This window comes from Apostichopus japonicus, chromosome 17 (genome assembly GCF_037975245.1).
Source record: "Apostichopus japonicus isolate 1M-3 chromosome 17, ASM3797524v1, whole genome shotgun sequence".
NCBI classification, from domain to species: Eukaryota; Metazoa; Echinodermata; class Holothuroidea; order Aspidochirotida; family Stichopodidae; genus Apostichopus; species Apostichopus japonicus.
The window spans coordinates 15,367,891-15,512,069 of NC_092577.1; the positions used below are offsets into that span (position 1 = coordinate 15,367,891).

The following is a 144,179-nucleotide window of genomic DNA, read 5'->3' on the forward strand; positions in this document are numbered from 1 at the left end:
GGGACATTCAGAGATTCTGAAGAGCTGTAATAAATAGGGTTATTCACAAATTTAAATGTTTATTTGCTGAGCACTGTCATGAATATATATTTTGAGGAATTTCAGCTTCATCGATCATTAGGCCTATTTTAAAGATTTTGGACTAGCCTAGGCGAATTAATATGGCCTACTGCGTTATACATGGGACCAGAGAAAATGTCAATTATTGTATGTTTTCAATCCATTTATGATAGGTTTCTCTGAAAGTACAGGTCTATTCAAATCACCTGTTCACAATTCCAGTGATAGTATGTGGTATGTGTGGCTCGGTAGAGATGGTATTATCGCTGCCTGCGGAAAAATTATTATAATGCTCCAATAAGTCCCACTCAACACAATGATCAAAGAGTTCAATTGATATCACAATTTATTTTCTCCGTAATAGTATTCCAAAACTTGCTTTGCAAAATACTGATTACAAAGATTATACGCCATAACTATGATTGGTACAATATCACTTCATGACATCCCTCTTGCCTGATTTTTTTTTAATTTGAACAACATGTATAACTTTTGAAGTAGTGAAATTGGTAAACTTCAAAGAAACGTCCAGAAAAAAATTTCATGATATTAAAATCTGACATCATTAATATAAAAAGCATACCAAGTAACAATATAGCGGTGCTGTGGCCGAGTGGATAAAGGCTGTGGCATTTGAAGCAATGAGGCTTAGCAATCTGGAGGTTCCGGTTCGATACCCGGCCGGGTCATAGTAAGGTGGGTTTTCATTTAAGAGCAATCTACGGTTTCCCCTTTTGAAATGACTTTCTAGATTGAAAAGATTCCAAATTTGAGTTAAAATGTTGAAATGGAAGCCACCATTTGTGTAAGTTGTAATCCATAAGCCCTTGCTGGTTTCTCCCACATTTTGTGGTCGCTTAAGCATTGTAAAAATAACTGCTGATTATTATTATTATTATTACCAGTGAAACTCATATTCATGCTTTTCAAAAAGACTCTGGGTTTGAGATCACTGAAAGGAAAGGACTGTGCCAAGCCTTAAAAAATACCCTTTACACTGAAACAATAGGATATATACATGCATTGTAAAGAAATTTTCAAGACTCAGATTATATGAAAAACACTTTAAGACACCAAAAATTTTCACCATATTTCATACATATTGCTACACATGAGTACCAATGATGCTCTGAGAATATAAATATAAGAATACAGTATCTGCAAAACTAGATGCACTGTATTCTATAAAAGCAGACATGAACACCATTACCTTGACATTGATGATTACTTTGTTAAAAAGAAGACATGATAACAGTTTATATTCATTTGCTGTCTCTGTGAGCACTACTGAACTTGATTGACGTATCAAGTGTTTGTTCATAATCGACTTCGTATACTGTATCGTATCACTTCAATTCAAGTCTCATGGAGCGCAAAACAAAGGTTAAAATAAAGAAAAGCATATATGTATATAGATATTAACCTGAAGAAACCCATCTTGCTGATGTCATAGAGTGAATATTGTATAGTTTAAGCTTCACCCTTCCCTCCACCCACCTTGTACAATAAATGGCACACATTTTTTTTTTTTATCTACAGTATTTCCAGTTCCTGTTACGCTGTGCTATGCTATACTGTACCATACATGCTGTATACAGCATACAGACTTATACAGTGCCATTCTAACACAGGTTGACTTTTATCTAGTTCAGGATAGTTTATTTTTCCTGTGTGTTATCAATTGAGAAAAAAAATAACTTGTGTTTCCAATGTTTAGTTCTGGTTTTCTTTGTCTGAACGTATGGGGGCGCCTAAAGGAAATGTCTCAAATGGACTGAACAATTTCTAATGTATTTCTTTATTCGGGGACCTTGGGAATTAACAATGGGAAACAAAGGTCAAAAGTGTAAAGGGTTAAATACCTTTGCAGGCTTTGATAGAAACTTAGAGGTGGTATTATATCACTTCATGACATTAGCCATATTACTTCTGGCCATACATTTATATTTTCAGGGGGAAAAAAATCATGCAATAAGCATGGTGGAGTAACATGGTACAAAAAAGTGCTTTTGCATGGGACATTTCCCACACTATATAACTATCGAAATTAATTTCCTTAACTGCACGTATGTTCCTGTATGGTAATTACACATTAATTAATAAGAAAACGTGAAATCATAATAATGAACACTTTCTTCATAACTTCATAATTACTTAATTGGCTAATTACTGTACTTAAATTAAGCTAACTGTACACACACTTACAGTATAGTTTTTCAGAATGTGAAGTAACTGGTGAATAGTTTATGGCAAATGTCCACATCACAATACCTAAAAATAGACAAATTAGAATACATTAATTACCACATAACGCACTGTGAGCTATCAGTGTAGCCTTAGAAGTCCTTGTAATATGTGCTGAACTGTACATGTATACAAGACACTGTATATTGTAAGCTATAAATTAAATAAATCAGTACAATGTGGTATGGGAAATTAGTTACTGGTTCATTCCATGTCTAATCAGCAGATTTTAGAGTAAGTTGTACATCTGCCTCTTCTAAAAATTAACGTTTATTTTATGCTTGAAACCTAAAAATGTCAGTTGCATTGCTTCCCAATTGTTTTTTTTTTTTAATCACACTGTGAAATTCTGCAATTTGTCGCCACCATGGATTTTATTTTTTTTTTATTTTTTTTTTTTTGGAGGCCTGCTTTCTCAGCAATTAAACATCCAACTACTTTCTTATTACAGCCCATCTAGATCGTATCCCATAGAAATTGAAAATGAAAAAAATAGGCTACAACACATTGTCTTTTGGAGTCTTGTGAACTTAAAAAGGGCCAAAATATTGAATTTTGGTATTTTTCTCAAAAGATTGTGCTATTGGTAGTGGTTAATTGCTCCTAAACTATTGCTTCAGGAAGCTCGATTCTTTCAGAGGTTATGATGTCCAGTCCCAAAAATACAAAATACTCATTACAATGCTTTTCTGTGATATATTTGTAAGTGTCATAAATCAATGCATATGCAAATGTATAGTGCTGTAATTATGCAAGAAGGGTGGTAATTTTGCAAGAGGGTCCAGCAACTGCTATCTGTGATTTTTACACAGAATGCCTTGGCAACATAAAGTAGGTCCAACACTGTGTGCACAGCATTTTTGTGGACCAATCATCTAGGTTTGGTTAGCTCAGTGCCAGTGGTTAGTTCTTCCACATTCTAGTCACGTACAGTACTTAACAAGTACTAACTAACGACAACTCTCATGGGTTAAGGCCAAGTGTTCTGTGTCAAAGTATATCTCAGTAGCGTAAACTTGAAAGTTGAGAGCTGGTTACGATATTGTGCAGTATTTGCTAGCTAAACTTAGATACGAATGACGTCTTAAATATCACTTAAACCTGTACCAATTAAGTACGGTTAGAGCATGGATGTTTACCATGATAGTGAGAGCAATGAAATATTATCCTGACATGGTCTGAACCTTAATTACTAATTTGGTTCTTCAAAGACAGTCAGTTAATAATCAATAGTCATAAGCCAAATTGGCCCGTTGACCTCCCCGAAGATTATAAACAATCTTATCAATAGTTGTCATAGTCATCGATGATTTTCGGCTGAAAAAACACTGAAGTGGCGCCATTGCGCCAAACATCATCAGTTTACGCAATTTCTCGCTAACTGAGAAAGAGATCCTGGCCGAGTACATGGAAATCCATGAACGCCCAGCATCAGTAGTACAAGACCATTGGAAACTAAAAAAGAGCCAAGCCGTTGTACCACAGCCACCAGCCTGCAGTCAACTGGTTTTACCATAACCCTGGCACGGGACCCAACCAGGTGCTACCAGCCGGGTCAGCTGGACCTGGGGCTCACAATTGGGCAGGGACGACCACTCCCTGAGGGTCACACGTCAACTCGGTTAACACGCAACCCCTGCTACCCCCAAAGACAAATCATTCTCAATGACACAAGAAGATCAACTAAGGTCTGACTAATAATGTGCTTCCCTAGCTATCTAAGAAGAGAGGTTTTAGGGGATGGAATTCTGCTATCCTTAAACAACCATTGACTTTAAGCAAATTAGAGGTCTCTCTTGAAAACAAAATTAATACAGCTACAGTACTTTCAAGTGTTTCACACTTTCCCCCTTGCTAACCACAAATGACCTTTGACCTTCACAAAGAATTACTGGGTTCTTGTATTCATCAAGGGCGGCGGAACCGGGGGGGCACAGGGGGCACGTGCCCCCCCCACTTTTCCTCAGGTTAAAAATGTGGCCTTTTTCTACATGAAAATTTCTAAATAAAAAAAGAGTTTACAAAGCGAAACCCACGTCGAATGAAATATTTCGGGAAGTTTTAAATGTTTACTACCACAGGCATAGGAGCCAAATTTGATTTGGGGGGGGGGGTGGGGGGGCTGTAACGCGTTCAACATGTTAATGTGCATATCATATAGGCATGCATCAGTTATTACATCGCATGCCAATAACATACATCATTTGCCGTGTTATAACCCTTCCAAATTGGTTATAATTATTCGGAAAGTCGTTACAATAATAATGATCATAATAATATCAGTTTAACCATTGAAAAACACATAGAAAATTATTTTTCTTTCAGTATTTTGACAAATTTCATTTGCTTTCATGCATGTATCGATTGCGTGTGCAGGGACTTCGACTTTATAATGATTTCACCTCATTTTGTCTTTTTCCTTGTTTCCCAATTTGCACATTAGATATTGCAGTGCTAGTATGCACTGTTTCCTTGCGGAGGAGGGGGGGGGGTGGCGTTGATGGAGTGATGTGTATACGCAAATAAGATAATACAATAAGAGTTATAAAGGGTACTAAATGTCAGGCTGCATCAGTCCAATCGAATTTCTGCAAAGTGCCCTTCGACGTTGGTGCCCCCCCAGATTAAGTGCTTCCGCCGCCCTTGGTATTCATGATAGGAAAGTCATGTGCCAATATGACATCTAATGAAACCTATCTTATGATGTCATCTTTAATATTTCCAGAGTGTAAACTCCACCACAAACAACAGTGTTCTTGTACTCAGTATTGAGAAGCCATAGCCATATATAATATCAGCTACTGCAGTTTTCTATCTGGATATATCATATTTACTCCATTCAAGGATTGATACCTGGTTACCTTATATGAACTCTGACCTACATCAAATTGTGTATAAACTATACAATACACAAGGCTATCTCATTATGCATATGAGATCCTTTCATGTTCTGGTTCTGGAGATATAGCACTTTCGATATATTCACATTTTGTCCTCTGCTGACCCCAAATGACCTTTGACCTCCACCAAAAACGATAGGGTTCGCTTAACTAATTACTTATCTACATGTCAACTGCACAGACGACCTTCATTGAGATATCGTGTTTACAAGATATTCACACTTTCTCCCCTCTGTTGACCTCAAATGACCTTTGGCTTTAATGAAAAACACTACAGATTGTCTATTTATCAACGGGAGTTATACACCAAATTTGAACTTCCTGCAACTTCCACTTCTTGATATATTGTGTGAATAAAGTTTTCAGACCCCTGCTGACCTCAATGACCTTTGATCAATACCAACAACATTCCAAAACCGGTTGTACCTTAGTGGACCAACATACCAAATTTGAAATGTACCCCAGTTATCCATCTGAAGTTAGAGCATTTACCAGCAAGTGTCACATACACACACAGGTGTGTTTTACATTCAGACCGAGGACCCCATTGTTTTTTCCATTGTTCAAATCCACGTACCCTAACATTAACGATACCCCATAACAATAGAATTCTTCCGAGAACCTGGAATTCTTTTGTTCAAGACCTCGGTCAGAATACAAAACAAGTGCACACATACACACCCAATCACCATGCATTAATTCCCTCCTGTCTTCAGAAAGGAATGAAACATGGGACCTGCTACCTCTCAGTTCTTAATCAGCATTAGAGAGAGTGAGAGACATGGAGTAGGCAACATGATGAAACTTGGCTTTCGTGGAGTGCAGACGTGTTTCGCTCTCGCTCTCCATCTGATACAGCTACTTTCTTACCTTACTGTATTGTACTGTGCTATACTTCCCGCCAGGCGGGTGTGTGCGTTTGTCGTATATAGTTATCGTATATCGTTTTAAGTTTATACCTGTCTTTAGTTTGTTTTTGTTACTCCTCTGTGGCCTAGCCACCTTCGGTATCATGGCATCGCGCCGTGATTCGAAAATTGTTAAGTTGACCTTCACCGGTGAACAAGCGGTTCCACCGGTGCAAGTTTTTAGTATTTTAAAGAGTAAGGGTGTTGTTGTTCCTGGAGAGGTTGATGCTTTACAAGCTCTCCAGGGTCGTAATACGTATGATCTACGTTTTACCAGTGACGTGACCCGGCAGAAGGGTGTCACGTTGCTGAGTGGGGTTGAAGGTTTGACAGTTACTCCATACGAACGTTCCGTATGGGTAACTGTCATCCACGTAGGATTAGAGGTGCGTCAAGAACTTGTCGCAACTGTTTTAGGTCGGTTCGGGGCTGTCAAGGCTATTAAAATGTGCTCCTACGCACAGGCCCCTGGGGTGTTGAACGGGCACCGACAGGTTCGGATCGACCTCAAGCAGGACATTCCCTCCTTCCTTTTTATTGCCGGGCATAAAGCTCACGTGCGTTACCCCGGTCAGCCCCGTACCTGCTTCAGGTGTGGGGAGACCGGGCACGAAGCCAAGGGCTGCCCAAATAAAAAGTGTGGGCGCTGCCTTCGTCTTGGGCATGATACCTCTGCTTGCCCAAGCGAAGTTGTGTGCTCACTCTGTGGGAAGGAGGGACATGTCTTTCGCGCTTGTCCCTCTTATGTCTTTATGACAAAGAGTGGGGGTCAAGCAAAGGCGCCAAGTTCTGGCGCACACCTACTGCCCCGGAGGAAGCTCCACGCAAGGAGGGGGAAACGGGTGAGGATTCACTCTCCGCACCTCCTTCACCCTCCCCCGTAGTTGCAGACCCCAACCCCGTGCCCGCACCGAGAAAGTCTCCACCAGCTCGCACCGTCTCCACCACACAGCGAAGCGGACACGGGGTCTCCACCAGCTTCCCCCATCAACCCGTCCAGTTCCGTCCCCAGTCCGCCGCCGGTATCGCCAGATCCGGAGACTGTCTGACGACGACTCGGTCGTCGGGTCTCCGGAGGCTATGTCTGACAGCGACTCCGGAGGCTCGGTGATCGTCGAGCCGAAACGTGCCACTGGGACGAGCTGGTACGAGATGGGGGAACCCTCACTGAAAAGGTCGGCCTCAAGTGACGACTCTGACGACGATATGTCGTCTAGAGCGCGCTTGAAGCTTACAGAATCGACGTCGGCGTAGTTTTGCCCCATTGCCCTCTCATGGCCCATACATTTTCAGTTGCCACCTTGAACGTCAATGGCATGAGGGATCATCGCAAGCGCAGTCGCATTTTCCAATATTGTATTTCAATGGAAGTCGACTGCGTTTGCCTACAAGAAACACATATTTTGGAAGAAGATGTCCCTCTATGGGCTTATGAGTGGGGTGGTGGGCTGCATGCTTCGTTTGGTTCGTCTTCATCCTGTGGCACTGTCATCCTCCTGTCACCTCGTCAGGCGGGTTGTGCCACTAGGGTGGAGACGGATCACGAGGGCCGATTGGTTTGCATTCTTTTCAAGTATCCACAGGGTAACATCTCCCTTTGCAATGTGTATGCTCCCAATCGGCCTTCTGCTAGACGAGATTTTTTTAACACACTGCCTTCCTTTGTTCCTGGTAGTGCTCCATGTGTCCCAGACTCGGGTCTTGACAGACTCGGGGCTTCTGTGTCTGCTAGTCCCGACGCTGGGATCACAGAATTGGACAGATTCACTTCCGCACACCTTTTAGCCGATGTCTGGAGGCGTATACACCCGTGTAGTACGGTGTATACGTGGGTGAGGCCTAACGGAGAAGATGCCTCCAGGATAGATCGAGTGTATGCGCCCGTAAGTTTTCAATTTTCGGGTTGCGAGACGCTCAGCTGTCCGCTCTCTGACCATGACACTGTGGTTTTGTTTTGCCTTCCATTTTCCCGATCGGGCGGGGCCTATGGAAGCTTAACTGTCGGATTCTTGGCGAGGCAGAATTCCGCCAGGGTTTCGAGACCAGGTACAAAGGATGGCAAACATTGAAGCCGGCCTTTGCTTGTACATCCCAGTGGTGGGATAATATCAAGTTGCGCATCAAACGCTACGCAATTCAGTATTGCGTGACCCGCACACGGCGTCGAAGAGAAAAATTCTCGAAGCTGTGCGCGGAGGTGAAGTCTGGCGACCCTTCGGCAGTCATCGCTTTGCAGACGTATCTCGATGAAAAGTACCACGGTGCCCGCGTCAGGGCCCGTGTCGAAGCGGTGGAAGCCGAGGAGCGCCCTTCACTGAGGTTTTAGCAGTCCGTTAGCTCATCGGCGGGTGACAGACGCGTCCCGTCTGTGCGCGCTACCGATGGGACCGTGGTCAGTGACCCTCACGGCATTGTCCGCGTATATAAAGAGTATTATTCGAGTTTGTTTACGCGTGGCAATGTCGACTTGTCGGCACAGTCTGATTTATTGAGGGGAATCTCAAAAACCGTTCCCCACGATGTCAATGATATTTTGGGGGGCGGAATAACCACTGTTGAGCTTTGGAAGGCGCTTTCGAAGATGAAGAATGGCAGGTCCCCGGGTTCGGACGGGCTTCCGAGGGAGTTCTACCGAACCTTCTGGGCAATAATAGGACCCGACATCAGAGCCGTCTTCGAGGACGCCTTCCAAAACGGACTGTTAAACGAAAGTCAACGTCTGGGCATGATTACTTTGCTGCCAAAGTCTGGGGACCCCTTGGATCCCCATAACAAGCGTCCGATCACCTTGTTAAATGTGGACTACAAGTTGCTGGCTAAGGCTTTGTGCAACCGCCTTGCACTGGCTATGCCGCATCTTGTTGGTGATCTCCAGACTTGTGCAGTGAAGGGTCATTGCATCCAGCAGAACTTGTGGTTGATGCGCGACTTGACCGACTTTGTTATTGAGCGTGATCTGCCATGTGCATTGGTGTCTCTGGACCAGCAGAAGGCCTTTGACATGGTGGATCGCGGTTTTTTAATGAATGTATTGGAGACGTTTCAGTTGCACCCAAATTTTCGTAAATGGATTTCTGTTTTGTATGAACAAAGTTTCAGTTCTGTTATCGTAAATGGGTTTTGTTCGGAGGTTTTTAACGTAGAGAGGGGGTGCGCCAGGGGTGCCCTCTGTCTCCATTACTTTATGTTTTGTTTAGCGAGTCCCTCTCTCGTCTTTTGGAAAGGGACTCCAAACTTGTTCCATTCGTTGTGCCAGGGGGTGCCAAAGTGAAATGCGCTCAATATGCAGATCACGTGACATGTATTGTTTCGAGTCTCTGCTCCTTTCTCGCACTCTCGCAGGATCTATCTATTTTTGAGAGAGCTACCGGGGCGAAGTTGAATCCAGAAAAGACAAAGGGCCTTCGTCTTGGTAGCTGCAGATACAGAGACTTACCATTCGGTGCGTCGTGGTCGGATCAGAATATCAAAATTAATGGTATATGGTTCGGCTACGATGCACCTTGTGATGTCACCTGGAACGAGAGGGCTGAGGTATTTCAGAGCAGACTCGAAACCTTTGGCACCCGCTGGCTTTCGATCTTGGGGAAAGTCACTGTTATTAATCGTTTCGTTTCGCCCATCTTGTGGTACCCGGGCGCGGTGTACCCTATTCCGCGTCGCGTCCTGGTACGGTTGGAGGGGGCGATGTTTTCATTCATATGGTCTGGTGGTACAGAGCTTGTCAAGAGGGCGGTATTGTACCAAAAACTGGAGAAGGGGGGACTAGGGGTGGTTCATCTGGGAAGTAAATTGACCTTTTTGTTATTTAAGCAGTTGTTTGTAGCGGTAACTGACCCAGGGTTGCCTTCTTCATATTTTGTACGTTTTTGGGGCGGTTTGAACCTGCGTCGATGGGTCCCGGTGTAGCAGTACAAACTGTCGCAAATATTCCATATTCAGTATAAACTGTCCCGGTCCCACAGGACAGTTTATACTGGATTTACCAGTACGTTTGGTCTCCCGGACCTATTGTACAAGGCCAGTTGGTACAGACTGTCTCCCCAGACAGAATATGCTATGGTTACACGGAGGGGGACATTATTTGACGGTCATATATTTTGTTGTAAATTGTGTCCCCCTGAACACAATGTCCGCCGTAGCATGTACGTTCGAGTAGCAAAGATTTAATTAGTAATGGACTCTGGCAGTATCCGTATTATTAGCAAATTGTCGCATTTCGGCTTCCGTATATTTAGCAGTAAAGTCGTGCGACAACTAAAAACGGAAAAGCTAGCAGAAAAAGTGAGACAAATTGCGGATATTCTAAGAGATGAGAGCTATCCAAGTGGGTTTACAAGAATAAAACAGAGAAGAATCTTACGGAGACAAAGTCAGTCTTTCAGACTGGCTGAAAATGCAACTCTTGCGTACCGAAATTGAAGGAAAGTGTTGCTATCTAGGGCTACTCAACTCGCCCAAATCGAAGCAGCTCACACTGACTAGTGACATCTATAAGGTAATGTCTGTAACTTACAGTATAGGATACACAATATGCCTTTGGTTGTTAAATGGCGAACGGCCATTCCACAGTTAAACTATAACCAGGCCTCTAGGAATGATTGGTGAACAAATCATGATATTCTTTTACCACGTTTGGTTAGTTGTAAAAACTCATTCGCAAAAGTCAAGCAATTGCTTGTGCAACATTATAATCAGTTGTATGCTTGAGCAAAGTTATTAGGGCCCATTTCTTTTCGTTTTGTTTACCCAATTGTTTACCCAAACAAATTTACCCAAACAAATTTTTGTGACAATTATTATAAATTTCCACCTTTAATCGCCCTCCCGATCATAAAAGATAACAACAGATTACTAAAGCTTAGAGAGTTAGTCTGGTTTGCATGCATGGGACACTATAAAATGCAATTATTGGACTATAGCATATAGCCGAGCCTACTTCTAGAGGAAAGTGGCACTAATACTGTACATAATAAATTCACGTTCATTAATTTTGGTTGGTAAGAACAGATATTGAAGGCCTGATAGTACTTTTTTAGGTGTGGCATATTCTCTACATGCCAAACCTCACTGCAGAAGAAAACTTCTTAAATATCTATAGACCCCAATTGTGGCCAAGCAATATGTACAATAATGGGAATATTCCATTTCAAACACTGATATAGAGTTGTAATTCAATTTTAAGGCACTTCAGCTAGAACTACCAGTTCTGCAGCCCATATATTTGTGTGTGTTTGTTTGTTTGTGTTTTTTTTTTTGGGGGGGCAAAAAAACATGATATCTTCTTTGATCATGAATTTTCTTATCTCTTTGAAGGTGTTCATCTTTGCATAGATAAACCAGACAACAGACTATGTCTATTGTCTAGATTCTATTGGAAAACTATCAACGTTGATGTAACAAGTTATGTTCAACAGGATGTCAAAGCGTCATTGTCATGTAGACCTACGAACAAGTCTCCATAGCATTCCTGTAACTGGATTATGGAAACAGGTAAATATTCAATCTGTTTTAATTGCACACGATGTCCGCAGTGAAGGTTTAGTTTAGTTAATGTCACTCTTTCTGGACAAATTAAACATTTACAAGTTTAACGGTAGTCTGTATTGGCCCTAAATTTTGGCCACTTTAGTTGCTAGAAGTTTTCAAAAAGTACTTTTCTGGGGGTAATAACCCTTTAAATTGTGCTCATTCTAAATGATGACACGAGATGGTTGAATGTCCCAGTGAGGTAAATTTCGTTCAGGGATATAAACATACTTACAGAATTTTGTCCATAGTGAAAATTTGGCATATTTAGGGCCTATACAGCAAACCTTTAAGCCACACTCTGGCCTAACTGCAGAGCAACCATCAATATAGGCATGTAATTGTAAGTTGCAAAAAGTGGCGTATCATTTTACTGGTTTAGTGGTTGAAACGATTGTAAATATATGGTACAGTATGGTGTAAGTTACATTTTCATATTTGCAAGGTAAAAATAATTGGCCTAAATCCACCAACACCCTGTTTCGATCATATATCCCACTGTTTTTATCTAGATCTGTGTACAGCATGAAGCAATGGAATAGAACAACAGTCAAGGCAAAGCCTGCAACTTGTAAAAAAAATTAAATTAGCACCTAAATGCTGTCTTCTTTCTTAACAGGTTGGTGTTGATCTTATTGGTCCTCTACCAGTGACAGCTGCCAATCGACTGTACATGATAACACTGTCTGACTTGTATTCAAAGTGGCCTGAGACTAAGGCAGTGCCTGACAAGACTGCAGCATCAACTTCTTATTTCATTACTGATGTGATGAGGTAAGCATGTCTTAAAAAGTGAACAATTTTCTGTAGTTAGTAACTAGTTCCAATATGAATGGCATCATATCTGTTATTTGTACCATGCAAATAACTTGTAGTGCATGGCAGAATGCTGTGTTTGAGTATAACTCATTTCCAAATAGGTATTAAGCATACAGAAAGGTCACGAAGGTAGGTGAGAACCGAGAAAGTGTACTGTAAATCTTTGCAGGTTAAGTTCCCATTAACAAGTTTATATGTAAGTAGTTTTTGTTCCTATATTTACTTGCAAAGGTTCCACCTCTGGTTTTTAAGTAGCATATAGCCTGACAATTGTCGTCATTTAATTTACATCCCCAAAAAGTGATTTTGGCTGGACATGTTTCACTGCAGCAGACACAGTTTACTTGTTCAAACAAATGATGAGTAAATAATTAAGACCACATTCCACAGCTAGACACCACTTATTGTGTGTTGTTTTTCAAAAAGGTGTTGGACAGTTTGATATTGTAACCACAGGGAACTTTTCTGTTTAGAAAGTGTGAACTTATTACTACTTGGCTGTTTTGACAGGAACTTCGACAAGATAAGAGAGATAATGTATCAACTGAGTTTTGGTACCATTTCTCTGTTAGGTCCGTTGTGGAAAATTGCTAAATGTGTTTGTGTGTGTGGTGGGGGGATATTTCCTGAAACCTGGGAGAGGGACCCTCTTTTTTGGCAAAATAGGGCAATGTTTAGGTCTCTTGACGCAAAATGATGTATAATAGTACATTTTACCATAAAAATGGTTAGCTAGCATTATTTGGTTTTGCATTTGGGTCATAGAGAGGGTGTTTTGAACCCCCATGGATCCTGATTCAGGACAATTAATGTTTGATCGGCATTAAACAGTCATACCATGCACACATATAATCAATAGAGCACCAAAAGCCATCAAACTTCTGTTGTATCCTAGCTTAAGCTAATTTGATAAATTTCTGATATTAAATTTCATTAATATGTCACAAATGTTGTATTGGCTCATGTGGTTAAAACTTTTCAGGTTTGGTAGTGAACTGTACAATATAGCGCCAAAATTATGACATGCAATCTCCAATTAAAAAAATGGACCCAGTATTCCCATAAACATGTAGGTGTCACAATAAAAGATCATCCAATTAACTCAATGCCTAAGCATAGTTCAGTTGTACACTATACAGTCTACACTTAACCAATATGGTGAATGTTAATTATCTTTACCTATCAAGATGATAATTTATTTTATATATGACTTACAGTGTGGCATTCACTACTCATAATATTGCTTTCAACTATTATTTTGCACAGATTTGGTTGTACTGATATCTCATCCATGACCACCAATGGAGGGAGTATGTATGAAGTTAACAGAAGACATGTCTAGACGATTTTCTTAGCAGTTAACTTGTTACCGACAATAATCTTGTCTTTCACTCTAACATATCATGAGAGAAAACTTCGTCGGCTGCTATTTGTTTAAGCAAAGACAGGCCATTGACTTTTCACTGCCAGTCGTTCGGTGGAAATCCATATATTTGCAGTTCAAGTTGAAGGGTTGTGACGCTCGAAATTCTTTATCACCTCATTACTTCATTAAATAACAAATACGAAGGCGTGTTTCCTGGTTCTGGAAATTGTGTTCAAGATAAGTTCTCATAGTAAAACATATAACCGACCATATTCTGCTTCCTGTTGTAACTTTTGCTGTTATGGATTTCTGTGTAAGTCTTAGCGAAAAACCCGTTGGATACATGAGAATCAGCTATTTTATTTTGTAATTTACAATCAAGATTTAACTTTTGACGGTATCAAGTTGCACATTAAAGCATTTTATAGGTAATCCTACTGTTTGTGGAAAGCAGTTCAAGGGGGGGATTCTAATAGGGAAACTTCTGCATGGTTTTATTGAGGTCTTTACCAAACTCTAAAGAGGATGTTCTTCATGTGGATTATGAGAGTTTCAAGTACATATTGTTTGAAGAAGAGTGACAGTAGTATATCATTCTAATCAAGCAATACCTCACTGCTTGAAGGATGCTCTAGAAAGCATGGATTATCTTTAGTTGCATCAGAGCTACAAAGGGAGAGTCATCATTCCAGTTAAATTTCCCCATGCAGGGGGTAGGAAGTGGGGGGGGGGGTGGGCACACAACATCAGAGGGACATTTTCTCATTCCACAACCACCACTCGTTATGCTATAAACCGATACACACCGGCCATATCACTTAAATATATATGATGTGTTAGTATGTTATCAATACTATTTATTGAGATTGTTTATTGTTAACCTTGCTATAAAAAGATATGGGATGCCATTTTAAAAATAGTATGTACAGACAGTGCCCCCCCCCGGCTCCTGGCTCCCTGATCCCATGTATAATCGTTTTTTCACTCTTTGCCCAGTCTGATATAGATTCAGAATATTGTGTTTGTGCATGACTATCATCCAATTTCATGTTTTGATTTTTACTATATTAACTTTCTTTAAACAAACTTTTCTCTACAAGAATGACATATTTAAAGTGTGAGAAACATGATGAGACAACAAATCTAGCATATTGCATCCTGCGCTGTCCTATTTGCTTTATTCTTTCCCTTGTTTGGCTTTGTTTTGTTTCCTGTATGTTTTGCAGCTCTTTTGAAGAGAATATTGTCTAATACATCTTTTCTAATTTGAACCACTTTTGTCCAATAAGAAACCTTCATAATAAGAAACAACGAACCTTTATCACTGGAATTGCCTGGAATGCCATTTGTCTATACAAATGAAGATTTGCTTCGCGCATGGCCATCACAACGGGCTTAGGGGGCAGGGGTGGGGGAATGGCCTTCCACCCTGTTGAGAGGGAGAAAACCTTGACTCGATGATTGAGTGACAAAAATAAGGAACGGTTAAAAAGTAAACAATAAAGTAGTAATGAAAGTCAATAAATAGGTGTCAAGCCCATACGGAGGGTTGGGGCAGTGTTGACATTTTCAAGGTCAGAGAAGTATCTTCCAGCTAATTCACGGTTGTTATTAGCAAACAAAAATATTTTGGAACTCATCACAGATAGGTCACAGACTTAAGAAGACCCCTCCCCAGGACACAAATTCGATAACTTACCATCCCAACTCCCCCCCCCCCCTTATCCTTGCACTCAAAATTATGTGTATGGGCCTGAGTTTTGTATACAGCGTTGCCGATTTCATTTAGGATGTAACTTGAAAACACTCTCGGTTCCCGTCCTATAATGAGCTTTACGCACGGATGAAATTTCATATTGGCTAGGCAACTCTCGTAGACCCATGAAGTACAGTTACAATACTTGCCAAAACTTACCCACTGTGTGTTAGGGAAATACGGAAAAAATGAAGTTTGGACTCCTAAAGTTCGTAATATTTTACCTCTGCAATTATCATTTTTTGTTGTAGCTGTTGCATTCCCTATCCCGTACCCACCCTCCGTTGGGGAGGAAGTTAAGTTTATACTATCTCTCCCTCTGTAAAGATGACTATGAACGCAATGTAGTTGCCGAATACAAAATGCAACATATACGGAGGATAACATAGCAGCAATCACAACAAAAACATGATTAACATCTTCTACAGATGGAAGACTTGTTTCTTTTTCTTTCTTTTTTTCCCGTTCTATTTTTTGTTTTGCAGCAACGCACAACGTCTCATTTATTTCCTGTAACATTTAACTCTGACGTATGCATCTGCTCTAATTATTGATATAATGAACTCAATTGCCTTTTGAATATCTAAATGCTTAAATTTTATGCGGGACAAAATATGCTATGAAGTATTTGCGGACATTCTGTACCAGGACATTTCGTCCGGTGGGACTATATTTGCTGTGAGGGTGGGACACAATTTTCAGCAGATAATGTCCGACCGGACTAAATATGCTGGTACAAAGTGTCCGCGGAGACACTTTGTACAGGGGGACACTCTGTACTGTCACACCGGCGCTGTTTAGCAACAGAGAACCGCATAGTAGTACTCCAAACAGGGTGGTACGTGTCATCTGCTCCGCTCTGATTGAGTTGCCCCCTGTTGACCTGTCACAGCCGGTGTAGCAGTACAAACTGTCGCAAATATTCCATATTCAGTATATACTGTCCCAGTCCCACTGGGACAGTTTATACTAAATTTACCAGTACATTTAGTCTCCCGGACCTTTTATACAAGGCCAGTTGGTACAGACTGTCTCACAGGACAGTTTATGCTATGATGAAACGAGGGGGGACATTATTTGTTGGTCGCATATTTTGTTGTAAATTGTGTCCCCCTGAACACTATGTCCGCATTAGTATGCACGTTCGAGTAGCAAAAATTTAATTAGTAATGGACTCTGTCAGTATCCGTATTATTAGCAAACTGTCGCATTTCGGCTTCCGTATATTTAGCAGTAAAGTCGTGCGACAACTAAAAATGGAAAAGCTAGCAGAAAACGCGAGACAAATTTCGGATATTCTAAGAGATGAGAGCTATCCAAGTGGGTTTACAAGAATAAAACAGAGAAGGATCTTACGGAGACAAAGTCAGTCTTTCAGACTGGCTGAAAATGGAACTCTTGCGTACCGAAATTGAAGGAAAGTTTTGCAATCTAGGGCTTCTCAACTCGCCCAAATCGAGGCAGCTCATACTGACTAGTGACATCTATAAGGTAATGTCTGTAACTTACAGTATAGGATACACAATATGGTATTGGTTGTTAAATGGCGAACGGCCATTCCACAGTTAAACTATAACCAGGCCTCTAGGACTGATTGGTGCACAAATCATGATATTCTTTTACCACGTTTGGTTAGTTGTAAAAACTCATTCGCAAAAGTCAAGCAATTGTTAATGCAACATTATAGTCAGTTGTATGCTTGAGCAAAGTTGTAAGTGCATGAACAAAGTTATTAGGGCCCATTTCTTTACGTTTTGTTTACCCAATTGTCTTAACAAATTTTTGTGAAATTATTATAAATTTCTACCTTTTATCGCACTGCCTATCATAAAAGATGACAACAGATCACTAAAGCTTAGAGAGCTAGTCTGGTTTGCATGCATGGGACACTATAAAATGCAATTATTGGACTATAGCATATTGCCTAGCCTACTTCTAGGCTATTTAATTTTGGTTGGTAAGAACAGATATTGAAGGCCTGATAGTACTTTTTTAGGTGTGGCATATTCTCTACATGCCAAACCTCACTGCAGAAGAAAAATCCTTAAGATATCTGTAGACCTAAATAGTGGCCATGCAATATGTAAAATAATGGGATTCCATTTCAAAAGCCGATATAGAGTTGTAATTCAATTTTAAGGCACTTCAGCCCATATATTTGTGTGTGTTTGGTTTTTTTTCTGTTTTTTGTTTGGGGGGGGCAAAAAAAAATTATATCTCCATGATCATGAATTTTCTCATCTCTTTGAAGGTATTCATCTTTGCATAGATAAACCAGACAACAGATATGTCTAGATTCTATTGGAAAACGATCAACGTTGATGTAACAAGTTATGTTCAACAGGATGTCAAAGCGTCATTGTCCTGTAGACCTACGAACAAGTCTCCATAGCATTCCTGTAACTGGATTATGGAAACAGGTAAATATTCAATCTGTTTTAATTGCACAGGATGTCCGCAGTATGCAGTGAAGGTTTAGTTTAGTTAATGTCACTCTTTCTGGACAAATTAAACATTTACAAGTTTAAAGGTAGTCTGTATTGGCCCTAAATTTTGGCCACTTTAATTGCTAGAAGTTTTCAAAAAGTACTTTCCTGGGGGTAATAACCCTTTAAATTGTGCTCAGACATTCTAAATGATGACACAAGATGATTGAATGTCCCAGTGAGGTAAATTTCCTCCAGGGAAATAAACATACTTACAGAATTTTGTCCATAGTGAAAATTTGGCATTTTTAGGGCCTATACAGCAAACCTTTAAGCCACACTCTGGCCTAACTGCAGAGCAACCATCAATATAGGCATATAATTGTAAGTTGCAAAAAGTGGCGTATCATTTTTCTGGTTTAGTGGTTGAAGCGATTGTAAATATATGGTACAGTATGGTGTAAGTTACATTTTTATGTTTGCAAGGTAAAAATAATTGGCCTAAATCCACCAACACCCTGTTTCGATCAGATATCCCACTGTTTTTATCGAGATCTGTGTACAGAATGAAGCAATGGAATAGAACAACAGGCAAGGCAAAGCCTGCAACTTGCAAAAAAAAAATTAAATTAGCAACTAAATGCTGTCTTCTTTCTTAACAGGTTGGTGTTGATCTTATTGGTCCTCTACCAGTGACAGCTGCCAAGCGACTGTACATGATAACACTGTCTGACTTCTATTCAAAGTGGCCTGAGACTAAGGCAGTGCCTGACAAGACTGCAGCATCAACTTCTTATTTCATTACTGATGTGATGATGAGGTAAGCATGTCTTAAAAAGTGAATAATTTTCTGTAGTTAGTTCCAATATGAATGGCATCATATCTGTTATTTGTACCATGCAAATAACTTGTAGTGCATGGCAGAATGCTGTGTTTGAGGATAACTTATTTCCAAATAGGTATTAAGCATACTGAAAGGTCACGAAGGTAGGTGAGAACCGAGAAAGTGTACTGTAAATCTTTGCAGGTTAAGTCCCCATTAACAAGTTTATATGTAAGTAGTTTTTGTTCCTATATTTACTTGCAAAGTTTCCACACCTGGTTCTTAAGTAGCATATAGCCTGACAATTGTCGTCATTTGATTTACATCCCCAAGAAGTGATTTTGGCTGGACATGTTTCACTGCAGCAGACACAGTTTATTTGTTCAAACAAATGATGAGTAAATAATTAAGACCACATTCCACAGCTAGACACCACCTATTGTGTGTTGTTTTTCAAAAAGGTGTTGGACAGTTTGATATTGTAACCACAGGGAACTTTTCTGTTTAGAAAGTGTGAACTTATTACTACTTGGCTGTTTTGACAGGAACTTCGACAAGATAAGAGAGATAATGTATCAACTGAGGTACCATTTCTCTGTTAGGTCCGTTGTGGAAAATTGCTAAATGTGTTTGTGTGTGGTGGGGGATATTTCCTGAAACCTGGGAGAGGGACCCCTTTTTCTTTGGCAAAATAAGGCAATGTTTAGGTCTCTTGATGCAAAATGATGTATAATAGTACATTTTACCATAATAATGGTTAGCTAGCATTATTTGTTTTTGCATTTGTGTCATACAGAGGGTGTTTTGAACCCCTATGGATCCTGATTCATGACAATTAATGTTTGATCGGCATTAAACAGTCATACCATGCACACATACATCAATAGAGCACCAAAAGTCATCAAACTTCTGTTGTATCCTAGCTTAACCTAATTTGATAAATTTCTGATATTAAATTTCATTAATATGTCACAAATGTTGTATTGGCTCATGTGGTTAAAACTTTTCAGGTTTGGTAGTGAACTGTACAATATAGCGCCAAAATTATGACATGCAATCTCCAATTAAAAAAATGGAGCCAGTAATCCCATAAACATGTAGGTGTCACAATAAAAGATCATCCAATTAACTCAATGCCTAAGCATAGTTCAGTTGTACACTATACAGTCTACACTTAACCAATATGGTGAATGTTAATTATCTTTGTAGTGGAGCTTACACATAACCTTTCAAGATGAAAATTGATTTTATATATGACTTACAGTGTGGCATTCACTACTCATAATATTGCTTTCAACTTTTATTTTGCACAGATTTGGTTGTACTGATATCTCATCTCTGACCACCAATGGAGGGAGTATGTATGAAGTTAACAGAAGACATGTCTAGACGATTTTCTTGGCAGTGAACTTGTTACCGACAATAATCTTGTCTTTCACTCTAACATATCATGAGAGAAAAATTCGTCGGCTGCTATACGTTTAAGCAAAGTCAGGCCATTGACTTTTCACTGCCAGTCGTTCGGTGGAAATCCATATATTTGCAGTTCAAGGTGAAGGGTTGTGACGCTCGAAATTCTATATCACCTCATTACTTCATTAAATTACAAATACGAAGGCGTGTTTCTTGGTTCTGGAAATTGTGTTCAAGATAAGTTCTCATAGTAAAACATAACCGACCATATTCTGCTTCCTGTTGTAACTTTTGCTGTTATGGATTTCTGTGTAAGTCTTAACGAAAAACCTGTTGGATACATGAGAATCAGCTATTTTATTTGTAATTTACAATCAAGATTTAACTTTTGACGGTATCAAGTTGCACATTAAAGCATTTTATAGGTAATCCTACTGTTTGTGGAAAGCAGTTCAAAGGGGGAATTCTAATAGGGAAACTTCTGCATGGTTTTATTGAGGTCTTTTACCAAACTCTAAAGAGGATGTTCTTCATGTGGATTATGAGAGTTTCAAGTACATATTGTTTGAAGAAGAGTGACAGAAGTATATCATTCTAATCAAGCAATACCTCCCTGCTTGAAGGATGCTCTAGAAAGCATGGATTATCTTTAGTTGCATCAGAGCTACAAAGGGAGAGTCATCATTCCAGTTAAATTTCCCCATGCAGGGGGTAGGAAGTGGGGGGGGTGGGCACACAACATCAGAGGGACATTTTCTCATTCCACAACCACCACTCGTTATGCTATAAACCGATACACACCGGCCATATCACTTAAATATATATATACTATTTATTGAGATTCTTTATTGTTAACCATGCTATGAAAAGATATGGGATGCCATTTTAAAAATAGTATGTACAGACAGCGCCCCCCCCCCCTCGGCTCCTGGCTCCCTGATCCCATGTATAATCATTTTTTCACTCTTTGCCCAGTCTGATATAGATTCAGAATATTGTGTTTGTGCATGACTATCATCCAATTTCATGTTTTGATTTTTACTATATTAACTTTCTTTGAACAAACTTTTCTCTACAAGAATGACATATTTAAAGTGTGAGAAACATGATGAGACAAAAAATCTAGCATATTGCATCCTGCTCTGTCCTATTTGCTTTATTCTTTCCCTTGTTTGGCTTTGTTTTGTTTCCTGTATGTTTTGAAGCTCTTTTGAAGAGGATATCATTCTAATATATCTTTTCTAATTTGAACCACTTTTGTCCAATAAGAAACATTCATAATAAGAAACAACGAACCTTTATCACTGGAATTGCCTGGAATGCCATTTGTCTATACAAATGAAGATTTGCTTCGCGCATGGCCATAACAACGGGCTTAGGGGGCAGGGGTGGGGAAATAGCCTTCCACCCTGTTGAGAGGGAGAAAACCTTGACTCGACGATTGAGTGACAAAAATAAAGAAGGGTAAAAAAAGTAAACAATAAAGTAGTAATGAAAGTCAATAAATAGGTGTCAAGCCCATACGGAGAGGGTTGGGGCAGTGTTGACATTTTCAAGGTCAGAGAAGTATCTTCCAGCTACTTCATGGTTGTTATTAGCAAACAAAAATATTTTGGAACTCATCACAGATAGGTCACAGACTTAAGAAGACCCCTCCCCAGGACACAAATTCGATAACTTACCATCCCAACTCCCCCCCCCCCCCCTTATCCTTGCACTCAAAATTATGTGCATGGGCCTGAGTTTTGTATACAGCGTTGCCGATTTCGTTTAGGATGTAACTTGAAAACACCCTCGGTTCCCGTCCTATAATGAGCTTTACGCACGGATGAAATTTCATATTGGCTAGGCAACTCTCGTAGACCCATGAAGTACAGTTACCATATGTCACGCCTGCATTGTATTTTAGCATTCCTTGTGGTTGGAAATTTCCACCGGGCAGCCTAGGCCTTTGCAAATTGTTCATTTCTGCTTTCGAGTAATGTATGCAAATTCCAGGAGGTGAACAATGGGGAGACGGGTTCTTCTCGAGTAATGTATGTAGATCCGAGCAAGTGCATAATGGGAAACGGGTACATCGGAATTCGTAGATTGTGCTTTGGCGGGTAAGGGCAGGGGTCAACTTAAGGTCGCTATATAAGGATTGGGGTGTGGTTGGATGAGGCATTCTGTGTGAGTCTCACCACCGTCCGGTCTTCGCCGTCTTATCCCTCGGCTTCTGTGTGTTAGCCGTTATCCAGGCTTCTTTGTATGAGCCTAGGCTTCTTTGTATGAGCCTAAAGACTGGGAACGTTGATATTTTGTGGCGTTGCGTTTTAGCCTAAGCCATATCAGCGTATCCTGAGGATTACTGTGTGTATCCGTTCTTGTCTTATTCGACGAAATCATTTTGGACACATTTCTGTGTGTATGTACACCGCAAAGGGCCGTTTTACTGTGTGTTACGTCCCTGGCCGTTTGACCAAGTTAATCCGGGATTTACTAATAGGACGATCCCGTAAGTTGATTTTTTGTCCGTGTTACGCATTTAAGTGGTATCTGTATTTTTGATCGCACAGTAGGGTTTGTGGAGAAATTAATGTATTGTATTTCAAAGAGTCCTCGATCTATGGCTCGCAATTCAGTCAGTTTGGTAAAATGTTTAGCCATGCTTAGGCATACGAATTTGTAATTGTTTAGGGTCAAATGCGTTTAAAGCATTTAAGGTATTTTTAGGTCGTATAAGTGTGTGCGAATTATAAGTTCGCCTTAGTGCCTTTGGTTGGGTTGATTGATTTTGTATATTACCATATGTAGTGGAACGGGTAGTTATCGCCAATTTGAGGGCGTTCTAACCATGCTCTGTTTCCAAACATCGGGCTGCCGCCATTTTGTTATTGTGATATGTAGTATCGAGTAGCTATTATGTGTTTCATGGTAAGGGTTGACCCGGAGGTTCTTGGTATTATTTGGTAAATAGTGATACCATATTGGTTGTGTGTTGCTTGTTGACTTTACGTCAGATAGAGGCTCTTGACGTCATAGTTTGACAATATTCGTTGGTATAGATATAAGTATAGCCATGTGTTTGCCATTTGGCGCATGCCTGAGAGTAGTTTTGTTGTGTTTTTGTCATATAGGGTCGCAGTGTTGGGGCCCGACGGCTACGCTGGTGTGAGGGGCTCGCCGTACCGTCCGGAGCTTCCTGCAGGGTACCAGCCGGAAGAGATCTAAGCGATAGAGAAGAAATATAAGCGATAGAGAAGAAATCTAAGCGATAGAGAAGAAATCTAAGCGATAGAGAAGAAATCTAAGCGATAGAGAAGAAATCTAAGCGATAGAGAAGAAATCTAAGCGATAGGGAAAAATTAAGCCATAGGGCAAATCCTTAGTAGAGTTATTTGGAAGGGTTGGTCGGGTTAGCGAATGCTAACCGACGTGTGTATTTTTGTGTTGGGTATGTTTCTTTTGTCGAGACCAAAAAGTCATTGGTCGAGTTGTAAATAAATTATATGTTTCATTTCGCAAAATTCTTGGTGGTCTGTCATTTATTTATGTCATTCGTCTCGGGTGTCGAACGCTAAGCAGATTGAGACGTGTCCAGGTGGGGGATTACTCCTTTACTTGTGACACCATACTTGCCAAAACTTACCCACTGTGTGTTAGGGAAATACGGCAACAATGAAGTTTGGACTCCTAAAGTTCGTAATATTTTACCTCTGCAATTATCATTTTTTGTTGTAGCTGTTGCATTCCCTATCCCGTACCCGCCCTCCGTTGGGGAGGAAGTTAGGTTTATACTATCTCTCCCTCTGTAAAGATGACTATGAACGCAATGTAGTTGCCGTTGTATTTCCTCTAACATCTAAATATGTATGCATCTGCTCTAATTATTGATATAATGAACTCAATTGCCTTTTGAATGTCGAAATGCTTAAATTTTATGCGGGACAAAATATGCTATGAAGTATTTGCGGACATTCTGTACCAGGACATTTCGTCCGGTGGGACTATATTTGCTGTGAGGGTGGGACACAATTTTCAGCAGATAATGTCCGACCGGACTAAATATGCTGGTACAAAGTGTCCGCGGAGACACTTTGTACAGGGGACACTCTGTACTGTCACACCGGCCCTCGTTCACAGTTCGTTGAGGGATAAGGCCTTGAATGCAATTTTTGTCCAGGGACGTCATTCTGCCGAAGTATGGCGTTCGGTGCATTCAAGGCTGAATGGTTGCAGGCTCCGTGATCTTGCATGGAGAGTTGCACACGGTGCCTTGGTGACCAACCTAAAAAGATATCATTGGCGATTGGGTGATGGACTGTGCCCTAGGACCGGCTGTGACAGCTTAGAGAGTACTGCTCATGTTTTTTGGCATTGTTACTTTGTAGTAAACTTATGGGAGTGGTTCCAGACCTGGACCGACCGTGTTACGGGAGACCGTTCATGGTCGGTAGGGCAGGGCTTTATTTTATATGGGGTAGACCCTCCAGTTTGTTCGGTAGCTGTGTTGCACCGCATCATTTTTGTTTGCTCTATTGTAAAAAAACATGTTTGGCGGAATAGATGTAATTTGGTTTTTAGGGGGAAATTTGCCAGTTGGCAGGCAGTCCTGGAGGCGGTGAAGTCTGACATTCGCCTTCAGATTGAAGGCGATTTTCGCCGTTTATCTGGGGCTGCCTTTTTTGGACGCTGGTGTGCTGGGGAGGGGTTTTTCGTTTCGCTGCGTGCGGGTCGTCCTTCTGTACGTTTTTGAATGTTTCAGTGGGGGGGGGGGGTTGGGCGTTTTGTCTCTGCAGGTCGGCGGGCGTATGCTTTTTTTTGGCTCGCTAGACCTTAGTTTCGTTTGTCAGAATGGGATGGTTCGGTAGTGCCGTTTGGCCATGACGTTTTGTATCCCGCATGGCGGGTCACGTAAAAAGCACATGGGGGACAATTGATAGGTTACTGAAAGCTTATTGTCCATTGTTGTGACAATCTAGGCATATACTGTACTTTAACCGAATAGATACTGTAATGAATTAAATTGGAAGATTACAGGTAGGTGGCTCAACAACTTACAGAGAATTACCAAAGGAAAAAATTGGATTCTGCGAGATAGAATTGACATGAATGAAATGCCAAGCAGTTTAGTGAATTGGTAATAATATGCTAATATATAAACATGTTTTCAATTATTATAATTGTCTATATTTTGGTCAGGGGTAGTAGATTATGTGCAGCTGTTCTTGTGAATGTGGGGCTTAATGTCAAATTTCCATTTATATATGGCATGATCCTATGCACATGGTCTGCATAACATTTGACTTGAAGCTATCAGTGAGCAAGAATTAATATAATACATGTCATAATCTCATATCATTTATTTAAGTGTTGTTGCACAAGATCATTTAAATTAGCTACAGGTGTTAAAGACATAAGTATTAGTTGTAGCTGTGGGTGCTATTCAGACAGTACTTGAAAGGCCCTAAGTAGTAGGTCGGTGATATAATTGAATGTTTGGACTGTTTATGTATAACTGGGGGTGATATACAATAACTGGAAGTCATGTGATGTGGATGGTGTCCCTTTATGGCTATTGATAACATACAAAACTGGGATATCTGGAGGTTTAAGGTCTATCATATGCCAAGTGAATTGCTGCTTAGGCTTAAGTAAATCGTATTGCTAAATTAAATCTTATTGTTTCATAACATGTCAGGGAACCTTCAACCGCATGTACTGCATGTGATGCATCTAGTTAATTGCATATTGTAATATTGTGACGAGCCCGGCGATAGAAAGGTACTGGGGTTATCTTGATGCCGTATTTATGATTCTTCAGGAGACGTCTCGAACGGGCGATAGAGAAAAACAATGAGTTCTGAGAAAAATAATTTGACGAGATTTGATTTGATTATTGATTCGGTATAATTTCCTCTCTGTCGGTTTTCTTACAAGTAAGACAAAATTACAATAATTTGACTCCGTCAATTACGCAGTTTGAAGGAGTGATGAAATGGTGACGAAGGCTTGCGGGAACGTGCCGCCTTTTATACTTTACTCTAACGAAAATCCCTCTGCGCTCAATCAGAAGGCAGCTAATAACCTGCTCATCCTGCATTAACTTAACGATATACAAATTAGTCTAGAAAGCAGGCTGATCTGCCCTGATTAGTTCGGAGTTTGGAATTCCACCCCTTTCTTATGGAAACTTCCACACCACGTGAGAAGAACCTTCTCGAATGTTCTACAGACACATCGAATCTATTTTGGGAAAAGGCCCTGTAACAAGATTCAATAAGATTTCTCGTGGGAAAACTGAATCCTCGACCTAGATGAATATATAAGGGGCCTGTAAGGTGTCTCGATGGAGTGTTTCGGTAACATCAAAGAGGCAGTATTACTATTTCATAACAATATAGCAGATGACTCATCTGACATATAAACCATTGTGTAATAGACATAAAAGAATAACTGTTTTATAACATGTCAGTGACCGCATGTACTGTACAAGATTGGTCCATTGAGTCACATTCTAATGGCATTGAGTATTGTATATGATATTGTGGAGAAGGGAGGTGGGAGTGAGACTTACGTGCATCTAGTTAATTGCACTTAGCAGATGACTTACCTGAACTGTGAACAATTGTTTAAAAGACATATAAGAATAACTGTTTTATAACATGTCAGTGAACCGCATGTACTGTACAACATTGGTCAATTTAGTCACATACTAATGGCATTGAGTATTGTATATGATATTGTAGACAGGGGGGGGGGGGGTAGGAGTGAGACTTAGGTGCATCTTGTTAATTACACTTAGCAGATGACTTACCTGAACTGTGAACAATTGTTTAAAAGACATATAAGAATAACTGTTTTATAACATGTCAGTGAACCGCATGTACTGTACAACATTGGTCAATTGAGTCACATACTAAATGCATTGAGTATTGTATATGATATTGTAGAGAGTGGAACTTAGGTGCATCTAGTTAATTGCACTTAGCAGATGACTTACCAGAACTATGAACCATTGTTTGATAGACATATCAGAATAACTGTTTTATAACATGTCAGTGAACCGCATGTACTGTACAACATTGGTCAATCGAGTCACATACTAATGGCATTGAGTATTGTATATGATACTGTAGAGAGGGGGGGGGGAGTGAGAGTGAGACTTATGTGCATTTAGCAGGTGACTTACCTGAACTATGAACCATTCATTAATAGACATAAAAGAATAACTGTTTTATAACATGTCAGTGAACTACAGGTACTGTACAAGAACGGTCCATTGAGTCACATACTAATTGAGTATTGTATATGATATTGTAGAGGGGGGGTAGGAGTGAGACTTAGGTACATCAAGTTCATTGTACTTAGCAGATGACTTACCAGAACTATGAACAATTGTTTAAAAGACATATAAGAATAACTGTTTTATAACATGTCAGTGAACCGCATGTACTGTACAAGATTGGTCAATTTAGTCACATATTAATGGCATTGAGTATTGTATATGATATTGTAGAGAGGGGGTTGGGAGTGAGACTTAGGTGTATCTAGTTAATTGCACTTTGCAGATGACTTACCTGAACTATGAACCATTGTTTAATAGACAGAAAAGAATAACTGTTTTATAACATGTCAGTGAACTACAGGTACTGTACAACATTGGTCAATCGGGTCACATACTAATGGCATTGAGTATTGTATATGATACTGTAGAGAGGGGGGGGGGTGAGAGTGAGATTTAGGTGCATCTAGTTAATTGCACTTAGCAGGTGACTTACCTGAACTATGAACCATTCATTAATAGACATAAAAGAATAACTGTTTTATAACATGTCAGTGAACTACAGGCACTGTACAAGAACGGTCCATTGAGTCACATACTAATTGAGTATTGTATATGATATTGTAGAGGGGGGGGGGGTAGGAGTGAGACTTAGGTACATCAAGTTCATTGTACTTAGCAGATGACTTACCAGAACTATGAACAATTGTTTAAAAGACATATAAGAATAACTGTTTTATAACATGTCAGTGAACCGCATGTACTGTACCAAATTTGTCCATTGAGTCATATACTAATGGCATTGAGTATTGTATATGATATTGTAGAGAGGGGAGAGGGGGAAGGAGTGAGACTTACGTGCATCTAGTTAATTGCACTTAGCATATGACTTACCTGAACTTTAAAACATTGATTAATAGACATAAAAGAATAACTGTTTTATAACATGTACTGTACAAGATTGGTTCATTGAGTCACATACTAATGGCATTGAGTATTGTATATGATATTGTGGAGAGGGGAGGTGGGAGTGAGACTTAGGTGCATCTAGTAAATTGCACTTAGCAGATGACTTACCTGAACTATGAACCATTGTTTAATTGACATAAAAGAATAACTGTTTTATAACATGTCAGTGAACCGCATGTACTGTACAAGATTGGTCCATTGAGTGACATACTAATTGAGTATTGTATATGATATTGTAGAGAGGGGGGGGTAGGAGTGAGACTTAGGTACATCAAGTTCATTGTACTTAGCAGATGACTTACCAGAACTATAAACAATTGTTTAAAAAGAATATAAGAATAACTGTTTTATAACATGTCAGTGAACCGCATGTACTGTACATTGGTCAATTTAGTCATTGGTCATTGGTGACATTGGGGGGGGGGGGGTGAGAGTGAGAACTATGTTCATCTTGTTAATTACACTTAGCAGATGACTTACCTGAACTATGAACCACTGATTAAAAGACATATAAGAATAACTGTATTATAACATGTCAGTGAACCGCATGTACTTTTAATCTGGGGGGGGGGGGCACCGACGTCGAAGGGCACTTTACAGAAATTCGATTGGACTGATGCAGCCTGATATTTAGTACCCTTTATAACTCTTATTTGTATTATCTTATTTGCGTATACACATCACTCCATCAACGCCCCCCCCCCCCCTCCACCCTGAAGGAAAATATGCATACTAGCACTGCAATAACCAATATGCAAATTGGGAAACAAGGAACAAGGTTTCTGTTGAGACAGAATGAGGTGAAATCATGCTAGTTGCTAATATAAGAACTTCAGAACTCTAATTCTGAACAAATTTTTCCCAGTCGAAAAAACTTTGAGTTTGACCCACAGAAATTCATTAAAAGTCAGGGGCGTAGCCAGGATTTGCAAAGTTGTATGCACGACTATCTGAGCGGAGCGCCACCATCGGTTGGCGCGGAGCGTACAAGAAAATGTTTTGGGTTTACAATGCCCTCAGATGGCCGGAAACGGCCCTTCCCGAGTGTTCATTCTGATTCCCTGGCCTCTTGCTAACTTGAGACACCTCAATTTTTATGTAGAAAAAGGGCACATTTTTAACCTGAGGAAAAGTGGGGGGGGCACGTGCCCCCTGTGCCCCCCGGTTCCGCCGCCCTTAGCAGGTGACTAACCTGAACTATGAACCATTGATTAATAGACATAAAAGAATAACTGTTTTATAACATGTCAGTTACCGCATGTACTGTACAAGTTTGGTCAATTGAGTCACATACTAATGGCATTGAGTATTGTATATGATATTGTAGAGAGGGGGGGGTGAGAGTGAGACTTAGGTGCATCTAGTTAATTGCACTTAGCAGGTGACTTACCTGAACTATGAACCATTCATTAATAGACATAAAAGAATAACTGTTTTACAACATGTCCGTGAACCACAGGTACTGTACTGTACAAGAACGGTCCATTGAGTCACATACTAATGGCATTGAGTATTGTATATGATATTGTATAGCCGGGGGGGGGGGGTTGGGAGTGAGACTTATGTGCATCTAGTTAATTGCACTTAGCAGATGACTTACCTGAACTATGAACAATTGTTTAATTGACATTTAAGAATAACTGTTTTTTAACAAACCTGCTGGAAATTTCATGCTTAAATTTTAAGACTAAAATAAGGCTGAAAAGGTTTTGTCGAAATTGGAACGTTTACATGCTTAATTATTCACTCTTACTTTTCATTCTTCAATTTAATTAAGACTGAAATAAGGATGAAAAGGTTTTGTCGAAATTGGAACGTTTTTATGCTTTATATTTCAGCCTTAATTTTCTTGCTTAATTCTGCCTTGTTTAATGATTAAATTAAGGCTGAAAAGTTTGGTGAATTCATGCTTAATCCATCTTTAATGTTCATGCTTTAAGTCAACCTAATTATGTCATGCTTGAATTCTGTAAAATTTGGTTCAGATATGCTGGCCAGACAATATGGCTCCCAAGTATGTTCCTCTGCATATGCAGTGATATAGATAAAACAGTACCTTAATGATCAGGTAAGTCTTCAAATGAATAAGACAAAAAAGAAGTAGACAACAGAACGATGATAAAAACAACATGCATCATCTACTCATCAAATGAATTAGCTGCATACTAAGTTTGAAACACTGAAAATACTGTGTGAACAAGAAAAAGAAATTTTGATCTTTGTTGACCTAAAAGAAATATGACCTCCATGAAAGTACATTTTCTCAAAAAGTTGAAAATGTTTCAAAATCTTCATCTCCTGGCTTCAGAACACTTGGGATTTACAATTCTTGTAAAGTTGGGCAAGCCAAGGACCGGCGGCTTTCATTTCTGTCCACACTTTCGAAGAACAAATTCTTTAAGAGAAAAAGATGTTAAAGGTGTTGTTAAATACAACAAAATAACAATTCATGGTGACCAAATAAATCATAAAACAACGTTGGTTTTGAAATAGGTTTGGGCCAAATTGGCAATCCATATTGGGAAACATTAAAACACCTCAGAATGAAAATGCAAAACCCTTTATTAAGAAGCAGATTATTATGCCGAATTTTGCTTGCAACATGGATATTAAGCATAACATCTATAGGTTGTCCTTTATCTTTTACCCATCAAGGTTCATATTATGCCCTGAGGTGCAATTCTGTGAGGCATGGCACATGCTTTTCACTACTTTCAGGGCATTGTTTTGAGGACTAATGAAGCTAAAAAGAATCACCATCATTTAAGGATCATACCTCTTGCTGCCTGTAAACGAACAGGATCCAGAGGTACACTCTTCTCACAAGAGTTTTTGTTGACGGCGTGCCGTTTTCCCTGAGCGCACCCATTCTTCATCTCTTCTGGCGTGAACAGCAAATCTAAAACTCTCCTCAAAACTTTTTTGCTGTCTTCCCATTGGACTGGAGATGAATGTTAGCAAGTTGCGCTTTTGTAACTAATGCTGCATACCCTTTCACCAACTCTACTTGGTCCTGTAGAAGAAACTGGAAAACGTTTACTTGATTTGTGACGAAACAAATAAGTTGATGCTTTTGTTAAATACCAGCCTATATAAAGCAGATTACTTACCATTGTCACTTATGTACACCCCATTGAAAAAAAAAAACTCTAATTTTGATCTGAAGACTAGTTGAAGCCAAACATGTGCTGAAGTGAAAAACTTTAAAGGATATTCCAGATGGGAAAATTATTCTTCATGAAAAAAGTCTACACGTGCTTTTTACGTGACCCGCCATGCGGGATACAAAACGTCACGGCCAAACGGCACTACCGAACCATCCCATTCTGACAAACGAAACTAAGGTCTAGCGAGCCAAAAAAACATGCGCCCGCCGACCTGCAGAGACAAAACGCCCAACCCCCCCCCCCCCCCCCCCACTGAAACATTCAAAAACGTACAGAAGGACGACCCGCACGCAGCGAAACGAAAAACCTCTCCCCAGCACACCAGCGTCCAAAAAAGGCAGCCCCAGATAAACGGCGAAAATCGCCTTCAATCTGAAGGCGAATGTCGGACTTCACCGACTCCAGGACTGCATGCCAACTGGCAAATTTCCCCCTAAAAACCAAATTACACCTATTCCGCCAAACATGTTTTTTTACAACAGAGCAAACAAAAATGATGCGGTGCAACACAGCTACCGAACAAACTGGAGGGTCTACCCCATATAAAATAAAGCCCTGCCCTACCGACCATGAACGGTCTCCCGTAACACGGTCGGTCCAGGTCTGGAACCACTCCCATAAGTTTACTACAAAGTAACAATGCCAAAAAACATGAGCAGTACTCTCTAAGCTGTCACAGCCGGTCCTAGGGCACAGTCCATCACCCAATCGCCAATGATATCTTTTTAGGTTGGTCACCAAGGCACCGTGTGCAACTCTCCATGCGAGATCACGGAGCCTGTAACCATTCAGCTTTGAATGCACCGAACGCCATACTTCGGCAGAATGACGTCCCTGGACAAAAGTTGCATTCAAGGCCTTATCCCTCAACGAACTGTGAACGAGGGCCGGCTGTGACAGGTCAACAGGGGGCAACTCAATCAGAGCGGAGCAGATGACACGCACCACCCTGTTTGGAGTACTACTATGCGGTTCTCTGTTGCTAAACAGCGCCGGGACCCATCGACGCAGGTGCAAACCGCCCCAAAAACGTACAAAATATGAACAAGGCAACCCTGGGTCAGTTACCGCTACAAACAACTGCTTAAATAACAAAAAGGTCAATTTACTTCCCAGATGAACCACCCCTAGTCCCCCCTTCTCCAGTTTTTGGTACAATACCGCCCTCTTGACAAGCTCTGTACCCCCAGACCATATGAATGAAAAAATCGCCCTCTCCAACCGTACCAGGACGCGACGCGGAATAGGGTACACCGCGCCCGGGTACCACAAGATGGGCGAAACGAAACGATTAATAACAGTGACTTTCCCCAAGATCGAAAGCCAGCGGGTGCCAAAGGTTTCGAGTCTGCTCTGAAATACCTCAGCCCTCTCGTTCCAGGTGACATCACAAGGTGCATCGTAGCCGAACCATATACCATTAATTTTGATATTCTGATCCGACCACGACGCACCGAATGGTAAGTCTCTGTATCTCCAGCTACCAAGACGAAGGCCCTTTGTCTTTTCTGGATTCAACTTCGCCCCGGTAGCTCTCTCAAAAATAGATAGATCCTGCGAGAGTGCGCGAAAGGAGCCGAGACTCGAAACAATACATGTCACGTCATCTGCATATTGAGCGCATTTCACTTTGGCACCCCCTGGCACAACGAATGGAACAAGTTTGGAGTCCCTTTCCAAAAGACGAGAGAGGGACTCGCTAAACAAAACATAAAGTAATGGAGACAGAGGGCACCCCTGGCGCACCCCCCTCTCTACGTTAAAAACCTCCGAACAAAACCCATTTACGATAACAGAACTGAAACTTTGTTCATACAAAACAGAAATCCATTTACGAAAATTTGGGTGCAACTGAAACGTCTCCAATACATTCATTAAAAAACCGCGATCCACCATGTCAAAGGCCTTCTGCTGGTCCAGAGACACCAATGCACATGGCAGATCACGCTCAATAACAAAGTCGGTCAAGTCGCGCATCAACCACAAGTTCTGCTGGATGCAATGACCCTTCACTGCACAAGTCTGGAGATCACCAACAAGATGCGGCATAGCCAGTGCAAGGCGGTTGCACAAAGCCTTAGCCAGCAACTTGTAGTCCACATTTAGCAAGGTGATCGGACGCTTGTTATGGGGATCCAAGGGGTCCCCAGACTTTGGCAGCAAAGTAATCATGCCCAGACGTTGACTTTGGTTTAACAGTCCGTTTTGGAAGGCGTCCTCGAAGACGGCTCTGATGTCGGGTCCTATTGTTGCCCAGAAGGTTCGGTAGAACTCCCTCGGAAGCCCGTCCGAACCCGGGGACTTGCCATTCTTCATCTTCGAAAGCGCCTTCCAAAGCTCAACAGTGGTTATTCCGCCCCCCAAAATATCATTGACATCGTGGGGAACGGTTTTTGAGATTCCCCTCAATAAATCAGACTGTGCCGACAAGTCGACATTGCCACGCGTAAACAAACTCGAATAATACTCTTTATATACGCGGACAATGCCGTGAGGGTCACTGACCACGGTCCCATCGGTAGCGCGCACAGACGGGACGCGTCTGTCACCCGCCGATGAGCTAACGGACTGGTAAAACCTCAGTGAAGGGCGCTCCTCGGCTTCCACCGCTTCGACACGGGCCCTGACGCGGGCGCCGTGGTACTTTTCATCGAGATACGTCTGCAAAGCGATGACTGCCGAAGGGTCGCCAAACTTCACCTCCGCGCACAGCTTCGAGAATTTTTCTCTTCGACGCCGTGCGCGGGTCACGCAATACTGAATTGCGTAGCGTTTGATGCGCAACTTGATATTATCCCACCACTGGGATGTAGAAGCAAAGGCCGGCTTCAATGTTTGCCATCCTTTGTACCTGGTCTCGAAACCTTGGCGGAATTCTGCCTCGCCAAGAATCCGACAGTTAAGCTTCCATAGGCCCCGCCCGATCGGGAAAATGGAAGGCAAAACAAAACGTGCTACCACAGTGTCATGGTCAGAGAGCGGACAGCTGAGCGTCTCGCAACCCGAAAATTTAAAACTTACGGGCGCATACACTCGATCTATCCTGGAGGCATCTTCTCCGTTAGGCCTCACCCACGTATACACCGTACTACACGGGTGTATACGCCTCCAGACATCGGCTAAAAGGTGTGCGGAAGTGAATCTGTCCAATTCTGTGATCCCAGCGTCGGGACTAGCAGACACAGAAGCCCCGAGTCTGTCAAGACCCGAGTCTGGGACACAGTTAAAGTCTCCGACCATGACACATGGAGCACTACCAGGAACAAAGGAAGGCAGTGTGTTAAAAAAATCTCGTCTAGCAGAAGGCCGATTGGGAGCATACACATTGCAAAGGGAGATATTACCCTGTGGATACTTGAAAAGAATGCAAACCAATCGGCCCTCGTGATCCGTCTCCACCCTAGTGGCACAACCCGCCTGACGAGGTGACAGGAGGATGACAGTGCCACAGGATGAAGACGAACCAAACGAAGCATGCAGCCCACCACCCCACTCATAGGCCCATAGAGGGACATCTTCTTCCAAAATATGTGTTTCTTGTAGGCAAACGCAGTCGACTTCCATTGAAATACAATATTGGAAAATGCGACTGCGCTTGCGATGATCCCTCATGCCATTCACGTTCAAAGTGGCAACTGAAAATGTATGGGCCATGAGAGGGCAATGGGCAAAACTACGCCGACGTCGATTCTGTAAGCTTCAAGCGCGCTCTAGACGACATATCGTCGTCGGAATCGTCACTTGAGGCCGACCTTTTCAGTGATGGTTCCCCCATCTCGTCGTACCAGCTCGTCCCAGTGGCACGTTTCGGCTCGACGATCACCGAGCCTCCGGAGTCGCTGTCATACATAGCCTCCGGAGACCGGACGACCGAGTCGTCGTCAGACAGAGTCTCCGGATCTGGCGATACCGGCGGCGGACTGGGGACGGAACTGGACGGGTTGATGAGGGAAGCTGGTGGAGACCCCGTGTCCGCTTCGCTGTGTGGTGGAGACGGTGTTGGCACGGGGTTCATGGGGGAAGCTGGTGTAGACTTTCTCGGTGCGGGCACGGGGTTGGGGTCTGCAACTACGGGGGAGGGTGAAGGAGGTGCGGAGAGTGAATCCGCACCCGTTTCCCCCTCCTTGCGTGGAGCTTCCTCCGGGGCAGTAGGTGCGCCAGAACTTGGCGCCTTTGCTTGACCCCCACTCTTTGTCATAAAGACATAAGAGGAGGGACAAGCGCGAAAGACATGTCCCTCCTTCCCACAGAGTGAGCACACGACTTCGCTTGGGCAAGCAGAGGTATCATGCCCAAGACGAAGGCAGCGCCCACACTTTTTATTTGGGCAGCCCTTGGCTTCGTGCCCGGTCTCCCCACACCTGAAGCAGGTACGGGGCTGACCGGGGTAACGCACGTGAGCTTTATGCCCGGCAATAAAAAGGAAGGAGGGAATGTCCTGCTTGAGGTCGATCCGAACCTGTCGGTGCCCGTTGAACACCCCAGGGGCCTGTGCGTAGGAGCACATTTTAATAGCCTTGACAGCCCCGAACCGACCTAAAACAGTTGCGACAAGTTCTTGACGCACCTCTAATCCTACGTGGATGACAGTTACCCATACGGAACGTTCGTATGGAGTAACTGTCAAACCGTCAACCCCACTCAGCAACGTGACACCCTTCTGCCGGGTCACGTCACTGGTAAAACGTAGATCATACGTATTACGACCCTGGAGAGCTTGTAGAGCATCAACCTCTCCAGGCACAACAACACCCTTACTTTTTAAAATACTAAAAACTTGCACCGGTGGAACCGCTTGTTCACCGGTGAAGGTCAACTTAACAATTTTCGAATCACGGCGCGATGCCATGATACCGAAGGTGGCCAGGCCACAGAGGAGTAACAAAAACAAACTATAAAGACAGGTTTAAACTTAAAACGATATACGATAACTATATACGACAAACGCACACACCCGCCTGGCGGGAAGTATAGCACAGTACAGTACAGTAAGGTAAGGTAAGAAAATAGCTGTATCAGATGGAGAGCGAGAGCGAAACACGTCTGCACTCCACGAAAGCCAACTTTCGTTTTGTCTACACGTTTTGACAAAACTTGCAGTCAATTCGTATAGGCCATTTATTAGATTTTGGTTAAAACATTTGCTACCAAATTGAAATGGAAGCAAACTTGATTGTTTGACCAATGGAGATGGGAATTAAATACCAATGCACACATGTGATGCATTTACATTATGAATGATTCAAATTTTGGCATAGAAATTTTTTTGTGAAGAAAACAAAAAAATTATTCCTCAGTGTGCACCTAGGCTATCATATCACACCTGTATGCTTCAAGTCTATTCTTGGTACAAAATTTGAAAACTTCATATGTCAATATTCGAGAACAAAACATTAGATTTGAATGTAAGTTTTACCCGACTGTTCAGATTATAGTACTCCTCGATATAAATTTTGTCTTCTTCAACCGATGACTCTGATGGTGTAATGCCATCCAAAAATGAAACTTCTGGTTCTGAAACACTTGTCTGTAAGAAAAAGTATGAACAACTTTTGTTATAAGCAACCTCAGGCCTAGAGGGGAGATGATGGATGGCTGTGGAGTGTCATTCTTCCCTTTAAATGAGGGACTATTATTCAAAGAGTTCTATCAATTGTTCTGATTCAAGCCCTTGCAGCATATAAAAACAAAAAGCAAAAAGAGAAACAAAGCAAAGATGGTACAATTTATATGGTATATCAACATCACTTCCCCAACCATATACTACTTTAAAGATGAACGATAATGACATTTTATATTACTCTCTGTACAGTGGTTTATATTTGAACTTTCCTTTAAACTGGGACGTTGACTTTCAAACACAAACCGTTTCTTTCTGCTGATTAAAGAAATGAATTGGTCGATGGAAATTCTGCGTCTTGGGATGGCCATGAAGGTGGAGTTGGTCCTCTCGGTGAAGGTGACTCTGGTGGTGGTGGTGGTGGTGGAGGCCCTTGTTGTGTGGTGAGTGGTGTTAAGTTGGTCACTGGTTGTGCTGGTGTTATTTCTGTTGATGGTTGAGGTGTTTGAGGTTCAAGGATAGGTGCAGGCGTTGGCCCATATGATGATAATGGGTCTCTGAACCAGGAAATTCGAAAGATGATTTCAACCTTTGCTCAATCATTGTCTTGAAGATTTTCTTTTAAGCACATGCTTTTGCATGAATGCTTGTCAATGGTGCTTCACAATTCTGCTTCTTTGAGGCTGGAAAGAAAAAATCAATAATTTTAGAGTTCAGGGCACAAATGGTGTCTATGTAACCACTCCTTTTGCAAATTTTCCCCTATATATTTCCTTTACAGTTAAGCTGTCACTTTTGAGTAGCGCTACAAATACACCATCCATCAAATGTAGTGGTACTTAAATGACTGTCCCTTATCCTAAAACATGTACCAAACACACTCTGTGTCATTGGAAAAGTAAATTAGTGCACATTTCACTTTCATGTCTTAAAAATGTCTCTCTCTTAACACCACCCCCCCCCCCCCTTAATTTCAGATGGATTTGGAACAATGTGAGGGCATATTGCTCATCAGGTATAAGGCATAGTCAGGTGTAAGGTATAATAAATGCAAAATGGTTCAAATTAGATTACCTTTGACTTTTCCTTTTGTCCACCACCTTATCTAGATTTCCTTCATCTCCATCAGGGCTGTCTCTCACAGTTAATTGCTGCAGCTATAAGTTTGGCAGTTTTCTTCCTCTTCCTACCTTTGGATGAAACATCTTCATAAGCAGTTTCTTCTGCACATCTTGTGCTGCTTTTAATGTTTCTTTGTCATCTAAAAACAATATAAACAGTCAAATCAATGCAGTGTATTTAATGGTTCCTTGCTGAAATTATTGGTTGACAAAACTTGATGTTTTTAACCAGAAAGTCAAATAACTTAGTGATTCCTAGCCGATGAATATGAAAGGGAACTTTGAATTTTCCAACATCTCATATTTGCTGACCAGAAATAAGCAGAAGGACACGGGTCTTAAAATTACTTCGCTCTTCGCTTACCTGTCTCCCCACAGCCTTAGCACACTCATTCTACCGCGCCTAGAATGTCCTGGTAACCTTTTAACACTGTGCACCCTCTGTTACCGCCCTTTCTTCTCATTCTACCAACCAAAGCGTCTACCTCGTAAATTTTCGAGCGGATTTTTTTCCACCGAATTTCGTCCACTTTTGGTTTCTAGGATCGGAAATGTTTTCCCATCCACTGTTCTTGGAAGTATTTGAAGACTTTGCAGCCCGATAAGTATCCTTTTCTTATTCTTAGAGAGGTTTTTAGGGCTGTTTCTCGGGAGCGGCGTTCGCTCCGTTTTTCTGTGCAGAACACTACAACTAGTAGCAGTTCTGCGAATTGTTTACCATAGTTACGCTAGTTCCTGACTTTTTGGGCTACACATGCTATTGCGTTAGTTTTCCCTCACCCGTTGTTTAGTTGTTAACTATTCTTCTTCTCTTGTATTTTCGTGGCCTTATACTTTAAATATATATTTTTATTTACTTGCCCCTTCCATTTCCCAGGCTCGTTCCTGGTTTTTCCCCACTTTTGGGGGCTGGCCTTAGGCCTATTCTGTTACCTTGTAAGCCGCGGGCCTCTAGCCGAGGCACGGTGTTAAGGTAATATTGCATTGACTTATTTACTTCGTTCCCCACTTACCTGTCTCCCCACAACCTAAGCACCGCATTCTACCGTGTCTAGTATGCCCTGGTAATCTTTTAACACTGACCCTAGTGACCTCCTTCGTTTTTCTACCACCAAAGTGTCTCATAGTGTTTTCGGATTGGGAAAAATTTTCGCCGAAATTCGCCCGGATACCTTGGATTATTATACCTAAAAGTTTCCTATCAGGAGTTGTAGACTTCCAACATGTTTTCCAGCCTGATAAGTATCCTTTTCTTGTAGGGAAGGGTGTTTTGGGGGGCTGTTTTTAATGTACACTCTCGCCCATGCGTTCGTTTTTTAGCGTAACGTTCTTTTCACAGGTAGTAGTTCTGCGAGACTACTTCGTTCGTTTGCCTTTTTCCGCCTTGTTTACGCGGATAGGCATGTGTTTTCTTATGTACATGTTTTTCAGCTTTCATACTTCTCATAGGATGTTTTGCTTGTTTCATGTACTTTCGTTACATTTTACGCTTTTAGTGTGGGTTTTCACTTTTGTAGCGTAGTTTGTAACCACGTTCCGCTATATCCTACCTAGTCGGGATAGACGGTTCGTTTCGTTGTTTTGTCATGTTAAGACGGGAGTAACCTTGTTCTGTATGAAGTGCCATATGTGACAATATTATATACCATATATATTGATTATAACGAGTAATATATATTGGTTATGCAGTAATATATATGACTTATGTTTGTTCTTCATATATATACGTTATGCATAACCTATATATATTTCATATCATATATATATCGCATAACATATATTGTTCGTTATAACCTTTATATATTATATACTATTTTGTCATGTTCGGCGCGGTTATATATATATAGATTATAAAAGTGTGAGTGGCACGCGAGTGGGAGGAGCCGTTATGCAAATCGCGTTCGCGAGCACCATGTGTACGATCGGTAATGTTGATAAACTTTTTCGACGGAGCGCGGGCAAAAGGACTTGTATAGTATATATACTAGTGCTTCAGTATATACCTACACTGTAATGCAATAGAAGAATAGGGCAAAAGCCACGTTATCTGTCCGCAATACACTATCGAACCTTTCAACCACTGACCTATAACACTCAGTGCTTTCAACATGTCGAATAACTTAACGGAAAGCGAGTTTTCTTCCTTGGTAAATAGGCTTGCTGAGCCTGTCGCAAGACAAGTAATGAGAGTGGTGGGAGATCGAGAGCGTCCAACAAACACTAACAGGTAGGCTTAGCCTAACAAATTGCATAACTGTACTGGAGAGTTAGCCCAACTGCAGTGTTAGTACCAACTTATCTTAGGGGCCCCTAGGCTAGGCCTAGCCCTATAAGCCTAGGCTAGCTATGGTAAAGTGATATATAGCCTAACCAGTTAGCCTACGCTAGTGCTAGTCCATGACCTAACTACGGTACGTTACACAAAGCTTCATATAACTAGTATGATTAAGGTTTTTGTAACATACTGTAATTACTAAGTTAGGCCTAGGCTAGGCCCCTACAGGGCCCTAGGTCTTTGTAGACCTGAGGCGGAAGCACAAAATCACATTTAGGATAGGCCAAAAAAATCAGCTTTTCAAGAAAATTCTTCTCAAAATAGGAAAGCAAAACTGAATCAGGGTCCCAATTTATGACCAAGCCATCAGACTCATTATTTAATGAAAATACATTTTAAAAGGCCAAGAAGAAAATAAAATTGTTACTTAAATTGTATCAAAGTTATTATACTTACATTATTATTTTTTTAAATTAAACTTTAATAGACTTTCACACTTTAGGACGATTGTATTTGTACCCTGAAAGTGCAATTTTGTTTCCTTGTTTTGTATTTCATCGTTTACATGTGGGCAAATGGTACATGTAGGTCTTCACCTCTGTGCATGATGCGCGCATGTAGACACAAAATGTGCATGTATGCACAGGACAAATTTTGACTTGCACAAGAATATAACTGATACCAAATTCATGTAGGGCTGAATCTACATGCACTATGCATGTGGGTCAACATAACTTTGAAACAGTTTGTGAGAAAAATGCTAAATCGATCAGGAAGATACTTAATAAGGGTATGAACTCAATATATTATATATAATATAATTCAATGTATTCTACACTCATTAATATAATATGTGACAAGACAGTTATCAGAAAGAGACATTATCTTATCAGATTTCACAAATACATAATTATACACGTTAGGCAGCAATCTTGCAAATGAAAATGGAAAAGAAATTATTTCCCCAAATGGTTAACTACAAAAAAACATTGTTCACAATTAAGTGACACATGACATACCTTTCATAGTTTTTTTAATTTACATAATGCTCTTTTGAAATTCATTGTAGGAATGTGTTTCAGACTGCCCATGAGGAAATGCGGAACCTGTTCCGTTTTGGTGGTCGAGGGCAAGGACGTGGGCAGGCTCCGGCTAGGAGAGGATCATCTAGCAGAGGGACCAATCAAAGGTATCGCCCATATACCCAACAGGCATCAGCTGGGAAAGCTATTGATGTTGTCCTCCTTTTGACCCCAAATGAGTAAGTTTGACCTTCCTTCAATGTTGAATCACACTAAATTTCACTGTGCACATATGCCTAAGTAAAAAATTATTATAGATTACCTGTATTATGTAAATTCCTGAGTGCTCAATTTTTCATAGGGTTTTAAACATGGTATGATTTATTTTTGGTAGTGACACAGGCAGACTACATCAGGGCCCACAGTGGGGGGGGGGTGAGGATTTTTTTCAAGATCAATTTAACAACCTTGGCAAATACTTAGATAATCATCACATATATCAGACCCTACAAAACATGACTCTGACAATTCAAAAAGTGGGCGACATACTTGCCTTGGCCACAATGAATCTATGCAATCATGTTGGTATGTGCGGACATGTAGGGTAATAACGTCCGAGGCCTTGTACAAAGGAAGTTCTTGGAAGTAATACAGTACAATGTGATTTTCAACTTTCAAGTCATTAGAAGACAAAGGTTAGGGTATTGTCAATTTTACGTCTATTAGGTTAGGATAAAGGAAATTTCAATGAAGTCCTCGCACTGAATGTAATGGACACCTGTGTTTGTGTGTGATGCCAAGCTTGTAACCACGTTATCTCAGCAGTCCCAAGTTGGATTAATATCTTACTTGGTACATATGTTAGCCATATTGAGTAGATGATTCCTATTGATTTTGAAATAGGTCAAATGTCATATGAGGTCAATAAGGGTCAAACACTGAAAACCTTGTAACCAGGTTATCTTAGCAGTCCCAAGTGGGATTATTCTTACTCTTGGTACAAATGTTACCCATATTAGTAGAGTAGGTGAACCCTAATGATTTTATAAGAGTTCAAAGGTCATTTGAGGTTAACATGGGTAATTTGCTGAAAACCTTGTAATCAGGCTAGCTCAGTAGAGGAAACCTGGATGAAACTCGTAGTTAGTATGTAGGTCACCCATATTGGGGAGATGAATCCTATTGATTTTATAAGAGGTTAAAGGTCACTTGATGTAAGCATGGGTCAATAGCTGAAAACCTTGTAATCGGGCTAACTCTATATGGGAAACTTTATGAAACTCATAGTAGTTATGTAGGTCACCCATGTAGGTTTCTCAGAGTAGGGGAAACCTAAAATATATAATTTGGACAGAAAGGAGTTTAAAGCAATTTCATCATCAGAATTTTCAATTCAAGCAAGGAATCACAAAACCTTTTGGTTTTTTTATAGCAATTATATGCATGCAGTGTTCTCCACGAGGGGTTTTAGGGGGCGGCCCACCCAAGTGAAAATTGCCACCCCCAGAAATAGTTACAGCCCCTAAAAAAATCATGCCCCCTAAAAATAATCTGCCCCCTGAAAATTTGAAATGTTCCAGAATGTTTAATAAGATGTTTGTTATCAGTTATTGCACAAATTTTTCCTAAGTACCAAATTTTCATCATTCCACTGAGTTTCTATTGATTTGCTAAGAAGAGAAATGATCTCTGATGTATTAGGACTGTCAATTTCCGTTTAATTTTCTATCCGTTTAAACGGTACAAATGAACGTTCGTTTAATGTTTAAACGGTATCCAATTCCGCGATGTTTGTCCATAAACTTAACTTAATGTTACAGATACAATACACAAATAATGTAATAGTAAACTGTATATGGTGCACAAGTATGTATGCCTACGGTACAGTATCTACATGATGCCTTGCACGATGTACACATGAGATTTCAAAATAAAAAAGGTTTCGAAGCAAAGCCTGGGAATTAAGTGTCATTTCCCGTGATCTAGCTAGGAGGTTTTTTTTGCAAAATGTTCTTGTATATTTGTGGAGAACACTGGCATGCCTAACGTTAGTGCCTTAGACACAAATAGTTACTTATAAGTAGCGTATAAATTGACCATTTTGTGATGCATAGAAATCTGCTAGCCTATATACACCGTGGCTAAAATTAGCCGAATTAATACGTCTGGATTATTTTGTCGGTTACCGACGGGTATGGTCCAGGGTATCTTGGTCCGATTTTTCTCCCCGGTGCATATACATATAGGCTATGTACGTACATACATATTCTACTCTACAGATCCTCAACAATTAGAGGACAGAACAGAGCAAGGCTGCATGAAATAGGATGCATTATTGATAAGTTCTTTTTCCACAAGTCATGGCAATCTGAAGAAGTAACAAGGAGGCTCCAAGATGCTTTTGCTGATAGACTGAATGATGGATCTTCCATGAGGTAAATTATATGAAATATGCAGGGTTATAGGCAAGGAATCTGTGAGTGGCGGTTGATTTTTCGGGAGTGGCAGTCATATTGACACCCATTCATTTTACAGTACATTCATTTTAAAACACTGTTTACCAAATTTTGTACCAGTCGATGGGAAGCTATATCTTCTAACTTCCCTATCCCCACGGAAATAACTCATTTTGACGATTACAAGTATAGATCAATATGTTAGTTTATTATAATAGCATCAGAACCACTCTTGCACTTTTGCATATTTACATTCCGGATTTTGTCTCAAAGTTTTCAGATTCTAAAGCCTGAGGGGCAAACCTTGGTAGTTCCAAGATTAGCACAAGGAGAAAAAATGTCTGGAGCAAAGGTTTGTGACATTTTTGCTCAGAAAACCATGTACCTGCGCCCAGAGAGAAGGATATCTGTAGATACCTCGGTATGTATATTTCCTTTCATATATTAGGGGCAATTGGGAATTCAGTTAGCCGTGGAGGTTAATTTGCATGGGATAGGTGCTGTTATATCATGGGATAGTCAGCTATCCCCCAATATGAAATAGCAAAATATTAACAAAATATTTATTAAACAAAATGACAAAAATAGAGACATTTTCATTAGTCACCTTGCTTAATTAAGGAAATATGTCAAATGTCATGTACCTGATGTTTCACTATACTTTAACCTCCCCAGAAACCCACAATGTGTAATAGAGCATCATGGGAAGGTGCTGTATTACAATCATTTTGTAACAACCAGCATTACAAATTGCTCATTATGACAATGTGCAAGAACATCAGAGCCTACAACTAGTCATAAACTACATTAAAAATATATTATTAAGTATATTTAAACAGATAGGCATGATTTTATCACAGAAATTACATACCTAACATTTGAAACCTAAACTTGGCATAGATCTAGACTTAGCTATATACAGTAGTAGGCCTACTAAGCATATTAAGTGACCATTTTGGCTAGTCGACAATTGGCTGAATTTGACAAAATTTATATACAGATAGATAACTGTATTCCCTACCTACATATGTCAAATGGTTATATTTCGAAATCTCATATTCATAGTATGAGGGGGGGGGGGTTTGGGCATTGGAGGGGGGGCGGTTAGAAATTTACATTATAGTTTTACCTGGCCACATTGTTTAACAAATAGGTGTGGCATCATTTATATTAGGCCTATAAATTATTACTGGCCAAAAAGTAAAACACTTCTTTTATTTCGGGGGAAATTAAATGTATATATTTACAGACATGAGACAAAATGGGAAACGTCGATGACGGTAGCCTGAAGCAATACATTTTGGTCTTAGGGAAGCTGGACCAACTTCGGGGCCCATGACACCTATCGGATACCGAGTTTTCGATGACATAATATTAGGGTCACATTCATGACTGATCATTTCAGTCTCGCATGCAGTCCACCTGTACGGCCTATACATCTACAGATACTACCTTGATAGAGGATTCGGTGAAGTTAATCATGAAGTGAATGGGAGAGGTATCCAAATTAGCCTTTTGTCTTTGCTACACATCCCGATGGGGCTGTGGCCCCCTCTGACTTCCACCCCTACAGTGATTGGTGCTAAACACAACACATTTTGCACAAATTACATCCGAAGACAATACCAGCTGAAAGTAATATATAACTGCACACAAAGCGCGCTGATAATTCGCAATGTTCCCTTTAAAACCGGACTCCAGTCCGGACTCGGGTCTGAGATATTAGTTAAATTTATTGCAGACACTGGTCAATCGCTGCAGAAGCACTGAATATTTGACTGTTCTTTGGTTGGGTTGGGTTGTCCTAGATTTTAATCCAAGATTGCTTATGGTTTATATCTGGTGCTCCTTGATATATAGGATGAGGAAGATAATGACATGCCAGACCCGTTCTTAGGACCATCATCATCATCACCATCATTAGCACATGCATCCTCATCATCTAGATCTGGTTTGAGGTCCACTGCCCCTCAAAGGACATCAGCATTGACATCAGTATCCACAGCACAATGTGCCCCTCCAACAGCAAGAGCTTGCCCGCAGTGCACCTTTCTTAACTCATCTAACACAGATTACTGTGAGATATGTATCAATTTGAAAACAGCTACTCTGATAATATATGCTTTTTCTTTCTCTCAATTTTTGCACAAATCCACATATATATGACTCTGCACTCTGATGAGTATATGTGGCTTCAAAATCAAATTCATAAAATTCCATATCCTTGCCACATATCTGGTTTAGGGATATATATTTGTATCATGTCCACTAGAAGTTTACATACTCTAACCCTTGAGCTAGTGCAGAATGGACTCATTGGACTGGGGATCATCTTTATTAATTAGGAGGATTTGTTTTATGGGCTTTTGGATATTTTCTTAATCATAAATAAAATATGATCAAATAATTAATTACTTCATTGCTAGAATGGTCAGGCATCCAACCAGTGTATATGGATGGGTCAGGGTTAAAGTGTCATCCAGCAGGGGCGGTGCCCATCGGGGGCACAGGCCCCTCCCTGCAGCGGAGTGCCCCCCTCCCCGTCTCGGAAAAAATAGGGCCTTTATGCTTTACCGTATACAATGTGTACAATAACACTTTTTGTTGGGGAATTTGGCACCCACGCCGGGGAACTCGGGCCCCCTCTTCGGGAAAATCCTGGCGCCGCCCCTGTCATCCAGTGGAACTGGGCCATAACTACATCATATTGAGTTTTCAGCTTTTTATTTTTAATTTCAGCCACTCTGTCTCCATCAGTCAGTTCTGACAGTCAGTCAGTCTGTCAGGTCCTGCCATCGTCAGGGGATGATCCTTCCCAGCAAAGTAGGAAACTGAAGAATCCAGCTTCACTGATACAAGACTTCATATCCCTCATTCACTTCAACAACAAACCTACAAACAACCTATATGTTCATAGAGATGAACTACTTAATGACAACATTGCCTTCTTCAAGAATTGCAGGTTTGATGCTAAGAGTGGACATCAGAGTGCACTTTGAAGGAGAAGAAGGCATTGATGCTGGAGGACTTATCCGTGAAAATTTTTGTATCTTCTTTCAAGAGGTCCAGTCACCGGAAAAAAACCTAGTAATATCAACGCCTACAGGAAAACTGCTTCCTTCAAACAATCAATTCCACACATTCTCAGGGATGTACCAGGTGTTGGGGAAAGCGATTGGCACTGCACTTCTGAATGAAGTGTCAGTAGAAATTCCCTTACATAAGGCAGTGATTGCAGTCATACTAAAGAAGACACAGGAAGAAATTTATGCACAGCTGCATAAAAATGACATAATCGACTTGAGCCTCCAAGATTTCATAACAGAGGTAATGAAAATAATACATGTAGGAAAACAATTTTGAACCAAATGTTGATTATATATGTACCAAATTTCATGTGGATTCAACAATGTTTGGTAATTTGACCTAAAATGAACCCTGGTGACATCCATATGACCTTCAAATTCCTTGCCATTGTGATCATTCTTGTTAAATCAGTCAATCATTGGTCAAAAGGTCCTAAATTGTTGAATTCCCCATTTTGTAGTTAAAATTTGCATTAACTGGCTATTTTTAAAATGAACATTTAATTAGTGTAGTGTAGTATTAATTAGTGACAATTAGCAGTCCATGCTTATAATCCCCCCTCAAAAAAAAATGTGTAAACAAGGTTTCTAAGCTTCATTTGTAACTTATAATAAGTGTTATACAATTGCACCAAAACAATTCTTTAGTAATTGCTTTTCCAACTATATGTAGCCAATTTGTGTCTAGTCAGTGACGTAGAATGCATATAGGTTCGGATGGCTGGAGATCATTTATGTGCTGATACACCAAAACAAATTATTATGTGTGCATGATTTTTCAGATGATAGTTAAAAGAATATTCCAGAGGAAAACTGATGTTCAACTTTGTAATGATTATTCAGAATCAGGCAATATCTGTGACATCACAATTGCACATTGAATCCAGAAAGCTTTCGTTTTTCTTAATTTAATGATTTTAAATTATCCATGGAAATAGAATATCCAAGTAACAACTGTTGTAAAATACATTTGTAATAAAAATGTTATAAACTTTGGCATACCATTTCAAATTGGAATTAACAAAGACTTTTCCACAGCAAGTGAGCTGATGACATCACAAAAGTGGCCACATACCTAACCAAAATGATTTTGCTCTCGACTATTTCATATGATAAAATTTATTAATGCATTTTTCCTAATTTGTTTTTTTTTTCTGTCCTTAAAGCTATTGGAAGAGACAGATGAGGACATGTTTCAGCAACTGTTGTCTGATGAGAGCAAGCCAACACACTGGCTTGACAGCTGTGGGTGGCCAGCTGCAAAGGCAATGAAGGTGAGTGTACCAATTTAGATTGGCATACATGGGCAATATCATTCAATGAAAGAGTGGTTTAGTTGATGAAGTAATTGGAAGAGCTTAAAAGCACAAAGTTTAGCATATAAGTCATGCAAAGGAGGACCTTGTGTAAGTTGTGTAGCTTGGAACATCCAGTGATTTTGACAGAAATATATGTCCATAGATATGTTCCAGGAAATTGACATGTTATGAATTTTATTAAAGCCTGTATTTTCAAAGTTAGGTCCTGTTTATGGTTTTCATGACAGTGTACATGCATGACTATCACTAGTTTTAAAAATGTAGGTCAGGGCTAATTATGACTGCCACCCCCCCCCCAAAAAAATACAGTTGGCAAATCAGCTGTACACCAGAGACATTATGTATAAAAATCAGAAAGAAATCCCCACCACTCAAAAAATGACCTTATTAGGCCACTGACTACCATGGTTATGTTAGATGAGATTGTACACAATTACAGGCTGATAAGTTAATTAGTTGTTTATTGTTTTGTACAGGTAGAAAACAAACATGACATAGCTCTTTGTCTCATGTTCCATTATACCATTGGGATAAGGAGGGATGCCATCGATGCCATGCAGAAGGGTCTCTTGGATTGCATTCCAGAGCTCCACATGGTTGATCTAGAAGCCTTTGCAGATCTCTAGGCTATCAGACCAATCTTGGCCAAGGATTTGAAGATCATGGTGCAAGAAGCTTTGCAAAAGCTTGACAGACCTGCAGAGTCTGAAGGGTATCGGAGGACTGTCAGCTTTATATCCAGCTTCTTCACAGATTTGGGTAATTAATTACCTCTAATTATGACACTTCCAACATATCGTAAGGCTCAGTTATTTTGGTCTGGAAATTCAAGCTCACTACATGTGCAGACTACATTTTTGGTTGCAATTCCAAAGGCCGAGTAACCTTTGCAACCCTGTCGGTATGTTTGTATTATATATTAATATTCGTGAGTGGGTGGGGCTTAATGCTTAATCCCTCAAAGTAGTTTGTAAACATGGAATTGTAGAAACAATATGATGAACTACTGTCATATTTAATTGTTAGGTGCTCCATGATTAGATGTGCCCTATTTTTTTGTTTTCCATGACATGAATATTAATGAGTGGCAGGACAGTCAAATTCTTAAAATGTCAGTATTTTGCTATTGCATGTCCAATTTACTTCATACTTTGTCGTGTGATGTTAGATGATCATCGATGAGAGATCCTCATTAATATTCATGAATGCATTATTAATGCTAAATTTATCAGAATGGCCTGTAAACATAAAAGAAGTATATTGAATTTATGTCAACTTGAACTGGTAGATGTCCCAAGATATGCCGTATAGTTGTCTATGCCATGAATAATTGTTAGCGGGCGGGCTAAAATGTCAATATCTTTGCGAATGTATGTCTGATCAGCTTCATCCTTGGTATGGTGATAGATGATGAGATGTTCATTGGCACATGACAATGGAATTCCTCACCTCTCTCCAATGTTCAGGTATGTCAGATAACTAATAAAATTTCACCAATGGCATTGGAACCACTAAATCTTTTGGTTTTCTGGTCAAATACATTCATATTCAAAATTATATGAAATGCAAGGTTTAAAACAATGATGTGTTGCAATAGCCTTTCATGAGAAATTTGTATAAACAGACTGTCTGATGGCTTTTATATTGCCAACTTGGAAATACTTATGATATTACTTATTGATTCATACAAACACTTATTATTACATATTATACCCATGCCTTTAATACTCATTACAACAGAATAATCATACGGATGATCTATACCACAAAATAGCCAGAGTGTCATTTGTCATACATCAAACATGATATACCTGTATATTTTCATCAGAATTTGAAATATTTTTATATAAAATATATATTATGAGGATGCTTGGCTTAATACTTAACCACTGGAAATAGCTAGAGATTACAAGTACAGATCAATATGATTTATGGTTACCATACTTGATATTTGTATTGACAGTACTTGACTACTAATCCATCATTTTTTTAGTTTTTTATTCAGTGCCTCATAGATATTAATTAAGTAGGATATTTATACAGTTCTATTAGTAAAATTTTAGTAAGGCTCAGGGACCTTTGTGATCATGTATGTGTGTTTGTCACTCGAGAACAGGCTCGGCCAGCTGGTCTTGATGACAGTATCTATCAGCAACTGGCTTTTTGATCCTTGCCTTGGCTGCAAGGAATCTATGCAATCACGTTGGCGTGTGTGGACGTGTTTTGCAGCAGGTCCGAGGACTTGAACAAAGGAATTCCAAGTCCTTGGAAGACAAATTCAATAGAAACAAAAGGTCTTAGGACGTTCGGACAATGGTAAGGGTATTGTCAGGTTAGGGCGCGGACAAAGCAAATTACAATGGAGTCCTCAGACATAGTGTAAAACCCACCTGTATGCGTAAATGTGTGTGTGTGTGTATGGACATGTAGGGTCATAACGTCCGAGGACTTGAACAAAGGAATTTCAAGTCCTCGGAAGACAAACAAAGGTTAGGGTTTTGTCAATGTGAGGGTCTATGAGGTTAGGATAAAGGTAATTTAAATGAAGTCCTCTGACTGAATGTAATGTACACCTGTGTGTGTGTGTCATGTGTGTGTGTGACACCAAGCTTGTAACCACGTTATCTCAGCAGTCCCAAGTTGGATTAATCTTATTCCTCGTACATATGTTGCTTGTTATGTCTTAAGAGTTGTCTGGTGAATGTGCTTGACTTGAATTGACTACCTCACTGTTGTGTGTAAACATGTGACAGCTTGCCAGTCTTGACAGGCAGATGCATCATGTTGTATAGGTGTGGTGTGGACCTATTGGTTTCATTTGCAATATAATGCATATTAGCTTACAGTATTGAAAACTTTGCAAAAAGGCTAATGATAACACTTTTTCATATTTTATGGCATTGGAACCACTAAACATTTTGGGGTTTATGATTGTATAGTATTCACAAAAATATACTTATCATAGCCTGATCAATAAAATGTATTTATGATTCCCATTGGTTCATAACAAAAAATATATGTTCTATTTTTTAGATGACACAGACGCACATATTCTTGCAAAGTTTGCAACTGGCAGCCCTTCATTCTCCCCTGACCAGAAGCTAACAATTGCTGTTAACACCTTACGTCCTGAGGAGGTTTCACCCATCGCCAATACTTGTCAGTGTTCAATCATGTTTCCTCAGGGCCATACCACCTATGCCTCTTTCAAAACAACAGTACTGGACAGGATGGCACAGACTGGTGATTATTTTGGGAGGTTTTGAATCAATATTTCTGTCATAAGTTATATGTGGGCATATGCAGTTATACACACTAACTCAAGGGAGTGTTTGTACTAACATGGCATCCATGATTACCTTCAAGGTAACACTTTAGGCATAGTACCAAATTAGTTGTACAATATTTTATCATCTTGTTCTTTTCACTGTTTTTCTTTGCCTAGAAATAGTTCCTTTGTGATCATTCAGTGTTTTATTAACTTGTTAAAGGTATACAATTCTGGCTCCAAAGTGAATTTCACAGACCTCATGAAATTCATGATTGGATCAAGCCCCATTCATTAAATCAAATGAGCTGACCAGTCTAGAACATGTTTAGCATACTTGGGGTGAGCATTGTTTACCTTTAAGGTGTTCAAAAATGTATGTTTTAAAAGCTCATACCAAAATGAGCTTTTGTGATCATGCTCCTATGTATCTATCTATTCCTCTGTCCACAATTTTTCAAGTTTTCCTTTGCATGATTTTATTTTATGATATTTGGACTTAAATATAATCATTGGGTGATGAGCTATTTTTGGGTGATAGGAATTGGAGGTAACATGTCATCTAGGGAGCAGCTGAGGTAATTACCTGAAAATGCTTTAAAGTGTACAGCTTTTATTGCATTTGAAACTTGAGTGGTGCTTCCTTCATGGTGTTCAGGTATTTTATAGTCATCTAGGTTTCATTATCTGAAAACACTTCAAAACTGCCGCCTCTCACGGGTTGTACTGAACATTACTGAAAATAACATGTCCTTGGGGAGTGCTTCATACGAAGTGTTCAGGCAGTTGAAAGTCAGATGTCATCTTGGAAGCCTTTCCTGCTTTTTCGTTCCTTTGCATCTATTTTTTTTTTATTCATCTAGCTGGTTATAAATTTTGGAGGATTTTCAGGCTATTTTAAATTTTCATAACACAAGTGGCTTTCATGGGCCGGTGTTGAAATAATGATATTATTATACATCATCTTTTTCAAGATTTTTTTTTTCCTTCCAATTGAGATGAGATGTGGTTGTACAACAGTATGTAATGATGAACAGACATTGTTAAAATCAAATTAACTTTTTATTACTTATATTGCCTTGGTCGACTAGAATATTCCTATATCTTACCAGATAAAATTTATAATCAGGTTAGCTCAATAGTGCATTTTGTAAGAGGTAAAAGGTCATTTGAGATCAAGAAAAAGGTCAAATGAAGAAAGGATTGGTGTATCCCATACTATAAAGTTACATATAGTGTATATAGATTAAACCTGCTAATTTTGCAGCAGGCTGTTTGATATGGTCCTTGAGAATTTGTAAGCAAGCTAGATGAATATCTTGAACATTAATGAGTCATATTTTGCCCACAGTGAACAGAGAACTTTTAACAGGTAACTTAATGTAAGGAGGGGAACAATACTAAATACTACTTTATGTTAATTTAAAAGCAATGAATCACAAAAACACTGGGTTTTCTACTAAATTTGGGATAGTCCCTTTAGTGATGACATCACAGCCTTACCATTGCAGATTTTTTTAATGCTTTTACATTTTCAAATTTATAAGTTAAATCAAAATGGTTTAGATTCCAAATTTTCATTGTTTTCTGTGAAACTTACTGTATTTTACAACAACAGTTCAAATGTCACCAAAATCCATATATAAGTTAACACATTGTAAGAATCTGGCATATGCAGGCATACATAATTATTCTGTAGGTCTGAGGCAAGTCGATTTTTTTATGCGGGCAAGTAGGTTTAGCGAACAGCTAGCCCAACAGGCAAGTATTAAAAAACGATTTGTCAAAGCCTGTGAAGTATTAATTACTATTGATGATATCAATTTATTAGACCATTCTAATGTTGTACGAGCTGCTGTACCATTGTTTGTCATATTCCAGGTAAATAAGCTTGTTTTGAGATGGCTGCCTTTGTGATAGGGGTGGAAGAGATCACTGATCTGGTGTAAAATTTGTCACCATTGATCAGGAAAATATGTATTGACACATTTGAGATGTATAGATACTTAGATGATAATGGTAAATCATTGGCAAGTTTGACATTTTTTCCCCCTTTTTGAGCATAATTAAATCTAGGATGCAATTAATGGTATGAGTAGAGGAAGTGATCCTCTGGGATAGGTACATGGAGTACCAACAATTTTTTATACCAGAGGTAGCTAAAATAATTTACATTGTGTTATGATTATCTGTATATTACCAATAGTGTTATCATGATAATGACATTTACTGATATCTGAATATGGGCTCAACATGGCAGAAAGGGTTTTTGGAACATTTGCAGTGTGTTGGTGTTTGCACTGTATCAAACATGTAATGTAACGTGGTACCCATGGATATACTGAACACAAGAGTCTGATATATATCTAGTTGCATCAGTCTAGCAAAATTTTGTGTTACTGAATAGTCACCATTACACACAATTCAAGCTTGCCCACAAGTTCCATCTCTATATAAAATACAAAGTGACAAAATTTGTTTTGCTTTAAACATTTTCTTATCTTTCTCTTGTTTCATGCTTCACCAACCAGTCAACAATATATATCATATGTGAAATATTTTTACTCTTTTAATTATTTGGTAATCAAGAAAGTTTAAGAAATTCATGTGTTTGTTCACATTTTGATCTGGACAGGTTAATGCTTATAAGAGTATTTGTTAGATTTAACTATCTGTTGCCTATGTTGCAATATAGTTCTTGGATATCACCATAGATTAAAGCCTGCAATTGTCAAACATACGACTGTTGCAATATCATTAGTGCAACTTTTCATCAGAGGTCAAATCATGAAATAACTTGAAGGTGTGATGTTTTAAACATTCAGTTCATTGTTCATCTTATAAAACAATTATATTATAATCATTATCATTCATTAGTGAGAAATATACCTTAGAATACCATCAGTTCTCTTGGTATGAAAAGTCTTTGTTATTCTTTACATGTTTCACCCCTTTTAATACCAATTTGAAGTGGTATGCCAAAGTTTGTAATATATATGAAAAATGCATTATGCATCAGTTGTTACCTTGGTATTCTTTTTCTATGGATAAATTATTTCTAGAAAAAAAATCACTAATTAAATTATCAAGAAAATCAAAAGCTTATGGATTCAGTATGCAACTGATGTCACAAATGTTGCCAGATTCTTAATGAAATTGAAAATGTGAACTTATTTGAAACATTCATATCTTAGCAACTAGAAATGGGACTTTCACCACCGAGTGTAGTTTACTTCGTCCTCATTCTCATCACTATTCTTTTAACATTTCACTTTTTGTTATGCATAGCTTAGAGTGCTATGCATTAGGGCGATTCCATGCAAACAGGGACATGACCCCAAAAATGAAAGAATCCTTTCTGACCCAATATATTGCTTTTGGTTCATGCTAAGGTATTCAGGGTCCAGATCAGAAACTTTTTCCTAGCATACAGTGTCATTTTACCACAAAAAAGTGCAGTGATAGCTGACTGTGATTCTGCAATTAAAATGCAAGTGAGTCTGTGTGGATTTTTCAAAGTCCCATATTCCCTTGTATGAAAGTAACTTGTACAAGTGTGAAATATTTATGAGTAATACAAAATATGATATTTTAAAATCACATCACATTGCCCATTCACCATTTTTGGCTTGTAGGTATATTGCTGTAGTTAAAAGGCGTCTATGTTGACATGTAATGCGAGTTCCTGGGCAATCAAGATTTTAACATTATTGCTCTCCTGGAGGCGATAATTTTCTGCCATTCCATATTTTGCTTTTTGGCCCAAGTACTGAGTTTAACAATAATCAAAGGAATAGAAAGTCCATGCATATTTTGATATGAAGGGCCACTGAAAGCCGTAATGCGAGTTACCGGTAATGCAAGTTAACAGTGCTGTAATGCGATCGAGTAACCACTGTAATGCCAGTTGTCATACTGAAAATAACTGAATATTGCCTTATGACAAAGAATGCAAAACCTTTGATCCATGATGCTGAATGATAAAACAAGTTGAAAAACCCTATTCCAGCTTTAGCTAACATTTAAATTGTGTGTGAATCATTGGAAATGAACATTGTCATCATTGTTCATCACATATTTTAATTTGGCCAGCAATTATTAGTAAAATTATTGACAGAGGTATAAGTATTGTTGTTTATTTGTTGCTACAATGCTTTTAGACTTCTACAATGGTTCTTCAGAGCAAATAATTCTCCAGAATTTGATGAAGATGAAAATACTGACTGGGCAATTTGTAATGCAAGGTACCTTAATGTGAGTTACCAGATTCTTCCCCCCCTCCCAACCACTTCTAAGTTGTTTTATATTTTCTTGTGCTACAATGTAATCTTCAGGATATAGTAGATATCTAGTACATACATTCAATTGAACAAAACATTGTTTGTTTGACTAAACTAGTATCTCCATTTTTGCTGTGTACTTTTTGTGTAATGCGAGTTATCGATTTTGTTTATCCCCCTGTCATGAACTACTTTTTGATAAATTTTTGGTTATTTAACTTTACATATAATGTAAGTCACCTTCCACTAGAAATAATAGTTTCAGCATTTTATTTTCCATTTAGATTTCATTGATGACTGGACAAAGTGAAATGCGAGTTACCGTTATGCGAGTTACCGGATTATTTCCCCTTCCACACCACATCTTAAGTTGTTTCATATCATTTAGTAGTTTGATGTAAACACCAGTGGAATAGATATCTACTACATACATTCAACTGGATACAACATCTTTTGTTTGAGCAAACAACTGCATTGAACTTGCATGAATTTTTTATGTGTCCTTTTTGGGTAATGCGAGTTACTGATTTTCTCAAGAGCACCATACATAAGACAAAGCAGTGCCATCACCCCGAATAATTTTAGATCATTGCTTTGAGTGTTTGCTTTAATACCACAAATAATCAACCTGCAATAAAAAAAAATTGAAAAAGTGTAATGCGATTTACCGTGGAATCACCTATTAGCAATATTAATTGTGGACATTGCATTCTGTAACAAATGACCGAGTGTTCAGGTACAATTGATATCCATGACTTCCATCATTCTCGAGTGGATTAACAGTGTTCCTTAGTCTGGCAATCTGATCATCAGAAAGTAGTGACTCAGTTTCTGGAACTTGTACTCCATCTTCTGTTTCATTCATAGGTGCATCTCCATCAGGGTCAATCCCATACAACTCCCACTGTTCATTACTATCAAACACACTCTCTACTCCAGTATAATCTGAATGAAACAGCCGAAAACACCTTGGTGGAACAGTTGATTTGGGGACTGATTATGACATGAACTAAGGGGGTGGTTGTTGTACTGAAGTACAAATTCTGCTAGAGCCCTATTGATTCGTGGTATGAAAACAAACTGAAGTGATGAAAGATCAATTTCATTCAATGGATCTAGAACTTGATCATCCTGCATGGCCATAAAAACATTTTTGAAGTAACGGACAACCTTTACATTCACATCCCTCCATAACCTCTCTATGCGCTGGTTATGCACGCTCCTCCCTGTTATCATACTTCCTCTGTTTAGCCCTCGTCTTGCAAGCATAAACTGTGCCACATCATAGTTTTCAACACCCAAGTCTGACCTGACGTGGGAGGGGACACCATAGAGATTAACAGCTTCCTGAAATAAACTAAGGACTGTTTGGGCACGATTATTGTTGGTACACCTGAGATACACTACCCGTCTGCTGTATCCATCGATCCCACCATGGATGACCAACCGCCATGGAATTAATTTATGGTTACCATCAATATGCCTGTGAAGGGGAAACAGTAAAAGATAATGGTGCAAATCCACTCAGAACCATAAACAACTTGCATTTTCAGGCTGAAGGTAAAGCATTGCTTTGTTTTGTTCACATTTTATTGTGAGTTCCTGATCATGTTTGCATTCTGATAATAAAGAACCAGAATGAAACCCAAGGATCATTGCATCCATGTTTCACTAAAATCCATGAAAGACTATGCTATGATAATGCTCTTCTTACAAAGAAATCACTTCATAACCTTTGACCTCAAATTACTGAACACCCCAAAGGTACCACTAACTCAATGATCATAATGTGTTACTTTCGACATAATTTATTAATAACTCTGTGAGAAGAAGCATTTTAAGAATTTTCAGGTAATGCCCTTAAATAATCCCTACAGTAAATGACCTACATCACCCCTGATTCCCCCTCATCCAATGAACATTGTGTCCAAGGTTCCTCAAAATCCATCAAAGCCTGTACGAGAAGAACAATTTTGAACAAGTATCAACAGACGGATACTGTAGATGCAGCTTGATCATATAGGCACGATCATATGTATATATGTGACATAGTTTATTTTTAAAACTTGCATTTCAGGCTGAAGGTAAAGCATTGCTTTGTTTGTTCACATTTTATTGTGAGTTCCTGATCATGTTTGCATTCTGATAATAAAGATAATAAAATATTGAGTAGGCCTATATTATATATAAAAGTATATATATTAAGCAAAATGAATATTAATGAGAACACATTTCATTTTCGACTTTAACACAACGATAGCAAACTGTATGATTACTTACGGCATGGTAAAAACTATGTCACATACATTTGATCATGATACATTCATGATACATCTACCTGTGAAGAATGACTTGATACGTGCTACCCATTCATTAATGTTCAGGTAAAGAAACACCATATGGTACATCTACACATGGCACAACTACCTGTCATTGATCTAACATATCAATAACTGGGTTAATAAATCAAACATGTCATTGGGGATACACTGTGTTAACGAGCCAGCCGTCACATACACACACCTTTGGCTTTCGCGTTGTAACCAAAACTAAAAAAAAAATCTCCAAGCTTATTAATATCTGCTGTGATGATACACTTCACCTTCTTGCCATATTCTCAAGTGGAAATAACAATTTGGAAAATTAAAATTATATCAGAAAATCTTAATAGACAATTTCAGATTTTGTGTTTACAAGCTATTTTGTGTGGTTCACAAATAATGTCATCCCATTCTAAAGTAAAAAAAAATGGTGTCACTTATGAAGTTGATACAGTTACAAAGATATTGACATCTTAAGAATTGTATTTTAAGCCCAGACCACTCATTAATATTTATGATTTGGATACCAAGAACAAAGCACATCTACTCCATAAGTGTCATGTACCAGTCCAATATTATATTAACATGCCATTTTTGAGATGTTGTGTTTATGAGCTATTTGTGTGGCATTAGCTATTTTGTTTGGCATTAAGCACCCACTCATTAATAATGAAACAAAATTTAGTGAAACTTACGAGTGAGCTTTCACACACCACACACATACACACAGTCACTTTTGGAAATGCAAAATCCCTGGTTCCCACCACCCAACATACATAACACTCCTGACCGAGTCTATATATGTCTACATAAATATAGTCTGTCCACACGCAAAAACGACCTCAAAATCAAATCTATTTGTCTGTCCACATTTGTTCAGCATGCTTCTCCTCAATGGAGTTTGACCAAACTTGAACACAATGTTTATTTGATGAGGGGACATCAGGGGTATTCCAAAGTTACACATTTTAATCATTGAGTAAATTGGTGCATGTGCAGTTTTTAGCGATTTGAGGTCACATGTCATAAAATGGAAAATAGCATTGATCTTTTGTTTTTTTTTATGGATTTTTTAGTGTAACACAAATGCAATGATCATTAGGTGTTGAAACATAAGTGGTGTCCATACATTTCGGGTCAGAGGTCATTTAGGGGTTATTTGAGATCATTATCTGAAAATGCACACCAACTTTAACACATTGCTAGAAGTGAATTTGTTACAAATGAACTCTGACCACTTCATTTCAGCCATGAATATGAAATGTAACTTGTGATAAATGAACAAATATTTGTAAGAGCCACTGCACCATTGGTGCACTAGTTGGAATATGCAATAATAAAAGTGATTACCTACATGCATCTTGATCTTCAAAAGAACAACAAATTCCGGAAAGTATGCAATGCTAGTTGGGTAAGATCCCTCAAACCCACCCAAATTGAGGTTTATTACCACAAATCTGTTGATAACATGCGTGTAGGGGATCTCGAGGATTAGTATGTCTGTACATGCACATTACATGAAACATTTCATTAGCAACAGTACTGTACATACTCACACATAATACAGCAATGCAAGTGTTACTGTATAGCTGCCTAACGATTGCTTACCATAAATGATTTGGGCAAGGAACATGGTATGTCCCACGACAAATTGCATATGATCTTCTGAGCAATCTACTGATGGGATCCACTCGAGAAATGGACTGTCTCAACCGCCATCTTTGAGTTCTTACTCCTCGTCCAGTCAAAGCTCCAATGACATATCTTTCACCTTTAAAAATGGAAATATTAAATTCATCAGATACTAACTACTATAAACTACAGTATATGGGTATGAATATCAAATTTTTATGTAGAGATACTGTACACCCTCATCAGTCACAGTCTTGGATGATATACTTTTTTATTACAACAATTCATCACTGTTAACAAACCTGTACATTTTGCAACAAACCGGTGTTGTTTTGTTTTAGCAGTCTTTATTAATATCATCACAAAACAGTTTATTTTTTATCATGTTTTAATGCCAGTGCATAAATTGAAAATTGTCATGGATAGCTACAGTACCATTACATCCAACAAACAGCTTTAAAGATATGCTATAATCTGCTTAAAATGGTCAAATTATGTGAAATGTATTTCTTTAGTTTCAATAGATTTCTTTGGTCAGTTATACTTTCAGTAGTGTAAGACTGTATGATTGTTCTTCCTTATCCTTGCATCAGTCTGGTGTTAATGAACAAGCACACAAAATGCACTCTGGAATGGTGTTGGGCCAATTATCAGTATACAGTATCGGTATCGATTGATATTGTCATTATCTGCCTCATATCGGTATCTGTGAAATTTGTGTCAATTGCTGATAACACCCTACCGATATCACAAGCAATTTTATACAAACAGTTCATCTGTGAGTAAATTTTACTTCATCCATTTGCCGTAAAAATTCAACTGGCATTTGTTCACATACAGTATTCAATATCTATAACAACGTTATCTTAAACATAGCAATAGCTCGGTAACTTTACCAAATCACACTAAATGTGGCCCGACAAATACAAACACTGCCGCAATGCAAACACTGTTTTGTCTTTCTCTTTTTCGTTTTAGCATCCCATCAAGTTGATGGATGATACATAGAATCAAGGAAAATGTCTCTGAAAAAAAAAAGTCTTGAATTCCATTTGGGCAGATATTTGGCTTTAGATCACTCATCCATTAACATACACAATATTTAACCTACATGTACACTATAACAAAATTTACATTGCACTCAGGAATTTCCCCAATCTATGTTTTTCTATGACTTGAGCAAGTAAAAATTCCAATGACCAAATCATCATGTGGCTTTGTGAGTTTGTGTACAGTAGTTAACGTCAGTGTCTATAGGCCTAACGTGAGGTAAACAGTGGTTTGCATGTCACTAATTGCGATCACAAATAAAACATTTATTATAAAAAAAATCAGTAAAAAGAACTTATACAGTTCCGTACAATTTGACAGTAGTACAGTACAGACCTTTAATCAGAACAAGAGTACCAACTGTCACTGATTCCTTATCTTAAAGGGGAAGGTCTTCATGTGTAATAGACAATGTATTATGTATATTTCTCTGATCAACCCCCTTGCTTTGAATTGAATCAGACTAAGTGGTCAATACAAACATTTTCAACTGAAATGGTTACTATAGGTGATAAAACATTTTCAAATGAAATGCTTAATAAAACTGAAGAGTACTGTCACATTTTGTACTGTCACATTAGATAGATTACATTTGGACTTTACCTGCATCTGGTGAGATTTGTAATATCAAGATCATCATCTGTGATTTGACTATAGCCGCTTCCAAGGTGTGTAGGCATCTGGAACTCATGTCTTCTTCGAAGAACGGTTCTATATGATATATTCAGTGTTGAAGCCACTTGTTTCCAAGATCCAAGAACGTGATAATGTTCTTCCAACTGTGGCATGGTCAAGCAAAACCTAAATAGAAATAAGGATTTGTAATTCAATGAATACTAATAGTTAAACTATACATACATGTATGTACTTTTTGCACACATTTTGACAGCCAAATGTTTGGGCAATGACATAAACAAAGATAAATGCAAAATGTGACATTTTGAGATTGTCTAGAGGGGAGGGATTTTTTAAGAGGGGCGGCAGCTATTTTCAGGGGGGCCCGGGCGGGTGCAGCAATTTTCACTTGGGTGGCATGCGACCACCCAAAAACCCTTCATGGAGAACACTGTATAGGGAATAATTTGAACAGTGCTGGCCATTTTGGGAATTGATAAAAGCTGATAAAACACATGATTGCCCACAATCCAAAGTTGATTTGAATGTGCTGCAGTTGTTAATTAATGGGGGTTCTCCGCTTCAGGTTGTTCGGCACGGCTGTTGCACAGTGGTGACGGGCAAGTTGCTTCCACCTCCCCAGACTTTGAGAAAGTGGTCGAAGTATGGGGTACTCTCACGTCCATGGGATGGGGACGTTAAATGGCGGTCCAGGGAGCAGGATGGGTTCACGCCTGTCTCGTTATCATCTGAGCACTTGGTCGTGAAGAGAAGGCTGAAAAGCCGGTGTTCATCCACAATCATACCTGGCAGTCTGGGTTATCTGTGTGTGGTACAGGGTCGTTCATGAGGACAAATGTCCTTCCTGACCCTTGATCTACTAAACTAAACTAGGCCTAACTGTTCGGCCTAGGTCCTAATGTTAGGCCAATGCTACACAGCTACATTATATAGGCCTAGCCAAGGCGAAGGGCCATGCCCGGATTAATCTCTCAAGTCTTATAGTCTTACCGTGGTCGGCCAGCATCACCTTGGATCGTCGAACACTGAAAACTGTAGTCAATATCGTCGTCAGCCTCTCCACTGTAGCCGGTTTGCAAATTTTCTAAAGCTCCAAGGAGCTGCTGTAAGCCACTTACAAGCATCAAATTAGCTTCATCTCCTGGAACGGGCAGATGTTGAAGGTAATCTAGCGAAACACGTACCAAATGTATCGCAGATTCAACCCTCCTTGTACGATATGTGCTCTTTGCGCGTCTGCCGTATTTTGCAAACGAATTGCTTCACTATAGATGTTTGGGAGCTCAGAAAAGGCGTCTAAATAACTATTTTGTTGAAGATCCATCACTTGTTGAACCATAGAAATTTATCCTAATCAATTTCTATGTGTTGAACACATTGACATGTACCTAGGCTTTATGCGGCGCGAATGTTCAAATAATCAAGGCAATTAAGCTCCTCCCACTCGCGCGTGTCACTCACACTTTTATAATCTATATATATATAACCGCGCCGAACATGACAAAATAGTATAAAATATATAAAGGTTATGACGAACAATATATATATATGTTATGCGATATATATATGATATGCAATATATATAAGGTTATGCATAACGTATATATATGAAGAACACACATAAGTCATATATATTACTGCATAACCAATATATATTACTCGTTATAATCAATATATATGGTATATAATATTGTCACATATGGCACTTGATAGTTCTGATATATTGTTGTATATTTTCATGTTTTCTCCAGTTGTTGCTACGTGCGCTCCCTGAGTCTCATGACTTGGGGCGTACCTCGTAGCCTTGTTCCCCCCTCCGCTGGTTCGCGGTTAGGGGGGTTCTCCCTTATATACATGTTTCGTCCTTTTACAAGTTTTTCGATGCATATATGTTTAGTTACGTTGCTTCCATATGTCGGAAGTGTTTCACCTTGTAACGTATCTTGTAAGCCGCGATCACGTTGTTGTTGTTCATGTTTGAACCTTCATATATTTGTATATATTTTCATGTTTCTCCATGGGTTTCGCTACTCGTGCGCCTCCTAAGTGTCGGGAGGTTCACTTGGGGCGTACCTCGTAGCCTTGTTCCTCCCTTCCCGCTCTTTACGCGGATAGAAGGGTTCTCTCCCTTGTTTACATGCTTCGTCCTTTCCTTCATGTATTCTAGTTACGTGTTCGCTTCTAAGTGTGGGAAGTTTTTGCACTATTGTAGCGTACTTTGTAAGCCGCGAGCCTCTAGCGGGGCGCGTTGTTTTTGTCACGTAACTTTACTCTCTGTTAGCATACGTCCCACCCTACTTCCTCCTTATAGTCGTTCCGTTTGATATACGTTAGACTATTCGCCGTTAGTCTCTCCTTAACGTGGGTTTCTCAGACATGTCTCGAAGCCACCTTAAATGTGTGAACTGTTCGTTGTTCCGAGACCTCTGTCTAGTCTGTATTGTTTTCACACCAGACAGTGGCAGCACATCGACACCTGGCTAGCAGGCCGGGACAGGTTAGATCTATCACGGAGTTGGTGGGAGTTGAGGTGGAGAGAAGAGGAGGAGAGTTTGCCACCCAAGGTGCCGGCGTTGTCCGGATGTAGTACCAAAGGCAAGGCTTCGGCCAACCAAAAGCCCATGAGAAAGACGGCCAGAGCGGACAGTCCGTCCGGGTCGCAGAGAGCGGCACCCGTTGTGGTGCGGGCAAAGAGAGGGGCTCCGGAGAGCCAGGGTCCGGCGAGACCTCAGAAGGAGCCCGGAACAGAGGTTCCCCTCCGAACCAAGGAAGGCAAGGCTCAAGGCCAATAAAAAGCCCATTAGAAGTTCCGACCGGAACGGACGGAATGTCCGGGTCGAGGAGAGTGGTACCCGGCGTGGTACGCACACAGAGATAGGCTCCGGGAGCCCGAGTCCGGCGAGAGAGGCCGGAGGAGAGAGAGAGAGAGGAGAAAGAGATATTGCCCCCCAATGTCCCGGCACCGTCCGGATTCTATGAACAAGGGGGAAGGCAAGGGCAAGGCTCAAGGCCAATAAATAGCCCATTTGAAATTCCGACCGGAACGGACGGAATGTCCGGGTCGAGGAGAGTGGTACCCGGCGTGGTACGCACACAGAGATAGGCTCCGGGAGCCCGAGTCCGGCGAGAGAGGCCGGAGGAGGAGAGAGAGAGAGGAGAAAGAGATATTGCCCCCCAAGGTCCCGGCACCGTCCGGATTCTATGAACAAGGGGGAAGGCAAGGGCAAGGCTCAAGGCCAATAAATAGCCCATTTGAAATTCCGACCGGAACGGACAGAATGTCCGGGTCGAGGGGAGTGGTACCCGGCTAGGTACGCACACAGAGACTCCGGGGGCCCGGGTCCGACGAGACCGCGGGTCCGGCGAGACTTCACAGGGAGTGCGGAACCGAGGTTCCACTCCGGATCACAGGAGCCGGGAACCGATGATATCAACAACTGCTGGGCCCCCAGAACGGGGTAGTAAAGGCTAACGCCCAATCCGAAAAGAAAGCCGGCCCGAGCGAGGTTCCCACGGCAAACGGAGATATACTTATCCCCAGCCTCAAAGTAAATCCCGCTTCCAAGAGGGGGAAAAGTCTCTTTCATCAGGGGAGTGTTGCCCCCCGGAACTAGCAGCTTCAGCTGCGACAACAGGTTCGAATCAATTGCGGAAAAACACTGCAATCGCTACACCATTTATCACTACACATCCTAAATGTGTGTCTAACAAGACTGTACCAGCAGAAACCAGGACATGACATAGATTTCCTGGGCATTCATGGGTCATATTGTCCTCGCTAATTATACTTCTCTCTCATTATAATTTATCGCCATATGTCTAGGTTTGAAACCTTACTTGTGTTTTGTTGTTTAAAACGCTTGTGGAACCCCCTCCAGAGCATGTTAAAATGCGCAAAACTGAAGCGATTCTAGTACAGTCTCGTTACTTAGTACCTTGGCAAACTGCCAGGATGAGAACGTTCTCGAAACTTGGCAAAGTGCCAGGAAAACGAAGCCTTCTTAGAACCTTGGCAAAATGCCAAGAAAATGTACCCGCGCTGTATATTTGTTATGAGAGGAGGGGGCCAAGCAGTCACCTGGATTGACACGTGTAAGCTCAACGTTTGCTGCAACGAGCTGTCGACTACGTGAGCGATCCCATGGAATAAGCCTCTCTCTATTTTTTTGGGTGAATTACCAAGACAAACGCGTTAGTAAGTTGGAAAAGGGGTAGGATAAAACCCCAGCAAAGGTACAAGCGCTAACGCGCTCCGAGCATACAGTATGCGCTTCATGAATAATGTTCGATGTTCCGACATTTTAAGCACAGTTGCATTTCGTAGCACCTGATAGCCTAGTCGTGACTATGCGCTAGGTGGTTTCAATAGGAAGTTGGAAACTTCTACTGTACTACACTACGAAATTGACACGTCTCGGCATTTTGAGCATTTGAGGATTAACGGGTACGTTATCATAACATTTATTACGTGTTATTATGTTAAATGTGGTGTTGTAAAAACGTCGACATAACGTTTCTATGAGATATTAATGTTATATTAATGGCACTCGTTATTTACTTGCCCCTTCCATTTCCGGGCTCGTTCCTGGTTTTCCCAACTTTTGGGGGCTGGCCTTAGGCCTATTCTGTTACCTTGTAAGCCGCGGGCCTCTAGCCGAGGCACGGTGTTAAGGTAATATTGCATTGACTTTTCCACATGTATATTATATTATCTCTCCCTTGTTAGCTTCCCCCACCTCCCCCTTCTCCTATCTTTTCAGTCAAAAATAGTTTCTTTAACCAGGGGTTTTCAGTCATGTCTAGGAGCTAGCTGAAATGCCTTAATTGCTCCATGTTCCGGCCAGGGAGGGCCTGGGATGAGCACGATCTTTGCCCCAAGTGCCGTACGTGCACCAGGAGGGATCCTTGTTTGGTGTGCAGAGAGAGAAAAAGTGCCTCCCACGGTCCCGGCGACGTCCGGATTAGTTTTGACCAAGGGGAAAGGCAAAGAGAAGGGCAAGGCTCCGGCCAAGAGAAAAGTGCCCAGGAAAAAGTCCGGCATCGCCGGCCCCGAGAAGGCTTCCCAACCCGGGTTGCAAAGAAACAACCCAACGGAGAGGCAGGTGCCACGGGCACCGGAAAGCCCAGTCCGAACCCCTTCCGGGACGCACAGCAGAGAACCGGCGGCCGGAGGGTCGCTGACAAACCACAGCCGGCCCCGGAGCGGGGACCGAGAGCCACAACCAACACGATCTCCTGCTGGGATCCCAGACCGGGACAGCAGAGGAAGGAATACCTCACGTAAGCCAGCTAGACGGGAGCGCACCAGATCACGGTCCCGATCTCCCAGACGAGGCACTAGGAGGGGATGGTCACCAGCCTCAGACCAATCTTGTGACTCCTCCGACGATGGCTATAGAAGGGCTAAGAGGAGGTATCGGCCTCACAAACAACGCCACGAGGAAGAACCAGCGTGGCTGGCCCAACTAACAGGCCTTCTAAAACCGCTCCTGGAGAGAGAGCAACAGAGAGCCGGAGCGGAGACAGAAGCTGGGGGCCGGAGAACGGCAGCAACGACCGCTGCGGTCCCGGTACCACCACCGTCCTAGGAACCGGAGGCAGCCATTCTCGGAGAGCACACTCTGGACTGCAGAGCCTCTGTAAACCTCTCGGGTCTGGAGGACGAATCCGACGTTCTCCCGGAGTTCGAGGCCCTAGAGGAGGAGTTCTCAGGTAGCCTCGAGGAAGAAGAAACTCCCATGGCGGGAGGTACATTACCCCCCGGAACTCACGATGCGGGCGGCCGAAATCTTCCGGAAGCATCTGGGTTTCGAAGATACACCCGAAATGCCAGCCAAACCAACCAGGGTCTCAAAACTGACGGCTACAGGGGAGGTCACTAATCGACCAAGATCCACCATGCCAGTCGACGCCTCGTGCTATGATAGGTTCGAGGCGATCGCAGACAAGAAGAGATGGACCGCGTTTCCAGCCAAAGCGCAACGATCCATCAGGTTTCCAGACGATGCTTGGAAAACCCTCTTCAAATGCCCAGCCATCCCACACGAGGCTAGAGAAAAGCCGAGGTCCGAACAAGGCTCCTCATCCACACATATTTTCAGAAACCCTAACCAGAAGAAGTTACAGGAACTGCTAGTCGACGTAGACCTAGCCGCACGCTCCGGAATGAAGTTCACTTCCGTCCTCATGCTTAGCGCGGAGGTGCTTATGAGACACCACCAGCAACTCCCCCAGGACGACAATCACGTGTCCAGAAACGAGGCCGGGCAGCTATTGCTACTCCTGGGACCGCTCGTGAGGCTGGCGTTCGACCAGTTCGCTCGAGTCGCCACACGCTCAGTGAAGGCCAGAAGGGAAAACGTCGTTTCCTCCATCCACTGGCCATCCGTGGAGGCTAAGGAGAGGATGCTAGCCTTACCCTCCCTGGGAGATATCTTTTCGCTGGCAACTTCCAACAGAAACTGCAGGAAGAAGTTTCACGCAGAGAAACCCTGGCCAAATCTGAATTCCGCTCCTCAGAAAGATTCAGAGCAAGACCACACCGCTCAAGAGAATCCAGGCCAACCACCAGAGGAGGCAGAGGAACGTCCCCCAGAACACCCACAAGAGGAGCCCCACGGGGCAGGGGACGAGGAACGTCCAGTCGGCCACATCGTCCGTGGGGAACGAGAGGCTCACGCAGAGGCCTGACAACGACCCGACGGGACGGCGACCGCTCCTCCGCTAGACCGCCGTTCGCCGCCCGGCCCCTAGGGGTGCCCACCTCACCGCGGCAATTCCGCAGGTGGGGGGGGGAGACTATCACTTTTCACCCAGCAATGGGAAACTATGGGCGGGGACAAGTGGGTGTTGGAGACGATCACACAAGGGTACAGAAGAGTTCACCTCCTGCCCACCCTCCGGGATGGAGGAAGACTAACTCCAACACCCACGGACCCCGTCCAAGAAGCAGCACTAGAAGGGGAAATTTCAGCCCTGCTGGCAAAGCGGGCAATTGTAGAGGTATCGCGAGAGGCGGGACCCCTCTTCCGGTCCTCTCTTTTTCTAACACAAAAACGGGACGGACCCTGGCGCCCGATCTTAAACCTAAAACTCCTCAACAAAAATTACATAGAGCCAAAACGTTTCATGGAGACACTAAATCTAATCCTACCCCTACTCAGAAAGGGCATGTGGGCGGCAAGCGTAGACGCCTACTTACATATACCGATACATCGACACCATCAGCGGTACCTAGCCTTCCAATACGCCGGAAGGAAATTCACATTCAGGTCACATTCAGGTCACAAGAGTTTTCACAAGAGTGGCGGGAACGGTAATCTCCCACCTCAGAAAAAGAGGAGTGACGTTATACGCCTACCTCCACGACTGGCTCATAGTAGGAGAGTCGAAGTCCAACACGTCAGACAACATACAAAAGACGGTACGAACCCTTCAGGAACTGGGTTGGATAATCAACGAAACAAAATCACAGCTGGCACCAACACAGACGATCCAGTTCCTGGGGGCCATACTAGATTTCACTACAGGGATAGCCAGGCCCTCAGAACAAAGGATCGAGGCAGTCAAAACGACCACAGCCTAAATCATATCATCACAAGAGTCACCCAGAGGAACGTGGCTCCGAGCCCTGGGGCTGATGGCCAGTCTGGTCGACGTGGTGAGATTATGCAGACTACGCATGCGCCCGCTGCAACTCCACCTGCAAAAGACGGCCAACCTACAGACCCTGGACAAGACGGCGCCGATCCGCCGGTCGGAAGAAATCACACCTCATCTGCAATGGTGGCACGACACAGAAAACTGGGACCAAGGGGTCCCCTTCATCATCAACCTGCCACTAACATCGGTCACGACGGACGCCTCACTGACAGGGTGGGGAGCCCACTGGAACAACCTAACAGCTTGGGGACGTGGTCCTCAGTAGAAAAATCATGGCATATCAACTCACTAGAGATGTTGGCTGTCAAACGTGCCCTAGAGTCGTTCCACGGAAACCTACTAAACACAGCGACCACCGTCTTCACGGACAATACCACCGTGGTAGCATACATAAACAGGCAAGGACGCACCCACTCCGAGAGGCTATGTCAGCTGGCCTGGGAAGTCCTAATGACAGCCAGGGACTCCGGCATGACACTACGAGCATCCCATATCGCCGGCAAAACTAAATGTGATGGCCGATGCCCTGTCCAGAGGACAGATGGACCCCAACGAGTGGGCACTGTCTCAAGAAACATGCAACAGGATCTTCAAAGTCCTCGGCAGACCGATGGTGGACCTGTTTGCGACGGCGGAGAACGCCAAACTTCATATATTCTGCTCCAGGCAATTCCACCCCAGGGCGCACCACATCGACGCCATGTCCTTCCCATGGACGATCTGGAAGCCTACGCCTTCCCGCCGCTCTGCATGATCGGCCAGGTCAGGTCCTGAGAAAGATCCGTCACTCCAGGGGGAGAGTCATACTGGTAGCCCCATTCTGGCCCCGCAGACCATGGTTCGGGGAAATCCTACAACTTCTAATGGACACCTCAGCGATCCTACCGGACACGCCTCACCTGCTGTCCCAAAGACGGGGGACCCTCAACCAACCATCAAAGGGCTACAATTAGTTGCTTGGAAGTTGTCAGGACTTCCCTCCGACAGAGGGGCTTTTCGGAAGCGGCTGCCGCTGTGGCGGCTGACGCCAGGAGACCAACAACGGTTGCAACTTACGATTCCCGACTACGTAAGTTCGGGGAATGGTGCCACAACAGACAGGTACTGCCAGCCGAAACCTCTCTGGCACAAGTGGTAAACTTAGTCCACTCCCTCTTCGAGGAGGGCAAGCAATTGTCGACCATGAAAAACTACAGGTTGGCAATTACCGCTATACATCACGGCTTTGTAGATGGGTCCACCCCGGGCAGCAACAGGGACATTGCCCAGCTCATCAGGGGGATGGCACACAGGCGTCCTCGCATTAGACGACTCGCCCCCTCGTGGAGTCTATTAGCAGTGCTGCAGACACTCACCAAACCGCCGTACGAACCCTTGGCCTCAGCCTCGCTAGCAGCCCTTACTAAGAAAAGCCTGTTCCTGATCGCCCTCGCGTCAGCAAGAAGAAGGAGCTGTCTCCATGCTCTGTCTACTAAACATAACCATATCAGGTTCGAGAACCACGGGGTAAGAATGGTCCCCGATCCGTCCTTCATAGCCAAGAAGCAGGTCTTATCCTTCCTGCCGGGGGACATCTTTATCCCCGAAATAAAGACCCTCCCTCTCCTCAGTCGCAGAGGACAAACTGTGGTGCCCAGTCAGGGCTCTCAAATGGTACCTAAACAAGACCCAATACCTGAAAGGAACAACCACGGCCTTGGTTCATATTAACCCAGAGCACCTTATTCAACGGCGTCTAAAGGACACCATTTCTCGGTGGCTGACAGAGATCATCCGCCCTTCGCAGTCGGCACAACTACACCGAGAGCCCACGACATCAGGGGAGTAGCGGCCTCGACAGCTCTCTTTGCTGGAGTCTCAGTTGAGGACATCCTTAAGGCTGTAGCTTGGCGGACACCAACGACGCTCGTCACCTGTTACCTCTCAGACTCTTTACAGGCTGAGGCGGCATTTTGTAGCGCGGTGATGCGAGGTCCGGCGGGTACTAGGTCCCACCCCTCGGGCCTCCCACCATCGGGCAGTGCCACTCGGTGCTAAGGTTGTGGGGAGACAGGTAAGCGAGGAGCGAAGTAAATACTCCAAAACTTACTGGTTTGGATATTTACGAGTGACGAGCTTACCTGTCTCCATTCCCGCCTCCCTCCCCCGAGGAGGGTGGAACACAGCCGGACGGAGGAGCGGTCGCACTGACTTGACAAAACACCTTCCAGCACAAGCCAAGAGACCTGAGGAAAGGAGGTGCCACTACCAAACGAGTCCTCGTGCGATCACCTATTATTATCGGTGAGTTCATGGTAATGTAATGTAGTATGTAGTTATATCCCCATCATATTACTTTAAACATTTGCTTCCATGCCTCTTTGTCATAAGAGTAACTATTTACTTCCTGTTCATGACTTATTCACCCTACACCCACATCATATTCGTAGAAGCCCCCTTTGTCTTAATTCCAAGAACTATTCATGCTGACCCACAGATGACAACCTGTTGCATCTCATGTGTATTACAAATAAGGTTAGTCATAGTCATCTCTATGTGCCTTAGTAATTATAAGTAAGACCAAGTGTTTCTGTCACAGAGAGGTTATCGCCCCCTCACATGAAGTTGCAATGACTTAAATACTGTAGTATTTTAATATGTAAAAGACTAAGATCCCAGACTTCAGAGAGTGTACTTCAGATACACTCCAGCAACAAAACTCATATTCTATACAATTATATCTATGTCTGGAGTTTCTCTTTATCTGTTGTTCATTGTACCTATTTAATAACGGAGCCCAAACTAATTGAGCCGGAGCACACCCCAACGTAACAGTAAAGATTGTTTTATCTTGACCGGTAGTAACTTGTAGTAACCGGTAGTAACTCTCAGTAACTTGTGGTAACTTGGAGCCACTATGAGTTACTGGGGAAATAGTGTCTTAAAAGCCTTTTATATTTATATGGAGTAACGTTAACATACATTTCATTATTTGGTTGTCACTATAATTACCTGTCTCCTCACCACAGCGACACTACGGTGTTCAGGGCGTTGGGTCTAACTTTTAGAGTACCTTCTGCTATCTTAGGCCTCTTTGTTAGAGCTAAGGGGTACAGACGTGGACGGGGTCGTAGAGGGTAGTCTCCCTCCCCACAGGGCGGGGAGTACTCCCCCTCCCGTCGGAAGCTTCAGAAATTCGATGTTAGACTAGGAGTCGAGGGGTTGCCCTCCCCTTCTTGTCGGGGAGGACTACTACTCGACTCCAAGGCTGAGACCACTTTGGAGGGGCTTTGGTCTCATGAGAAGGAAGGGCGGTGACCCATGAAGCCGGGTAACAGAGGGCGCACAGTGTTAAAAGGTTACCAGGACATTCTAGGCGCGGTAGAATGAGTGTGCTAAGGTTGTTGGGAGACAGGTAAGCTCGTCACTCGTAAATATCCAAACCTGTAAGTTTTGGAGTATATTGATTAATGCATGTATGCTTATACATATCAGGTTAAGGTTAAAACCAAAATTTCACTTCCTCAGTGATTATATTTATTCAGATTAACAGGAACTTTGTACCTCTATGAAAAACAGTAGGCATCATTTACTTACTAAGGGCTACACTAAGTTCAATCAACTTCCACTTCTTGAAATATGGTGTTTACAAGGTTTTCAGACTTTGACCTGTGTTGACCTCCATGAAAAAAATATGGATAATCTATTCACTAAGGGCTACCTACTCACATACCGACTTTTAAGTTCAATCAACTGGTGCAGTGGCTCATACCATGTCTATTTTTGTGATAATTTGTTTACAGAATATACTATATTATGAATGAAATAATTTATAATTTTATCAAATTGAAAGTTAGATCGAAAAGAATAGTTACAAATCTTAAACCCTTTTCATGTCCACTATAAAAATTTCTTTAAGTCTATTTACTATTGGTGTACCATTTACAGTGACCTGAATCCAGGCCAACAATGTGTAAAATAGTCTGTGCTATATTTAAAAGCAATGCTGTAATTTTTACTGTGCGTTACTCACGATCACAGGATTAACGCGATTTTACCGTCTTCCACCATACAATTCGTCCCTTGTTTCGCGGACTAACGAATATGCATATTAGGCCTATTTTGTTTTACGCGTAGTGACATCTGTTTTTGAAACATCTATAGCCTAGGCCTAGACCCTTAAAATTGTTCTACATCATTTAGAACGGCAATTAAATATTATTTGTTTTCTGTAACCATGAAACTAGGAGACGGCTTGAAAGGTTTATTAGTGATCAAAACTTCAGTTGCAAATCAGTGGAATGAATGATTTGGACAGTGATATATAGCCTATTTATTATTTTATCATTCGTCAGTACGCGAAAAAGGGGACGAATTATTGCGTTCATCCGCCGGTAATTTTACCGTGCGTTACTCACGAATACAGGATTAACAGCGATCAATTGACCTTAATGTAGCAATATGATATAGTAATTTTTACTTAGTATGAACGTAAGGGAAAGCCCCTTTCTATGAATATATAAGGGACTTACCACTTATAATGATTATCTTCGCACTGTACGGACCTCTCCCTTTCCATTTCACTTTGCAAATTGAATTTTCATTTGCGTTTTTCTTGTCCACGACTGAAGACAAGGGTTCAGTGCTAACCTGTTTGTCTGCAACCAAATTCACAACGCATTTCATACTCATTGGCTTTTTAAGTTGCTTTTCAGTCTGCTAACTGGCCATTTTTCTCCAGATAGATCTAATAATTGTTTGACATTCATGTTGAGCTTAACGAATTTCACAGTTCCGTATAAAATTGGAAGAAAAACCGAGGCTAGGCTCAAGTCAACTGTTGTTGTTTTGATCCGTGATTGTGTGAAGCAACATAAAGCTGAATCGGCTAGGCCTTTGTTAAGACTGTACTCGTAGGCCCCTGGATAACTTTGATGAATGATGGAACTGTTTATTTCCAACACAAAAGATAAGCACATTTTAAACAAGAATTCAATACATAGCCTATAAATATAATCAAATAATCATGGTATTAATTATTTCAATGAAAACTAGCAAAGATCTAATGTGTGGAAAAGGAGAAAAACTGAAGTGCAATACATAAAATCCTGTGTTGAAAGCACCGTTGGTTATAGCAATTCTTCGGTTAATATCTTCTTCTTCAAGCTTCCAACATATTTGCACTTCTTTCTCTTGCTGGTAAACGACTTACGGACTGAACCACGTATAATGCAAGTGGTATAATGCAATCGGTAGGCTTATAGTATAGGCTACTACAACATGACCGAACAGTTGAAATTCGAAAAATGCACTCAACTAAATCATTGGAAATAATGAATCTTTACCGCTTTAAACACTAGATCCGTTGACAAAAACAATAAACCTTGATACTTGAGTGAACACGACAGGAGGTGTTCACCAAAATGAACAAAAAACGAGAAAATTTCCGAAGATGATGCCGACAACACGCCACTGATGTCTTCCGATATCTATAATACTGTAATTATCTTGGAAAGTGTATAAGTTTTACCGCCGAACTTGATAGTCCTTGTAAATGTGAACTTTACAAAATTTCGTGGGTAAAACAGGACAGGTGTAAATAATTTAAATAAATTTATGGAGAAAATCTTGGTTTTGGTTTTTTTTTTTGGTATCGTTTTTCTCGGCTTTAGAAGACCAGACAAAAAAAAAAAAAAAGGAATAAACGTACCAGGCACGCCGTCTGCGGTTTTGTCCGCTTCGGTACGGTCGGTCATTATGCATATATGCATACATGCGATGGACACATTACCATTCAACCAATTTACCGTTCAAACAACGTTAAATAATATACTGTGCGCATGTCGCGATATGCTAGAGACAGATGACTGTTGTCTCTGAAAATGTACATTTTACAGCCGAGATTGATAAAGCCCCGAGTGTAGTTCCTTTTGATTGTGAACCTTAACAATTCAACAACGAAAAATATATATATTTGCTTTGTGTTTCTAGCGCAAAGAACAGGGTACTTTTTTAAAATAAAGAAATTGGGGGTTGTTCTTTTCTTGGCTTGAGAAGACGAGACAAAATTAAAATTTAATGCACAAACGTACGTAAATAGTATATTCTACTGTGCGCACATCGCGCGATATGTACAGACCTTGCGTACCTTGTCCTTGGACTTTTAGAGTAAGTACTCACGACGTTACTTGTATGCTCTAAGAAAATTCCGGGACTTTTGTCGATCAATTTTGAGTCTACAATGCCTTCTAAATAAAGAGACAAGCAACCCGTTGAAATGTATGCCACGAACCACACGGTGGCGACTAAGCTCATCTCAGTTAGACCATTTAGACAATGGGGATGAGATGCCTTACGTTAGGCCCAATATTACTAGTGACAGTGTTGCCGTTAGCCCAGCTAGTACTAGTTCAACGACTTGTCTGAATACTGCTAACGTTGGTGCCACTCAACTCCCAACACAAGGAATCGATGAAGGAAATGGAGCTGAAAGGTTGGTAAAATGACTTTTTTAATTCAGTTACGATGAAACTGGATATTTTCCCACCATGAACAAAAAGGTATACAGCCTGTGGTATTGGTAAGGCTATAGGCTGCCAACAGCAAGCCTAGGCCTAGTACTTTTTAGTAGGCCGTGGCTATTCTTACGACTAGTCGTAACAATTATTTATAAACTATTCTTACGACATCGGCGAATTCAAGCGCAGTAAAGTAAATAAAGCAACTGCGCATGTAGTAGGGGTAACCCTAACCCTAAACACTAACCTGACCCTAACCGGAAATTATTGTTACTCCTAGTCGTAAAAATAGTACTCCTAGTCGTAAAAATAGCCATGTTAAAACTGCGCATGCGTACTTAGAATTTATTCTTACGACTAGTCGTAAGAATAGCAACTTTGTTTTTAGTAGGGTAATAATTGTGAAAAGGCCTAGGCCTATATCTATTACTATATCTGCTGCGGTCCATACCTAGGCTTAGCCCTATAACCTAGTCAAGCAAAATTACATGGGCAGGGTATACAATTAAGCTTCTTTAAAGTTAGGACCATGGAACTGCCAAAATTAATGCCCTTAAAGTTAAAATGCATAGCTGGAGGTGAAAACAATTTTCTTTTTTTCAAAGTGGCTATTCTTACGACGAGTCGTAAGAATAACATCCGATTACGCATGCGCAATTGCTATTTTTACAACCAGGAGTAACAATTATTTCCTGTTAGGGTAAGGTTTAGGGTTAGATGGACCCCTAATACACGCGCAGTTGCTTAATTTACTTTACTGCGCATGAATTGGCTGATGTCGTAAGAATAGTGTATAGATAATTGTTACGACTAGCAGATTCAAACTGACCAGAAACATGATGCAAAACGCTCATGACCATACTGGTGACTGTGTGACGTCATTGTGCGGAGTGTACCGCAATCACAATGGACTTTCCATGTATTTCTCGTAAGACAGTGAACCTTTTCTTAACTTCACTCTTCCAATTAACATTTAGCTCCAATTAGAGAAACAACTGGTTGTTAGAATTGTTCACAAATACAGTATTTGAACGAACTAAAGGATGTTAAAAAACCACCAGCTATGCATTTGAATCAATTAAATAAATTGGAACTGGAACAAATGTACCCTCAAACTTTGACTAATGTAGCCCACACTGGAAAGTATGTATGTTACGCCGAATATCTACGGCGTGAAATAATACCTTTTAACGCCAATCAAATGGCGTGATTTTCCTAGAAAAACAAGCTGGCGTGGTTTAGCATGGCGTTATATATTAGCATATAAAAGTTGGCATAATTCCTCAATTGCAGACAACTTTGAACACCCGCCTCTGGCAGAATAGGCTAGTGTAACGTTACTGTGAGTGTGTCTAGGCTACTGTAAGCTATAGACTGAGCATAACATCGAGATTTAAATAACTGGCGAAAAAATAATTCGGGGGAGCAAATACAAACTTTCCACTATGGACTGTTGCCTAAGCTACGATAAGTACTACGATAAGTACCGATAAGTAACAGTAATATCACTGTATGTTGTTATACATACCTGGATTCTGGTGGCTAGCCCTCTAGAACTTGGATCAAGATATTATTAAACCAAATGCAGCACTAGGCTTTTGCTGATCTCTACTTTGCAAACTGCCCTAGATTTTTGCACACTCACTTAGGTATTAGGCTGCAATTAAGGTATGCTGAACTGACATTTATTCCAGCAATTCCCCAATTTCCATGCATGTAATATAAATTTGGGTGGTTCTACGTGAGACAATCAGAAAATTAAATTGTAAAACTATTTTTCCTAATTTTTCCTTTCAATTTGTATGTACCTTTTATTGTCACACAAATTGTTTAATGTAATGTTGTAAGCTATACATGGTTACTTTTAAAACTGGGAAGGCTGACCTACAGGACAATCTTTGATCTCGCTGCACTTGCTTAAGAAAAAAATAGTAAATTTAATGAATCATGCACCTTCCATAAAGTCAAACTGTAGTACAATAGTTTTTTTTTTAGAGAGTGTGTTTCTAAAGTTGTTGTTTTTTTGTTATATTTCTTCATTACTTAATTAATTTGCTCCCAAGTTTGGAAGAGGAATTAGAAGATCCCATTGAAATGAATACTCCAGAAGAAGATGTCTGGTAGGATGATCTAGACGATGATTGCAGGTGGTGTATGATTGTCAAGAATCTGCGTCAAATGAAGAAAATGCTTCTAGTGGAAAGAGCTCTGACAGTTCTCAAAAGTTGTTTTCTGGATGTCCTCTCTCCATAAGGGAAAGTTTGGTACTCATTTTGCTCTTCAGCATGAGGCATAATCTTACTGGAGAATGCCTTGCAGACCTGCATAAATCTTAATTATGCAATTCCCAACTTGTGTACTTCAAGTTTGTATCTTTTTAGGAAACATTTTGCTGATCTCAAATCGCCAATTCTTTTTCATAAATTTTGCAGTTTCTGTTGCAACCCATTAAGTGAATGTGTTGTGACTTGCCCAGATCGCAAGAAAGTGATAAAAGAAGATAATGTGTCTTTTTTATAGAATGCCCTATTGTGTCCCAGTTGCAAGCATTGTTTATAACAATTGGCTTTTATGATGATCTCCAGCACAGATTTACACGGTGAAAGCAATGTCAGCAAAATATTGAAGACATTTATGATGGTTCTGGATATGCCAGACATTTCGGACCTGATGGGCTATTAAATAATAAAAACAACATTTCTTTCAAATCCTCAAAATTGTGTTTATGGCCAATCTGTTTTTCAATTGATGAACTGCCATATAGCAAACGCATGCAAAAAGAAAATCTTGTCTTTGGTGGTCTGTGGTATGGGGAAAGCAAGCCTCTTTTCCATCTTTTTTTAAAGCTTTCTTTTGAAACATTTGAACACTAACTAAGGGAATTGAAGTTCAACTTCCAGATAATGAAAAGATAACTGTTAGAGGAATGCTGTTATGTGACACGTGTGATTTACCCGCCAAATATGCTGTTCTAAACATCAACCAATTCAACGGAAAGTTTGGTTGCCATAAATGCTTAAAAAGGGGACAGTCTGTGGAAACTGTGGGAGGACATACATGGGTCTATTTATATGATATTGAAAACCCATCCTCAGACAGAACCCATACTCAATGTTGTACAGATGGTACAGTACTAATGCTACTTTTAACAGGCAAACCACGAAGTGGTGTAAAAGGTCCTTCTTGGCTTTATATGTGTAAGGGCATTGACATTGTCAAAGGTACAGGAATAGACTACATGCATTGCGCATTACTCGGTATTGTAAGGAAACTTCTTCACTTGTGGTTTGATACAACCTATTCAAAGGAAGGGTATTCATTATCCACAAACAGAAGTTGATCAAAGACTAAGGAAAATTAAACCAACCTCATATATCAGAAGGACTCCATGAACAGTAAAAGAGAATCTTAAATATTGGAAGGCTAATGAATGTCGAGCTTGGCAATTTTTTTTATTCCGTGCCTGTTTTACTTGGACTCATGGAACCTTTTTTTTAGCATTACTGTTTATTTGTTGAAGCTATTTTATTTTGAATTCTTCATCAACTTCCAAGCTTGCATTAAAAAAGAGTCAATTGTTGATTGAAGTGCTATATGGTGCACAACACATGAGTGCTAACCTTCACCAAATTTTACATCTGCCTAAGTGTGTTCATGAACTGGGTCCTCTGTGGGTCTTTTCTTGCTTCAAATATGACGATTTCAATGGTCAAATGATCCAAATGTTCCATGGCACTAAGTCTCCACAGGTTCAGATTTGTTCTACCATTGCAAGCTGCTAAATTTGCCATCAATGATTCAGAGTTTCCAAGCAAACATATGTCATCCAGCCAAGAAATTTTTTAGCAAACTTCAAAGCAAGCATGTTGAATATGGTGCTCATATTTTGGATCAATGTAATTTATTAGGTTTTACAACAAATTTTGTGAAATGTTGATTCAGAGCAAGTATTAAACCAATGTTGTGACAAAAAAACAATTCAACAATTGTTTACTCTGGGCTAAATAACGTGAAAGCTTTTGGACGGGTTGAATATTTTCTGAAGTGCTGCTGTTGTGATATGCAGTTACAATGTCATTCATTTTGCCAGCCAACATTTGTGGCAGTTGTTTTTTGCCTTCCAGTGTTACCATGTATATTTCTTGTTGATGAGTTTCAAATGATGAAGTTGGTCATATTTCCCATGTCTCATCAACTACTCATTCCATTGATATAATTGAGATCACTTCTATTCATTCAGTTGCAGTGTTTATGCCAGTTGCTGCTGATGAAGGGAAAGCATTTGTTGCAGTGCCACCAAATATTAAGGAAAGTGACTAAAACAACATTTGGTTTTGATGACTTTGTTACCTATGCAATCATGAGAGCAGGGAGGTGTTACTTTAGAAGGAGATACAACCAGTCACTAAGATCTAAATGAATGGCCACTCCAGATTTGAGCACCTCTTTTCAGAAATGGCAAAACCTTGCACAATAGAAGTTTAGAGAACAATATTTGATCCAGGACTTGTTGCCGACAAGGTCACAGCTATCTCTACTATCAACATTAATATGGCTGTTACGGTAACAGTAATTAAATTTCGCACAGTTTCGCATAATAAGTCAACGACGTTAATTCCTCTCATGATATTTTGAACAACCTCTGATAGGTGATTATCGCATTGCCTAACGTTGATAATCTCAAATTTCAATTTGGCTACTGACGGCTGGTAGCAGCTTAGTAGTTCAGGTTCCAGCTTCCCGACATCATGAAAATCGGTATTGTATGGTTGGCATACCCCTCTTGAGTTTCTATTGAAGTATTAGTAGCGTAACAAAAACAGGATTACTGTCAGCAACAAGTTGGATTTAAAGGAAGTCTTGTGTGATTATGGAAATATATGATATTATTCACGTCACCTATTTCAGTCTAAATGGTATGAAATATACAGTCTCACTCTTGATTAAAATCATCTCACATTAAAGGGTCTTCACTTCTGTGTCAGCCTCAAGTAAATAATCACCCAATCCATTAATATTGATCAAGTTGGGGTTTAAATGACATATATGCAGTCCCCTTAATCTCTTAACCAATAACCACAAAGGTGAAGTTCTGCCCTTTGCCATAAATGTTGTTGGTTCCAAGTGCATGAATTATGTTGACATATATTCCTCCTTTGTTCTTCTTCCTTTTCCCCCTCCCTGCAACCATTCTCTTGAAACTTTATTCAATCTGGAGTAAATTAATAATAAGACTCATCCATGTACTCTGGTCTGTAGAACTTGCAGAGTTTTGGTGACTCTATATTGTTCGGTGAATTCTGGGTTACCTTGAAAACACTGTTACTTGAAAAGTGCAGCTACTGTAGGAGGATGATGCCTGGTATATTAATATACCTCTCTATAAAAGTTGTCGCGATACCCACGGTCGTTGGTCAACAGAGGTCAAAGTCTGGAACTCTTCAAAAACGGATAACTCAAGAAATACATAATGCATGAACTTGATACTAAAAATTATTAAAGATAAAAGATCGCTTTAAGTTGAAATCTAAACCCTCGTAAACATATCTCGAAGTACGTCATGACTGAGCTTCATATCTTGAGAAAAGAAATCAGAATTGAACTGGATGGAGGTAAAAGTTGATTCATTTGAAATCAATAAACGTAATCTAGGAAGAACACTTTTTACAGGATATAACAACAATGCTTGCTGATTAGCAGTTTGTGGTTTATATTAGTATTGGGTGAATCCATGCCAAATCATTAACAGATTTTTTGACCGATTCCACGTCAGCCCTCTCAGATTTGGCTGAAACTGATATGGTGTGTTGCCACATGCCTCAAAGGCAGATATTGGGCAACAAAATGTTGAAAACATCATATGACATCCCATACACTTTCTGCATTCTCTCAGTAAGTTATGTACAGTACAGCCTGTTTTTCATTCTGTGCAGAACTTGTGTGTGTTTTCAATGAGCAAGTTCCATGCTTAAGTGTTGTGAACAAATTTCTATAGTCTCAGCAAGTTTCATGCTAAAGTGTTGTCAACAAATTTCTAAGTATGATATGCATTGCATGTTGTTGTATAGTAGATTTGTGTGAAAATTCCAGTTTCTGTCTTAAATCTTGCTTAAAAAAATTTCACACTTCATTTTCATACCAAGCATGAAATTGGTTGAAATTAGGCTGAAATAAGCATGTTTCAAGCATGAAAGGAAGAATTGAGCTTGTTTCATGCTAAAAAAGGGCATTCCAGTCTTAATTCAGTATTAAATTTCCAGCAGGGATGTAACATTTAGTGAATGGTAACAATATGCAAATATATAAAGATGTTTCATTTCAATAATTGTCTATATGTTAGTCATAGGTAGTATATTAGGTGCAGCTGTTGTGGAAAATTTTCAATTTATATTTGGAATGATCCCATGCACATGATCTGCATGCTATTTGGCATGGAACTATCAGTAAGCAAGGATTTAAATAATACATGTCATAATCTTATATAATTTATTTAAGTGTTGTTGCACAAGATCATTTAAATTAGCTACATGTGTTAAGGGAACATAGCCAAATCTAGTCTGGGCCAGGCGGAGCCACAACTGCACAATGACCCCTTTACACTCTGTGCACACACCGTAAAATGAGCTTCCTAACCCTGCAGAAGTCCTATGCAGAATGGGAGGAGCTTAAAGATATGCATGAGTAACTCCGAGGCAACTTGGACGATCCTGGTCTCAGCGTTGCTACTTTCTTTTGTTCTGCAGACAATACACTTTATCGTGGCAAAGTGTGCCGATCTTTTCTAAAGTTTATCTTTGCTGAAACGGTTACCTTTACAGTGTTTAAACACAGACTACAGAATAAGAAAATTGTTGTTTTGTGTCATTTCGATCTTCTTATCATGTTATTTTCATGTTCACATGTAAATTATACTGAACCCGAACGAACTTCCATCCCAGTCGTACTTACAAAGATAACAAAAAGGAAAGAAGGAAAAGAGAATATACGCCTACATTTGCAACATCGACCTTACGATACTTTACTACCACGTTTGTATGCAAATTCCATTTGTTTTATTAACATTTTCTTAAACAAAATTCGTTCAAAAATGCCACACTGTGCTCTGGGACCGGTTTTGCGATAGTTACGTGTCAGCTACCTCAAGACAAATGTAAGAGTTTATACAGTACTTCAACGGAAATACGCAATAGACTTTACTGTATGTGAGACTCAGTACTAATTTTCCATAGATATTTATCGGCGAGGCAGTGTTGCTGGTCGCCTTATTTGATTGGACAATAATATTCCCGATATACTTGGGCTATGTGTGTGAAGAATTAGAAATTTTTAATGACTTTTTTATTGAACAACTTTGAGATGCATCCTATTTGTAACAAATATACAGAAGTAAAATCTAGGCCACTTAGATAAAGTTATCGTGCAGTTGGTAAACGTTGTGCGTAACTTAAGAATTTACTAACATGACCACGTACAAACACAGTACGACAGGTAAAAGGCTATGACAAATAAGAAGAGAAAGGAAAGAAAGAAGTAATATTAAAAGCAACGGATACATGTAGAACTTTCTGGTTAACTTTCAATAACGTTATAAAACATGACATATCTTTAGAGAGAAAAAAACGAACTGGTGTAAGAATAAACCTTACTATAACAAATGACTGATTAACGTCCAACTATTTTCAGAAAGGTGAATGTTCCATCAAGCTCTTTGCAAGTCCCAGAGAGTTAGCAGAGTTGAAAAGAAATAATAAAAAAGTCACTTCTAAACGGCATCCTGTCGAACATGGTGCACAACTCTCCTGAATTCTTAGTTAATGGCGTCTCTCATTCTCGAAAAATTCGCCGCTTTGGTTGAGTTGGGAATTCTAGTTCGACCTGACCTAGGATGGCCATGATGCGATCTCGGTCCAAACATTTTTTTACGGTCATCCCTATCGCCGATATCACTGATCCTCCGCTGAAGTTACTTTCGGCCAGCTCCTCCTCTGAAAATATACATTTCATTAGTTCCCTCAGGAAACTCGTACCTTTATTCGAATCGTCAAACATTCGACGGTAAATTTCTTTTCTACCAAACCAAATGCCGGTTGGATCCTCTTCCCGTTGTTATTGAGATTTCTCTGCTGTTCCTGGGTTTTCTCTCGAGCGGCGACCCTGCCTTTCATCAAATTTTGAGTTTCGCGTGCAGTGTCATGACTTTGGGTAATAGCTTCAAGTACGGCCTGGAATTGTTGGGTATTATTTGTATTTATATTTGTATATTTGTATTTGTATTTTGAAGTTCTTGATTATTCTTTCTCAGTTCTTTCAGTTATGTTGCCATTGATGCCACAGTTTCTTCCAGCATGACGATTTTGTCTTGGAGCTCTTTCACATGAGGAGACCTATGTTCTTCCTGTTGAACTTTCTCTGCAATAACTCTGGTATGCTAGAGGCATATCGTCTTCCGAATCAGGCTCACTTTCGTTGGCTTTTCTTAAAACTGCCGGTTGACGTTGGCTGGAACTCTGCTTGCGTTTAATTTTCGCCATTAGATTGTTCAAAAGCGTTGCCTTGTAAACTCGGCCAGTTGACCTCCATTTAGCTTTAACAACAGTTCCAGACAGAATATCCTTTGAACGATCACCTATTTAGTCCGTCAATTTGACAAATGTAAGCTTGCCGACGTCCCTTTCTGGTTCTAGCCAACGGACTCCAATTTTAGCCATGGTAAACCTGTCTCAGTTTAGGATACTACGAGTTAGGAGGAATATTTTGAAGCAACTTGTCTGACGACGAAGCCATCCAATGTAGTATTAACCTACAGTAGATAGGATATTTCTTGTTAAGCAGTGGGTTTCAAGCACGCTACCGTACTCGATTATTTCTTATCTATTTAGAAATATATCCCAGCAATGATAGATAAAAGTCTCACAAGTTTACAACGCGTTAAGAATTAGTTTAGTCTTGCATTATGATCGACTTAAAAATAAATTGACCGCACAAATCAGTATGCTCAAATAATGTGTCTCAAACCCTTGTTAATATGAAATCAATTAAACTACCGCGCCAATCATTGACCAAAGTCAGGCGGGCAATCGCAATGAAAGGGGCTTGGTACTACAATAACAGGACCGACACTATTGTTTCCGCGATAATTACAATGATTACCCACCAATCTAAAGCCATCACTTGTAAGTTCTACATCTATATATCAACACCTTCTCGGCCTTTTGGCTAAGATCATGTGTAGTATCTGTTCCCTTTCGAGGGGAATGGTGATACACACCCGACGATGATCACACAGTCACAGTCCCGATGCAAGGGGACTGGGGCTGAGAGCGGATCAGTCGTTTGGTAGTTTGGTTTTCGTGCCCAGGTTCTTTCCTGGGTGACTTTCTTAAAAAGTATATGAACACCTTGAAATGGATTTCTTCGTCAATGAAAATTCATGCGACTCTATATTTGACACTTCGCTAGATGTTTTCAGTATTTCGCAAGGTGATACAGCAGAAGCTTCCGTAAAAGTGCCTGTTAACATACCGTCGCCGCAGAAATGGAAATCTCGAAACAAGGAGCCCCGAATCGGAGCCGGCAGAAAACCTCTTGCAGAAAAGTTTCCCCAGTTGGTTCCGACAATAGACAATTTTATTCGACAAAACGGATTTGCCGCAGACAAACGTCGCCGCTCCAAAGTTGTTTCATTGCAGCAAACAGCTCAGTTCGTTTCAGGAACTATTCATGGCTTAGAAAGCCCATAAAAGTACAGTCCACAGACTAACAGAACCACCGAACAAAAAATTCAAGGCTTCGGAACGGTACCAAGGGAAGGTACATGCAAAGGTACCAAGGAAGAGGATGATGGTCGAAAGGAAGAACCTGATGCCCAGTATAATGCAGAACGAGTCAAGTATAGAGTTCAACTTCCTATCAAGTATGCTGGTTCATGCTGTCTACTTTCATGTGACACAATGAACAAAGTGCTTTTTACGTGACCCGTCATACGGGATACAAAACGTCACGGCCAAACGGCACTACCAAACCATCCCATTCTTACAAACGAACCTCAGGTCAAGCGAGCCAAAAAAGTACATACGCTCACCGACCTGCAGAGACAAAACGCCCAACCCCCCACTGAAATATTAAAAAACTACAGAAGGACGACCAGCACGCAGCGAAACAAAACAGCCATCCCCAGCACACCACCGTCCAAAAAAGGCAGCCCTGGATAAACGGCGAAAATCGCCTTCAACCTGAAGGCGAATGTCAGACTTCACCGCCTCCAGGACAAAGTTAATGTAGGGACTCTAGCTGTGAGTCGTTATCACCAAAATGAAAAGTTTATTCCAGTGGACGATAACCCGAACCTCCCGGACCACGATTTTCCAATTGTTTTTGGAGAAGGACCCTGCAAGCGCCATGACACACCAAGATAAGTTGGGACGCGAACAGTATTTTTTCCTCCCAGAAGTGGAAAGACATTTGTTGTGAACAGAGTTCAAAAGTACTACTCACTTACAATCCAGACTCATGTGAACGACTTGGTACCATTGCTTATGCGGAAGGTCAGCGAAGGGAAGACCGTGACCATCTTAATTGTTGATGGGGGTCCTGATTGGAACCCACGTTCTTGCGCTGTTTTGTTTTACTTTGCACGGCTGTTTAAATACTGTAATTTGGACTTACTCTGTTTCACATCATATGCCCGGGTCAAAGTGCGTAGAACCCTATTGAACATTTATGGGCACCGTTTTCAAAGAAGTTAACGAGCGTCATTTTGCCTAATCATTTGGATGGTGAACTACCCCTTCCAAACAGAGATATCCGCTCAGGAAAGGACCGCCAAGGATCAGGACGTTCTAGATTTGACCATGGGCACCCGGAACGGTTATTGGAATGGCCATAAGTTTAATGGACACATGGTGAACAGTTATAAACAGTTATGCCGTGAGGAAGATTCCCCTACTCTGACTATAGTCATGGAGTGGCTGAACTTTTGAAACAGCATACAAAGATTGAAACCAATCAAAAAATCCTGGATGAGCTGAAGTTCGCTCTGGAACACGGTGACCGAAGGAACGGCGAATTCACCATAATGAAGTGTGACAGAGAGGCATGCACACATTGATGAAGCTGCACACATCCTGAACGAAATCCGGAAACACAGGGGGATGCCATCACCATCGGAGAGTTCGTCACATCCAGGGCACTTTAAAACCAATATCGAGGCCATGGAATCGGCGTTCGCCCTTCCTAACGCTGGCATGCAGCGTTTTGATTGTCGCAATTTAGGACGCTGTAGTCGATGTCGCTCGTATGTTTTTTTTGTCGGAAGCGGACGCAGTAAGGCACATGGCCATAATCCACAAGACGAAGCCCCGTGTTACAAAAAACATTCTTTCAAGACGGAAGTAACTGCAACTATTTGAAACTCGGAGAAATTCTAAAAACTTAAGTTAGTTGTAAGTTTATCAATTCGATTTTATACGGCAACGAAGCTCATATGCAACACTTATTTTAAGACAAATTGCACTTAGTCATAATTCCTATCATAATTGGAGAATCGATTTCAATTGCAGCAATTTCTTTCTTCTTCTTTTTTCATTAGAGGAATATAATGGTTTTGTTAAAAAAAATTCTGTCTGCATTCATTTTTTTCCGACTAAGTCTAAACAAAAGAAATTTGTCTAAGCCTGAAACAGTTTTTTCCTAGGTATGGCCGTAAAGTTTAAATGAATTCCCTTTTAAACAAAACCATTTTTTTTTTGGGGGGGGGGTATATTTGGGGTTGTCCGACGACAAAAGTATTTCGCAGGTATGGATGCAATATTGTCACGAAACTGATGAAAAACTTTAAAATTACAAATTATAGTAGCTACATTGGATTGAAAAGATATTTTATCTTGCTTACAATCTTTTAAAAGTTGAACTTCCGATATTTTGAAATATTTAACGTGTGTAATACGGTACAAGTGCTGCGTGTTTTAGTTTATACGAAAATCTTGGCAAGTTTCCAAAAAAAAGTTTCTCATTACAAAATCTTCGCAAGTTTCCAGAAAAGTTTCTCTTGGCACTAGATCAACGCCCGCTACAGATTAGTTGCGTCCTTATACCCCTATATGTAGCTATATGTAGTTATATGTAGCACAGGTGCATCTTCTACTAGACCACTACTGTCATGTGTACAAGTAACAATCAGTACAAAGGTCAACTTGTGTAAGTTTGCTATGCGCGGGCTTTCGTCGAGAACGGCGATTCTTAAAAAAGAGAAGTTGTATAGAATATGTGTGAAAGCAGAAAAGAAGTCGTTCGAACTGAAGTCAAACTCACACGAAAGAAGACACTTACACAGTATGCATTTACGAACGTTACATACAAGAAGAAAAAATTAAATAATTGTGGACGACAATGAATGGTTATAAACATTTCCCGTGATGCTGAAAATAAAGTTCAGTTCAACAGCGATCTTCCCGCGCCGGGCCGTGCGACACACACCTGGCAGTGCGACACACACCTGGCAGTGCGACACACACCTGGCAGTGCGACACACACCTGGCAGTGCGACACACACCTGGCAGTGCGACACACACCTGGCAGTGCGACACACACCTGGCAGTGCGACACACACCTGGCAGTGCGACACACACCTGGCAGTGCGACACACACCTGGCAGTGCGAGAAAGAAGTCCTTGACGTTACCATTGTGAGTAGGTTGGGATTTGGGAACGCTTATCATTTACCGCGAATGGCACTTTTACATTCACGAAGCATGTGCACTATAGTTAGGCTAGATTTTTTTCCATTGACATCAGTGTGGTATTAGGCTACACACAATCATGGGATTTCAGTATTGCGGAAGGGAAATGATATCGAAACCAATTGTACCGGCAATAAACCAAGGTACAATTAATGCGAACAATAGACCATTGATAAGTTGCCACGGACTGTGCAAGTAAGCTCCTATTCATTAATTTCTGTCACTCTTTCTTGTTGCTAAGAAAGCCTATTGTTACGTGTTCGTAGACCCAACCCACGGCTGCCTCATTAACTTGCCAAGTGAAGCACTGTGGTCACTGGGCCGTAAAGAATATTCAGTAGCAGCACAATGGGCAGCAGACTTGCGCGGCACCAAGCGCGGACTAGATTTGGCTATGCTCCCTTAATATACATAAAATAATAACTGTTTTGTAACATTTCAGTGAACCGCATGTACTCTACAAGATTGGTCTATTGAGTCACGTACTAATGGCATTGAGTATTGTATATGATTTATAGAGAGGGGGTTGGGAGTGAGACTTAGGTGTATCTAGTTAATTGCACTTAACAGATGACTTACCTGAACTTTAAAACATTGATTAATAGACATAAAAGAATAACTGTTTTATAACATGTACTGTACAAGATTGGTTCATTGAGTCACATACTAATGGCATTGAGTATTGTATATGATATTGTAGAGAGGGGGGGGGTGGGAGTGAGACTTAGGTGTATCTAGATAATTGCAATTAGCAGATGACTTACCTGAACTATCAACCGTTGTTTAATAGACATGAAAAGAATAACTGTTAGGTTTTTTCCTATCAAATATGCACATGTTGTAATAGGGGGGAGGGGGGTTACTTTCACACTATAGTGTTTTATGTATGTTTGAGTTTACAGATTATTACTGTAGTACTGTATTAACAGGCTGTACCATCGCTCATGTTGTATTCCCATAAGGTTGGGGGGGGGGTGTTACTGTCACAGTAATAGTGTTATATATTTACTTCGCTACTCACTCACCTGTCTCTCTCACGTGGTATGGAAGTTTCCATAGAAAGGGGATGGACTTCCAAACTCCCAACCAATCAGGGCAGATCAGTGCCAGCGCACTTATTTTTATATCGTTAAGTTAATACAGGATGGTCAGGTTATTGGCTGCCTTCTGATTATGCGCAGAGGGATTTTATAGAAGTAAGGTATAAAAGGAAAAGGGGGCCGAAAGTTTATCACTCCGTCAGAAATTTATCGCTCCGTCATCAGTTCGTCGCTTCGTCATTGCTTCGTTACCATTTGATCACTCCTTCAAATTGCTTAATTGACGGAGTCAAGTCAAGTCAAATCATTGTAATTTAGTTTTATTTGTAAAGAGAATCGACACAGAAGAAATTATACCGAATCATTAATCAAATCCTATCTCGTCAAATTGTTTTTCTGTGAACTCATTGTTTTCTTCCGTTCGAGACATCTCCTGAAGAAGCATAAATACGGCATCAAGATAACCCCAGTACCTTTCTATTGCGAGTCCCGATATAGTATCACTATCGGAGGAGCCGGGCTCGTCACAATATTACACTAGATCCCACCCCTCGGGCCTCCCACCATCGGGCAGTGCCACTCGGTGCTAAGCAAATATTCCAAAACTTACTGGTTTGGATATTTACGAGTGACGAGCTTACCTGTCTCCATTCCCGCCTCTCTCCCCCGAGGCGGGTGGGACACAACCGTACGGGGAGCGGTCGTTCGACTAGACTCACGACTCCACACCAGATAGACAGAGCCAACAACTGTCACCGGCCATGTCTATCGGTGAGTGTAACTTATCGTACATGTTTTTTCGTATGCGTACTCACCAAGTTGTCTTAAGGTTAGCAAGTGTTGGGTATTTACAAGTTTAAGCTCCTTGTTAGGATTATGGGTAGTTTCGCCTGCAGGGCTCAGGAGAGTGTCCCCCTCCCCGCGGTTAAGCTCTCCCTGCAAGGAGGGCGTCAGTGACTTTTTGTTAGGGGCTCACTTTTAGGGAGTCTTTGGGGGTGGCCAGGGGGTTGTAGCCACCCCTTTTTCCGTGACCGTGAGGCAACTTTCAAGGAATGATCTCATGAGAAAGGAGGAGTGACCGGGGGACCGGTAATAGAGGGCGCACAGTGTTATTATTTTACCACTTCACAGGCACGCTAGAACATGGTGCTAAGGTTGTGATGAGACAGGTAAGCTCGTCGTTAATATCGAAACCAGTAAGTTTTGGAATGTCTGTTTGAATTCACAGAATATTACTGTATTATTACCACTTATGTTGTTCTTACCTATTTGTACATTAACAGACCGTACCATCGCTCATGTTGTATTCCCATAGGGGGAGAGGTACTGTCACATTAACAGTGTTATATGTCTGTTTTTGTTCACATATTATAACTGTATTATTACTTACGTTGTTCATACTTCTTTGTACATTAACAGACTGTATCATCGCTCATATTGTATTCCCCTAGGGGGAGAGGTACTGTCACATTAATAGTGTTATATGTCTGTTTTTGTTCACAGATTATAACTGTGTAATCACTTACGTTGTTCGTACTTCTGTGTACATTAACAGGCTGTATCATCGCTCATGTTGTATTCCCATATGGTGTGGGGGGGGGGGTACTGTCGCACATTAATAGTGTTGTCTGTCTGTGTTGTGTTCACAGATTATCACACTTATCATCACAGATCACAGATTCTCATCACAGATCACAAAGTATATTATTACACTTACGTTGTTTGTACTTATTTGTACATTAACAGACTGTGCCATCGTTCATGTTGTGTTCCCATGGGGTAGGGGTGGGGACTGTCACACATTAATAGTGTTATGTTTGTGTTCACAGATCATTACTGTATGATCACTAACGTTGTTCGTACTTCTTTGTACATTAACAGGCTGTATCATTGCTCATGTTGTATTCCCATGGGATGGGCGGGAGGGGGGGGGGGGTACTGTAACATTCATAGTGTTATATGCCGGTTTGTGTTCACAGATTATTACTGTTCACAATCAATCAATCAATCAATCAGAAAATATTTATATAGCGCCAAAATCAACAAAAGTTGTTCAAAGGCGCTCAAGACAGTTACATGAAATTAATTACAATACACTTCTTGAAAAAGATAACATTTGAGCAGTTTCTTGAAAATATAAATAGTCTGAGCATCCTTGATGTGATTTGGAAGAGTGTTCCACTCTTTTGGTCCATAGCAGGAGAATGAGCGATCTGCAAATGACACAGCACGGGTTCTGGGCACGATAAAGTGAGGAGAAGATATATATGATCTAAGCTGTCTGCGTGGTACTTGCAGCTGTAGTAAGTCAGATATGTAGGATGGCGACTGTTGATGGTGAGCTTTGTACACAAGAAGGAGAACTGAATTTAATGCGCTGTTGTATAGGAAGCCAGTGAAGAGCAATGAGTTCCGATGTGATAGAGTCATACTTCTTACGCTTGACAATGATGCGAGCAGAGGTGCGTTGGACATTCTGAAGTTTAGTGATTAGGGATTTGTTTACACCAATCAAGAGGCTGTTGCAGTAGTCCAACCTGGAGGTAACTAATATGTGCACAGCTAGCTTGGCTGCCTCAGTAGTGAGCATTTTGCGTGCACGACTAATGTTATTGAGATGATAGTTAGCAGATCTGATAATAGTTGTGACCTGTGCACTCATTGTCATACCGGAGTCGAACATAACCCCTAAATTTCTGACAGGGTTTGTCTGGACGGGAACATCAACACCAGCAACAGTCACTGAGGGCAGGTTGAACTTAACCAATTGGGCTCTAAACCCAATCACCATAACCTCAGTTTTGTCAGCATTGAGTTTCAGGAAGTTTGTTGACATCCATGCTTGCACTTTGGAAAGGCAGTCTTCAAGTTTCGAAACTGCTTGCTTCACTCCCTCCTCAGATGTTGGGCAAACCGAAACATACACCTGTGTATCATCAGCGTATATATGCAGATCTAGCCCATATTCGCGAACAAGATTTCCGAGAGGCAAAATGTAAATGGCGAACAGCAAAGGACCCAACACCGATCCCTGAGGCACGCCATACACCAAGTTCTGAACAGAAGAAAATTTGCCATCAACAAGGACACGATGAGATCGATCAGACAGGTACGATTTGAACCAGGTAAGCGGAATTCCATGTACACCCAGCAGATATTCCAAGCGATGTATAAGAACTTCATGGTCAATAGTGTCAAATGCACTGCTCAAATCAAGTAGGACAAGGATTGTTACTCCCTGTCTCTCCATTGCCCACAAGATGTCATTGTGAACCTTGATTATCACACTTCTCATCATAGATCACAGATTCTCGTCACAGATCACAGAGTATATTATTACACTTACGTTGTTTGTACTTCTTTGTACATTAATATACTGTACCATCGCTCATGTTGTATTCCCATGGGGAGGGGTGTATACTTTCATAGAGTTATGTCTGTTTGAGTTTACAGATTATTTTATTATCAATAACGTTGTTCGTATTTCTTTGTACATTAACAGACTGTACAATACCATCGCTCATGCTGTATTCCCATGGGATGAGGGGGGTACTGTCACATCAATAGTGTTATGTTTGTGTTCACAGATTATTACTGTATTATTATCACTAACGTTGTTCATAGTTCTCTGTACATTAACATACTGTACCATCGCTCATGTTGTATTCCCATGGGGAGGGGGTGTATACTTTCACACATTGTAGAGTTGTCTGTTTGAGTTTACAGATTACTTATTATCACTTACGTTGTTCGTACTTCTTTGTACATTAACAGACTGTACAATACCATCGCTCATGTTGTATTCCCATGGGATGGGGGGGGGGTACTGTCACATTAATAGTGTTATGTTTGTGTTCACAGATTATTACTATATTATTATAACTAACGTTGTTCATAGTTCTCTGTACATTAACAAACTGTACCATCGCTCATGCTGTATTCCCATGGGGGGTGTATACTTTCACACATTGGAGAGTTATAGGTCTGTGCGAGTTTACATTAACAGTGTTACATGCAGGCTTGGAAGGAGGAGGTAACACGGGAAGCTCGTTCCCGGGAAATTTTAGTTCACTTGCCAGAAATTTTTGAGCAGAGATAAAAAAAAAAGGAAGTACAAAAAAACAGACAGCAAAAACATGAAGAGGGAGGAAGAAAGAAAGAAAGGTGGAAAGGGAAAAATGTAAATGATAAGACAATAAAACATCATATGTGAACCATTAAATTAGCACATCACGACTTAACCTCTGATGAAAATAGAATTGCAAATGGATTCAATAATTACTTTTCTACTGTTGCCAAATATTTAGCAGATAAATTAACCAATGGTCATCACAGCCCACAAAGTTTTGTAAATAGTAATATTTCGGATTCTTTTGTTATGTTCCCTACCAATGTAGATGTGGTACGTCTTGTAATATTAAATTTAAAAAACGGTCAAAGTCCACGTTATTATGACATAACAAATGATGTTCTTAAATATACGATGGAAGCTATAGTACAACCATTAACACATGTAATCAATCTTTCATTTTCAAAGGGTGTATTCCCATGTCAGTTAAAAACTGCTAAAATTATTCCAATCTTTAAAACTGGTGACCCCAAGGTTTTCTCTAACTATAGATCTATTTCACTTCTGCCTTCAAGTTCTAAAATATTTGAACGCTTAGCGTGTGATTGATTGTACAAATTTGTATCAAAACACAACATACTTTATTCAAATCAGTATGGTTTTCGAGATAATCATTCTACTTACCGACGCCTTATGGCCGCCTTAAATCTTATCGACAAAATTTCTACCGGATGTGACAATAAACAATCAACTGCCGCAATTTTCATAGATCTCTGTAAAGCATTTCATACTATTTACCATAATATTTTAACGGATAAGTTACTTGCCTACGGTGTACGCGGTACAACGCATAGTTGGTTCAAAAGTTATGTAACAAATCGTCACAATTATGTCCAAATCTTAACTTGTAACATTGGTGTGCCAAAATTATCCATTTTAGGACCTTTGTTATTTACTTGCGGACGATACTACTGTGTTTTATCAAAATAAGTATCTTAATGATACTCTTAAGGATGTCAAATGTGAATTTCATCAAATATCTGACTGGCTTAATTCAAACAAACTAGCTCTCAATATACTGAAAACAAAACTACTAGATGGTGAACAGATGAAAGCATCACCTCATACAAATTTTCTAGGAATAACAATTGATGAAAATTTCAATTGGACAGAACACGTTCATAATATCTGTATTAAAATGTCAAAATCTAATAGCATCATATATAGACTAAAACCATTTTACCCCTGAGTGCACTTTTAACATTGTATAACACACTTGTGCTCTCTCATTTGAAATATAGTCTCCTTCTGTGGGGATGTACTCACAGAACAACACTTGTAAGGTTATATAGATTACAAAAACGTCTCATTCGTAATATTTGTAATACACATTTAAGGTGTAATACTGCACCTCTCTTTGAAGAGCTTAAAATTCTTACTCTCTTTGACCTATATCGTTGTGAAGTTGGTATTTGTTTATATAAATTTCAGAAAAGTACGCTCCCAGTAGCTTTCAATAACTTTTATTGTAGTAACTCAGAATGTCATACCTTTAACGAGTAGTCAACCATATTCTAGAACTATCCGCAGCCAAACACAAGTACGAAGTACTGGTGTACATTTTTATCTCTCTACTCTCTCTGTACTCGTTAAGGGTCCAGACTCGAAAAGTCTCTTCTTACTTCTGGTTCCCCCGCTTCCATTATAGCATATTTTGGTCTTTGTTTATTGTTATTTCATCTTATTGTGAGTAACTCACCCATTGACTCTGTTACTGTTTATACATATGGAAAGTGGAAAATAAACTTCAAACTTGAAAAATTAACTCTATTATTACCGATTTACCGTTAGTCACTATTTACTTCGCTCCTCGCTTACCTGTCTCCCCACAACCTTAGCACACTCATTCTACGGCGCCTAGAATGTCCTGGTAACCTTGAACACTGTTCACCCTCTGTGACCCGGCTGTTACCAAGGATCTACCCCCTTCACCATTCGATCCGTTAGCTGCCCTCATTGCCCTCATAGAAGCGAGCGACAAAGTCGTGTGAGAACGCCCGCGCCTCAACGGTAGACTGCAGACCTATCGACCTTTCGTGTGGACCCAGTGATAGACAAGCGGCAAGCCCCCTGACATCACCCATTGAGGATAGCTCTTAACCTTCCCCAACCACTTCAACATCATCCCCTTCCACAGCATCGTCGGATTCAACTCTGGATGCGAAAGAACTGACCCATCTGCGGAACCAGATGGTTACCTTCACAGATTCCACTCACCATAAACGCGGAAGTCAACACATTGGTCTTGGAGTTATTTACAGGAAGGAAAGACATACGGTCCACTACCCAAATGGTAGTCCTTACCACGGAGAAGAAGGGATTCGAATTGCCGCCGCACGCCAAGGAACTGTTGACATACAAGTAATCCATAGAGATGCACTCGATCAGGACCTGTGTTAAATAACGAGTTTAATTATTATATATTTTTACTTCGGAAATATTATGGACATTTCGCCTCTTCTTGTTACATCGTGTTACATCGAGAGTGTTATGTTTTGGTTCACTTGGATTGTTTTCAGTATTTATATCTATGTACGGCACCGTGAGTTGTTTTACTTTTATTAGTTGAATCTGGATTGTGAGCTTCCATGAGTCCAAATTGCACTTTCGCGCGAGCCGGGTTATTCCTTTGCGGTATGAACACGTGAATGTAAGGTCATATTACTCTTCTATTACTCTCGTATTGCGTAACTTTCTTCTTTCGAAGTCGAGCTACGACATACTTGTTTAGTCGGTACAGATTGACATGTGATGCGTTTTGATCTCAAATGTTGTAAATATTATTGAGGGTTTCGTGCCTATGCATTGTCTGTACCGTGGCTGATTATAGTAATAGATTACGACGAAGCGCTTTTTCTGTACTCGTTTATATATGTGTTATATTTTTGGCATGTAATTGCTAGATTTAAGGCTCGTCGTTACTAACACACACCCATCCAAGCCGCATTTGTTTCCATACCACCACCAGTCCTCAGGATGGAATATTTGGACGCCCCAGAATCTTACACTGAGTTAGCGTTACAAAATCTATATTTTGCCTTGGTGCAACACTATGGACTACAAATATTCTTAAGCATGTCATGGTAGCGTTGCAACTAAATGCTTCCAATATATACTCTTTCAGACCCATCTTGAAATCTGTCTCAATATAGTATTGCAGAGTCAATCCTGCAGAATATAATCTCATGCTTAAAATGTCTGCGCATAAACATACCAATTGATGATAGTTTATAGGCAGAAGGATGCATTTGAGATTTGTGTTTCGAGTGGAAGAATGTGGTTCTAGTGAGAGAGAAGTTGTACCCCTCTTACGTTATTGACAAATTGACCTCTGAGTGAACTTTGGTCCAAGTCACTAAATACCCAAAATGAAGAAAACCATAATAAGTACGACTATTGTCAAATTGGCATTCTATTGTAAAAGAAGAGCCTAAGGGCACTGTGGTTCCTTGCGTAGGGGTATATGACAATACACATAACATTATCATAGCAAGATTGGGCTCAAGTAGTCCAAGTAATTGTGGTCCTACATGTACCCTTAAAGTGACCAACACTACAGCCAACACTTTTGTAATCACAAATTGTGATCGGATTTTTGATTGGAAGGCACTTTTGAGATTTGAATATGGCCTTGAAAATGTTAGAAATATAAGGTCACCTACAAGCGGGTCAACAGATATGATAACATTGGGGACCTCAGATCACATGACCGTTAAGTTTGAAAATTTTCCAGTAACCCCAATCAAAACTGTAAAAATTCAAACATTTTTTCTTTACCCATTTTCTCCCCCAAAACATTCCCCTATACCATTTGCAACTTGTCCCAAAATATCAACCGTGTCACACCTTGTCCCAAAATACCAAAATATCAACCTTGTCACACCTAGTCACACCTTGACACTGGGAGTTATTGCATCAAATGTGTGAAAATTAACTTTTGACCTTGTATAACTTTACACACAAAGGTCACCTGGGTTGTCAACCCATCGATATTTTTGATCGGAAGGTACCTCCGACCGAAAACTTTGACCCCGTATAAGTTCGCACACAAAAGTCACACGGGGGTCAACCTATCGATATTTATGATCGAAGGGTACATATGACATCTGAAAATAGCAGTGCAGGTCACCAGAGGTGAAATTGAGGTCAAGGGTCACGCAGATGCGGGTCGACAATTGGATTACATTGAAGCAACTCCCAACCCTAACGGAAAATTCGTTCTCAAGTTATCGCAGAAATACTTGTTTTTTAACATTAATTGACCTTTGGTGACTTCAGATCACATAACCGTTTCAAAATGTTCCCCTAACCAGTTCACAACTTGTCCCAAAATATCAACCTTGTCGCACATTGGCACTGGGAGTTATTACAGTTTTTAGTATTTTTAGCAACTATAGTTTTAACAACTATAACTATAACTGACCTTTGGTGACTTTTGTGGGCACAAAAACCATAGGGTTCATCTACTCACTATGGGCCACCCACCCACCAAGTTTGATCATGATCAGTCAATCCCTTGTTGAGTTTTCGTGCATACAAGCTAAAGCGTCAGACACACACACCCACATACATACACACGCCAACTTGAATACATAGAATCCTTTGCTTTTAGCAAGGAACCAAAAAGACATTTTCTGAATTCCCTAAAGATATGACCTTGGAATGACCCCTGGAGGACCCCTTGAGTTGAATTAACTTTCTATATGTGCGCCTACCCAAGTATGAAGAAGCATGTTGATATAAGGGCAGATTTTGTATACAATGTAGGTTAATATTTAATAAATAGATTGGATAAAGTACCTTGCTTAATGCTATGTATTTTTTTGGACCTGTAATTGTTCTGTTCATCTATTTCAAAAGCACCAGATGTAGACTGACGTCTTTGGCATTTGTCTTAAAATATCGCAAATTGCTGTTTCCTCAAATTGTCATTGGAATTTCTTAATGAATTCTGTGATTGAAGTCCGCCAAAATGAATGGTTTATTAACTTATTTAGTGGTAGGTTGTGGTAAAAGCAGTGAATTTCATTTGTTATTTTATTTGTGAAGTTCCAAAAAATGTCTGGTATAATAATTTTGAACCATGTCCCCAACGTTTGATAGCGCCAAAATGAGGATACACAGAAAAATTTGTTGGTAACCCTGTGAAGTGAGCAGATTTTGCAAACATGACATCGTCTGGCCAAATATATGTTGCACACAACCCACGCTGCATATAGTTTAGTTATAATAACACGTTAAACCGCAATTAAATACGGATGAATTTATTCCATAACTTTCGGTGGAATTTCCTGTGAATTAGTTTTGTTTTTTTAAGAAATCGTTCAGCCGTTCAAATGTGTCATGAACATCACAAATATTATGGCTTTACGTGTTACAAATGATAAGATAGAGCCGCAGACTCTTCTTTGTGTTTGTTGGGAGTGCTTCATGGAAATAGACTTTATAACTGAATATTGGGAATGTTAATGGAAGCCCATCTTCTACACTTATTGTTCTAATTGGTTACATCACAACATGTAATGCAATATAGTTTTCTTCTATGACCTTCCTAATGACTAATGAAATATGAGCAGAAAGTTAACTCGGGAGTTGGTAAAGCACAGGATTTGGAATCCCTTTCTAGCTTTCAATTTCTTGAAGCTTTAATAGAATGATCATCATAAATTTAATAAAACCATAAAAGTAAAAGTAATTGATGTTTTTCGGATGGTAAAAAAGTGAATTTATTTGAAAATAAACATAATTATTGCATTCCTATATAAAGATGCATGCTGTGACAATTGTTGCTTATGGAAAGTTGCACAATAGGATTGCCTTGTGGAAGGGTTCCATATTCCTGATACATATGTTCTATGCATTTGCAAACTTTAATGCACTTGTGTTATGGCCGAGTGAATAATGTGGAGTACCCTTCATTTGGTATAGCACAGGATATGTATCACTGAGTTTTCTAGCTTTCAATTTGATGTTGTTCGGTAAAAAAGTGAATTTATTTGAAAAGAAACATAATTATTGCATTCCTTTATATAGATGCATGCTGTGACAATTGTTGTACATGGAAAGTTGCAGAGGATTGCCTTGTTCAAGGATTCCATATTCCTGATGCATATGTTCTATGCATTTGCAAACTTTTATGCACTTGTGTTAAAGCCGAGTGAATAATGTGGAGTACCCTTCAAAACATGGCTATATAGGCCAAAACTTGGGAAGAATGTCCCATTTGATGTAAAGTTTTCAAAACAGTAATTGCATATCCTGTCTGTAATGCAGATTAAAAGACTGTCAATGTCCATTGCAAAAAACTGCTCATGCTACAATTCCACATAATAAATATCATAATGTTTGAATTTTGGCAATTGGCAAAGACAGCAGTTGTAGATGATGATGAGGCCTCTGATTCCTGCAGTAACCAAGTGAAAGATGAGGAGGCTAAAAAGATTATGGCAGATGGCAGATGACAAATATGGCAGATGACGTCACTACAGATGAGAGTTCTGATGAAGATGAATGCGATCATGTTCAACCCCAATCTGACAAGTGCAAAAAACCGACTCGTTACCTAGCCGCAGACCAACCAATAAAAGAGTTTGGAACAAATACAGATACTGCCTATACTCCTCTGAAAAACAAGCAAACTCCTCCGTCACTTTCGGAGGGAACATAGCTCTAACATTCGGTTGCTATGGCACTAGAAGAAAGTGACAGCACTGCTTCACAAAGGCTTTGGTCTCAACTTCGAAATAAGGGCAACCATGCGCACAAGAAGGAAGTTCTTTAAGGGAGAGCACGTGACTTAATTGTTAGAAAAAGGCCAGTATATGGCAAATGAAAGGCCATTGAAGACTACTACGTTCAATTTATGCAGGGAATATGTGACAGAGCATTAATGGAGATTTTTAATCCACGTTTTATGTTTTAGTTACAAAAATGACCAATGTCATGTATCATAATGATTGAAGAATTCAATTATCTGAATGCTGTTGTCTTCTTTCTTGTCCAACTCGCGAAAAATGAGAAAATGACCACACAAAAATATGATGCTCGTAATTGTCTTAACAGTTACGAGCGTAACTTGCCCTATGAACAGTGGCGGAGCGTTCATACAGTCAGGGGCGGATACCCACCCTGACGGACTCAAATGGACTGCTGGCGCCCTTTCCAGCTTTTTATCACTTTTTACTTATTCGCTATTATTGACTTTTTTATTGCGCTCTCAGCTACCTACTTGACATTTGTCACATTTTTTGGCGATGACACCTATTTATTCTTCGTTTATCTGCAAATTACAGCAAGGCCCGGAAAGGGTCATTTCCGGCGATCTACGGAGAATCTTTACTCAAAAATTTCGGTACGCTCCGCGCCAACTCGTGGTGGCGCTCGAACGTGCTTTTACATCACTTTTCATGGAAATCGCGCATGCGGTCCTGTGAGTGTTCAGTATGATAAACATCCTTCAGCGCATGCGTATTTCAGAGAAAACAACAACCCTGGTTCACCACCGACTTTCCAAACCATGGAGTGAAGTTTGTGATCTGTCTTCTGAATCTCGGTAAGTTAACGAGCGCACGTCAAATTACGAGCGTTCGATATCACTATAAATTTTACCGAAAATAAAGCACTATGCAATGTGATGAAGGTATGGTTCAATTTAGAGACTCCTCACTCAGTAAGTGAAAGTTCTTACACCGCTAGGTGAGCGGACTCGTAGATGCAGTTGCCGCCTTTTGTATAATTACACTGCGCGAGACAGAAAGCACAATTAGTGCACGTAAGTACAGACAGATTAGTCAATATTCTGTGAAATATTGAGTCAAAGTTTGGAACGTTCGCAAAAGACCTCCATTATTCATTTAGTTCGATGTCAACGAGGTAAATGAATCTGGAGGATTCATGTCAATTGGGTGCGCGCGTACCATGTATGGAGGGTCATGTGATGTGTTCCAGGAGTGGTACCAAACTGATATTTCTCTGTAGCAGTTCGAGAATAGTGTTAGTGACTTCGTAAAAGATTTGCACCAAGACGGATCGGACATGGGAACTAACGGCATAAGGAGGTACTGGTACTTCATGCCTACGAAATAGTGCTAATAAGCTAACGTTGAACCTTATTCTCTTGAATGAAGGCAGGCCTTCTACATAATAGATCTTACTTATTAATACAGCTCCAGGGGCAAGCTTTGTCTCATATGGCCTAACGTTATTACTACTTGCTCTAAGTGAATGTAGAAATGGGAAATGTGGGGAAATGTTTAGTTCAGTGCAACCACGGAATTCTCCATGGAACAGAGCCTAACGCTCCTCGACGGGAATACAGCTATCACGTTAGGCTACAGGCACGGGTATTGCTAGGTAACGGGTCGTCTGCTGCTCTAAGCACGCACACTCATTTACGTACTAGTTGGGTGAAATCATCATGCGTAATAGGGAGCGTAGTATATTTGTACCACCCTGGAACACATCACGTGACCCTCCATACATGGTACGCGCGTATTTACTGTGTGATAGTTTCTCCAGATTCATTTACCTCGTTGTTCGATGTAGCCTAAGGGTGCATGATAATACCATTTAACTTGCTAATTTTCATCTCGCATTGGCATTGAGATGCAATTCACGGCAGTTTCGTTAAAATGAACTAGCCTAGGCCTACGTTCAAACGTAATTGTTGGTAGACCAGATTTCTGATTCGGTCACTCGTGTGATTTCGGTATTTTCATGTATAATATAATGTCGACGTAACGATGAAGGTAAGGTTACACCTGCATGCTAGGCTTCGATTCAAAACGCTCACGTTCGAATGTAACTGGTGAGACAGATTTGCTCAGTCGAACGTTAGTATCTTTCCTGGTTGGGTACTAACTTAGGCCTACCAGTCTAACGTTAAGGGTAGCGTTATAGTTTCGTGAAGGCCTACTCTTATCGAAATTCCTCGCGAGAAATACACAAGATTTCACGAGAACTTATTCGTGTGCTTCTTTATTATCTATGTACCTTACGTTAACACTAAGTTAAGACACTGGAAGAATTTGTAGTTCAGTGCACCCACCATACTTATCTGTATTTGAGAAGCCTAAATAGATACTGAAAGTGGAAATCGCTGTGTTTGCATTCATTAGTGAGTACTAATTGTAACACTTATGAGATCTCGCGAGAAGTATGTGATACCTTATGAGATCTCACGAGAGTTTACGAGTTCTCACGAGCAAAGCAGGAGATCTAACGAGAAGTTCATGAAAACATATGAGGTCTCGCGAGATGTTTGCAGCTGGTCATGAGATCTCGCTTAAGATTTAAGAGATCTCATGAAAAGTTCTTTTGATCTCACGTGGAGTTGCGAAAACTTATGAGATCTTACAAGAAGCTAATTTTCAATTGTTATCTTGTGTGTTCATTTAGAATATCAGACAACAATTTTGAGAGTAAAGAAAAAAATATAGCACACTATAATTTCGGCCCAATAGACTACCTTTGAAGAAAATATAATTCCATATGACTTCTCATTGAACATGATTACTGACACCATTGGGTTGGTTTGGTGGGCTCTAAAAGTGAATAAAGGAAACAAGAAAAACACTTAAATAGTATCTTAAGGAATAACAAACCAGTTATAGTTACAATTACTCAAGGGTAAAACCCCTTTAATTTGCTATAAAGAACTTGGAGCCTTACCAACAGAGTGAGTGGGTTACTTTAACATGGCAATGCTCCTTTAATTTGGCTAAAATTAACCGTGGTACATGAAAATAACTGTAAATGTAGACATATCTAGGTGATATATCCTCAGACACAACAATGATTGGAAATTACAGACAATACCACCACTGGAGGAGCTCACTTTCATATAACCCTATAAACTTTGTTTCCAAATGTATGATCAAGAATAAATGGCAGCTCCAAAATTAAGTTAACATTTGGTAAGTTGCTTAACTCTTCCTATACATTATACTGAAACAATTCAGCACGATCCAGTGGGATACAAGTCAGTGCAAACCCCTACACAGGTATATGTGTGCAAGAATTACATTTAGCGACACATGGGCGCAGCCATTTTACACCAATGCTTCGGTGAGGACGATCCGAGGAAGCTATAAGCAAACACCTCTACAGTCACTAACACATACTGTATAAGGGCAATATAACCAGGTAGGCTCCAAAGCCTACAATACGATAAACACGCCAATCTGGGTATAACATGTTAATATATGCTTTTTACGTGATCCGTCATGCGGGATAAAAAACGTAACGGTCAAACGGCACTGCCGAACCACGCATTCTGATAAACGAAACTCAGGTCAAGCGAGCCAAAAAGGTACATACGCCCGACCAGCACGCAACGATACGAAACACCCCACTATATTTTCTTATCTGAAGGGGTTATAGCTACACAGGGTATGTTTGTTTGTTACTTTCTTTTCAACCTAACTGAAACATCACATATCACAGCTAGTACTCACAGTGAGCATTGCATGATTATACATGGAACTAGCCTTAGCCCTTGAGCTAACATGTTTACTTATTGAAGGTTTGATGGCAAGAACCTATCAACCCTGAATATAAGTAGGGAGACTTTTTACACATTTTCTTTTCCTTAATTTTGTTGAAAAATGTTCCATCATGCCTTAAATACTACCTTATCTTGCAGCCACAGGTACGGAGCCTCAAACCAACCATGAACATTGTGTTCCCAAAGTTGTATGCAGGAAAAAGAAGAACGCAGGTAATATTGCTCACTGAGATAATGTTGCAAATTTATTGTTAATGCCTGGAAGTTTTTAATATTGGTTTTCAAATATTATGATGTTCGCAGGAAAAAAGAACACTGAGAGACATGTATAATATGTGACTATCGCTCAAACTAAATGTAGGATCAGACAAGAGCCCAAGGGCACTGTGGTTCCTTGCTTGGGGTATATGACAATACACATAATATTATCAAGCAAGATTGGGCTGAAAAAGTCCAAGTAATTGTGGTCCTACATGTTCCCATAAAGTAACCAACACTATAGCCAACACTTTTGTGATCACAAAATGTGATCGGATTTTTGATTGGAAGGCACTTTTGAGATCTAAATATGGCGTCGAAAATGTAAGAAATATAAGAGACCTACAAGCGTGTCAACAGATATGATAACAATGGTGACCTCAGATGACATGACCTTTTAAGTTTCAAAATGTTCCACCACCCCATTCACAACTTGTCCCAAAATATCAACCATGTCACACCTTGGCATTGAGATTTAATTGCATTAAATGTCAAAAAATTCACTTTCAACTTGTATGTAACTTAAAACACAAAGATCACCCTGAGGTCAACATGTTGACATTTTTGATCGGTGAGACGTGAATATAGCATCAAACTATAAAAATTTCACATTTTTTCTTTGCCCATTTTCTCCCCCCATAATACTACTTTTTTAACATTAGCTGACCTTTGGTGACCTTGGATCACATGACCGTTAAGTTTGAAAATATTCCCCTATACCATTTGCAACTTGTCCAAAAAAATCAACCTTGTCACACCTTGGCACTGGGAGTTATTGCATTAAATGTCTGAAAATTAACTTTGACCTCAAATAACTTTGCACACGAAGGTCAAATGGGGGTCAACCCATTGACATTATGATCAGAAGGTACCTTTAACATCTGAAAATAGCATCGAAACTGTAAAAATCCACAAAACACGAAAAGGTCACCAGAGGTCAAATTGAGGTCAAGGGTCACCCAGATGCGGGTCGACAATTGGATTACATTGAAGCAACTCCCAACCCTAACGGACAATTTGTTCTCAAGCTGTCGCAAAAATACTAGTTTTTTATCATTAATTGACCTTTGGTGACCTTGTATCACATGACCGTTAAGTTTGAAAATATTCCCCTATACCATTTGCAACTACTCCAAAAATATCAACCTTGTCACACCTTGGAACTGGGAGTTATTGCATTAAATGTCTGAAAATTAACTTTGACCTCATATAACTTCGCACACGAAGGTCACACAGGGGTCAACCTATTGACATTTATGATAAGAAGGTACCTTTAACATCTGAAAATAGCATCGAAACTGTAAAAAATCCACAAAACACGAAAAGGTCACCAGAGGTCAAATTGAGGTCAAGGGTCACCCAGATGCGGGTCGGCAATTGGATTTCATTGAAGCAACTCCCAACTCTAAAGGACAATTTGTTCTCAAGTTATCGCAAAAATACTAGTTTTTTATCATTAATTGACCTTTGGTGACCTTGTATCACATAACCGTTAAGTTTGAAAATATTCCCCTATACCATTTGCAACTACTCCAAAAATATCAACCATGTCACACCTTGGAACTGGGAGTTGTTGCATTAAATGTCTGAAAATTAACTTTGACCCCGTATAACTTCGCACACGAAGGTCACACGGGTGTCAACCAATTGACATTTTTGATCGGAAGGTACCTTTGATATCCAAATCTAGCATCAAAACCAAACATTTTCTTTTTTGCTCGTTTCCTCCCAAAATAAGCACATTTTTTCTAATGTGACCTTTGACCTTTTGACCTTGGTTTCAGATGTAGTTTAATCTCCTGATTCCAAAAAACAAAACGAAAAGTCTGTACAACCATCCTAACTCCGACCGAAAAACTTTGACCCCATATAACTTCGCACATTAAGGTCACACGGGGTCAACCTATTGACATTTATGATCAGAAGGTACCTTTGACATCTGAAAATAACATCGAAACTGTAAAAATCCCAAAAACACGAAAAGGTCACCAGAGGTCAAATTGAGGTCAAGGGTCACCTAGATGCGGGTCGACAATTGGATTACATTGAGGCAACTCCCAACCCTAACAGACATTTCGTTCTCAAGTTATTGCAAAGCTACTAGTTTTTTATCATTAATTGACCTTTGGTGACCTCGGATCACATGACCGTTAAGTTTGAAAATGCTCCCCTAACCAGTTCACAACTTGTCCCAAAATATCAATCTTGTAGCACATTGGCACTGGGAGTTATTGCAGTTTTAATATTTTCGGTTTTTGGACCATAACTGACCTACAATAGGGCACACCTTCTCCATATGGCGGATCCATAGTCCAAGTTTGGCCTCAATCCAACATTCCCTTATTGAGATAGAGCGTACCCAAGCAAGTGTCATAGACACACACACACACACATACATACACACACACACGCCAACCTGACTGCATAGGTTCCTTTTGCTAAAGCAAGGAACCAATAAATGAAATATATATTAAGTGAACATATCTGTACACGTAATACACATATATAATAAAATATTTCAATGCGGAGTGCAGTGTAGATCCTTTAATAATTTCATATTGGCTCATTTTTAACCTTTGGTTTTAATACGTAACGCAATAGGCTAAACAGGTTTTTAACGGTTTCATCATTATATGTTTTATATGTTCCGCATCATAATTGATAAAGTTTGACAATATATGTTGAAACAAATCTTACTGATATTGTTGCCAAAAGATGAATTTGTATCTTGTAGGTGCCTCAATTCTTAGTAATAAATGACATACACGCTTCACTCCAGCTACACTGTACATGCAATTTCCTATCCTTAGAAAAGTTCACAAAGTTAAAAACGAATGCGGAAATATCCTTTTGGTGAAAGAAGGATATTCTCTGGCCTCTAACCACTATTCTTAAACATTAAATTTTTAGCTCCCAAACCGACAATTGGTGGTGAAAACCTTAACGGAACCGGCCATGAAGAAACAGAAAAGGGCAGGTACGTGTAACAGTGTGTCCATTAAACCCAGTCAAAGGTCCATGGAGCTAAGAAAATGTAGGAAAACGTTGATTTTCTAAAGATAAACAAATTAGTCGTAGAGCCATTGGTTTTCATCATCCTAAGCAAAATTGGGGCAGCATATCATTTTTTGGTAATTTCCTGCCAGTTATCAGTATATTGCAGTGTTTGCGATTTTTTTTTCTTTACAAAAAATGGTAATTTAAATCAAATTCATTCATTGAAATCGTGATTTTTATTATAATTAATATCATGATTTAAATCGAATTAATTTAAATTAACCAACCCTGGTATATTGTTTGTCTGGTGCAAATTTGTTTCAAAATTATAACATAAAATTTGAATTTTTGGTTTTTCAGAAAAAAATAATTACAAGGGCTGCTGCCCAACTGGAAGTGTTTCGCAACATGGTGGATAAGAATGGTGGGGCAAATGATGATGACGGTGAGTTAAGCCTCCAGTCAACTGATGATTATTTTAATACTGAATTTTGTTTTGTCATTATTTATTGAAAAAATACACAATGATATTGCTATACAAAATAAATTTTGTATAGTTTTGCTAAGCATTTTGCTGATACTAAAATGATCCTGGGTTGTTGGTGAAGGATACTTATTTTTGGGAATGTCAAGGGCCCTTTTAGGCCCTAATGTCAAATAAGGCCTACCTCTGTAAAACAATGAATAAATAATAGCAATACTACATTTGTTGTTGCAAACTTCTACAACAAGAGAATATTAAGTGCTGTGACCCGGACATTTTTTAGAAGGCCCAAATATAGTTTTCTACCACGTCACTTGCCAGTGGATTTCCCGCTCATATATTTTATGTATTTTTATTTTTATATTTTTATAAATACTTTTCAACTTTTTCCGTCCTCATCGCAATATTTTTTGGATTTTACTGACTTTTGAGTTCTGTTGTGTTCCTTCTTCCTGACTTTTGAAATCTCAGTGCAATATGAAAGGCTTTAGTGGAATATTGTTAGCCCTTATTATCTTTCTTGTGGGAATTAGCATACAAAGTCAATTCAAATTTTCTCACCTCACCAATACATATTGTAGAACCTTGACCACCCAGACCAACACTGTTCACAGGCTCCACGAGAACCTGGTTCTCTCTTTTAACCTTTGGGAGGACACCGTCATCCATTACATTTCACCAAAAGAAGTCATACAACATCATTCTGAGAATCCTGGTTTTATATCTATTAAGAAGTGGGGACATTGAAACTAACCCTGGTCCATCAGGGAAAAGCTCACCTTGTGTTGCCTGCTCTAAGGGTGTTATCACCACTAGGCAAAGCCGTTAACTGTGATGGATGCGACAAATGGACCCACGTTAAATGTACCAAGGAAATTTCCATCTCTTTTTACGAGGAGCTTGTTTCCACCCAAAGAGAAATTGCATTCCTCTGCAACCAATGTTCTTTCCAAGACCTTCCATTTCATAACATAAATGTCAATGTCACCTCATCCATTTTAATACAAGGTCACTGTTACCTAAGATTTCTGAACTCAGAACCATTACATTAGAAACCCAAGCTACTATTATTGCTATATCAGAAACCTGGCTTGACGACAGTGTCACCGACACTGAGATCTTACGACCTGGCTACAACATCATTCGTTCAGACCGTGATCGCTCCAGCGGTGGAGTTTGTACTTACATCAGGAATAATCGGGCTTACACACCACGGGATGATCTTGTTAAAGATGGGATGGAATCAGTGTGGATTGAACTTAATCTACCAGACAGTAAACACATTATTGTTGGTACTGTATATCGTCCACCTAAAGAAAGTGCTGCTAAATTTAATGTAGGTCTGGAAGCTGTAATTTCGTTGATTAGCTCAGACCATGAAATTGTTATGCTAGGAGATTTCAATATCTGTATTCTTAAAGACCATGATCTTGCTAAGAACTATACCAGAACTCTGAAGTCCCTGAATCTCAGAAACCTCATTTGCGAGAAAACTAGAATAACTGATAGTTCTACATCTTGTATCGATGATATTATTACCAATATTTCCGTAAAGAAATTTGCTAACTCAGGCACGATCGACATCGGTTTGAGTGACCACCTGCCAGTCTTCTGTACTTACAAATCCACTAAGATTAAACTTAATTCTCATAAATCCATTAAAATTAGATGCATGAAAAATTACAATCAAGATTATTACCTTGATAACTTGAGAGAAATTGACTGGTCGGTTGTCACCAACCAGACAGATGTCGATCGAGCCTGGACTTTATTTAAGCTTAACTTATCCAATGTTATTGACGCGGTTGCTCCTCATAAAACGGTTCGCATCAAGCAACGGTCTGATCCCTGGTTTTCGGGATAAATTCTTCATGACATTCATAAAAGAGACCAGTTGCTCAAGAAACTTAAAATGAACAGAAATGATGCTTCTCTTTACAGAGAATACTGTTTTATGAGAAACAAGGTAAAGCGTGATGTTAAAAAAGCCAAATCTGTATTTTATTTGTCTAAACTTGAACATCGTAATGATTCGAAGAAGCTATGGAAACACTTCAAACACCCTGGTTACAGTTCTAAATCAAAGAGTTCTTCTAAGATTGTCTTAGACATTAACAACTCAAGGGTACATGAACCCAAAGCTGTTGCCGATTGTTTCAATGCCTTCTTTACTAACATTGCTGCCAATTTAGTGGAAAAACTTCCACAACCTAAACATATCTTCAACTATACTTCCGAATCTGTTCTTTCCTTTTATCGGTCGAAGGTGAGTGACTCTTTGCACCTTGAACAAGTCACCGACGAATTCATTGAAAAAGAGCTTAAGAACCTCAATCCTCTGAAGAGCACAGGCCTTGATGATCTTCCAGCAAGGTTCATCAAGGATGGTGCTTCCATTTTAACGTCCCCTATAACTCATATCGTTAACCTGTCAATTTCCAATGATAAAGTTCCCAAAGAGTTCAAGCTCGCAAAAGTCATCCCACTTCACAAGAAAAAGAGCAGAACTGATTGTGCAAATAACCGCCCTATAAGTATTTTGTGTATTGTTTCAAAAATTCTTGAAAAAGCGGTCTTTGTACAACTTGAAAGTCACCTTGTCCGTAACAACTTGCTTTACAAATATCAATCTGGCTTTAGATCTAATTTTTTTACTGACACCTGTTTAATTGATTTGCATGACTCTATCAAAACCCGCAAAGCTCAAGGCCTCCTTACTGGTATGGTGATGATGGACCTCAGTAAAGCCTTCGACATGGCTGACCATGACATTTTCTGTCAAAAGCTAAAACTTATGGGTGTCAAATCAATTAACTGGTTTCTTTCATATCTTTCCGGTAGATCTCAAGTCACAAGCGTGGGCGGGTGCTTCGCTGAGCCAATGGCGGTCACCTATGGCGTTCCTCAAGGGAGTATTGCGGGTCCTATCCTGTTTCTCTGCTATATCAATGACATGTGTGTTTCATTGAACACTGATTTTAAGCTCTTGCTATATGCAGATGATAGTGCCATTTTTTTCTCCCACAAGAGCGCCAGGGTGATTTCCCAAAGACTTGGAGAGGCCCTGGAAGCGTGTAGTGACTGGTTTACTGACAACAAACTCTCTCTCAATGTTGAGAAAACTGAAGTAATTCTTTTTGGTACTAATGGCATGCTCAAAAATGCTGGTGACTTCAAAATTACAACAAGTAGCAACTACTCCATTTCTGCTACTAATGTTGTCAAATACGTTGGTGTCTTAATCGACAACCGTCTGTCCTTTAACGAGCATGCCATTGATGTTATTAAAAGGGCCAATGCCAGGCTCCATTTTCTGTATCGCCAAGCCAGTTGCCTGAATCAACGGTGCAGAAGACTGCTTTGCATGGCCCTTATTCAATGTCTTTTTGACTACTCTTCTTCTTGGTTCACAGGCCTCAATAATACTCTTAAAATGAAGCTTCAGATTACTCAAGATAAAGTGGTTCGCTTTATACTTATGCAAGGCCCGAGATTCCATGTTGGGCAGGAGGAAATTTCTGGTGTTGGATTGTTATCCGTAGAGAGTAGAGCTAAATTCATTAGGTTAAACCACACACACACAAAATCCTTAACAACTGTAGTTCTCCTTACCTCATCACCAATTTAACCAAAGCCTCTGCCATTCATAACCGGGGGACTCGTTCAAGACATCACAAATTCTATGTTATTGATTGTAAGGGTGGTGTTAGCTCTACTTTTTACTTCACGGCAACTCAGGATTGGAATGCTCTTCCAAACAATATCAAATCCATTAAGTCTTCTCATCTTTTTAGAGCTGAGTTAAGGAAGCATCACATGTAATTTTGGGGGTGGGGGAGAGGGAGGCCCTTTTCTGTTTTTTGTGCAATATCTTAATTTTTGTGTCTTATTTATTGGTTCCCTAGTTTTTTTTTCCATTTGTGCAATTTTTCGTCTATAGGGCCCCATTGGAAATGGGCCGATGTTCAGTCAGCCTAATGGGTTTAGCTCATGTTACTCTTTTTGTTGTTTTCTTTTTCGTCCTTTTTGTCCATTTTGTCTTTGTAATAGTTTTGTATTTTGAACAATCTGAGTGCGAATAAAATCAAATCAAGACCCCTATGTTTTTGAATTTGCACTTTATATAGTTCAAAGTTTTAATTATATTCAAAGGTCACAACTTCCAAAAGGGTGCACATCTGAAACCAATACCTCCACTAGACAAGGAACCACCTCTGCAACAACAACCAGCTCCCCAAACTTCCTGACAACAACCGGCTGCTTCACAACAATCAGTTCCTCTACCTTCCTCATAACCAGCTACTCCACTTGCCTCACAGCATTCAGTTCCTCAACCTTCCTCACAAGAACCATCTGCTCCATATGGCCCACAACCACCTTTTTATCCACTTCAACAACCTCTGCAGCAGCCACAAACCGAGCAATACAGACCACTTGCAGAAGATTTTTCAAAGGCAATCAATTTAGCCAGTATTGAACAATATTATGACTCTGGCTGGGGTGATACAGGCATGCACAATGATGGCCTTGCACAAGAGAATGCTATGCTGAAGAAACATTTAGTTCTTGGAAAGCAAGGTTAATGCACTTGAGACTGTTCTAAGAGAGTCAACCCCTGTTAAGAGTTGCGGTAAAATGACCCATTTACTGCAGCAAAAATATCAGTGTCAGCACTCCTTTCGATTAGTATTGTTACATATCATGGATTACGCGTAGAACGTTCTTGCCGTATCAACCTAGTGTTATTGGTGCTTCAGTTTCCTTCGCTTCACATCATTCTCAATGTTTTTGTTCTGTGGATGAGCACTCATTATAGTGACCATTAATACTGCAAAAGTTTGTAAGCTGGACAAAAGGGGCCAACTTTGGCGGGGACCCGAGAGGTATATGCTTCAACGTACCCGCGTCCTATTTTTTTTTACCCAGTGCAAACAATAATTACCAAAATAAGCTCATGCATGAGTCACTTAATTTGCAGATATGGCCTACCTAACAAATGTCAATTCAACTTCAACAGTATGATAACTTAATTCTGCATGGTCTTGAATAAACTTTATTATCTTTTTTATCTTCAGATGTCACTACACAAGATGTTGGATTTTTAAAACGACTTGCTGGTGTTTTGGAAGCAAATGTGAAGATGAATATATTTGTAAACTAGGCTTGCTGTGTGCCCCAGCCTCAAGGAAATTACTCACATGTTGCTTTCCTGCTATGTTGAGCACAGTCCCAAAAAATAACATTACTTTTCTAATTTTTTTTTACAGAAGTCAAGCCAGGAGTAACAATCCACACATTACCATAACAGCACCAATGATGTATTGCAGCTGGAATATTGTGTAAGTTGTCTTCAGCCTTGTATATCATCATCGTCGTCTCCCTAAATATTGGCAGAAGTTCCATTGATACTGAGAGGCCAATCAAGCCCGACACATGATTCTTGGGGGAATTTCAGGTTTTCGTGAGACTGGGGGTAATTTTCTTGTTGAAAATAATATTACAACGTTAGGTTGTGATCAAGTACTCTCAAGAACCTATGTGAACTAAAGATGATATTTTATATCTTTATATAGTATCCTGGACACTCTTCTATTGATATTGAAAAGAATACATGTTGTTCAACTGTATCCTCCTTTGATGAAGGAATGTGTCTTGAAGTGAGTAAAATTTTATATACATAATAATAAAGTGGGAATTTTAAAGCGGGAATGCCACTAATATGCTTAGAGTACTAAGCAAACACATTCTCTAAACAACATGCAATCAATATCAAAAAAAGAGTAGATAACACACACAACATAATAGAAAATGGGTCCAAACAAAACAGAATATATATGATTTTGTAAAATTTTGCTTGTAATTAAGTACAGACTGCCTGGTTTGATCAAGTTGAAACTTGGTGTGTGTGTTCCTCACAATGAGAACAGGGACCCTGTTTTTTGGGAGGGGTCACAGGTCAACAGAGGTCATAAATTGAACACACTCCACATCACGCCTGGTACTATCAAGCTGAAATTTGCTGTATATGTTTCTCACATTGAGTACAGGAACCCTGAGTGAGTCAAATTTTCTTTTCAAAGCATACTGTAAGGGCTTCTGATTGTAGTAATTGCATTATTATTATTTTTTCGAATGACATTTAGATGGATAGTGGTAATTGAAAGTTACAAACAATTAATACAGGTTCAATAAGGCTGTGTTTGTTGTTCACTTAATATGATAGTCAGTTGAGAGCCATGTTTGTTTAGCAAACACATGGTTCCTGCAGCCTAGAACATTCATATAATTTTGTGAAAACTGAACTTATTCAGGCCTGTATTCAAGCTGATGTATCAGGAATTTTTCTCCAGTATTGATTTCGGGCATGTTTACTTCAATCAGAAAGCTTTGTAGTAGTATACTTCAACGTTGATCACAGGTATTATAACAGCCTAGTGTATTTTGTCACAATGTTGTTGTACGAGCACCAGTTCTTACACCACACTATCTCCTTCATTATCGGAAAGTATGAATATTCTTGTGATAAATCTTGAGATATTATAAAATACAATTACCATACTGTATTAGCTAAACGCTTACTGATTACTCTTATTTTAAGCTGAAACTTGAATGAGATTACTTTATACCAGGACACAAAACTTTTGAAAAGTCCTGGAATTTTCTTATCCTTAACGTGCGGGCACCCTGCAACATTGTAATGCCCTCCCTTCAAAAGTATCCACATTTATTGCAAATTTTCCAGTTGCCGCATTACAAGAGAACAGCTAGACCATGTCATCATGACAACTGTTGAGACGGTTTTCTCAAGAAAGGGGCTGCTTGAAGGATGTGCCTTTGGTAGGCAGCAAAAGAAGGCTAAAACAAAATCTGGATTAAAGAGCATCCTCTTGAATAAAGAGAAGTTGGCTGCTATCAGAGGTATTTAATACTTTCCTTTCGGCTTGCTGCATACTATTTAATATTTTTGTAAATGCTTGGTACAGAATAACAATTGTTTTAAATGTGTTACCAAGTAACTTTTTATGTGCTAATTCTTATTGTGTATTTTGCTTTTTTTTTACCCATCAGCAAATCACGGTTCCGTCGGGTAGTTAACTACAATACAAGTGTGCAGAATTGCCAGCAAAAAATCCCACCAAATGTTTCTTTCTACCATATTCTTTTTATCCGTCCATAATCCTAAAACATTACTACGTCCATTTTTTTCTAAATAGTGAAATAAAGATGCCTCTTACTCTTTTTTTGTTGTACAGTTTGTGCTAGCCGGGTATGTGTGGAGTCAAATCTATCAGCAGGCTCAAAAACAGACCTAACTATACTTTGGTCTGACTATAGATCTGGAAAAAAACATAACTCCGTCCATAGATCTGGAAAATACCGACAAGGATGATGTAGTAGTCTTAAATTCATCTGAAAAGGTTCCAAAACGGGTTTTGATATCTGAAATTTCCAGACTCATTTCAGATCTGTGTGATCTGAAACTAGTCTGAAAAAGGTTCCAACACCGACCGACCTAACTTGATCTGAAACTAGTTTTCAGATTAATTTGATCTGGAATTCATCTGATTTAAGTCTGTATTATAGCAGAGGACAAGGTTCAGACAATTTTCAGCTGATATAGTTTCAATTCAAAATTTCCAGAAGGGAAATGAGTGTCCAGATGTACATTCATTTGAAAATAATAATTTGTAATTCATAGAATTTCTGATGACAAATTAATGTTGAGATTGAAAAACAATCAGTCCTTGTTACGTACGTAAGACCCTGAACATGGTAACCATACATCCTACCTTTATGCAAGTCCATATCATTTTCTGCACCATAGCCTCTAGCAGTGGTTTTTATAAAGATGAGAGATGTTTTGTAAGAAATACTCAGGGAAATACGGTACTTGTGGCACTAAAATTTGTTCTGTGCATAGGGAATGTTAAAATGCCCTCTTGTTGTATTATCAACGATTCATATTTTTTCCACTTGTTCATACTTTAATCCATTCTGTCTTTGTTAATTGTTATCATTACAAAGTTTGCAATAAAACAAAGACTGTTAAAACTCCTGTACAATTGTTATTTGTGGCCTGTTTATGCTCAGATACCCGTCCTTGTTACGTACATAATACACGCCATATATTACACTTTGGCTGGCTGTCATTGCCAACCTTATCCAAAACTTATCTCATTGAGGTATATACAGTTGCTATATACTCTAGGTCATTACTCAAACCAAGTTTCATGCTTTCCCTATGACTTGAAATTTTTCACCCACTATGTCACAAATTACTATCCCATTGGTGTGGAATGGCACAGATCCTGTATGTACTCCTGAAAGACTGTCAATATCCAGTGCAGAAAAGTGCTCATGCTACAATTCCACATGATATATATTAAAATGTTTCATTTTTTTCTTTTGGCAATAGGCAAACACAGCAGTTGTGGCTTTTTACGTGCAAAGAAAACGTACACGGACCAAAGGTCAACAGAACCAAAAACAATCTCAGTCTGTAAAACAACCACCACAAACTACCACCTGTAAAACAACCACCAAAAACCCACAAACACAAATCTGTCACTAACGTACCGTTTGACGGGACGTAAAAAGGACACGGACCAAAAGGCCAAAACAAGCAAAACCAAAAAAAAAAACACTACAAACCGGCCCCAAAAAGCCACCTCCAAACCACAAACAGAAAAAAACCAACTCATATTATGTAACGACCACACAACCCCCACACCCAACTCATTCCAAACCCCACCCGGGGAACGCCGTCCCGACAGCAGACGACAGGGATAAGGTGTCTATCTACGATGTTTTCTTCCCAATACGGGTCTTTTCAGGCACCTAGCCGTCTTCCCCCTTTTCCTGCGAGCGAGTAGAGTTCTTAGCTCCTCGTCAACTTTGATCGAGTGGACCTCCCTGTCAGGAACAGGAGGTCCATTAGCGACCATCGTGTCCAGTATAGCGGAAGCGACTGCGGGCAGGGTGGAAGGGCCGCTCGAGTCAATGAGATCAGTGGCCTGTTTCGTCTCGTCAAACCAATCGGAGGACTCCTTAGCCACAACTACTAAGGCTGTAGTGCAGTCCTCCATTGGCGAGTCAGAATCTAGGCCACTTAATGTCTCTTGGGCCGGTTGACTCGGGCCCAACTAGTATCACCGATAGCGGGCGTAGCTACCGGTGAACCAGTACAAGTGGCATCCTGCTCCGCATGCCCATCCGCTAGTACCATCTCCGCCGTTTTGTCCTGCTCTGCCTCAGTGGGCAGGCTGGCAGTCTCGGCAAGTTCGATAAGGGAAGAGGTCGGACACGAAAGGGGGAACAAAGCCTCCACCGGGGCGCTAGTGTCGGATACTGGGGCGATGACAGGAGCATCAGGTGGTACGGTGTCAGAGGCCAGGATGTATGAGCGGTCTGGGCATAAACGGGCCAGATGGCCAGTTTTCCCACAAGAGTTACACACGATATCCCCTTTACACTCGGCCAGGGTATGCCCAACCTGTAAACAGCGGCTACACCGCTTGTTCGGGCACAACCTGGCCTCATGCCCTTCCAGCCCACAACTCCAACAAGTGCGAGGCTGGCCCGGATATGCAATGTGGGCCCTGTGCCCATTAGCCCACAAGGTAGAGGGAATATCGGACTTGAGTTCGATTCTAACTCGTCTAGTCCCGGTCTTGACACCTTTACATTCAAGGAATTCCGGCTCCTCGTAGCCGGTCACTTTACCAAAACGCCCCAGTGTCCGCACAACAACCTGTTCAGAAATGTCCAGAGGGAGATGGAGGACTGTCACCCACAGAACTGTCATACGGTGTGACCTTCAGTCCCTCAACTCCACCCAACACATGGACGCCTCGGACGCGGTGAACCGAACATCAAAAACATTCATACCCCGGAGAGGTTTACGCTGAAGCGCGTCAACCTCTCCAGGGACCTTTAAACCAACAGAACGCAAAACTGAAAAACACTTGTCTGGGGACGACCTTAGCCTCCCCCGAAAAACTGAACAATACGATTTTGCTGTCACGGCGAGCCGCCATGACAGCTAGGGGTGTGGCAAGCCACGCACCTACGAAAAAGAAAAACCACGCAACAAAGCCAAAACTACGTTAAACAAACTATAAACTATTGAAAGGCCAACGTAACCAAAAAATGTGTGTTGAACGAAAAGTGGAGAGCAGCCGAAAACACGTCCGCACTCCACGAAAGCAAACTACAAACTCGAGTCAACTGGCCCGAGAGACATTGAGTGGCCCAGATTCGGACTCGCAAATGGAGGACTGCACTACAGCTTTAAGTAGCCGATTGGTTTGATGAGACAAAACAGGCCACTGATCTCATTGACTCGAGTGGCCCCTCCACCCTGCCCGCAGTCGCTTCCGCTATACCGGACACGATGGTCGCTAGTGGACCTCCTGTTCCTGACAGGGAGGTCCACTCAATGAAGGTTCACGAGGAGCTAACAACTCTGCTCGCTCGTAGGAAAGGGGGAATACTGAAAGGGGCCTTAAAAGCCCCGTATTGGGAAAACTTCGCAGGTAACGCGCAAGCCTGTCGTCTACTATCGGGACGGCGTACCCCGGATTTTGGAGTGAGTTAGTTGTTAGGTGTGGGGGAGGGGAAGGGGGTTTATGTGGTCGTTAAATAAAATGGGTTGGGGGGGTCTGTTTGTGGTTTGGAGTTGGCTTTTTGGGGCTGGTTTGTAAAGCTTCAAAGCTTGTTTTGGTTCTGTTGGCCTGTTGGTCCGTGTCTTTTCGCGTCACGTTGGACGCTACATTATATACATTTGTGGGTTAGTAAGAGATTTCTGTTTGTAGGTTTTCAGTTGGGTTTTGGTGGTTGTTAAACAGACTGGGATTGTTTTTGGTTTTGTTGACCTTTACGATAACCAAAACAACGAAACAAAACCAAAACCCAAACTACACTAAACAAACTACAAAACTATAGAACACAGTGTGTGGTCAACGAAAAGTGGAGAGCAGCCGAAAACACGACCACACTCCACGAAAGCAAACTACTGAAAAAAACGTGTGCAATTAACGCAAATGACGTCACTACAGACGAGAGTTCGGATGAAGATGAATGCGATGATGTTCAACCCCAATCTGACAAGTGCACAAAATAGTATCCGTACGTGTCGTCATAGCCGCAGACCAACCAATAAAAGAGTTAAGAAGAGATACTGTTACCGAATATACTGCTCTGAAAAACAAACCAAACTCCTTCGTCACTTTCGGAGGAAACATAGCTCTGAAAATTCGGTTGCTGAAGCTACGGCACTAGAAGAAAGTGACAGCACTGCTTCACAAAGGCTTTGGGTCTCAACTTCGCAATAAGGGCAACCATGCGCACAACAAGGAAATTCTTTAAGGGAGAGCAGCTGACTTAATTGTTAGAAAAAGGCCAGTATATGGCAAATGAAAGGCCATTGAGACTACATTCAGTGCAGTGACTGTCTTGGGTACTTCAGCACTCTCGCCTTGTCATCATGGATATCATGATCAAGGTAATATCATGAAGTGTAATAATTCGAAAGTGCTGATAATATCACTATACCGGCTGCAGTCCGTTTTGGTTACATGCTTTTTACATGTATGTGAATTCATGTTTGTGAATACAGTATGTGAATTCACCCACACAATTCACACAATCTTGGTCATACATTGGATGTTCTGGTTGCCAGTGAGCATCTTGTTATCTAAAAACTGTAGACGTTCTGGATAATATTACGTTGAGCGACCATTTTCCTATTAAGTTTGATGTTTTACTCAGTTGCGATCAGCATCAGTATAAAGATATAGCCTTAGAAACGTGAAGTCTGTTCATACCAAAGCCCTTTCCTGTGATATAAACCGTGAAGTTTCCAACTACGAAGCAGTGACAACGAATTTCAAAGATGCAGTTGACATTTATAATTCAAAAATCGCTTTCATAATAGATAAACATGCCCCACACTAGTGACCAGAAGAATAAATGTTGTTAACACTGCACCTTGGTTTGACACTGATTACGTAAATCAGCGGCGTCTTCGCAGGAAAGCAGAAAGGAAATTACATAACTCTGGTCTAACTGTTGACAAAGACGTCTATCTTCAAGTTAGCACTGTTTCTCTACAAACTCTTACAAATGACTTTAATGAGTATTTTAACGACAAAATAGCACAAATACGGTTTAATTTTCAGGACATTGATAGAGATTCTGAACAGCTTGATAGTACTTTTCGTGGAGTTGTCTTATCTCAGTTTGAACCTACCAGTACTGATGAGTTAAGGGAGATAATTGATGATACTGGAATTAAATGCTCCCCTAGTGACATATTTCCGAGAGATCTCCTACAAAGTAATATTGATTTTCTTGTTCCTTGCATATGTCATCTCGTTAAAGCAGCATTTTGCGTTTGTCCAGAATTTTTCCGTGTCTATCGAGTTTTTATCATAATACGATCACAAAAGACAAAACTAAGACTTTCTCAGACTTTTCCCCCCACATCGAACGTTAATTAGCAAGTAATTAAGGATATTATATGTTTCTGAGAATTGTGTCTCCCCGACACAATTGACATTAGTATTTATCACATGCAGCTCTACAAACCGCCTATTCAAATTCAACCAATCAGTGAAAAGATGTTTATGTATGTCTTGGAGCTTAAAATAGACTCAGTCATTGGCATGGTAATCCCTCAGCGTCTTTACCGTGAGTAAAGTGTACACGCACGTAAGCCTATTGTACGTAGTAGCAAAGTATTGAGTGTCGTATAATTGCTACATGCACACAATACTATAACCTGGTGACGAAGTGACAAAAGAATAAAACAATGGAGAAGCGCTCAAAAGGGAAATATAAATTTTGGAAGAACCTAACTTCACCTGAAAAGAGAAAATGGCGGAAAGCTCAGAAGAAAAAGTACCACGACACCGTGTCCCTCTCGGGAATCAATGGGAAAGATGGAGCGAAGTGAAGAGGAATTTACATCTGAAGAGTGTTCAGAAGTCGCTCGACTTCTACTCGACAGGTAAGCTAAGGATAGAATTGTTTACATGATTTAACGTTACTTCTCATTATCGGTGACAGAAACTGAGACCGAACCTCTGCCTCCACTATTATTACTAGTACTACAGTATCTAGTTTAGCCTAGGTCAGTATAGTGGCCTATACTTAATCTATAGTACTACTAGTACGTATAGTTTACTTAGCCTACTATTTACTAGCACAACCAAGGCCAGTTAGGCTAAAGTTTGCAAACGCTCTTACGTTTCTTACTCTTTCTTCACAGTCATAGTCAAATTGCAACAAGTTTTTGTTCTTGAAACAGTGCTAACTAACGTTCACGCCGACGCATAGATACTTTACACTAGACTTTACAAGGCATGGGGGCTATGATGGCTGTGATTTCGTATGCAGTAGCCGAAATCACGAGGCCTACGATCTGGCGGTTCCCGTTAGTTTCATGCCCTAAATAATGTTTGTTTCCTGCCCTGGAAATTATCGTTTTTCCTAGGCTATGTGGACAATAAATTTAGTAAGTCTAGGGCCTAAGTGGAATAACTGTAGGAATTTCTTTTCATTTCTACCTTTTCTACGAATATCTCTTCCCATATAGCCTAGCCAATTTGCCTCCCTTGAAAAAATGTTTCTTTGATTGAAATTGACATTTTCTCTCCTAAATAAAAAATTACAGTTACTTCAGTACCTAACTCTTTCTACGTAGCCTAGCCAAATGTCTTCTTGCTTGAATTCCTCCCGTGAGAAACAGTACTTTCCTCCCTGAGTTTATTTTTATTTTTATTCTACTTTCAGGTTTACAAGAAATTTATGAAAGTCTGCAGGCAGATGGACCTGTGTTCCTGTTGTGGAAAAAAAAGGTTACAAGTATATACATTCCGCAACTGATGAAGGACATATTTAGACGGAGGCTTGATGATGACAATTCTCAACTAGGACGTGTTGTTCTTGCCGAGGATGACACAAGGCACATCTCTGGTACAATTAGCCCGAGCCAACCTCCATCAGTTTTACAGCTTCTTGCAAGCCATCATAGCAGGATGGGACCAAGTTCTACTGTTGTAATGAGTCAAATCAATAAGTCTTCCTTGCATCAGTAAGTGATATCATTTGGGGGTGGGGGAGGTTGGAGTGATTGCAACCTGTATGTCTCCTACAACTTTGCAGTAATTTAAAAAGTGGTAGGGGTGGGGGGCTTCTTTTCTCAAAGTCATCAGTCATGCCAATTGAGCTAAAACATAATGCATGTACCAGTTTGGATTCAGGTTTGGACTCGAAGAACTATTCCTATTTTTTTTTCATTTTTGTTGTTGTAAAGATCAGCAGACTTATTCTAAGCACATTGATCAATAAAAAATGAACACTTAATTGAACTTGTTATATGCATTGAAGCTTCTTAATGGCCATGTTTCAGAATAAATTAGCACATTAAATTGGAAGATTTTTCAGATTGAAGTAAGAGCAGCAGTGAAAGAAACTTGTGTATTCAAAGCCCTGAATGGTAAAGTTAAGGGACACAGAAAAATAGAGAAAAACCTTTCACAAAAAGAAAATGTAATACTAATAACATGTCTATAACCTTAGATGATAGTGAAAACAAGTCTATATTTGGCAAGGAATACAACTGATCAAGAAATAAAGAACTGAATACAAGTGAATGATTAAGTCAATATCTTTGACCCAAGATCACTTTGACCTATGGAAAACAATAGCAATCAATTACTCTCCAGGGGCTACATATTAAAATGTAACAGTTAACAAACTTTTCTTCTTGAGATATGGCATTAGCACTAATGGCCATAAGCAAAACAATGGGATTATCTACCCACCGAGTGTTATCAACATTTGCCATGAAACCAACCTTCACTTCTTGGGATAAGAACTATTGTCCTCAAAATGACCTTCATGGTTAACAAAATGTTTTACCTACTCACCAAGGGCCACCTAGCTAGTTTGAAGTTCAACCAACTTCTTGATATTGTTTATAAGTTGACCTAAATAGGGTTCATCTACTTACCAAGTGCTATCTACATAGCAAGTTGGGTGTCAAACCAACTAGCACTTCTTGAGATGCTGTTTTTACACAGATTTAAAATGTTGACCTCAAATGACCTTTAAACTCGATGCAAAACATTAAAGGATCATCTACTCTTCAAAGACTACCTATATACCAAGTTTGAATTCAAGCAACTTTTACTTCTTGAGATGTTGAGTGTACATATATCCAAAAAAGAGTGCCGGATGGGTTTCAAGCAGTTGCATTACCAGTTGTCGAGGCTGTTGAACATCTACATTACCAACCATTGCCTAAGAAGGAAACTGAAAAAAAAGAGTCATTTATTTTGCCTAAGTAACAATATCATTGCTTTGATGATAGACAGCGCTGATTGATTGTGTCACTTTGGGGGTTAAATATACATGTGATATTTTAAGATAGACATAAAATAAATATTGTTTGAACACTACACCAAGTACTACGAAGTGCTGTTTTTCAAAACTTGCTTTCAGACAAACTGTATTTTGCTTCCAAAAAGGTTTAGCAAATATAGCCCTTTGATGATTGATGTCACTGTAAAATAACTATTTTCAGTATGACAATCTACCTAGCTACTTATGTTGCTACTTTGCTAGTATTCTTTAATTGAGAAAGCCATCATGTTATTACACTGAGTTTAACTGTTTAAAGAATTACCAGCTGTTACTTTGCATCAAATCCCACAATTATGCATGTTGAAACTTACCCTTATATTTCCCATTCGCTCCTGCTGACGTTCTTCTACCTGCCACCTAGCTGCAGCTGCTGTTAGCCGGGTTGTCTGGTGTTACCTGAGGCCTATCCAATCTATACTTCTGCCAGCCCTCCTTGGTGTTTCATCACGAGATGGTTGTTAAGAAGGTGGGTCAATCCATGCCAAATCAACAGTGGCCTCCAGTATTAGAGAGTATTAGACAGAACACTTTTAATAAATACATTTCAATAATTTCTAATATTGTTTAACATCTCTTTGAATGAAGATACAATGTTACCACTGTTTGCCCTCGCAAGCATGTTTCTGTAGAGCTGATGTAACTCTCATATACGCCACTTTAAGCTGCTCATCAGAGCATTAATAACTAATATAAAAGGTGTTTTAGCTCATTCTTTGCATGATAACTATACATATCTTACTAGTTTTGTATTAAAAACCAAAAAAAAAACTTTGAATTGTGACCAAGTTTGACCTTGAAATGCCCAAAATAGCCCAAAATATTGGTAAAATGTGATGTTTGAGGGCGCTGTTCACAGGCATCGTTGGGCATATGACCCTGAAAATGCAGTTTATTTGTAGTCCTTATGCTAGTGGACCACCCTCCTAATTGTTAAGCACCTGTATGCTAATGGTAAGAAGTTGTTGTCATTTGAATTACTCAAATCGGCTTGTGCACGCATTTTCATACATATGAACGAAGTGATTTTCGCAATTTTCAAGTCGTAAATTTGAGTAGATAACACAAAATACACAACTTTTTGACTTGAGTTTTTAAAAATAGGGTCAATACGCTCCTGAAAAATGCTATTTAAAAAAAAATAATAAAATACCCACAGGCCCAAAATGGACCCCCAATTAGGGCCAGAAGTGACATTTCTTAAGTTTGAGGGCGCTGTTCGTAAAACGTACGACCCGCTTGACTTTTTTTTTGCACTTTTCCCGTACAACTACCACTGGACAAGGATCCTATGGAAATTAAAACTCAAACATGCCTCTGCTTGTGAATATAGAGCACACTCAAAGTAGGGCCAGAAAAGACCCCTATCTCATTTTCTGCCATTTTAATTACTTGTTAGGAAAAATTGAGACCGTAAATTTTCCTAAAAATCAGCTAAATTCGAAGACTGGCCACATGTCTTCCACAATATCAGACATAAAATACTTTACATTTATGCAAAAAATGCCTCCAAACTTGACACAAATTAAGTGCTCTTAAAATGCAATCTGGATTTGCTTGCTAGGCGAGGCCGTATCCTAGCAACGAAAATTTAAAAAAAAAAATGTTTGCCCAATTTCATCCTTTCAGACATATGGCAAGACACCATATAAATTTCATGCGATTCTGAGAGGGTCGACGTGGAATCGACCCAAAAATCTGTTGATTTGGCATGGATTGACCCAGGTAGCAAAAGGTTACAAATTATAAACGTGTCTTGAGATTAGCTGCTAAAATGTATTGCTCTCATTTACTGGTGACATATGACTACATGCTATTTATCACTTTCATGGAATGGTTGTACACTTTACTATAACATTTATAGAACAGCCGACATTGCATGTTGCCCTAGGTTTCAGATTCACGACCTGTTAGTTCCCTACCCTGAAAATGTTACTTTCCTCTCCTAAAAACGTTACTTTCCTCCCCTACATCAAGGTAGTAAACTATCGCATTCAGGTTAGGAAACTAACATGCTTGTTGAATGAAACTAAAAAAAAGGTGACTTACTACACTCACACATAATCATAACAAGAGCCCAAGGGCACTGTGGTTCCTTGCTTGGGGTATATGACAATACACATAATATTATCAAGCAAGATTGGGCTCAAATAGTCCAAGTAATTGTGGTCCTACATGTTCCCATAAAGTAACCAACACTATAGCCAACACTTTTGTGATCACAAAATGTGATCAGTTTTTGGATCAAAAGGCACTTTTGAGATGTAAATATGGTGTCGAAAATGTAAGAAATATAAGAGACCTACAAGCGTGTCAACAGATATGATAATATTGGTGACCTCAGATGACATGACCTTTAAGTTTCAAAATGTTCCACCACCCCGTTCACAACTTGTCCCAAAATATCTATCATGTCACACCTTGGCATTGAGATTTAATTGCATTAAATTTAAAAAAATTAACTTTGAACTTGTATACATTATAACGTCACACACAAAGGTCACCCGAAGGTCAACCAATTGACATTTTTGATCGGTGAGACCTAAATAGAGCATGACTGTAAAAATTCAAACATTTTTTATGTGCCCATTTTCTCCCCCCAAAATACTACTTTTTTAACATTAGCTGACCTTTGGTGACGTTGTATCACATGACCGTTAAGTCTGAAAATATTCCCCTATACCATTTGCAACTTGTCCAAAAAAATAAACATTGTCACACCCTTGGAACTGGGAGTTATTGCATTAAATGTCTGAAGATTAACTTTGACCTCATATAACTTCGCACACGAAGGTCACATGGGGGTCAACCCATTGACATTTATGATCAGAAGGTACCTTTAACATCTGAAAATAGCATCGAAACTGTAAAAATCCACAAAACACGAAAAGGTCACCAGAGGTCAAATTGAGGTCAAGGGTCACCCAGATGCGGGTCAACAATTGGATTACATTGAAGCAACTCCCAACCCTAATGGACAATTTGTTCTCAAGTTATCGCAAAAATACTAGTTTTTTATCATTAATTGACCTTTGGTGACCTCGGATCACATGACCCTTAAGTTTGAAAATATTCCCCTATACCATTTGCAACTTGCCTCAAAATATCAACTGTGTAACACCTCGGCACTGGGAGTTATTACACTAAATGTCTGAAAATTAACTTTGACCTCATATAACTTCGCACACGAAGGTCAGACGGGGGTCAACCCATTAACATTTATGATCAGAAGGTACCTTTAACATCTGAAAATAGCATCGAAACTGTAAAAATCCACAAAACACGAAAAGGTCACCAGAGGTCAAATTGAGGTCAAGGGTCACCCAGATGCGGGTCGACAATTGGATTACATTGAAGCAACTCCCAACCCTAACGGACAATTTGTTCTCAAGTTACCGCAAAAATACTAGTTTTTTATCATTAATTGACCTTTGGTGACCTCGGATCACATGACCCTTAAGTTTGAAAATATTCCCCTATACCATTTGCAACTTGTCTCAAAATATCAACTGTGTAACACCTTGGCACTGGGAGTTATTACACTAAATGTCTGAAAATTAACTTTGACCTCATATAACTTAACATACAAAGGTCACCTTGGGTCAACTTATTGACATTTTTGATTGATGAGACCTAAATTAGAGCATCAAACTATACAAATTCAAACATTTTTTCTTTGCCCATTTTCTGCCCCCAAAATACTAGTTTTTTAACATTAATTGACCTTTGGTGACCTCGGATCACATGACCGTTAAGTTTGAAAATATTCCCCTGTACCATTTGCAGCTTGTCCAAAAATATCAACCATGTCACACCTTGGAACTGGGAGTTGTTGCATTATATGTCTGAAAATTAACTTTGACCTCGTACAACTTCGCACACGAAGGTCACACGGGTGTCAACCAATTGACATTTTTGATCGGAAGGTACCTTTGATATCCAAATCTAGCATCAAAACCAAACATTTCCTTTTTTGCTCGTTTCCTCCCAAAATAAGCACATTTTTTCTAATGTGACCTTTGACCTTTTGACCTTGGTTTCACATGTAGTTTAATCTCCTGATTCCAAAAAACAAAACGAAAAGTCTGTACAACCATCCTAACTCCGACCAAAAAACTTTGACCCCATATAACTTCGCACATAAAGGTCACACGGGGTCAACCTATTGACATTTATGATCAGAAGGTACCTTTGACATCTGAAAATAGCATCAAAACTGTAAAAATCCCCCAAAACACGTAAAGGTCAACAGAGGTCAAATTGAGGTCAAGGGTCACCCAGATGCGGGTCGACAATTGGATAACATTGAAGCAACTCCCAACCCTAACGGACATTTCGTTCTCAAGTTATCGCAAAAATACTAGTTTTTTATCATTAATTGACCTTTGGTGACCTCGGATCACATGACCGTTAAGTTTGAAAATGCTCCCCTGACCAGTTCACAACTTGTCCCAAAATATCAATCTTGTCACACATTGGCACTGGGAGTTATTGCAGTTTTAATATTTTCGGTTTTTGGACCATAACTGACCTTCGGTGACCTTTGTGGGCACCAAAAACAATAGGGCACACCTTCTCCATATGGCGGATCTATAGTCCAAGTTTGGCCTCAATCCAACATTCCCTTAGTGAGATAGAGCTTACCCAAGCAAGTGTCACAGATGCACACACAGACACACACACACACACACACACGCCAACCTGACTACATAGGTTCCTTTTGCTAAAGCAAGGAACCAAAAATGGCCTAAATAATCAATTACAATTACTTCAGTTTTGCAAAGCACTTGCTACAAAGCACTACTTAAATCTCCACATGGCCTAGCCAGTATGCCTCATTGCATTCCCTTATGAGAAACGTTACTTTCCTCTCCTGAAAAACTTTATTTTCTCCCACGTTGTAAGAGGAGGAAAGTAACGTTTTTCAAGAGAGGAAACTAACGGATCCGGAAACTAACCATTGCGCTACACTCATAGCTACATTGCTTTTAGTGCACAATTCACAGCGTCTACATAACGTTATTCAGGCCTAACCAATGTAAGTCACACACTAATATGTCTGATTGTACTACAGTAACTAGCCTAGGTAACACCGAGTAGAGTGATGCAATGTCGTTCTAGAGCATTTTACGTGACCCGCCATGCGGGATACAAAACGTCACGGCCAAACGGCACTACCGAACCATCCCATTCTGACAAACGAAACTCAGGTCTAGCGAGCCAAAAAAACATACGCCCGCCGACCTGCAGAGTCGTTCTAGAGAATGTTACGTACCGATCGAGTTCTTGCTGGTTTAATGACTTTCTCTCTTATATATCCTTGCTGCAAAGCAAGTTTTATTTCCGTGGAACGACGAATTTTCTTGGGTTTTTAGGGCATCGTATGCAATGAGATATGCCGTAACTGTCCCTCCGCGCAGTACGTACATCTCCTCAGCTGATTTTTGTTTACTGTTTACCTTGCTATTCAAAGTACCTTGTCCGTTATACATATTCACATATGCCGAAGTATGGCGTTCGGTGCATTCAAGGCTGAATGGTTGCAGGCTCCGTGATCTTGCATGGAGAGTTGCACACAGTGCCTTGGTGACCAAGCTGAAAAGATATCATTGGCGATTGGGTGATGGACTGTGCCCTAGGACCGGCTGTGACAGCTTAGAGAGTACTGCTCATGTTTTTTGTGTTTATGTGTTTGTGTTTTTTGTGTTTTTGTTTGTTTGTTTGTTTGTGTTTGTTTGTGTGTGTTTGTGTGTGTTTTGTTTGTGTTTGTGTGGGGTTTTTTTTGTGTTTTTTTTTGTGTTTATTGTGTTTTTACGTTGGCCCTTCATTAGTTTACAGTTTGTTTTAGTGTAGTTTGTGTGTTTTGGGTTTGTTTCGTTTTGGTTTGTGTATAGGTGCGTGGCTTTGCCACACCCCTAGCTGTCATGGCGGCTCGCCGTGACAGCAAAATCGTATTGTTGAGTTTTTCGGGGGAGGCTAAGGTCGTCCCCGTACAAGTTTGTTCAGTTTTGCGTTCTGTTGGTTTAAAGGTCCCTGGAGAGGTTGACGCGCTTCAGCGTAAACCTCTCCGGGGTATGAATTGTTTTGATGTACGGTTTACCTCGGAGGCTGCCCGCGTCCGAGGCGTCCATGTGTTGGAGGGAGTCGAGGGACTGAAGGTCACACCGTATGGACAGTTCGGTGTGGGTGACAGTCCTCCATCTCCCTCTGGACATGTCTGAACAGGTTGTTGTGCGGACACTGGGGCGTTTTGGGAAAGTGACCGGCTACGAGGAGCCGGAATTCCTTGAATGTAAAGGTGTCAAGACCGGGACTAGACGAGTTAGAATCGAACTCAAGTCCGATATCCCCTCTACCTTGTGGGCTAATGGGCACAGGGCCCACATTGCATACCCGGGCCAGCCTCGCACTTGTTGGAGGTGTGGGCTGGAAGGGCATGAGGCCAGGTTGTGCCCGAACAAGCGGTGTAGCCGCTGTTTACAGGTTGGGCATACCCTGGCCGAGTGTAAAGGGGATATCGTTTGCAACTCGTGTGGGAAAACGGGCCATCTCGCCCGTTTATGCCCAGACCGCTCATACGCCGCGAGAGTGGCTACGGGCGTGGTTGAAGCGGTCCCTGTCCCGGCCTCTGACACCGTACCACATGATGCTCCTGTCATCGCCCCAGTGTCCGACACTAGCGCCCCGATGGAGGCTTTGTTCCCCCTTTCGTGTCCGACCTCTCCCCTGATCGAACTTGCCGAGACTGCCAGCCTGCCCACTGAAGCAGAGCAGGACAAAACGGCGGAGATGGTACTAGCGGAGTGGCACGCGGCGCAGGATGCCGCTTGTACTGGTTCACCGGTAGCTACGCCCGCTATCGGTGATACTAGTCGGGCCCCGAGTCAACCGGCCCAAGAGACATTAAGTGGCCCAGATTCTGACTCGCCAATGGAGGACTGCACTACAGCCTTATTAGTTGTGGCTAAGGAGTCCTCCGATTGGTTTGATGAGACAAAACAGGCCACTGATCTCATTGACTCGAGTGGCCCTTCCACCCTACCCGCAGCCGCTTCCGCTATACCGGACACGATGGTCGCTAGTGGACCTCCTGTTCCTGACAGGGAGGTCCACTGGATCAAGGTTGACGAGGAGTTAAGAACTCTGCTCCCTCGTAAGAAAAGGGGGAATACTGTTAGGGGCTTGAAAAGACCCGTATTGGGAAAATTTCGCAGGTAATGCGCAAGCCTGTCGTCTGCTATCGGGACGGCGTACCCCGGATGAATTTTGGAGTTAGTTAGTTGTTATGTGCGGGGTGGGGGGTTTGTGTGGTCCTTACATAATGTGGGTTGGGGGTTTTCTGTTTGTGGTTTGGTGTTGGCTTTTTGGGGCTGGTTTGTGGAGCTTTATTGTTTTGGTTCTGTTGGCCTTTGGGTCCGTGTCCTTTTCGCGTCACGTTGAACGCTATATTTTATACATTTGTGGGTTAGTGAGAGATTTCTGTTGGTGGGTTTTCAGTTGGGTTTTTGGTGGTTGTTAAACAGACGGATTGTTTTTGGTTTTGTTGACCTTTGGTCCGTGTCCGTTTCTTTGCACGTAAAAAGCACTCATGTTTTTTGGCATTGTTACTTTGTAGTAAACTTATGGGAGTGGTTCCAGACCTGGACCGACCGTGTTACGAGAGACCGTTCATGGTCGGTAGGGCAGGGCTTTATTTTATATGGGGTAGACCCTCCAGTTTGTTCGGTAGCTGTGTTGCACCGCATCATTTTTGTTTGCTCTATTGTAAAAAAACATGTTTGGCGGAGTAGATGTAATTTTGTTTTTAGGGGGAAATTTGCCAGTTGGCAGGCAGTCCTGGAGGCGGTGAAGTCTGACATTCGCCTTCAGATTGAAGGCGATTTTCGCCGTTTATCTGGGGCTGCCTTTTTTGGACGCTGGTGTGCTGGGGAGGGGTTTTTCGTTTCGCTGCGTGCGGGTCGTCCTTCTGTACGTTTTTGAATGTTTGAGGGGGGGGGGGGGGGGTTGGGCGTTTCGTCTCTGCAGGTCGGCGGGCGTATGTTTTTTTGGCTCGCTAGACCTTAGTTTCGTTTGTCAGAATGGGAGGGTTCGGTAGTGCCGTTTGGCCGTGACGTTTTGTATCCCGCATGGCGGGTCACGTAAAAAGCACATATTCACAAGGTTCCTTTTTGTGGCAGGAGTCTATGGAAGTCAAAGATTCAAAATACGAGCCAGAGAATGTCATATTTTTTTCACTTTTCGGGAATAGTTTGAGTTGAAACTTTACAGTTAGCTTAGTTTACGTCATTGGTATAGTATCCTAGTATTGTCAAATCTCGAGAATCAACGCAAATTGCTGCTTTACTTTGTCTCTCATCCCTGGCAGTATGGATGGTCTAAAACTTGCAGATATTTCTCCTGTCATCAAAGGGAATGGCTTAGATCATAACAATTTTAAAAATTATAGACCGATCTCCAATTTATCTTTTTTGGGTAAATTGATTGAAAGAGTTGTTCTTAAACGATTCAATACTTACAAGCATTCTACTAGCCTCAATATTTACAGGCAATCTGCTTAAAAAAAATACCATACTTCCGAGACCCTCCTTTTGAGAGAAACTAATGACATATTAGTTGCCAGTGACAGTGGACATTCTACTGTGCTTGTAGTCCTTGACTTAAGGTCGGCTTTTGACACCATTGACCATAATGTACTTTTCTCTGTATTATCTAATGAAATTGGTATTACTGGTATTGTCCTAAACTGGTTTCAAAGTTTTATTGTGGGCAGATCTCAAAGAGTTAGAATAGGGGGCTGTACTTCTGATAAGATTACTACTAAGTTTGGTGTGCCACAGGGATCTGTTTTGGGTCCGGTCTTATTTAACATCTATATTCGCTCGCTTTTCGCTGAAGTTTCTAGAATGGGTTTTAAAATTCATGGTTTTGCAGATTATCACCAGGTTTATAAACACTTCAGGCACCATAATCAAGGATCAGTTCTGGTTGACTCTCTGCAATCCTCCTTTGGTTGTATCCAACGTTGGATGCGCAAATTGTATTTGCAACTCAACCCTGGCAAGACCCAAATAATTGTATTTGGTCCCCCTACTATACTAAAACTGATTCACATCAAGGTTGTTATTCTTAACTCTGTTGATTGTGTACGTTTTGACCAAATTGTTCGTAACCTTGGTGTTCATTTTGACGATACCTTGTCTTTTCGGCATCAAAAATGTTCTCTTAAATCCAGGTGCTTTAAGAATGTTAGAAATATTTCTAAAATGCGATTTTATCTTACTAAGTCTGACTAAGTCTAACTCCGTTTCTTTTGGTATCAACCAACATTTATATGATCAACTCCAATCTGTTCAATATTTTGCTGCAAGATTGATATATGGTAAAAGTAGATATGATCATGTGACTGATCTATTCCATGATCTCCATTGGCTTAAATTCAAGGAGACGGTGTACTTTAAAATAATTTTGATTGTGTTTAAGTCTGTAAGAGGACTGGGTCCTAAATATATCCATAATATATTGGTAACCTCTGACCGTACCAGAAATACATTATTGATAGAGCCTCGAGTTAAATCCTCGTATGGGTATCGCTCGTTTGCCAAGGCTGGACCTAAATTGTGGAATAAGCTTCCTGACAGCCTCAAAGAAATCCAAAATGCTGCAGGCAATTAAAACACTACCTATTTGTAAATGGTTCTGATTTCAGCCAGAATCTCGACCAGGTTAAACTTTTGTATCGTTACTTTGAGATTTATTTAGTTGTTTTCCAGCACAGCAGTGCACACAGTTTTCTGTAGTAGTTGTGCCTTTAATATTGTTGTGCCTTTAATATTGTGCCTTTAATATTTTGCCTTTAATATTATTATTATGATATCATGATAAGGTAATATTATGACATCTGGCTAAGTTATGGTGCCCCGGAGGCCACCACTTGGCCCGAGAAGGCTGATCGGGTGGAGGCAAGGCTCGACACATTCAGTCAGAGGTGGCTCTCTCTCCCTGGGAAGGTTACAGTTGTTAATTGTGTTATTGTTCCTCTCCTTTAATATTGTGCCTTTAATATTTTGCCTTTAATATTATTATTATTATGATATCATGATAAGGTAATATTATGACATCTGGCTAAGTTATGGTGCCCCGGAGGCCACCACTTGGCCCGAGAAGGCTGATCAGGTGGAGGCAAGGCTCGACACATTCAGTCAGGTTATGACACCAGACACCTTATCCCTCGTCACCCTTAATGTGAATGGGATGAGGGGTACCCCAAAAAGGCAACGGATTTTGCGGTTCTGCGGGTTGCTCCAAGTGGATGTGGTCCTTTTGCGGGAGGCCCACATATCTTGTGAGGGTCATGTCCGTCTTTGGTCCTTGGGGTGGGGGGGGGAGGCCTTTGTGCCTCCTTTGGATCAGGGGCATCTTGCGGGACTGTAATTTTGGTGTCCCCAAAACTGTGTCATTGTGTGGGAAAAGTGGAGAAAGACCATGAAGGTCGGGTGGTGTGCATACACTTAAGGCTCACGCGGGGTGAGTTGGTGGTTTGCAATGTGTATGCCCCCAACCGGCCAGCATGTAGGAAAAATTTCTTCACGGTGTTGCCATCCTTTGTACCGGGTAAGGCAAATTGTATCCTTGGGGGGGGGGGACTTTAACTGTGTCCCTCACTCTGCGTTAGATAGACGTTCGAGGAAGCTAGGCTTGTTTGTCGGGCACCGAGATCTTGTGGATGTTTGGAGGTCCCGGGGTCCCCAGGTGGTTGCTTGTGCGTGGCATAGGCCGGATGGAACAGTTTCATCCAGACTCGACGGGTTTTGTGCCCCGCGCGGGTTTCCTCGATCTCGGTGCTCGATTATTTCATGTCCTTTGTCTGGTCGTGGCGCTGTTGTTTTGCGCTTGCGGCTGCCGGGGTCCTTTCGTGTGGGGAGGGGACTTTGGCGGCTGAACACGGAGGTTGTTAAAGAGCAAAACTTCAAGGAGCAATTTGTCGAGAAGTACAGAGGATGGCAGTCCCTCAAGCCTGCTTTTCCCAATGCGTTAGTCTGGTGGGACGAGGTCAAGTCCCTCATCAAGCAGTTCGCAATCAGGTATTGTGTTGAGAGAGCTCACCAACGGAGATTCAAGTTCCATTCCTTGTGCAATAGAGCAAGGGATGGTTCTTCATCGTCTGATCTGCATGCACTTGGAGTGTTTCTCGATGAGAAACTGCACGGAGCCCGAGTGCGTGCCAGAATCCAGTTTGTTGAGGCGGACGAGAAGCCCACTATTCGTTTTTACCGGGACGACACCAAGTCTGTGGTTGACCGCAGAATAAGGGCAGTGTGTCATCCTGGTGGGGTCGTCGTGGAGAGCCCGCAGGCAGTCCTAGGGGTATTTGGGTCGTTCTTTTCGAACCTGTACTCCAGGGCTGCTGTTAGCGAGGATCTCCAGGAGAACTTGTTGTCTGGTATAGACAAGGCCCCCCTGAGAGTAAAAATGATAGCTTGGGCTCGAATCTCTCCGTTGGTGAGCTCTGGACAGCGGTAGCAGCGATGAAGAAGGGAAAGTCACCCGGTCCCGATGGCCTCCCGGCAGAGTTCTATAGGACCTTCTGGAAGGTCCTCGGTGGGGACTTGAGAGATGTGTTCGCTACCGCTTTCCAGTTGAATTACATGAGCCAAACACAGCGGGTTGGAAATATTGTTCTCCTCCCAAAGTCAGGAGATCCTTTGGACCCTAGAAATAGGCGTCCAATAACGCTGTTAAATGTGGACTACAAAATCCTGGCCAAAGCATTAGGAAATCGCTTATCGGACGTGATGCCGGATATTGTAGGTCCTCTCCAGACTTGTGCTGTGCGAGGCAAGTGTATTCAACATAACCTCTGGTTGATGAGAGACTTGATCGAGTTTGTTAAAGTTCGTGATTTGCCATGTGCACTGGTCTCACTGGACCAGGAAAAGGCCTTTGACATGGTAGATCACGACTTCCTGTTCAGAACCTTAGAGTCCTTCGGATTGAACTCCGTGTATATTCGTTGGATCTCCTTATTATACAAGGACGTCACGAGCATTGTCACTGTTAACGGATTAACTTCTGGTCCCTTCCCGGTTCGAAGAGGAGTCCGTCAGGGTTGTCCCCTCTCCCCGTTGTTGTATGTTCTCTTCAGCGAAACGCTCAGTACCTCGCTGGACAGATGCTTTGGATTTCGACCCTTCAACGTACCGGGTGGGGCTAGAGTTAAATGCGTGCAGTATGCCGATGACGTCACCTGTATTGTGTCGGACCTCGCCTCCTTCAAGCCTTTATCGAAGGTTTTGACCACCTTCCAAGAGGCTACTGGCGCCAGACTGAACAAGTCCAAGACCAAAGGGCTGCGATTGGGAGGTTGGCGCGGCCAATCCCTCCCGTTCGATGCTACTTGGTCAGATGTCACGATCAAGGTAAATGGCATCTGTCTAGGTTATGGTGCCCCGGAGGCCACCACTTGGGGCCGAGAAGGCTGATCAGGTGGAGGCAAGGCTCGACACATTCAGTCACAGGTGGCTCTCCCTCCCTGGGAAGGTTACAGTTGTAAATAGGTTTATTGTTCCTCTCCTTTGGTATCCTGGTACGGTGATCGCCGCACCGGATCATGCCTTGGTGCGACTGGAGAGGATCATTTTTGATTTCATTTGGGGAAAGCGCAAACCAAACCTTGTGAAAAGGACCGTTCTGTATATGACCCCCTTGTGCGGTGGGCTTGGTTTGGTCCACCTACCATCTAAACTGCGCTTGTTGCTTGTTGCTTTTGAAAATCCTTCGTTTCCCTTTGCTTTTTTTTGTTAGGTACTGGGGTGGGTTTCTTTTGCGACACCACTGGCCCGGATCCTTTTCCAATAACCGGCCAAAGGCGACACGCCCTTCTGGGGTCTATACTCAGATTGGTGACTCTCTTCGTAGAATCAAAGAAGAGGGTGGGCCACATGTTCTGCTGAACGTGGTCCCCTCTGTGTTATACCCACCATTGTTTCGTTCAATGCTCGCGCCTGTGTGCCCGTCGGCTTGCCGGACCGCCATCTCTCCAGATGTGTGGCGGTCTGTGTGTTGCAAGTCACTAGATAGCCGTCTCAGGGACTTGGCGTGGAGGATTGCACATGGGGTCCTCATCACTAACCATTTTCGCCTAGTCAGGTGGCGATTAGGTGATGGGATTTGTCCCCGTGTGGGCTGTAAAGCCATCGAGACTATGCAACACCTTTTGCTGGAGTGTCCCTTTGTCCGGTTGGTGTGGGATTGGTTTCACGCCTTCGTTATTGGTGTTATTGGTTGCACACAGTGGGCCATTAGTAGTGATTTTGTTTTGTATGGTTTGTTGCCCCCTGTGTGCCCAACCTGGGTTAGGGATCTGCTGTTGTTGTTTGCCGCTGTCATCAGGAGACACATCTGGAACAAGCAGATGCCGCCTAGTCTTCGATGGGGACGTCTGGAGGGCAGAGGATGTTGTCCCCCTCGTGCAAAGTGACATCAGGTTGCGCATGGAGGCGGACCATGCACGGCTTCCCGACACTGCCTTCCGTAGACGCTGGCTCAAGCCTGTCGTCTACTATCGGGACGGCGTTCCCCGGTTGAAATTTGGAGTGAGTTAGTTGGTAGGTGTGGGGGCTGTGTGGTCGTTACATAATATAGGTTGGTTGAATTTTTCTCTTTGTGGTTTGGGGTTGGCTTGTTTGTAGTGTTTTATTTGTTTTGCTTCTGTTGGCCTTTGGGTCCGTGCCCTTTTCGTGTCACGTTAAACGCTGCGTTAGTGAGAGATTGATGGGTTTCAGTTGTTGCTTTACAGACTGGGTTTGTTTTGGGTTTTGTTGACCTTTGGGCCGTGTCCGTTTCTTAGCACGTAAAAAGCAAACACATTCAGTCAGAGGAGGCTCTCTCTCCCTGGGAAGGTTACAGTTGTTAATTGTGTTATTGTTCCTCTCCTTTGGTATCCTGGTACGGTGATCGCCGCAGCGGATCATGCCCTGTGCGATTGGAGAGGATGAGTTTTGATTTCATTTGGGGAAAGCGCAAACCAAAACTTGTGAAAAGGACCTTTCTGTATAAGACCCCCTTGAGCGGTGGGCTTGGTTTGGTCCACCTACCACGTTAACTGCGCTTTCTCCTCTTAAAGGTGATTTTGTTGCTTTTGAGAATCCTTCGTTTCCCTTTGCGCCTTTTTTGTTAGGTTCTGGGGTTGGTTTCTTTTCGCCACCACTGGCACGGATCCTTTTCCAATAACCGGCCAAAGGCGACACGCCCTTCTGGGGTGTATACTCATTGGTGACTCACTTCGTAGAATCAAAGAGGAGTGTGGGTCACATGTTCTGCTGAACGTGGCCCCCTCTGTGTTATACCCACCATTGTTTCGTTCAATGCTCGCGCTTGTGTGCCCGTCGGCTTGCCAAATCGCCATCTCTCCAGATGAATGGCGGTCTGTGTGTTTTAAGTTACTAGATAGCCGTCTCCGGGACTTAGCGAGGAGGATTGCACATGGCGTCCTCATTACTTACTAACCATTTTCGCCTAGTCAGGTGGCGATTGGGATTTGTCCCCGTGTGGGTTGTAAAGCCATGGAGACTATGCAACACCTTTTGCTGGAGTGTCTTTTTGTCCGGTTGGTGTGGGAATGGTTTCACGCCATTAGTAGTGATTCTGTTTTGTATGGTTTAGGGTTTATGGGTTAGGGATCTGCTGTTGTTGTTTGCCGCTGTCGTAAAGCAGACACATCTGGAACAGCAGATGCCGCCTACTTTTCGATGGGGACGTCTGGAGGGCAGAGGTTTTCCCTCTCGTGCAAAGTGACATTAGGTTGCGCATGGAGGCGCACCATGCACGGCTTCCCGCAACTGCATTTCGTAGACGCTGGCGCAAGCCTGACGTTTACTATCGGGACGGCGTTCCTCGGATGAAATTTGGAGTGAGTTAGTTGTTAGGTGTTGGGGTTGTGTGCTCGTTACATAATATGGGTTGGTTTTATTTTTTCTGTTTGTGGTTTGGGGTTGGCTTTTTGGGGCTTCTGTTGGCCTTTAGGTCCGTGTCCTTTCCGCGTCACGTTAAACGCTGCGTTAGTGAGAGATTGAGCACCTTGGAACCCAATGATGTTATATAGTGTAAGTATACTATGCCAAAGTTCTGTAGATCACATTGAGTGTAAGAAACCCAACTCAGAACATAGGTTGCCAAGGATATTTATATACAAGTTGGATCGAAGTAATTATTATCAAAGTGTGCTTCGACTTGTAAGAAACATTAGACACTTACTAACCAAGGATGCATGCCATACTTTTGTTTTAGGACTAGTGATAATTCACTTAGATTATGCTAACTCCCTCTATGCTAATCTACCAAATGTTGTTATAATGATGCTTCAGAGAATTCAAACATGGCTGCCAAACTTGTTCTGAAAAGAGGAAAGGGAGCTGCATTGGCTTCCCATCAGACAAAGAATTCTGCACAAAATATGAACGCTGGTCTTTAAATGCGTTGTTGATAAATCTGCTCCTCAATATCTTATATCGAGATTCACTTAAGCACCACAATCTAGTAGGTCTCTACGTTCAAATAATATTCTTTATATGCTGATCATTCCACGAACACAGAAGGTCATTCTTGCATCGAAAGCAATAAGTGTATATGGCGCCGAGCAATGGAACTCAAAACATATTTATTTCCTGGCTATTCACTTACATACTAAATTTTTCAAATTTTCAATATTTGTATTCATTATATTTCATATTTTGAATTTTCTTGTACATTTTATAACATTTTGCATTTGACATTTTTCTCTTTGTTTTACATAACAATTGTACATTTTTGTACATTCATGTAGTATATTTTTATACGCCATTTGATAATGAATGGTTTATTCTTTCTTTGTATTTTATTGTAAAGCGCAACCGAAAACTTTGTTGGGGTTGCGCTATATGAAATTCAATCAATCAAAATAATATTTGAGCCTCAGCAAATTCAAACCAAAGTTCAGGTCACATTGCGAGAGGGACGCCTACCCCAAACTGCTACAATGTTGGGAATGCCACTCTGAGCAACGGTCTGCAAAGGATATTTGGAAAAAAATAAAATATGTAAGCATATTTTTGGTACCTGTATCACACACAAAAGTTTGATAACAATTGGTTTAGCAATTTGTATTTTGGTTAAAAAAAATGGGGAAAAAATGTATGACTGAAGGTCCATTGAGTATTTTGTACCTACTTTCTATCTGTTCAGCGTTACTGTCACAGATGCTAAACGTCTTGCAAAGTATGCAAAGAAATGCAAGGCTCAAATTAATCTGATGAAAGTACATAGCTCCGGCTGAAGAAATCCGCTACGATTATGGTGTACTCTCCCCCTTGGAAGACACATTTTTTGCATTGTTCAACACTTAGTGAGGTGAAACTCTGAAAATCCTTTTACATGATATCTAACGATAGAAATCGTGGATACCTGTAATACTTGGTGTGTGGATGCATCCCATTGAGTACAAGACACCTATTGTGTTTGGTGGGGGTGTGTATAGCCACGTACAGAATACTGACCTGTGTTTATTATGCCATAATGTTATTGTATCAAAAATGGTGCTTTGGGCCATTTCTATTGTACAACTAGTTCTGGTTACTTGGGTCATTATTGATGTCATTATTTAAAATGTGAACAATGTTGTTTGAACCAAAGGCCTGCTGCACCAACACTGATGTGATAATGCTTTTAAACGTGGAACACAAAGCAGATGGCAAAAGAGTTTCTCGGAATGTTTAATTTCTTTGAGCCAGCATATTCCGATACCTGCATGGTGCATATCATTAAGAAGATGTACATTTTATATCAACAGTTTTTGTTATTTCTTTCAGGAGCAACATCATCAACTGGTAGAGCAGTGGATTGATGTTAATCACTGTTAATTATAGTATGCTAAAATTTGTACTTTTCAAAAGTACTTTCTGGGAGGTCTTAACTTTCAAAAAATTGTTTTTCACACATTCTACATAAACACATATTGTGAATAGGTGTATCAGGGAGGTATAATAAACCAATTTTGACCAACAGTGATCATATCTGAATATCTGGCATATTTGTGGTCAGTACAGCATGCATTTAGAGCTTGGAATAGCTTGAACACGTACACGTAATGCAGGATACCAAAGAAATGACGTAAACTTAAAAATATGCATGGTCAAAGAGAAACATTACCACTTTGAGTACTTGAAATAAGAATGTTACTATTTTAGAAAATAAGTCATACACAAGCAGATTTATTAAGTCACTTTTATTTTGGGGAAATTGTCTTGGTACACATATATTATGACTTTGTGATACTGTGACTAGCCAGCGTACAACAAGCACAATATTAAAGGATGCTTATATTTTTAAATGTCACTGCTAGTGCTGAAAATAGCTCTGTAGCCAATCATTTTCCAGAACATTAGCATGTTGCTAAAAAAATATTCTTCTCAAGTTCAATACAGCATTCAGGTTTTTCAGTGCCACAATCTACTCTTTGTCTCATTAATGTGACATTAACATCATCATATACCACACGAACATCTATATCATTCAGTCTCACATCTTTATCTAATTCGATTATAAATCCAGGGCATTCCTAGTAAGTTTCGGGTACAGAACAGCGTAGTGTTATAATAATGGGCAGGAAATATTACAGCAGTGTATAAGAACATAACAATCCCTTTCATATCACATGTGTGAAATCCTTGTTTCTTGATTCTGAGGCGGTTAAACTTGCTGTTATTGATCTCGAGTGCAAGGAGGTGTGAAACACCGAGTCCGATGAGCACTAATGCAGGGTAGTGGGAGGTAGGGTGAAACTTTTTGGCTTCGGTGTTGCTGGCACTACCGAACCATCACATTCTGAAAAACGAAACTAATGGCCAAGCGAGCCAAAAAAAGTACATGCGCCCACCGACCTGCAGAAACAAAACGCCCAACCACCCACTAAAAAAAAAAAAACACAAAAGGACGACCAGCGCGCAGCGAAACGAAACACCTCTTCCCAGCACACCACAGTCCCAAAAAAGGCAGCCCCAGATAAACGGCGAATATCGCATTCAACCTGAAGGCGAAAGTCAGACTTCACCGTTTCCAGGACTGCCTGCCAACTGGCAAATTTCCCCTAAAAACAACATCACATCTATTCCTCCAAACAAGTTTTTTTACAACAAAACAAACACAAATAATACGCTGCAACACAGCAACAGAACAAACCAATGTAACCAATATAAAACAAAGCCCTGTCCTACCGACCAGGAACGGTCTCTCGTTAAACGGTCGGTCCAGGTCTGAAACCACTCCCACAAGTTGAAAACAAAGGTGCAATGCCAAATAAACATGGGCAGTCACAGCCGGTCCTCGGGCACAGTCCATCATCCAATCGCTAGTGATACCTTTTCCATGCTAGATCACGGATCCTGCCACCATTCAGCCTTGAATGCACCGAACGCCATACTTCGGCAGGATGACGTCCCTGTAGAAAAATTCCATTCAAGGCCCCTATCCCGCAAAGAACTGTGAACGAGGGCCGGCTGTGACAAGTCAACAGGGGGCAACTCAATAAGAGCGGAGCAAATGACACGCACCACTCTGCTTGGTGTGCTACTATGTGGTTCTCTGTTGCTAAACAGCGTCGGAACCCATCGACGCAAGGGTAACCCCGCCCCAAAAACGTACAAAATATGAACCAGGCAACCCTGGGTCAGTTACCGCTACAAACAACTGCTTAAATAACACACAAGTTAATTTACTTCCTAGATGAACCACCTCTAGTCCCCCCATCTCCAGTTTTTAGTACAATACCGCCCTCTTGACAAGCTCTGTACCACCCGACCAAATGAATGAAAAAATCGCTCTCTCCAACCGCACCAGGACGCGACGCGGAATTGGGTACACCGCGCCCGGGTACTATAAGAAGGCAGCACAAACTCTTGCGTCTTGAGTCTTGCGTCGGTGCTTCGGAGCTACTTAGCCAGCTAGGCGCGGCTTTTGGCGTGGGCTATGAGGTTGATGATCTGCTGTCAATGTTCAGGGACACATAACAAGGGGCAGGGAAGAAGCCTTCGGATTACCTGGCCCGGATGGAGGACCGTCTGCACCAGGCAATGTAATTTGGCTGAGACTGTCCCAGGCTGCATTTTCAGCGAACCGGGCACATGTTGCGTAAGTTCTGGGGTGCAGAAACGGTTGTTGGATCGATTTGAGCAGTCGTCGGGAAACGCTGGAGGGAGTCTTGAAGGGTGCGTGCAATATGGCGCCCCAGCAGCATTAATAAGCTCTCAAGCTACACAAGAGAGTACTCTGAGTAAGGATCCTGGATCAAAAGTTATTTGACAGGAAGGAAACCATTTACTTCTTTCCAAACAATCTCTTGTGGTGTTCCCCAAGGTTCCATTCTTGGGCCACTATTCTTTATCATCTACATGAACAACATAACCACAATTTAATCTAAATCTTCAATAGTGATGTTTGCAGACGACACCAGTATTTGTCTTCAAAGACACAGATGTACAACGCCTTTGGAGTACTGCTTGCAGTGAACTTGTGTACTTTCTAAGAAAAAGTCGTTCACGAAAGAACCTGGGCACTAACACCAAACTACCGAACGACTGATCCGCTCTCAACCCCAGTCCTCTTACATCGAGACTGTCACTGTGTCATCATCGCCGGGTATTCCCCTCGAAAGGGTTCATATACTACACATGATCTTAGCCAAAAGCAGCATTACCAGTATGTTGAAGACTATATGGACGAGAGTATAAATACAACTGTGTTAATACTGATTGGTTATCTTGAAATAAGCTTCGGCTTAATGTTATGAAAACAAACTATATGGTATTTAACATGCCTCATACTCAAAACCCCAACCTTAGTATTATCACCAATAACCACCCACTTGAAGCTGCTACCAGTGTTAATTTCGTGGTGTTCTTATTGACTCAAAGCTTAATTGGCATGAACATACTTATCACCTGTGTTCGCAAGTTGCTAAGGGTGTTTGAATAATCGGTTTATCCCCATAATCGGTTTATCTCCATAATCGGTTTATCCTGATCTCTGCTACTGTAGTCTTGCTTGGTCGAGCACTAGTAACTCCGCTTTAAGAAAGTTATTTGTTCTCAAAAAACGAGCTATCAGACATCCCTTAACATGTTAAAATTAAATGACATAATCGAAGTTAATATTGTTACCTTCACCTATCGCTTGTAATTATTCGTTCAGAATTCCCTAGTTCACAATTATCACATACGTCAAAACAATGGTCTTCGTCTTCCTGGCAATCGAGCCATCAGCACCTGGAATTCCATTCCAGAGAGGATAATGTACACTCCTTTCGCCACAACTCTTCTTTATCCCTTATAAATTTCTGCTAAGATTTGAAGTTAACATTTTGTACGCTGTAGTCATCCCTTTGTTATTTAAATTTTTCCTCCCTAACATATATGTATATACATGATTGTTTTCGTGTTTGTGTAAGCAAGCATACATGTTTATATTAACACGGGTGTGTATATATATGCATATATATATGTATGTATGTTTTGTGTCGGGTGGGTGGGTGGGTTGATGTTTTGTCACTCAGTTCTCTGTATTTATGTATTGAGAAGAAACAAATAGGGCATTTGTGTGCTCTTTTTTCAATTTCCGTGCAACTGATCGAGGGAGGGGCTAAATTTATCACAGAATGATGAATTAGGAGTTCCTAATCACAAATTGCTTTATCACCACGCATGGTTGTGGTTAGGCCAGAAGAAAATTCATGGAAAAGGGAGTTACA

General features: G+C 40.7%; 4 protein-coding genes, 2 long non-coding RNA genes and 1 pseudogene across 6 annotated transcripts; 6 read left to right on the forward strand and 1 right to left on the reverse strand.

The window, feature by feature from the left end:
* The first annotated feature begins 10,017 nt into the window (after window positions 1-10,017).
* On the forward strand, window positions 10,018-14,982 carry LOC139985162 (uncharacterized). Its single transcript, XR_011799324.1, has 4 exons — window positions 10,018-10,610; window positions 11,429-11,605; window positions 12,261-12,415; window positions 13,727-14,982. It is a non-coding gene; the product is annotated as an uncharacterized lncRNA (long non-coding RNA).
* A 1,509-nt stretch (window positions 14,983-16,491) lies between these two features.
* On the forward strand, window positions 16,492-21,015 carry LOC139985163 (uncharacterized). Its single transcript, XR_011799325.1, has 4 exons — window positions 16,492-17,073; window positions 17,834-18,002; window positions 18,671-18,828; window positions 20,145-21,015. It is a non-coding gene; the product is annotated as an uncharacterized lncRNA (long non-coding RNA).
* An 18,933-nt stretch (window positions 21,016-39,948) lies between these two features.
* On the forward strand, window positions 39,949-54,762 carry LOC139985067 (uncharacterized). Its single transcript, XM_071999261.1, has 8 exons — window positions 39,949-40,555; window positions 41,673-41,864; window positions 43,905-44,060; window positions 44,355-44,502; window positions 46,821-47,408; window positions 48,334-48,441; window positions 48,963-49,245; window positions 51,520-54,762. The coding sequence occupies exons 1-5, from the start codon at window positions 40,437-40,439 to the stop codon at window positions 46,914-46,916; spliced, it is 711 nt and encodes a 236-aa protein (XP_071855362.1). The 5' UTR covers window positions 39,949-40,436; the 3' UTR covers window positions 46,917-47,408; window positions 48,334-48,441; window positions 48,963-49,245; window positions 51,520-54,762.
* LOC139984592 (uncharacterized) lies at window positions 47,001-49,112 on the forward strand. Its single transcript, XM_071998539.1, has 3 exons — window positions 47,001-47,408; window positions 48,334-48,441; window positions 48,963-49,112. Exons 1-3 carry the CDS (start codon window positions 47,001-47,003, stop codon window positions 49,110-49,112), a joined length of 666 nt encoding a protein of 221 aa, XP_071854640.1.
* A 132-nt stretch (window positions 54,763-54,894) lies between the features above and the next one.
* LOC139985066 (uncharacterized) lies at window positions 54,895-63,329 on the reverse strand. Its single transcript, XM_071999260.1, has 4 exons — window positions 62,664-63,329; window positions 61,641-61,838; window positions 59,964-60,126; window positions 54,895-57,517 (listed from the first exon to the last, which is right to left on the reverse strand). The coding sequence occupies exons 2-4, from the start codon at window positions 61,726-61,728 to the stop codon at window positions 56,965-56,967; spliced, it is 804 nt and encodes a 267-aa protein (XP_071855361.1). The 5' UTR covers window positions 61,729-61,838; window positions 62,664-63,329; the 3' UTR covers window positions 54,895-56,964.
* Window positions 63,330-68,501: 5,172 nt separating this feature from the next.
* On the forward strand, window positions 68,502-70,109 carry LOC139984593 (uncharacterized). The gene has a single exon (XM_071998540.1). It carries the CDS (start codon window positions 68,502-68,504, stop codon window positions 70,107-70,109), a length of 1,608 nt encoding a protein of 535 aa, XP_071854641.1.
* Window positions 70,110-85,028: 14,919 nt separating this feature from the next.
* On the forward strand, window positions 85,029-85,105 carry LOC139957843 (U2 spliceosomal RNA; annotated as a pseudogene).
* The last annotated feature ends 59,074 nt before the right edge of the window (window positions 85,106-144,179 follow it).

What these genes read in the sequence shown, in the direction of transcription:
- LOC139984593 (XM_071998540.1), top strand. Translation starts at nt 68,502, where the DNA reads ATGGGCGGGGACAAGTGGGTGTTGGAGACGATCACACAAGGGTACAGA.
- LOC139985067 (XM_071999261.1), top strand. Translation starts at nt 40,437, where the DNA reads ATGTCGAATAACTTAACGGAAAGCGAGTTTTCTTCCTTGGTAAATAGG. An exon ending in AATGATGGATCTTCCATGAG is followed by an intron (nt 44,061 to 44,354) that starts GTAAATTATATG and finishes TTTGTCTCAAAG; the next exon opens with TTTTCAGATTCTAAAGCCTG. An exon ending in GGATATCTGTAGATACCTCG is followed by an intron (nt 44,503 to 46,820) that starts GTATGTATATTT and finishes TTTTAATTTCAG; the next exon opens with CCACTCTGTCTCCATCAGTC.
- LOC139985066 (XM_071999260.1), bottom strand. Translation starts at nt 61,728, where the DNA reads ATGAGTTCCAGATGCCTACACACCTTGGAAGCGGCTATAGTCAAATCA. An exon ending in ACAAATCTCACCAGATGCAG is followed by an intron (nt 60,127 to 61,640) that starts GTAAAGTCCAAA and finishes CCATTTTTAAAG; the next exon opens with GTGAAAGATATGTCATTGGA. An exon ending in CCTTGCCCAAATCATTTATG is followed by an intron (nt 57,518 to 59,963) that starts GTAAGCAATCGT and finishes TCCCCTTCACAG; the next exon opens with GCATATTGATGGTAACCATA.
- LOC139984592 (XM_071998539.1), top strand. Translation starts at nt 47,001, where the DNA reads ATGAACTACTTAATGACAACATTGCCTTCTTCAAGAATTGCAGGTTTG. An exon ending in TCCAAGATTTCATAACAGAG is followed by an intron (nt 47,409 to 48,333) that starts GTAATGAAAATA and finishes CTGTCCTTAAAG; the next exon opens with CTATTGGAAGAGACAGATGA. An exon ending in CAGCTGCAAAGGCAATGAAG is followed by an intron (nt 48,442 to 48,962) that starts GTGAGTGTACCA and finishes TGTTTTGTACAG; the next exon opens with GTAGAAAACAAACATGACAT.